The sequence below is a fragment of the Triticum aestivum genome, chromosome 6B (genome assembly GCF_018294505.1).
Source record: "Triticum aestivum cultivar Chinese Spring chromosome 6B, IWGSC CS RefSeq v2.1, whole genome shotgun sequence".
Lineage (NCBI taxonomy): Eukaryota > Viridiplantae > Streptophyta > Magnoliopsida > Poales > Poaceae > Triticum > Triticum aestivum.
Window position 1 is genome coordinate 341,312,518 of NC_057810.1, and position 144,179 is coordinate 341,456,696.

At 45.7% G+C, this 144,179-nt stretch overlaps 1 protein-coding gene across 1 annotated transcript; it reads right to left on the minus strand.

Annotated features, from left to right (window-relative positions):
• Positions 1 to 38,377: 38,377 nt before the first annotated feature.
• On the minus strand, positions 38,378 to 42,177 carry LOC123137104 (uncharacterized). Its single transcript, XM_044556688.1, has 4 exons — positions 41,780 to 42,177; positions 41,588 to 41,690; positions 39,534 to 39,926; positions 38,378 to 38,796 (listed from the first exon to the last, which is right to left on the minus strand). The coding sequence occupies exons 1-4, from the start codon at positions 41,875 to 41,877 to the stop codon at positions 38,728 to 38,730; spliced, it is 663 nt and encodes a 220-aa protein (XP_044412623.1). The 5' UTR covers positions 41,878 to 42,177; the 3' UTR covers positions 38,378 to 38,727.
• Positions 42,178 to 144,179: the final 102,002 nt, after the last annotated feature.

The window sequence follows — 144,179 nt, forward strand, 5'->3', positions numbered from 1 at the left end:
TTGGCGAAAATTTTTCTTTATTTATTTTAAGATATTCCGTGGAGTTTCAGGACTTTTGGAGTTGCGCAGAATAGGTCTCCAATATTTGCTCCTTTTCCATCCCAGAATTCCAGCTGCCGGCATTCTCCTTCTTCATGTAAACCTTGTAAAATAAGAGAGAATAGCCATAAGTATTGTGACATAACGTGAAATAACAGCCCATAATGCAATAAATATTGATATGAAAGCATGATGCAAAATGGATGTATCAGGATGTCATGTCATGGTACTACCATGTTGTGGTAAAAAAATGGCCGAATAGGAACAGATTTTGGTATATGCTTCTTGCAAACCGAAGCTTCTCTCAAGAAGGCTCGTGGTTCTAAGAGGGAACGTGCCACCTTTGAGTGCGAAACGACATACGTTGTCCCCCTTGAGTTTATTTACAAAGGCAACATAGAACTACATGAGTGCCCTGTTAAATTTTGGAATTATTCCGGCTTCGTTTGGCCTTATTTACACATTAATTGAGTTTTTGCTCATTTAATGTGCATAATTCAAATTTGAACTACAAGCACGTGCTCCTGTGCACCAAAGTTGGTTGAAAAATCACATTTGTGTCCTCGGGTGAATTTCTACTCCCTCCTTCCATCTATATAGGTCCTAATGTGTTTTTCGAGGCTAACTTTGACCAAACGTTAGAGCAATAATATATGACATGCAACTTACACAAAGCATACCTTCAAATTTGTATGTCAAAGGAGCTTCCAATAATATAATTTTCATAGTGTACATCTCATGTGCTATTAATCTTGTCAATAGTCAAAGGCTGTCTTGAAAAACACATTAGGCCCTATATAGATGGAAGGAGGGAGTAGGTCCCATGCAAAAAATGAGAATAAGATTCAAACATCTGGGCATCGTGGCTCGGTCGAGAACATTGAGAAACTTGGTTTTAAAATCATGAAACTTGGCATGGTGTCATGTCATGGTAGTACCATGCCATGGTAAAAAAATTGGCCGAATAGGAACAAATTTTGGTATAAGCTTCTTGCAAATCGGAGCTTCTCTCAAGAAAGCTCGTTGTTCTGGGAGGGAACGTGTCACCTTTGTGTGCATAATTCAAATTTGAAATACAAGCACATGTTCCAGTGCACCAAAGTTGGTTGAAAAATCACATGTGTGTCCTCGGGTAAATTTCTAGGTTCCATGCAAGAAATGGGAATGAAATTCAAAATTCTGGGCATCATGGCTGGGTTGGAAACATTGAGAAACTTAGTTTTTTACTGTAAATCCAAAACACGCATGAAAATAATGGAACTTGTCTTGGTGCCATGACATGGCACCAACATGTTGTGGTAAATTTGCAGTCCGATTTGCGAAGGCGCACACATTAACAATCAACAAAGTCATTTTGGAACAAGTGATGTCACGTTACAATCGGAAACACAAGTATTATTGAAACCATGGGCGTTCTACTTACTAGTACCATTTACGTGCCGCCACGCATCCCCATTTTTTATTAGCTAGGAGGCGCCATGCAGGGTAGCTATTTGAGTACGAGAGGCGTGCGATCAGACCCCCTACGCGTGCTTATCGGGAGGAGAGCCCTTTGACCTCCATCTGCCGTCCACCTCTCTCCCAAGGTCTCCATTAATGGCGCCCGAGCCTCTGTTTAATGGCATGGCTATGTCTCACTCAACTGAGATTTAAGAGAGAAAAAAGAAAATCTGAAAGCACGGATCTTGATGTAAGATCCGATGGACCTATATAGCATCTACTGCGACTTATAGCAAGACTGATGAATATATAAGGACGATTAAAAAAATTATCAAAGAAGGTCTTGCCCCTTCTGATTTTCATTACTGAAAACCACCACAATGCACAAGAAGTTCAGCACAACTCCAGCCTAACACGAAGGACTAAAAGCTACCAGATTGAAATCGCAACATCCCAAGAGGCCAGCAAAGGCCAAACATCCGCTCTAGAACCCAACATTTCACAACCGACGACACAATCCACATCCTAAACCAATTATTACATCAAAAGAAACCAGGAAACTGAAGGAAGCCTAGCAGCAACTAGAAGAACAGCAACGCCAGGGTTGCCACAGCAAGAGTTTTCTTCATTCCAGCCTCGCAACATTGATCTTCCACAGAAAGATAAGGACGATTAATTGTCTTACATAATTAGAAAGATAATTAAAAAATCCACATGCGGCTACGCCCAAAATACACAAGGGCAAAACAAGAAGAAAGACAAGGATTTGGCTCGTTGATCTCTACTTTCTTGATGCGTTGTTGTAGGCCGCGGGAACTAGTCTCCGCGGCGAGCGGCGATGAGCTCTTTCGTGTCCTCAAGACACTGCTTGAGAACATCCACGGATTCTTCCACCAGCCTTTGGCACTCGTTGCGGAGCATGTCATTCTCGTCCATAGTTTCTTGACGATGACGTCGGTCCTCTTCAACAAGGCACTGGTCTCCTCCTGCTGGTCTGCACTTCGGACGATCTTCTCCCTCAGCAGGTCACACTCGGCCGGGAGCCTCTCATTGCCCTCCCTTAGTTGTCGGATGACGCTGGTAGCCTGTTCAAACGAGGCTTTCACGTCGTCCTGCAACCTCGCCAAGCCGGAGATCTGATCCATCTGGCTATGGACGATCGCATGCATGCGCCTGTAACAGTCGTCGCCTACCCGCGAGAAATTTTCCCAGGCCGCCGTGATGCGGCGAGACATCTCTGCTGCATTCGTGGTGCGGCGGGACATCTCTGCTGCTTCCACGGTGCGGCCAGACCAGTCTGCTGCATCGACGGCATGGCGGGACCTCCGTGCTACTTCAGCGGCGCGGCGGGACCTCTATGCTGCTACTTCCGCGTGGCGGGACATGTCGGCTGCTCTCGCAGCGAGGCGGGACATCTCTCGTGCTTCCGCTTCCATGCTCGCCTCTCCCTGGTGGCAATCTCTGAACCCAGAACTCACGTTGGCCATGGCAGACACAAGGGAAGGATGCTGAATGACTTGTTTGTTTTTGTGGATGAGGAGTTGAGGAGAAATGTGCAGTCATCTTGGCATACTAGTATTTATAACCGAGTACTAATACGCTCCTAAGTGGGAAACCGTTTAGGTTGTGATCGGTGTGAACAGGTTTGGAATTCAATATAGCGTGGTACTAATACGCTCCTAAGTGGGATACCGTTTAGGTTGTGATCGGTGTGAACAGGTTTGCAATTCAATATAGCGTGGAGTAATTTGGAATGTGATGAGACGCAAGCTCAAAATTTATTGACGGTTCTAGTTTCGAAGTGCGGCACTATTCCCGGATGGAGTACTTCTTTTTCTACTCCCTCCTTTTCGGTTTTATAAGGCTTATCACAAAATTTTAGTTTTTCCATTTTATAAGGCTCAGTTTGGTTGTTCCCCAACACATGTTCAGATTCCAAGGTGCATTAAATCATTGCATGCAAGTATTAAGAGAAAATTGACCAGTGCATGTACTTTATGCATGCATGCATTGCAGTTAATGCATTGATAAACATAATTTTTTGAGAAAAACAAGAGCATTAATTAGGTGCTTTTGCAAACTACAAAAAATATTCCACCACTCACCATAAACCGGAAAGGAGGGACCGTCGTATACATATCTTACAGTTAATGGGGCGTTCGACAGGAATAGCCGCGTGGCGAGCTCTAGCTAGTCCTTTTTTCAGACGCATTAAACCTATCTCTCGGGACTTCTCGCACGCACCATCGTGCCACCCACAAAAACTTGTACTCTGAGTTTAGTAGTATGTTATACAGGAAGAGAAGAGGTGCACGCACGCACTCGTCCTCTCACACACGCATCTGTTTTTTTCTCGAAAAGGAGGATGATGACCCCTGGCCTCTGCATCTGAGAGTCGCACACGCATCTGTAGCTACGAATTGTAGTGTTCTCAACCATCTGATTGGCTCTATCATGGATGTACCTATATATTAAAACATGTGTAGATACATCTATATTTTGACAAATGGAAGGCATGTATTGTGGAACGGAGGGAGTGCTTGTCATCAAAATGGATAAAAAGGGACGTATCTAGAACTAAAATGCGTCTACATACATCTCCTTTTATCCATTTTGTTGACAAGTAGTACTTCTTACCCAAAGGAACTTTATATCCAATAGACACAAAATATCTGTTCGACTGTTGGAAATTACTGATCTGGTGTCGAAGTAATTGCTGCATCGCCACCAAAACCCACCATTTCTTAAGCTAAAGTAGACCAAGGTAATCCATATATTAGCATATTACTAAGATAAACAGAAGGCACTGTCAAAACATTTAGGACGTGAGCTTGTCAATCTGAATGTGGAGGGACACAAGCTTAGCCCCGGCCAGCAGCTTGGGTAGAACTGTCAAGAAGGTCAGCTCCTGCATGTCGACGTCGCCGAGATCCTTGCTGCTTGTCACCTCCATTTCCACCTTGACGGCGTCGGTCGTGCCTTTGGTCTCCCCCGGTGGGCCGTTCGCCCACAGCTTGGCCAACTAGTGCGACAGTGGGGACGCCCCCGCTCTGATGCAGATGACCGACACGGCGATAGGCGCACCGATGTCGAGCACGCCGCCGACCAAGAAAAATGCGTCGCGGTCCTCCTCCGCGAACAGCAAGAGCCGTGGCTCCGACAGTGGCACTTGTAACTGGAGCACCTTGTCGTACTGGATCCTGTGCATGGGCATGGGATGCGCGGTGCTGATGTGGTGGTAGAGCACCGGCGGCGGGCCTTCATAGGCGCAGACGGGCATGGGGCATTTGCAGGGCGCGAGCGGACACACGCTCTGGTGATCAGCGAGCTTGTGGTAAGTGACGTAGAGCCCACAGCCTTCATGCGGGCACTCCACCCTCACCGACGATAGGACGGAGTCCACCACCGTGTTCCACACGTCGAAGCCACCACCGCGCTCGCACTTCTGGCACTGCCACTGGTTTTCGGGGCGCACGACGCGGCAGTCCGCGCAGGCCAGGTGTCCTCCCTTGCACTGCAGAAATCAATCGAACAGCACATCAATCAAGAAACCTGCACCTTGCTCAATCAGCCAAACGGACGAGGTGTATGAAGGAAATATGCCCTAGAGGCAATAATAAAGTTATTATTTATTTCCTCATATCATGATAAATGTTTATTATTCATGCTAGAATTGTATTAACCAGAAACATGATACATGTCTGAATACATAGACAAACATAAGGTCACTAGTATGCCTCTACTTGACTAGCTCATTAATCAAAGATGGTTATGTTTCCAAACCATAGACATGTGTTGTCATTTGATTAATGGGATCACATCATTAGGAGAATGATGTGATTGACATGACCCATTCCGTTAGCCTAGCACTTGATCGTTTAGTATATTGCTATTGCTTTCTTCATGACTTATACATGTTCCTATAACTATGAGATTATGCAACTCCCGTTTACCGGAGGAACACTTTGGGTGCTACCAAACGTCACAACATAACTGGGTGATTATAAAGGAGTACTACAGGTGTCTCCAAAGGTACATGTTGGGTTGGCGTATTTCGAGATTAGGTTTTGTCACTCCGATTGTCGGAGAGGTATCTCTGGGCCCTCTCGGTAATGCACATAACTATAAGCCTTGCAAGCAATGTAGCTCATGAGTTAGTTACGGAATGATGCATTACGTAACGAGTAAAGAGACTTGCCGGTAACGAGATTGAACTAGGTATTGGATACCGACGGTCGAATCTCGGGCAAGTAACATACCGATGACAAAGGGAACAACATATGTTGTTATGCGGTTTGACCGATAAAGATCTTCGTAGAATACGTAGGAGACAATATGGGCATCCAGGTTCCGCTAATGGTTATTGACCGAGAATAGTTCTAGGTCATGTCTACATAGTTCTCGAACCCGTAGGGTCCACACGCTTAACGTTACGCTGACAGTTTTATTATGAGTTTATAAGTTTTGATGTACCGAAGTTTGTTCGGAGTCCCGGATGTGATCACGCACATGACAAGGAGTCTCAAAATGGTCGAGACATAAAGATTGATATATTGGACGACTATATTCGGACACCGGAAGTGTTCCGGGTGGTTTCGGAGAAAACCGGAGTGCCGGAGGGTTACCGGAACCCCCCCCCCCCTCGGGAGAAGTAATGGGCCTTAGTGGGCCCGAGGGGAGAGAGAGGGCAGCAGCCCAGGAGGTGCCCCCCCCTTGAGGAGTCTGAATTGGACTAGGGGAGGGGGCGCGGCCCCCCCTTTCCCTCTCCCTCTCCCTCTCTTTCCTTCCCCCTTCCTCCTTCCTAGTAGGACTTGGAAAGGGGAGTCCTACTCCCAATAGGAGGAGGACTCCCCCCTCCTTGGCGCGACCCCTAGGGCCAGCCGGCCTCCCCCCTTGCTCCTTTATATACGGGGGCAGGGGGCACCCTAGAGACACACAAGTTGATCTACGGATCGTTCCTTAGCCGTGTGCGGTGCCCCCCTCCACCATATTCCACCTTGGTCATATCCTCGCGGAGTTTAGGCGAAGCCCTGCGCCGGTAGAACATCATCATCGTCACCACGCCGTCGTGCTGACGGAACTCATCCCCGACACTTTGCTGGATCGGAGTCCGGGGATCGTCATCGAGCTAAACGTGTGCTGAACTCGGAGGTGCCGTACGTTCGGTACTTGGATCGGTCAGATCGTGAAGACATACGACTACATCAACCGCGTTGTCATAACGCTTCCGCTTACGGTCTACGAGGGTACGTGGACAACACTCTCCCCTCTCGTTGCTATGCCATCACCATGATCTTGCGTGTACGTAGGAAAAAAATTTGAAATTACTACGTTCCCCAACAGTGGCATCCGAGCCTGGTTTTATGCGTAGATGTCATATGCACGAGTAGAACACAAGTGAGTTGTGGGCGATACAAGTCATACTGCTTACCAGCATGTCATACTTTGGTTCAGCGGTATTGTGAGATGAAGCGGCCCAGACCGACATTACGCGTACGCTTACGCGAGACTAGTTTCACCGTTACGAGCACTCGTGCTTAAAGGTGGCTGGCGGGTGTCTGTCTCTCTCACTTTAGCTGAATCGAGTGTGGCTACGCCTGGTCCTTGCGAAGGTTAAAACAGCACTAACTTGACGAACTATCGTTGTGGTTTTGACGCGTAGGTAAGAACGGTTCTTGCTAAGCCCGTAGCAGCCACGTAAAATTTGCAACAACAAAGTAGAGGACGTCTAACTTATTTTTGCAGGGCATGTTGTGATGTGATATGGTCAAGACGTGATGCTATATTTTATTTTATGAGATGATCATGTTTTGTAACCAAAGTTATCGGCAACTGGCAGGAGCCATATGGTTGTCCCTTTATTGTATGAAATGCAAAGACCCTGTAATTGCTTTACTTTATCACTAAGCGGTAGCGATAGTAGTAGAAGCAATAGATGGCGGTACGACAATGATGCTACGATGGAGATCAAGGTGTCGCGCCGGTGACGATGGTGATCACGACGGTGCTTTGAAGATGGAGATCACAAGCACAAAATGATGATGGCCATATCATATCACTTATATTGATTGCATGTGATGTTTATCCTTTATGCATCTTATCTTGCTTTGATTGACGGTAGCATTTTAAGATGATCTCTCACTAAATTATCAAGAAGTGTTCTCCCTGAGTATGCACCATTGCGAAAGTTCTTCGTGCTGAGACACCACGTGATGATCGGGTGTGATAGGCTCTACGTTCAAATACAACGGGTGCAAAACAGTTGCACACGCGGAATACTCAAGTTAAACTTGACGAGCCTAGCATATAATAGATATGGCCTCTGAACACGGAGACCGAAAGGTCAAGCGTGAATCATATAGTAGATATGATCAACATATTGATGTTCACCGTTGAAACTACTCCATCTCACGTGACGATCGGACATGGTGTAGTTGATATGGATCACGTAATCACTTAGAGGATTAGAGGGATGTCTATCTAAGTGGGAGTTCTTAAGTAATATGATTAATTGAACTTAAATTTATCATGAACTTAGTACCTGATAGTATTTTTCTTGTCTGTGTTTGTTGTAGATAGATGGCTCGTGTTGTTGTTCCATTGAATTTTAATGCGTTCCTTGAGAAAGCAAAGTTTAAAGATGATGGTAGCAATTACATGGACTGGGTCCGTAACCTGAGGATTATCCTCATTGCTGCACAGAAGAATTACATCCTGGAAGCACCGCTAGGTGCCAGGCCTGCTGCTGATGCAACTGACGATGTTAAGAACGTCTGGCAGAGCAAAGCTGATGACTACTTGATACTTAAGTGTGCCATGCTTTACGGCTTAGAACCGGATCTTCAACGACGTTTTGAACGTCATGGAGCATATGAGATGTTCCAGGAGTTGAAGTTAATATTTCAAGCAAATGCCCGGATTGAGAGATATGAAGTCTCCAATAAGTTCTATAGCTGCAAGATGGAGGAGAATATTCTGTCAGTGAACACATACTCAAAATGTCTGGGTATAATAATCACTTGATTCAACTGGGAGTTAATCTTCCTGATGATAGTGTCATTGACAGAATTCTTCAATCACTGCCACCAAGCTACAAGAGCTTCGTGATGAACTATAATATGCAAGCGATGGACAAGACTATTCCCGAGCTCTTCGCAATGCTAAAAGCCGCGGAGGTAGAAATCAAGAAGGAGCATCAAGTGTTGATGGTTAACAAGACCACCAGTTTCAAGAAAAAGGGCAAAGGGAAGAAGAAGGGGAACTTCAAGAAGAACAGCAAACAAGTTGCTGCTCAAGAGAAGAAACCCAAGTCTGGACCTAAGCCTGAAACTGAGTGCTTCTACTGCAAGTAGACTGGACACTAGAAGCGGAACTACCCCAAGTATTTGGCGGATAAGAAGGATGGCAAAGTGAACAAAGGTATATGTGATATACATGTTATTGATGTGTACCTTACTAATGCTCGCAGTAGCACCTGGGTATTTGATACTGGTTCTGTTGCTAATATTTGCAACTCGAAACAGGGACTATGGATTAAGCGAAGATTGGCTAAGGACGAGGTGACGATGCGCGTGGGAAATGGTTCCAAAGTCGATGTGATCGCGGTCGGCATGCTACCTCTACATCTACCATCGGGATTAGTTTTAGACCTAAATAATTGTTATTTGGTGCCAGCGTTGAGCATGAACATTATATCTGGATCTTGTTTGATGCGAGACGGTTATTCATTTAAGTCAGAGAATAATGGTTGTTCTATTTATATGAGTAATATCTTTTATGCTCATGCACCCTTGAAGAGTGGTCTATTTTTATTGAATCTCGATAGTAGTGATACACATATTCATAGTGTTGAAACCAAAAGATGCAGAGTTGATAATGATAGTGCAACTTATTTGTGGCACTGCCGTTTAGGTCATATCGGTGTAAAGCGCATGAAGAAACTCCATACTGATGGGCTTTTGGAATCACTTGATTATGAATCACTTGGTACTTGCGAACCGTGCCTCATGGGCAAGATGACTAAAACGCCGTTCTCCGGAACTATGGAGCGAGCAACTGATTTGTTGGAAATCATACATACTGATGTTTGTGGTCCAATGAATGTTGAGGCTCGCGGCGGGTATCGTTATTTTCTCACCTTCACAGATGATTTGAGCAGATATGGGTATATCTACTTAACGAAACACAAGTCTGAAACATCTGAAAAGTTCAAAGAATTTTAGAGTGAAGTGGAAAATCATCGTAACAAGAAAATAAAATTTCTACGATCTGATCATGGAGGAGAATATTTGAGTTACGAGTTTGGTCTACACTTGAAACAATGTGGAATAGTTTCGCAACTCACGCCACCCGGAACACCACAACGAAATGGTGTGTCCAAACATTGTAATTGTACTTTACTAGATATGGTGCGATCTATGATGTCTCTTACTAATTTACCGCTATTGTTTTGGGGTTATACTTTAGAGACGGCCGCATTCACGTTAAATAGGGCACCATCAAAATCCGTTGAGACGACGCCTCATGAACTATGGTTTGGCAAGAAACCAAAGTTGTAGTTTCTTAAAGTTTGGGGCTGCGATGCTTATGTGAAGAAACTTCAACCAGATAAGCTCGAACCCCAATCGGAGAAATGTGTCTTCATAGGATACCCAAAAGAAACTATTGGGTACACCTTCTATCACAGATCTGAGGGCAAGATTTTTGTTGCTAAATTCGGATCCTTTCTAGAGAAGGAGTTTCTCTCGAAAGAAGTGGGTGGGAGGAAAGTAGAAGTTGATGAGATAACTGTATCTGCTCCCTTATTGGAAAGTAGTTCATCACAAGAACCGGTTCCTATGACAACTTACCCGATTAGTGAGGAAGCTAATGATATTGATCATGAAACTTCAGATCAAGATTCTATTGAACCTCGTAGGTCTACCAGAGTGAGATTCGCACCAGAGTGGTGCGGTAATCCTACTCTGGAAGTCATGTTACTTGATCATGATGAACCTACAAACTATGAGGAAGCAATGATGAGCCCATATTCCGCAAAATGGCTAGAGGCCATGAAATCTGAGATGGGATCCATGTATGAGAACAAAGTATGGACTTTGGTTGACTTCCCCGATGATCGGCAGGCCATTGAGAATAAATGGATCTTTAAGAAGAAGACTGACGCTGATGGTAATGTAACTGTCTATAAAGCTCGACTTGTTGCGAAAGGTTTTCAAGGGGTTGACTACGATGAGACTTTCTCACCCGTAGCGATGCTTAAGTCTGTCCGAATCATGTTAGCAATTGCCGCATTTTATGATTATGAAATTTGGCAAATGGATGTCAAAACTGCATTCTTGAATGGATTTCTAGAAGAAGAGTTGTATATGATGCAACCAGAAGGTTTTATTGATCCAAAAGGTGCTAACAAAGTGTGCAAGCTCCAGCGATCCATTTATGGACTGGTGCAAGCATCTCGGAGTTGGAATAAACGCTTTGATAGTGTGATCAAAGCATATGGTTTTATACAGACTTTTGGAGAAGCCTGTATTTACAAGAAAGTGAGTGGGAGCTCTGTAGCATTTCTGATATAATATGTAGAAGACATATTATTAATTGGAAATGGTATAGAATTTCTGGATAGCATAAAAGGATACTTGAATAAAAGTTTTTCTATGAAAGACCTCGGTGAAGCTGCTTATATATTGGGCATCAAGATTTATAGAGATAGATCAAGACGCTTAATTGGACTTTCACAAAGCACATACCTTGATAAAGTTTTGAAAAAGTTCAAAATGGATCAGGCAAAGAAAGGGTTCTTGCCCGTGCTACAAGGTGTGAAATTGAGTCAGACTCAATGCCCGACCACAGCAGAAGATAGAGAGAAAATGAAAGATGTTCCCTATGCTTCAGCCATAGGCTCTATCATGTATGCAATGTTGTGTACCAGACCTGACGTGTGCTTAGCAATAAGCTTGGCAGGAAGGTACCAAAGTAATCCGGGAGTGGATCACTGGACAGCGGTCAAGAACATCCTGAAATACCTGAAAAGGACTAAGGATATGTTTCTCGTATATGGAGGTGACAAAGAGCTAGTCGTAAATGGTTACGTCGATGCAAGCTTTGACACTGATCCGGATGATTCTAAATCGCAAACCGGATACGTGTTTTTATTAAACAGTGGAGCTGTAAGTTGGTGCAGTTCTAAACAAAGCCTCGTGGCGGGATCTACATGTGAAGCGGAGTACATAGCTGCTTCGGAAGCAGCAAATGAAGGAGTCTGGATGAAGGAGTTCATTTCCGATCTAGGTGTCATACCTAGTGCATCGGGACCAATGAAGATCTTCTGTGACAATACTGGTGCAATTGCCTTGGCAAAGGAATCCAGATTTCACAAGAATACCAAGCACATCAAGAGACACTTCAATTCCATTCGGGACCAAGTCCAAGTGGGAGACATAGAGATTTGCAAGATACATACGGATCTGAATGTTGCAGACCCATTGATTAAGCCTCTCTCACGAGCAAAACATGATCAGCACCAAGACTCCATGGGTGTTAGAATCATTACTGTGTAATCTAGATTATTGACTCTAGTGCAAGTGGGAGACTGAAGGAAATATACCCTAGAGGCAATAATAAAGTTATTATTTATTTCCTCATATCATGATAAATGTTTATTATTCATGCTAGAATTGTATTAACCAGAAACATGATACATGTGTGAATACATAGACAAACATAAGGTCACTAGTATGCCTCTACTTGACTAGCTCATTAATCAAAGATGGTTATGTTTCCAAACCATAGACGTGTTGTCATTTGATTAATGGGATCGCATCATTAGGAGAATGATGTGATTGACATGACCCATTCTGTTAGCCTAGCACTTGATCGTTTAGTATATTGCTATTGCTTTCTTCATGACTTATACATGTTCCTATAACTATGAGATTATGCAACTCCTGTTTACCGGAGGAACACTTTGGGTGCTACCAAACGTCACAACATAACTGGGTGATTATAAAGGAGTACTACAGGTGTCTCCAAAGGTACATGTTGGGTTGGCGTATTTCGAGATTAGGTTTTGTCACTCCGATTGTCGGAGAGGTATCTCTGGGCCCTCTCGGTAATGCACATCACTATAAGCCTTGCAAGCAATGTAGCTAATGAGTTAGTTACGGAATGATGCATTACGTAACGAGTAAACATACTTGCCGGTAACAAGATTGAACTAGGTATTGGATACCGACGATCGAATCTTGCGCAAGTAACATACCGATGACAAAGGGAACAACGTATGTTGTTATGCGATTTGACCAATAAAGATCTTCGTAGAATATGTAGGAGCCAATATGGGCATCCAGGTTCCGCTATTGGTTATTGACCGAGAATAGTTCTAGGTCATGTCTACATAGTTCTCGAACCCGTAGGGTCCGCACGCTTAATGTTACGATGACAGTTTCATTATGAGTTTATAAGTTTTGATGTACCAAAGTTTGTTCGGAGTCCCGGATGTGATCACGGACATGACGAGGAGTCTCGAAATGGTTGAGACATAAAGATTGATATATTGGACGACTATATTCGGACACTGGAAGTGTTTCGGGTGGTTTCGGAGAAAAGCGGAGTGCCGGAGGGTTACCGGAACCCCCCCCCCCCCCGGGAGAAGTAATGGGACTTACTGGGCCTGAGGGGAGAGAGAGGGCAGCAGCCCAGGAGGTGGCGCCCCCCCCCCTTGAGGAGTCCGAATTGGAATAGGGGAGGGGGTGCGGCCCCCCCTTTCCCTCTCCCTCTCCCTCTCTTTCCTTCCCCCTTCCTCCTTCCTAGTAGGACTAGGAAAGGGGAGTCCTACTCCCACTAGGAGGACTCCCCCCTCCTTGGCGCGCCCCCTAGGGCCGGCCGACCTCCCCCCTTGCTCCTTTATATACGGGGCCAGGGGGCACCCTAGAGACACACAAGTTGATCTATGGATCGTTCCTTAGCCGTGTGCGGTGCCCCCCTCCACCATATTCCACCTTGGTCATATCATCGCGGAGTTTAGGCGAAACCCTGTGCCGGTAGAACATCATCATCGTCACCACGCCGTCGTGCTGACAGAACTCATCCCCGACACTTTGCTGGATCGGAGTCCGGGGATCGTCATCGAGCTGAACGTGTGCTGAACTCGGAGGTGCCGTACGTTCGGTACTTGGATCGGTCAAATCGTGAAGACGTACGACTACATCAACCGCGTTGTCATAACGCTTCCGCTTACGGTCTACGAGGGTACGGGGACAACACTCTCCCCTCTCGTTGCTATGCCATCACCATGATCTTGCGTGTACGTAGGAATTTTTTTTGAAATTACTACGTTCCCCAACAGTGTATTCGAACCTCATACACTGGAGGCGTCAAGGGGAGGAGGCACAAGGGGCAGTGGAGCATGGTGAGGTCCATCGAGACCTTAGAGAGCTCCATCGTCGGGTCCTGTTCCTGTTCGGTCTGCATGGTCTCGCCCTCCTCGTGCACAACCATCTCTCGACTTGGGCCGGGGTATTACAAAGCTTCATCGTCACATATTTTATACTCCCTCTGTTCCTAAATGTAAGTCTTTATAGAGATTTCACTAGGTGGACTACATATGGAGCAAAATGAATGAATCCACACTTAAAATGCATCTATATACATCCGTATGTAATTCATAATGCTGGTCATAGTGGGAGTAACATAGGTAGTAACTTAGATGCCACATAAGCAAAATGATGAGGTGGCAAGTAGTTAATAAGGAGAGAGGCAAATAGAGTAACATAATATGTTACCATCACATAGCGCTTCCCAATGCAAAATGAGTCTACAAAGTAATAAATGAAGTCATCTATATTACCACATATATGATACTACCCACTATGAAGGTAGTAACATAGACTAGTAACATATGCATGTTACTAGTCTAAGTTACTCTCCACTATGACCAGCCTAATGGAATCCCTACAAAGACTTATATTTAGGAACGGAGGGAGTACTACTTCAAGGTGCATTAAATCAACACATGCAAGTATCAAAAAAAGAGTCACGGCATGCATGCATGCGTTGTAATTAATGCATCGGTAAACACAAATTATTGAAATATATCGAGTGCAGTGCTTTGATGTGTCGCGTCAACTCGTACATCAACGATAAGTTTGATTATCCTCTCCCTCGCGGACTTAACTGCACCTGCCTTTGGCTGTATGACAGGTTGGCCACACACCTGTCGGGCCCACCTATCATACACGCAAAGGCAGGAGCGTCCCTCCCTCGCCCATGAGCGTGGTGGCTGGCAAGACTAGGAGAAGATTTCGCTACACGCTCTCCCTCTCGCACACGATGGACATGCAGCAGTTCAATCGGTGTCAGATGGCCAGAAGTGTACTGTAGTACTCCTCCAGTGCAGTAGTACTCCATCATTGTTCGACTTCCCGAAGAGGCGAAGAGCCAAGCGCAGCCCGGACGCTTGTGTGGCAGTTTCATGTGTAGAGTAGTCTAGGATAGCGTGTACCGTGCCTGTAAGCTTAAAATCGTTGGGGTCGGCTCCATGCTATGTGGCCGTCTCGAAGTTTTTTTTAAAAAAAGTAAAATAGTCTTCTGGCCCTACCTGTCACCCTGGTGATTGTAGTTTGCACGCTCATCTGGTCAAGACAGGAATATATATTTTAATTTGTTTTTTTTCAAAAAGGGGGGACTCCCCGGCCTCTGCATCAGAACGATGCATACGGCCACATATATTTTAATTTGTTGTGGGTAAATGTTAGAGGTTGCAGCAAATGTATTGTACACTGCGGGTCTTTCAGCCAAGTTTAGAGGCAAGCATGTGGGGCCAGTGCTATGATGTGTCGCGTCAACTCGTACAACGAGGAGAAGCTTGATTTTACTATACGCCTTCTCCCTCGCCCATGTGTGCGGTTGCTCGCAAACAAGGACAGGCTTTTGCTTAGTAGTACTTCTACAACAAGCTATCCGTCCCGCTCGTAGTGGACGGACATGCAACAGTGGATTCGACACTGTAGAAGCAGTAGTAGTAACATCATTGTTCATCTTCTCGAAGAGGCGAAGAGCCAAGCGCAAATCGAATGTTGCAGTTGTGAACATTGGAGCATGCATATAGCCAGGCTCTTGCATGAGACAAAATTGCTATGTGAGCCCACTATTGTACTAGTACGTACAACTACTTGCAAGTATAGCCCTATAAAGCAGAAAGGAGTATTTGCCCTTCTAGAGATTTCAACAAGTGACTAGACTACACCGAGACGGAGTACATAAATAAATAGGTACTAGTTCTATTGTTTTCCTCTCCGAGGTGCACAATATTGAGTATACTGACTAGTCTCTTTTTGACACGCATTTACGTTTTTTTGACACAGTACAAACGCAAGCGCTCATATACACGCGCACACACTCACCCCTATGAACACACACACGCACGGCATTATCATCTTGAAATTTACGAAGTCACCATAGGCACCTCGTCGTCGACGGGTCCATAGGTGCTTGAATTCCAAGGAGGAAGAGGGTAGCGGTTCCCGAGACATTGAACGGTCAATGATGCATCCTCAATTACATGCAGAGGGAATTAATTGGAGAAGCAGAATAGAGCCAGCACGATGTGAATGCAACGGAGTTTGGACTCTCATATAATAAAGGCCCCCACCACTCCAATCCATCTACTCCCAAGTCTCTGCACAACACTGCTCACTCCAATCCAAGACCAAGTGACCAGAAGCCACAAGCACCTATGGAGGCGATGGACGCGAGCGGCAGTCGGCTGTGCCAAATCATCCAAGGCGCCGGCCTGCGGCCCCGCACCACGCAGCGTTTCCAGACGGTGCTGGCGACCGCAGGCATCGTAGCCCTCGCCAACGCCGGCTTCGCCTCTCGCATGGACGACATGATGGTCAACTCCATCTGCAAGTTCACCGTCGTCAAGAAGCGCGTGGACGACCTTGCCGTACTGCTCCAGCCCGCGCGCCCAGGCTCTTCATTGCCTGCCACCCTCATCGGCCTACATGGTGACGAACTCTTTCAAGCCCTGGTGGCCCTGCAGGTGTCGGAGGTCGCGACGAAGAATGTGCACCTCGAGGTCGCGCTCGCCGCGCAGCGCCTCGCCATGCAAGAAACCGTCGACCTGCACATCCACGTCTACGAGGAAATCGTCTACATAGGCCACTACAAGGCAAGCGAGGACAGAAAGACGTTGGCCTTCTTCCAGCGGCTGGAATCTTTGGACGCCATTGTTCAGAAGCACGTCGACCTGGCCACGAAAGCCGCTGCTACTTAGGCGCCGTTCGGTGGGCCGACACCCTGAGTCGAGGAGGTGGACGTCGTCGATGGATGCATCTCTTCTTCTTGCCTCCTATAACCAGCACTGCATCGCCTCGTGGCCTTAATGTTTTATTAGTATAGTACTCCCTCCGTTCCCAAATATAAGTCTTTCTAAAGATTCCAGCAAGTGACTACTACATATGGAGCAAAATGAGTGAATCTACACTCTAAACTATGTCTACATACATCTGTATGATGTATTCCATTTGAACTAGTATCTAAAAAGGCTTATATTTATGAACGGAGGGAGTATATGGCATTTTTATTCCAGTGGTAACGTTTTCACTGTGAGGTGGGGCCGCAGTTGAGCAAACCCACCCCGCCCACCGGGCGTCGGCCGAGTTTAGAATTAGAAGAGAGAAACGAGGGAGGAGAGCTAGATGTAGCACGGACGCTGTTGTCAGATGGGACTCGTGTTTATAGAATAGGAGTACTGAGCACTCGTGCCTCTTTTTTTTTGAGGGAAAAATTAGTTGTATGTCTAGTACTACCACTAGTTGGGTGCGTGCAACCTATAGCTGTCATCACTTTAGGTCTCCTTTTCGAACCGTGGCTAAGCTTCACAGTACATATTTTTTCACGCATTTATCCTCCTATATGTACTCCTAGGCTATTTCCACGTGCTCCCATTCGCCGACATGTGGGACATAGAGCATCTGGGTCGTAGTGCATGCACGACTCGGAGCATATGCCGGGGTACTTTACATTTCAGACCTCACGAATTACATGCAAACCCCCCGCAGAAGAATAAATAAATGAATGAATTACTACATGAAACCGGATTATTTTCGTGGAAACCGGAGCACGTTCATTAAATTTTGGACATAACACGTTTATAAAAAATGACCGGACCTAAACCAGTCTAAGGGCCTCTTTGATTTTTCCCGCAAAAAAAGGGCCTCTTTGATTCGGAGGATACTAAAAACACAGGAATGGGGAAAGTATGATGGCGATGAACCGAGACGAGGAGAACTCTAACTCAGTTAGAGGTTAGAGTTAGATTCTAACCCTGAACTAACTCTAAACCAAAGAGGTGTATGGATGGCAGGGTTAGATTGACAATAAATGCTCTATCTCAATCATTTGACTACTTTGGACCCTATTTTTAGTCAGACTAAAATAAGTCCCTTGGATCCAAGCACCCTCTTGGTGTGGTCGGCTCTTCTGTGGCCTCCTCCGCTCACAATTGACATAAACGAACCATCTATACAAATCAAGCATGCAAAACATGATAATTTTTACTTTGTCCATACAAATGAGATATCCCACTTAAACATACAAGTCGTCAATCAAGCTTCACAAAATAAAAAAACACTTCATGAAACAAAGAATGAGCTAACTCATCACGGAAGTCATTCACGATAGGGAGGGAGCCCGGAGCCCCTCACGCACCGAGGGAGGAGCTCGCCATCGTCGCTCTGGAGGAAGGCTCTGTAGAGCCCAAGCCCCGGGAACCCCTCCGACGCTGGCCCTTGCGAGTTGAGGTCGACACCGGCATGGGTAGCAGGGCCGCTTGCCGCCGACTGGGAACTTAATCTTTGGGCCTCTAGAAATAATGCAAGCCTGTAACTAAAATACCTAGAAAGGTGAACTGAATCTTTGGGCCTCTAGAAATAATGCAAGCCTGAAACTGAAATACCTAGAAAGGTGAACTGAATCTTTGGGCCTCTAGAAATAATGCAAGCCTGAAACTAAAATACCTAGAAAGGTGAACTGAATCTTTGGGCCTCTAGAAATAATGCAAGCCTGAAACTGAAATACCTAGAAAGGTGAACTGAATCTTTGGGCCTCTAGAAATAATGCAAGCCTGAAACTGAAATACCTAGAAAGGTGAACTGAATCTTTGGGCCTCTAGAAATAATGCAAGCCTGAAACTGAAATACCTAGAAAGGTGAACTGAATCTTTGGGCCTCTACAAATAATGCAAGCCTGAAATTGAAATACCTAGAAAGGTGAACTGAATCTTTGGGCCTCTACAAATAATGCAAGCCTGAAATTGAAATACCTAGAAAGGTGACCTGAATCTTTGGGCCTCTAGAAAGATTTATTACCTCCTCAAGCAGCATCAAACAATTCCATGCGTGCACCACAAATCTATAGCAAGTTTGATCAGGATCTACTTTTCCAAATCAGAATTAGCGCTAGAGCAAGCAAGATCAATGATATGGCCGTGAGACAGAGAAGGAACGAACAAACTCACCCCTCTCGCGACCTCCCTGGTAGATGCGCCGCCGCCGCGCACGACAGAGGGAGAAAAATGACTAGTGAAGGGGGAGCGGGGCGACCTTCGAAGGTCGGAGGGAGAGGGCAGCCGGAGTAGGGCGGCAGAGGCCGGAAGGAGAGGGCGGCCGAAGGAGAGAGAGGGCGAGCGGCGCTTGGTGGGCGGCCCTATGGGGAACAGAGAGGAGTCGTGCGAGAGGGGGGAGCGATCTGGTGCGGGCAGGTGAGATTTTTTAGGGGAGCGATCTGGTGCGGGCAGGTGAGATTTTTTTAGTTCTCTTTTAGTGGGCCCGAGGATAACTAACCCAATTAGAACCTCTCCACCAGGCTAGTTTTTTTAGCTGGGTTAGAGCAAACTAGCTCAAACTAACCCCTCTTGTTTCGATAATTTGAGGCTATTTCAACCCAAACTAGCTCTAACTCAGGGATCCAAACAAAGAGGAGTGTTACTGTACATGCTACAGTGTGGACCGTAGCACATTGTTTTTTATGGCCGTATCACCACATTGTTTTCTACTATTGGTTCATTGGGTTACCGTGGTTCACACTGCTGGTTCACTGGGCTGCCGTGGTTCGCACTCCTCCGACCTGAGTAGTACTCCCTCTGTTTCTAAATATAAGTCTTCGTAGATATTTCACTGTGGACCACATAAGGATGTATATAGATGCATTTTATGTGTAGATTCACTCATTTTTCTCCGTATGTGGTCCATAGTGAAATCTCTCCAAAGACTTATATTTAGGAACGGAGGGAGTAGTATAGTACTAGTATATACCGCATCATTCTTTGCTCCTTCTTACTACTCCGACATGTGGGAGAGCCAGCATCCGGGTCGACGTGTCATGCACCAAATTAGAGCGTGGAACGGAAGGGGGGCATCACCCCGGTCGGAGCGCCAGTAATTCATGACTATAGTGAGTGGTCATATCACAAGTCTTTCCAGCAGTAACGCGCCGTCAAATCGCACAGCCCCACTCGCTCACCCTCCTCGCCTCTCTGTCAAACCGCCTACCCGAAAACTGCCGCGCGTACTGCCCGGGAAAAGCCCCGCCCTCAACTTTTAACTACGCAAAAATAGTTCGAGCTTGTTCGTTCTATATAAATACAGTACTTACTGTATGTTTATTCACCAGTAGTAAGTAGGAGTCGTAGAGTAGTCACCTTAAATAGAGAGTTTCTTTTCTTTAATGCCACGTACACAAATTGAAACGCTTGTTGTGGAGAGAAAAAAGATAATCACTCCACTATATATGGACGCAGGGGCCTGAGCGCTTGCTTTACTAGGGTTGCTCTCTTCATTCTCTCATCCTCTCCAAATATAAATAAGACAGCGGTAGCGACATTTTCTCTCTGCTCACCGCTGGTCACAGATCTGGCCGGATCCCTTCAGCCGGTGTGTGTAGAGGACTAAAAGGTGCATCGTTCACGCGGTCATCACCGCCGAGGGAGGAAACCCACAGCTGCCGGAGGGGCCCGATCCTCTGCCCGTGTCGTTCTCTCCGACACAGCGCCGGCTCGGGAGGTCCTCCGACCCTTCTTCCTCCCTGCCGTATTGTCCGCAGATCCGACCTGCCGCCGCCGACATCCCGGCGACCCTCAGGTATAAGTTCTTCGAAAGCGGCCTTGCTCTACTGCCCCAGCTCCCCACGTGTCTGCATGTGCATCTTTTTCTACTCCCATCAGCTCTTCCAAAGCCACCTAAATTTTTAGTATTATTAGAGGTAAAGCTACTTCATGCATTCGAATCTAGGGCTTTGTTCAAACAACGAAGAAAGGGGGGAAAGTTGTAGCATGAATCTAGGACTTGATTCAAAGAGGAAATAATATGGTGAAAGTAGTAGAGACCGGATACCCAACGGTCTCTTGGTTGAAAAGGGAAATAATGGGAAAACGCAGTACAAACTGGATAAGGAAGAGATCTATTATTGGTTGAAAAAAGGATAGAAAGTGGCGGCTGGTGGACAAGTCAACAGAGTATGTCCAGGATTAGATTTGTTGTCATCACATAGTAAAAGGTCTCCAGGATTAGATTTGCTGCCCTCACATAGTAAAAGGTCTTGGGATTAGATTTGCTGCCCTCACATAGTAAAAGGTCTCAGGATTAGATTTGCTGCCCTCACATAGTAAAAGGTCTCCAGGATTAGATTTGCTGCCCTCACATAGTAAAAGGTCTCCAGGATTAGATTTGCTCCCTCACATAGTAAAAGGTCTCCAGGATTAGGTTTGCTGCCCTCACATAGTACAAGGTCTCCAGGATTAGGTTTGATGCCCTCACATAGTGTGAACAAGCTTGGCATCACCACTTTATGCCTCCTTGTAGGTACATTGTGCTGATGCGTCCACTGTCGCATGTCCTTATACCAACCTTTTGTTGTTGTTAATGTAAGGGCACATGTAAAATGAAGCGATCACACTGTTACCTTAGGGACATGTCTAACCAGTGTTATTGTTAATCTAATGCCTCCAGTGATAAGATGCAATTAAACTGTGTTACAAATGGCACTCCTGCTGTTTTCCCCAGTATGATAAGTAAGTTGCTCCTTTACGCTGCTGAGTGTCCTGGTGTCCCCGCGATCCCATGCCCTTAAACCAACTCTTTAGCTGCTGTTGATTTACTGTGTCTGGTAAACAAGCAATGCCACCATTAAAGTAATCCCATATTTGAGGAATCTCATTGTTGATCGTAATGCTTCTGGTAACATGAAGCATTGCTGACGTTTTAAAATTTCTACTGTCCTTGCGTGATTGCCATGAACATAATTAAGATGCTTCTTTTCATTTTGTATATGTTTCGTATATTCTTATTGACCAGCAACTGTTTACTTTCTATCATTTTGTGCAGATAGGGATATCCATTTCACCTTGTTGCTATTGTGACCTTTTGGTGAACTGCACAAAACACTTTTTTTGGAATGAGTGTCTTGTGCAGTTCAACTAAAATGTCACGTGGGCAACATCTCTCAATTTTGGTGGAACTGCACAAAATGGTGATTGGAGTTTCCAAAATCTCCGTCAAGTTCTGCTGGTAATCTCGTGCAACATTTTATTAGCCTTTGCAAGATGGAGCCGTCACTGTCACCACAATGGCACTTTAATTTAGTGGAACTGCACAAAAGGATAAGAAAATTATAGTTGCACCTTACATGAGCCGGACAGCCAACCTTAATGTTCCTCAATTTTAGTGCAACTACTAAAGAAGAACCTGCCAGCTCACAAGAGCAAGTACTTCTTGCTAGCTGAATCATGCAATCTTTGCTTCATTTCAGGTGAACTACAGAAAAAGGCGCATGAATTGAATCATGGAACTTCAGGCAGACCTCATCCTAGTGGAGCTGGAGGTTGAGTTCAAGGAGGCCGCTATTAAAGTGAAATCATGCTCTCCTGTCTCCTTGTTTGTGTTGTGCAAACATGCTGTGCAAACAGGAATACTCAACTATAGATGTTGTGACGGCCAAGAGCATTCGCCAAGTTCTTCGATTGTATGACATGGCTAGCCAAGATGGACTTAATCCCGATATTCACTTTATCAAAAGGCTCTAATGGGTTGGTTCTGAATCTTGCAAGCTGGGAATCAATGAGATGTGTAGGCATCTTTGTTGTACTTATTATTTGAATCTTATTTGTTGGTTCTGAATCTTGCAAGCTGGGAATCAATGAGATGTGTAGGCATCTTTGTTGTACTTATTATTTGGATCTTATTTGTTGGTTCTGAATCTTGCAAGCTGGGAATCAATGAGATGTGTAGGCATCTTTGTTGTACTTATTATTCGGATCTTATTTGTTGGTTCTGAATCTTGCAAGCTGGGAAACACGGCATGATGATGCATAGGACAACAACCATAACAAACAGTTCAAACTTGGTAGTATTATCTTTGTGAAAGTGCGACAAATGTGCTGATCATGTGCGTCCTGAGAATAATAATTCTAATTGTTGTGCATGTTGATCCTATGGCACTGATAGAACGAGCCAATGCATTGCTTGTTTTAAGTATAAATTTCTATTAAAGCTAATTAAATTTAAGTGAAGTGACCACTAACTCCTGTTATTACAGTACCAATACAGACCCGCTCGTGAACCGACATGTGGCCAGAGTAGGTTTCTTAATGGAGGCATTTGAATGCGCCAAGGGTGCATCTTCTGTCGGGCATGCAGCGGACGAGGGAGGGGTAGTAACTGTTGTCGCCTGTACACACTCAGCTTACTGTTGAATCCAGTTCCCCAAGAGCTGAAAAACAAACTGCTGTCGCCGCCTACACACTCGTTCACTCAAAGAGACTCCAATGGCGATCCGAGGGGTGAGCCTACTGGATATGGACTTCAGCAAGGAGTTAGTTCACCATTCAGTCCTATGGCTGCACCAAGTTGAATGTGATGTACACCAGCGATACGGACTCGGTGAAGCTCTGCCTCGCCTCAGTCCTATGGCTGCACCAGGTTCTGGAGCATTCGCCCGTTTCATCGGCAGCGCCGACTGCACCTTCGCTACGGTGGAGAGAAGGAAGAACGCGACGATTCGGCCATCTGGTGCAACAAGCTTGTCGACATCCAGAAGCAATACAAGATCATCAGCAACGGGCAGGAGAAGGACTCCGTGGTTGACCTCGCTGAGACCATCATCGACCCCTGATACACCAACATGAAAGAAGACGACCTGAACACGTGGGAGGTACCTCTGAATCTAGCCTACATAACCTACACGGCCAAGGACGCATACGCATGCTACGACATGTACAGGCAGATCTTGGACATGAGGGTGTGTCTGCTTCCCATAACCGACGAGTACACGGACAGCCGCAGCATCATGATCAAGCGTGCCAGGAAGGTCTAGATGTTGTACTTTATCTGTTTATAAGCACCTTTATCATCTGAGTGTTTCATGCATTAGCCTATGTGTCGTAATTATCTGTTTTGTCCGAAATATTTCTTTTAAGAACCCATTAACCTGATTGCTTTTTTAGTGGCTACTTGCTTATGTATGTAAACTAGTTCACTTGTCCATAAAAAAACTAGTTCACTCGGCTGCCGTGCTTTGAATCTCCTTCCTCCCAACATATTCCTCTCCTCAGGTGGACCTAGCAGGTCTCTGAATTTTCTCCCACTTTCTTTTTCGATGTAAACTGAGTTTTCTCCAGTACTTTCCCCTAGAACCAACTCAACTGTCCCACGTCTAGCCTAAAAAATAATAATACCCCGCGTACTATTAACTCATCAAATTAAAATGATATTTTATTTCATAAGTTGAAAGTTCTTACAAAATAATAATAATAATTGTTTATATATAACTTGCCAAGTTAACTCCTAGTGATTGCGTACATAAGCTTGCAAAGATTTTACTGACGTGCAATCATGTGTTTATGTTTTATAATATTTCTCCGTCTAGCCCAACATGATATTTTCACCCAGCCCAGCAAGTCTGCAGATTTCGAGAAAAATGCAAATGGGATTTAAACGGGCTGCATAGATGCTACATCATTGTTTCACCCAGCCCACCAAATGGACTAAAAAACAAATGGACTGGCTGACATGTGGGCCAGTAGGTCGAAGCCAAAGAAGGTGTTGGATTTACATCCAACGGCCGACATTCTTCTTCAATCTCTCGTCTTCTTCCCCCAGTGCTGCCGGAACCGCCTGCTCCAGCCTTCGGCGTCCAGCGGCGTTGTTTTGCGCTCCTCAGCGAAACGCTACCCCGCCAACGGCCAGGCCATCCCTCCACTCCGCACCTCCTGTTATTCTCTGCCGAGTGTAGGCCCACCCCGCACCAAACCAGTCAAGTTTCCCACTCCTCTCCTGCGACTCCACTACCGCATCTTCCCCATCTTCGGGTCATTCCAGTCTGGGGCCTCACCGTCATCCACCGCCTTGGTGCGCTTGGCGCGGCATGGTCAACATACGAGAGTCATCGGAAGAGGACTGTACATGGAGAGCCTGACGACTGGGACCCACGAGGTCCATGGTCGCATGCAAGGAAAGTTCCTCCTTATTACGCACTGTATGTGGGAAGGTCTTTTGTATTTCACGAAAAAAATGTTCCCCCCGCAGACAGGTCGGACCCACCAGCTATATCTTCGCACGCAAGGAAGTGCCTCCTTATTACGCACCAAAAAATGAATACCCCCTGCTAGCTAGGACCCACCATAGTGGGTGGCTGACTTGTGGGCCTACTAAGCTGACATGAACAGAGGGCTTTGTCAACTTAGTCAATATGAACGATTCTAGCTCCAGTGACCGTATGATGTCCATCCAACGGCCATAGTGCTTCTTCAACCTCTGGTCTTCTTGCTCCAGCCGCCAAAAGCAGCACCGGTCGTGCCGCGTGCTCCTGCCTCTCGTGGCCGGCTGTGATGCCGCGGAGGCCTCACCTCACGCTGCAGCCGAACCAGTGAACCCTCGTACTCCTCTCCGCGTGGGCATCCACTGTCGCGTCTTCCCCGGCTCCGTGTCGTCCCCTTCCTAGGCCTCGTCGTCGTCCACCGCCTTGGTGCTCTCGGCGCGGCGTGATCAATGTGGTCAACGACCGACTTCCATCGGAAGAGTACTGCATGGAGAGGCTGACAGCTGGGTCCACGGCCACAGCCCAGTTTTTTTGAGATTTGCCAAGTAAGTCGCTTTGTCAGGCCTGTTGGGCTGCAAATCTTTTAAGACGAGGAGAGCTTCATTCAGCTGGCCGAGAAAATGGCCTATCAGTAATGAGAAATGGGTTGTACATTTTTAAAACACATCAAACCGGCAATTAGTTTCAAATATCTTTTTTTCATTTCGAGATTTTAAATTAAATTAATTTTTATGCGTGGAGAATTTGTTGGATTTTATATTGATATACATTTATTTTTAAAATCAGTTTGAATGTGAGTCGAAATTTCGGGATTAAAAACAGTTCAGACCGCACCGAAATATGCAAAATTTCGTATAATTTTTTAACCGTGGCCACAATATGGGATGTAATGCTAACAAAAAGAATATGGGCTCCAAAAAAACCTTAAGAATTAGCAAATGGGCTGTAAATTATTAGAAATAATGGCAGATGGGTTGTATGTTGTTTTCCACAGATTTGAAGCTTTCCTAAAAAAAGGTTGACGCACAAGCAGTGATTGTTGGATGTCCATCCAATGGCCGTCGTGCTTCTTCAATCTCTGCTCTTCCTGCTCCAGCCGCTCAAACAAGCGCTGGCGGGACTGCCTGCTCCCTCCTCCCCGCGGCCGGCTGTGCTGCCGCATAGGCCTCACCGCCCCACCGTACTCCCATCGCTGGCCTAGCCATCCCTGTACTCACCCACACCTGCCGTTATTCTCCGGCGACGGCAGATGAACCAGTAAACCCTCGTACAGTCGTACTCCCCTCCGCGTGGGAAACAACTGCCGAGTCTTCCCTGCCTCCGTGTCGTTCCCTTCCTAGGCCTCGCCGTCATCCACCGCCCTGGTGCTCTCGGCGCGGCCTGGTCAACGTGGTCAACGACCGACATGCATCTGAAGTGGACTGTACGTGGAGAGGCCGACAGCTGGGTCCACAGATGCACGCAAGGAAATGCCTCCTTATTACGCGCAAAATAATGATTCCTCCACCTGACATTAGGGACCCACCGAAAGGGCCTCTGTATTTCGTGGAAAAAAACGTTACCGCCGCTGACAGCTCGGACCCACCAGCTATATCTTCGCACGCAAGGAAGTGCGTCCTTATTACGCACAAAAAAATGAATACTCCCCCTGTGAGCTGGGACCCAGTATAGTGGCAGGCTGACTTGTGGGCCTACTAAGTTGACAGGGACGGAGGGCTTTGTCAACTTAGTCAATATGCACGATTCTAGCTCCAGTGACCGTACGATGTCCATCCAACGGCCGTAGTGCTTCTTCAACCTCTGGTCTTCTTGCTCCAGCCGCCCAAACCAGCGCCGGTCGTGCCTCGTGCTCCTGCCTCCCGTGGCCGGCTGCGATGCGGCGGAGACCTCACCGCCCCCTACTACTCCCACCGTTGGCCAGGCCATCCCTCTACTCACCCACACCCCCTGTTATTTTGCGGCGACGGCAGCCTCACACTGCAGCGAACCAGTGAACCCTCGTACTCCTCTACGCATGGTCATCCACTGTCGCGTCTTCCCCGGCTCCGTGTCGTCCCCTTCCTAGGCCTCGCCGTCGTCCACCGCCCTGGTGCTCTCAGGGCGGCGTGGTCAACGTGGTCAAGGAATGGCTTCCATCGGACGTGGATTGTATGTGGAGAGGCTGACAGCTGGGTCCACGGCCACAGCAAGAAAGTGCCTCCTTATTACGCGCAAAATAATTATTCCTCCACCTGACAGCGGGACCCACCGGACGGGCCACCGTATTTCGTGAAAAAAACGTTTCCCCTTGACTGCTAGGACCCACCAGCTACATCTTCGCACGCAAGGAAGTGCGTCCGGGCAAAAAAAAGATTCGCCCCCCTCACTACTGGGACCCACCAGCTACATCTTCGCAGGCAAGGAAGTGCCTAACAGTCGGGACCCACCTGGTCGAAGCGTACGTAGCGTTGTCATTCTGGTCGCGAACGTGTACATACATACTGGTCGTTATAGAGGCGCGCACGTGTCGTAGTAGAGGCGCGCACATAGCATGTACACGTACGTACAGCGGCGAGGGTGCAAGAAAAAAATACGGCCACGTACGTACATACGGGCAGGGTCTCGAACGCCTACTCGCGCATACGTACGGCCAGGGCTCGTGTACATGGCTGGGTCGGAATGGAGAAAGGGCTCGTGTACATGGCTGGGTCGGAATGGAGAAACAGTGTCGTCATCGTGTTCATGGGGAGGCAACGGAATGCGTCATGTTCATCGGGAGGCAACGGAATGCGTCGTGTTCATGGGGAGGCAATGGAATTCGTCGTGTTCATCGGGAGGCAACAGAATGCGTCATGTTCATCGGGAGGCAATGGAACGCATGGGGGCCAACCGGCTTGGACGGAACAGGCGATGGAAACGAGGCCTGGCGTACCGCACAACGGAGGGAACGGACCTCCTACGTTCGGAACGCGGGTCCTGTTGATCGGGAGGGGTGTGGCGTGCCGCAAAACGGAGGAAACAGACCTCCTACGGTCGAAACGGAGGGTCCTGTTGATCGGGAGGGGTGTGGCGTACCGCAAAATGGACGAAACGGACCTCCTACGGTCGAAATGAGGGTCCTGTTGATCGGGAGGGGTGCGGCATACCGCAAAACGGACGAAGCAGACTTGTGTTGGAGCGCTATGGTCGAAACGGGGGTCCTGTTCATCGGGAGGGGTGTGGTGTACCGCAAAACGGGACTCCACGGGATACTGTTCATCTCCACCGTCGACCTCCTCCGGCCTCCACGGGCTACCGTCGACCTCCTCCAACCTCCACGGGCTCCTGTTCATCCAGCCTCCACCGCATGCTACTCCACCGGCTACTGTTCAACCACCCCTCCACGGGCACCCCTCCACCGTCTACTGTTCATCCAGCCCTCCACACCGCGGGGTCCTGTTCAACCACCCCTCCACGGCCACCCCTCCACCATCTACTGTTCATCCAGCCCTCCACACCATGGGGTCCTATTCATCCAGAGGCAACGCCACCGCTCACTGTTCATCCAACCCCCCCCCAGCGCTCACTGTTCATCCAATCGATCGGCTTCAGTTAGCAGCAGTAGCGAAGGAATCGCTCGATCGGGTTCAGTTAACAGCCATCGATCGATCGCTCGGGTTCAGTAACGCATAGCCTGCAATGCAATCGCTCGGGTTCAGTTAGAGCCCAACGCCTCGCTCGGGTTCAGTTAGAGCCAACGCCTCGCACGTGTACGAGAGAAACGCGCATCGCTCGGCCCCCGACCTCCACCGTAACCGGGAACTCCCCGAAATTTTCCTCCCGCTCGCTTCTACCACGGTTTTTTCCATCATGGACGGCCCAAAGAATGTCATGCAGCTACGTCTCCGGCCCGCCCAGGACGAAAAGCCCATTTTCTGCCATGATTTTTTGTCATAGAAGTAGGAGCCCACCACATCTATGATGATACTAGGTTTTTTCACAATTATCGTCATAGAAGTGTCATATGTATGACAGAAAAAAAATTCGTTCGGCCCAAAATGTCACGGATGTGTCTTTTTTTGTAGTGAATATCAGAATTGTATTCATAATTCTCATAACAATATTTAAGTATAGCAATTTTCAGGTCTGTAGACAGCATCATCAAGATTTTCACACTCTTTAAACAAAGATTCAATTTCATAAGCACCCACAAAAGCAACGAATTCTTCTATTTGTTCCACATCATAGTAATCATAGATACCATTAGCATAAGAAGCCAAGATTTTATCATCATTAAATTTGCATGAAAAGGGAAGGTGTGGAGCCTTCATCCTAGAGCAACAAGTATAATCATATCTCAAGCATAGTTGCCTAGCATACCAATACAACATATAAATTTGATCCCAGAATAGTTTCCCTTTTGTGTCAAGCAATAATCCCTAAAGTATTCACGTTGATCCAACATGTCTCCCATAACATAATTGTATGGGGTTTTCTCAGGATTATCAATGTAGTACATAATATCTTTCACATAATGAGCATCGAGGGTTTTAGGAGGTTCCCCATCTCCATGAGTAGAAAGTAGACCTAATTTTTTTGGTATTTCGTGTTCCATATCCCTAATAAAGATAAAGAACAACTTAGAACAGCAAATAAAAATTACTTAGTGATAAAGCAAACAAGCACACACGAGAATACTCACCCCACGCTATGACTCCCCGGCAACGGCGCCAGAAAAAGGTCTTGATAACCCACAAGTATAGGGGATCAATTATAGCCTCTTTCGATAAGTAAGAGTGTCGAACCCAACGAGGAGCCAAAGGTAGAACAAATATTCCCTCAAGTTCTATAGACCACCGATACAACTCTACGCACGCTTAACATTCGCTTTACCTAAAACAAGTATGAAACTAGAAGTACTTTGTAGGTGTTGTTGGATAGGTTTGCAAGATAATAAAGAGAACGTAAATATAAACTAGGGGTTGTTTAGATAAAGAAGCAATAAAGTAAGTATAGCGAGTGTGGAAAAGTGGTGGTAGGAGTTGTGAAATTGTCCCTAAGCAATTGACTATTTTACTAGACCGATAGCAAGTTTTATGTGGGAGAGGCATAAGCTAACATACTTTCTCTTCTTGGATCATATGCACTTATGATTGGAACTCTAGCAAGCATCCGCAACTACTAAAGATCATTAAGGTAAAACCCAACCATAGCATTAAAGTAACAAGTCCTCTTTAATCCCATATGCCATGACCCACTTATCCGTGTTTGTGTTTCAGTCACTCAGGCAGCGCAGACAATAAGCAAACCATAAACATATTGCAAACCCTACAGCAGGGATCCCTCATGCTTGCGCGACACGGAGAGCACCATAGGACAGCAACATAACCACAAGCAAATTAAACCAATCGTAGCAATTCACCAATTATCGATAGGACAACGAAAATCTACTCAAACATCATAGGATGGCAACACATCATTGGATAATAATATGAAGCATAAAGCACCATGTTCAAGTAGAGGGTACAGCGGGTTGCGGGAGAGTGGACCGCTGAATATAGATGGGGGGAAGGTGATGGAGATGTTGGTGAAGATGGCGGTGATGATGATGGCCCCGGCGGTGTTCCGGCGCCACCGAGAGAGAGGGGGAGAGAGCCCCTCTTCTTCTTCTTCTTCCTTGACCTTCTCCCTAGATGGAAGGGTTTCCCCTCTGGTCCATGGTCTTCATGGCGTGGGGGGGCGAGAGCCCCTCCGAGATTGGATTTGTCTCTCTGTCTCTCTCTATTTCTGCGCTCTCAGATTCTGCCCTTTCACTATTTCTTATATATCCGGAGATCCATAAGTCCGATTGGATTGAAACCTTCGCCACGATTTTTTCCGAAAATTAGCTTTCTTGCGGCAAAAGAAGAGCAGCAACCGCCTTACGGGGTGCACATGAGGGTCAGGGGCGCGCCCCCCTACCTCGTGGCCCCCTCGGGCACCGTCTCGCGTTGATTCTTCTTCCCAAATATCATAAATATTCCAAAAATATTCTCCGTCCGTTTTTATCTCGTTTGGACTCCATTTGATATGGGTTTTCTGCGAAACATAAAACATGCAACAAATAGGAACTGACACTGGGCACTGGATCAATATGTTAGTCCCAAAAATAGTATAAAAAGTTGCCAAAAGTATATGGAAATTGAATAATATAGGCATGGAACAATCAAAAATTATAAATACGACAGAGACGTATCACTCCACTGATCTCCTCTGATGCTGCCTAGAAGAATGCCCTACACCCTTTGTCTATTCTCTCCAATGCCCATTCGGGCGCTTCAGCAACGATCAAGTGGTACGTGGGCCTAGCTCTCATAACCCGATTCACCAAAATCAATCTTCCTGGTCGAGTGAGCATGCCTCTGCCATATGGCTAGAATTTTGAGTGCCGCATCTGTTAAATTATGATCCAAATTCTACCATATTTGACTAGATGTAGTACAAATGGTGTGGGCCTTTGCGTTGGTATCGATGCTTATGAGTACAACTCGTTTACTTGTCCTACAAGGACTCTTATGTGTTGCCCCTCATATATACCCCATGTAGTCGCATCTAAGATGGTATGTCGTCTCGTGCTTGTAATACTCCTCCATCATAGTCATTGCGCCTTCGTGCGTCCTGTTTTTCTCCCGCAAGGGTTTCCACGTAAAAATCCATGTGCTTCGTGTCTCGTTTATTCTTGTTTTATCTAACAAGTGGTATACAGAGCCAAGTTTGCAGATATGAGATTTGAGACGGGAGTTAGGGTTGCAGTCTGCAGCCGCCGCAAAGTCGCTAAGATCGACAAGATATTCCGATGTGGCAGTCCACCGAATCCGATGCGATCTCCACACGCTGAGCCGCTGTCGAATCGGTACACCGGCCGTAAAGACAGCGGCGTGTACCGCGTGTACACGCGCATCAGCTCCAAGGCAGTCATTGTTCCGCTACCGGTGTTCCCCCGCGGCCACGTTTTTCTTTCCATGTATGGGATCAGGTCCCGACGAGGTTACGCTGTTGCTGCTTCCCATCAAGCCATCATCAACCAAACTAGTACTACATTACTAGTATATTACATCTCACATGGAGCAAGGCTGATCTATAGATCAGATTCTTTTGTTCTATTTTTGCTTGCTACGCCCACGCGAGACGTCCTATCAGGTGTTATCTTTTTCAGTCCTTTGCTCCGCATTAATTAATTATGTCAAGATTTTTCTACCGACTTGTACTACTTTGTGCATAGTTTATCGACTTATGGCATCCATAAAGTACGATCTTCCGCTGCTGGACCGTGACACAAGGTTTACCCTATGGCAAGTCAAGATGTGGTCGTTGTTGGCAGAGGCCGACTATGATGATGCACTGGATAGTTTTGGCAAGTAAAGGATTCAGGACTGGACTGATGAGGAGAAAAGATCTGACCAGCAAGAAGTTTTGAGTGAGAAAACTGTCGCCGCTCTATGGTTAAAGCTGGAAGGCATTTGCATGACAAAATATCTGACCAACAAGATGCATCTGAAGCAAAAAAATATTCTTGCACAGGTTACCCGAGGGAGGTAATGTTTTGAATCATATTTCAGAATTTAAAGAGATCATATCCGATCTAGGTGCAATGGAGGTTAAGTATGAAGAGGAAGATACTGCTTTAATGTTACTTTGTTCACTGCCAAGTTCTTATACCAATTTTAGAGACACCATATTATACAGTCGTGATACTCTCACACTTAACGAAGTTTATGAAGCTTTGAACTCTAAGGAGAAGATTAAATTAATGGTGCCTCATGATGGTTCAAGTGCATCCCAAGCCGAGGGATTATCTGTTTGTGGCAGGACAAAGGAAGAACTCACATAATGGAAATAGAGGATGCGTCCCGTCAGGAGTTGAAGTGCTGAAGCATAATGGCCCTAGAGACCGGATGTTCCCCTTGTGTGGGACGCTCAAGGACTCCAATCATATTTTCTTCTCCTGCGTCTCTGCCCAGTTCCTTTGGAGTTGCCTCCGCGAGTCGGTCAGTGGTCGTTGGTGCAACACCAACTTGCCAGACCTTTTCGCTGAGGTTCAGGCATCGCCCCAGTCTAGCCACCACATTAGGTGGCTGACGATTGGGGTCCTTGCATGGACATTGTGGACGGTCCGCAATAAGCTCTTGATTCAATGTGTTCCCCTTCGGCGCTCGACTGATGCAATTTTTAAAATGTGTGGTTACTTGTAGCTTTGCTGGCCGCTTAGCCGCCCCCGGGATCATGACGCCATCAACACCATCATTGTTGATCTGCGTGCATTGATTATTCACTTGGCACCGCCGCTTCCTTCGCCACCTCCAGAGCTGGATTAGATCTCGTCGTCTGTGGCTTGCGCGTTGTTGTGTTTTTGTTTTATTTGGGCTTGTTGAGTTGTGCCCTCAGCAGAACCCCATACTACTTGTCCTGATTCATACTCTGTGTGTGGGGGTGTAAACCTTATTGTATTCGTTGGCCGTGGTGGTGGTTTGCTTTATTTATAAAGCGGGGCGAAAGCCTTTTTCGGTAGTGGAAATAGTGCCAAAAGGAAGAACGACTATAGGGATCGACCGCAATCCAGAGACAAGAAATATTGCAGATATTGCAAGAGAGACGGGCATGACATCTCAGGATGTTTCAAGTTACAGAACAAGGAAAAGAGGAAAGGTAACAAACAAGGTGAAAATTCTGCTAATGTTGCTCGTGATGATAGTTTCGATGATGCTCTTGTCGTTATTGCTGGATGTGCTGAGACCAATGATGAGTGGGTACTTGACACTGCATGTACTTTTCATATGTGCCCACATAGAGATTGGTTTACCACTTTTGATTCTACTACTGTTGTTGGTTCCGTTTTGGGTTTTGATAATTCACCATGCAAGATTGAAGGCATAGGTTCCATTCGAATCAAGATGTTTGATGGCATAATCGGAACTTTGATAGATGCCCAGTATATTCTGAAGATGAAGAGAAATCTTATTTATATGAGTGCCCTTGATGCAAAGGGGTACAAGTATTCAGGTGGAGATAGCATTTTGAAAAGTCACCAAAGGTTCCCTTATTGTGATGAAAGGTGACTTAAGTTTGACCAATGGTCTTTATTACCTTCGAGGTTCTACCGTTTCAGGTAACACTACTCTAGTTATTTCAAAGAATTCTGATTGTGATGTTGCTAACCTTTGGCATATGCGTCTTGGACATATGAGTGAACTTGGTTTAGCAGACTTAAATAAGAGAGGTCTTCTTGATGGATATGAACCTGGTAAATTGAAATTTTGTGAGCATTAGATCTTTGGCAAGCACAAGAGGGTGAAGTTCAACACTTCGACTCATACAACTGAAGGTATTCTTGATTATGTTCATGCTGATTTATGGGGACCATCTCGCAGAAAGTCACTAGGTGGTGCTAGTTACATGCTGACTATTATTGATGATTATTCGAGAAAAGTTTGGCCTTGTTTCTTGAAGCATAAATATGAAGCGTTCTCGATTTTTAAGGAGTGGAAGATTATGATTGAAAGGCAGACTAAAAACAAGGTAAAAATACTTCGCACTGATAATGGTATGGAATTTTGTTCTAAGCAATCTAAGAATTATTGCAAGTCTGAAGGCATTGTCACACATTACACCGTTCCCTATACTCCTCAACAAAACGGTGTTGCTGGGCATATGAACAGGATCATTATTTCTAGAGCCCGTTGCATGTTATCCAATGCAGGTTTGCATAGGCGTTTTTGGGCTGAGGCCGCTTCCACTGCTTGTTATCTCATTAACTGTTCACCATCTATTGCTCTTAATAAGAAAAGTCCAATTGAGGTATGGTTTGGTTCACCTGCTGATTATTCACAGTTGAGATTTTTTGGTTGCACTGCTTATGCTCATGTTGATAATGGAAAGTTGGAGCCTAGGGCTGTTAAGTGCATCTTTCGTTATAAATCTGGTGTTAAAGGTTTTAAATTGTGGAATCCTGAAACCCAGAAGGTTGTTATTAGCAGAAATGTTATCTTTAATGAATCTGCTATGTTACATGATGTTTCACCTAGTAATGTTCCTGTTGAGAGTTAACAGCAGCCTACTATTCAGCAGCCTACTGTTCAGGTGGAGCATGTTATCAATTCAGGTGATACATCTAATAAGGAAAATGTTGATGCACATGATGAACCTGTCATTCATGATGAACATGTCACTCCCACTCCAAATCAGCATATTATTTCACCTGGTTGGCATCTCACACGTGACAGAGTTAAGCGGGGTATTAATAAACCTGAAAGGTTAATTGAAGAGTGCAATATTGTTTCTTTTGCTTTATCTATTGCAGAGGAAACTAAAGGTAATGTTGAACCTTCTTCATATTCCGAGGCTATTTTTTATGGTGATAGTAATAAGTGGATGACAGCTATGCTTGATGAGATGGAATCACTTGAAAAGAATGGCACATGGGATTTAGACCTAGAGAGAAGAAACCTATTCGTTGCAAGTGGGTTTTCAAAAGTAAAGAAGGTGTTTCTCCTAATGATGAAACAATATATAAAGCAAGGTTAGTTGCTAAAGGTTACAGTCAGATTCCAGGTCTTGACTATAATGAAGTATTTTCTCCTGTTGTGAAGCATAACTCTATTCGCGTTTTACTCAATATTGTTGCCATGAGTGATTTGAGCTTGAACGATTGGATGTAAAAACTGCATTCTTACATGGAGAATTGGAAGAGGATATTTATATGGAACGACCTGAAGGTTTTGTTATTCCTGGAAAAGAAAAGTTTGTTTGTAAGTTAAAGAAATCTCTTTCTGGATTGAAGCAATCCCCTAGACAGTGGTACAAGATATTCGACACATTTATGCTCTCTCAAGGTTTCAAAAGGTCTAATTATGTTAATTGTGTTTATTTGAAAATTGTCAATGGTTCAACTATTTATTTGCTCCTTTATATTGATGATATGCTTATTGCCGCAAAGAGCATGTCAGATATTAATGAACTAAAGAAGCAATTGAGTAATGAATTTGAGATGAAGGATTTGGGTGCAGTAAAGAAAATACTTGGCATGGAGATATCCATAGATAGACTGTCTAGAAAACTATATCTAAGTCAGAAGGGATATATTGATAAAGTTCTTCGTCGTTTTAATATGCATAACACCAAGCGGGTGAGTACACCCTTAGTTGCACACTTCAAATTATCATCAGATATATGTCCTAAGTTAGATGTAGATATTGAGTACATGTCTAGAGTTCCCTATTCAAGTGCAGTTGGTTCACTTATGTATGCCATGGTTTGTTCTTGTCCTGATTTATCATATGCATTGAGTGTTGTCAATAGATACATGGCTAAGCATGGAAAAGAGCATTGGAAATCAGTTCAGTGGATTTTCAGATACCCGTGAGGTACTTCTAATGCTTATTTACAGTTCGGGAAAACTAGAGATGGACTTGTTGGTTTTATTGATTCTGATTTTGCTGGTGATATGGATAAGAGAATATCGCTCACAGATTATGTTTTCACCATTGGTGGTTATGGTGTGAGTTGGAGAGTAATTTTGCAGTCTATTGTGACTTGTTCCACTACTGATGCCGAGTATATGGCTATTTCTGAGGCATGCAAAGAAGCTATCTGGTTGAGAGGTTTGTATATTGAGCTCTGTGGAGATTCATCTTGCCCTACCATTTATTCTGACGGCCAAAGTGACATATGTCTTACAAAGAATCCAATGTATCATGAGAGAACAGAGCACATTGATGTCAGATTTCACTATATTCGAGATGTTATTGCTGAATGCGATTTGAAGGTATGCAAGATAAGTATTCATGATAATCCTGCCGATATGATGAAAAAGCCAGTTCCTTTTTCTTAGGGTACGCCAAAGGTGTACCATAGCTTTATTGAAGGGAGAAAATATGTACAAGAGAAGTTTAGTTGCTAGTCACAAGGTCACAAGTCGACCGTGACACCGCCTCCACTCCACTCCCATTACACTACGTACTACTCGACTACATGCGCCACTCCAGTCGCTACGGCCTTCTTCCAGTTATGCAGTTCCTGAAAGATAGCCTCAGTCACTCCGAAAACGTCTAACGTGCCACTCCTACCAAAGACCCTAGCGTTTCTTTGCTTCCACAGCAACCAACAGATTAACATGACAACCGTGTCGAAACTTTTCCTGCTCGTCTTGATCATCCGCTTCCTCGTCTCGCCCCACCAGCCTGTGATCTGGGATTGCGGCGTGGGGCATAGTGTTTGGTCAACTCCGATCCTGATGAAGCAAAGATACCACACGTGCCTAGCATACACACACTGTAGTAGAATGTGGTCCACCGTATCCTCGTCCTGGTCACAGAGGTAGCATGGGGATGTTGGTCTTGTAACCCGTGCCTAGTTCTCCTGTCCGAAGTCCAAAGACGATATTGCACCGCAAGCCACATGAAGATTCTACAGGATCGCGGTGCCCAACATTTCCAGATTGCCGCGAAGGAGTGGAACTGTATCCCTCCCATACATAGCATCTTATACGCCGAGGCAGCCGAGTAATTGCCGGACTCGTTCCAGGCCCAAAGCGGAGTGTCATCTAACTCCGAGTCCAACTGTACATCAATCAGAAACTCCCATAGCCGAATGAACTGTGTAAGAGCGTCAGTGTCAAGGTCCCCAGACTTAATTGGTATTTCTCACTAGTCCTATGGACTTTAACGCACAATGAGTTTATACTGATTTGGATGAAGTTGTTTATTTTCTTCGACTACTGGAGGAAATTTGGTTCAAGGTGGAGATTGTTAAATTGTGATCCAAATTCTACCGTATTGAACTAGACATGGTACAAACGGTGCGGGCCTTTGCATTGGTATTGACACGTATGAGTACAACTCGTTACTTGTCCTACAAGGACTCTTATGTGTTGCCCCTCCCATGTAGTTACTTGTCCTATAAGGACTCTTATGTGTTGCCCCTTCCATGTAGTCGCACCTAAAACGGTCTGTCATCTCGTGTTTGCACCTTCGTGCGTCCATGATTTTCTCCCGTGAGGGTTTGCACGTAAAATTCCGTGCGCCTCGTGTCTCGTTTATCAGGGAGGGAGTTGGGAATTGATATATGGAGAACATCTCTACCCGTCATAACTTAACCTGTCGTCGTCTCTCAGCTCGTCCGAATGAAATCCCACCAAACAAACAAGGGAATAAGCACACCTCTCAAATTCCCACATCTCAAACAAGGGATTGAAAATTAAATGTCACGTCCTATATCTAATCTCGTCACAACTCCCTCGTTCTCCTTCATAAAAGTTACCAAACACGAAGTCGTACTGCTGCAACTATGACAGTATGGCCCAAAATCCAAGACATTACAAAGCACATACATGCGACATTGCACTTCTTAACAAGTTGGATGTAAAGGAAAATAAAGTGTGGCTCGTGTTACAAGCCCCTTGCATAAATCACATACTCCCTCCGTCCGGAAATACTTGTCATTGAGATGGATGTATCTAGATGTATTTTAGTTGTAGATACATCCATTTTCATTCATTTTGATGACAAGTATTTCCGTACGGAGGGAGTACTAAAAAAAGTACATCCGAATCTAAAATGTTAATATGTCTATTTATAAGGGCACAAAGACGATATGTTTTAGAATCGTCACAGATACAGTTCACGCCAGGGTTCTTGAATGCTCGCTGATTTCTCAACCCCTGTCTCAATGACAGTTTCTTTGGAACTCCAAGTTGATGTGCTTGGCTACGTGATCTCCCACGCACTGCAGCACCTGGAAGTAACAATAGGCAGAGAGATTAGGTGAGCAAACAGGCACTGGAATCACAGGTATGTTGATAAAGTCAACTTGTATAGAAAATTGTCAGGGGGGTAGCACAAACAAACTAAATTGCCCTAAGACGAGTTCTTTCACAGCAAACAAGCGCTTTTTGGTATACAATTTTCTATTCAATATGGGTGGTGTGCATTGTGGTTTGTGAATTATTGCTCCACAGAAATATCATGGAATTCAAATTCTTGTACTATTATAATACCACATATAAAACTAATAAACAAACCATTAGTTGACATTAGAGTAAACCTTCACAAACATCACTACACTCTTGCTTTCTATTTGGAAACAAGAGGACATCAGGACTTTTCCTACTCAGTATACAACTTTTATATAGTTCAGCAGGTTCCAACATTAATGGTAGCTTCAAGGTAGCAGACCACATGTAAGCTTTTCACGATTGCAACCTAGTATGAAGTACTACCTCCGTCCGGAAATACTTGTCATCAAAATGAATAAAAGGGGATGTATCTAGATGTATATTAGTTCTAGATACATCTCTTTTTATCCATTTTGATGACAAGTATTTTCGGACGGAGGGAGTAGCTCTTAAATTTGCCACTAAAATTACCATAGCAATTTCCCGTTTCCTTTATTCTGTATGAAGTACCATTACTTTCCATGAAACTCCAGTAAAAGATAATGAGAACATACAAAAATGGAAAGGGAAGTTGTACCTCAAGGTCAGAGTCTGAAGAACTTTTGCCTTGGTGCTGCCCACCTGATGTGACAAGAAGAACTGTGGGTATCTTCAATACCCGCACTATTTCCAGCAAGCATTGTATTGGTTCACTACGTATTTGCAAAGATGGCCGAGGTTTAATAGTTCCGTCAACCAACAAGTGAGTAAACTCATTTGATGCCCCTATTTCAGCAGCATGAAGTGTAGTTAACTGCCCAGTTTTTGTTGCATTAACCATTCCATGGAAGCAGCCTGATGGTCTTGTGATGAATGGTACAATCAGAACTGGCTGGATGGAGGGAGCTTCAGAAGAAATCAATGCTAAAATCTCATTCATAGCACATGCAGCAACAGGAGGCCTATAGTCAGGCAGAACAAAAAATGACACCTGCCAAAAATTAACAGGTTAGCTTGGAGGTGGCATCCATAAGCAGCTGTTTAAAATTCGATTTTAGTTGCAAGGAATAATGTTCCATGTCATAAAAAATAGGCCAAAAATATATTCAATTCTTCATTAGCAAATGATCATCAAAGATTTGAAAGCCAATAAAAAGCCTTTTCCGTAGGCAATGGAATACCACAAGTTGTTCCATTATTAGCATGAACTTACAGTGATAGTCAAATGGTATATGCTAATTTTGAGCATTACATCCATGAAAAGAAGGGGAGCCCTGGCGCAGCGGTAAAGTGAATCTTGCAGAAATGCAGGAAAAGGCTGCATACAAAAGATCTGAAGTGGTCGGACCCTTCCCCGGACCCTGCGCAAGCAGGACCTACATGCACCGGGCTGCCATTTTTTACATCCATGAAAACAGAACTCTGTGCTAAATCATACTCTGAACTAATGTATCAAAGTGAAGTCATGGAAGTAAGGACATGGCCAGGGACAGAGCACAGCAACAAGTTGCTAAGGTTGCGGCAATGAAAGCATATGCTGGACCTAAAGAAGAATGACACTCCACTCCAGACACTTAGATACAATCGCACGATCAAAATCATACTCTGTTTCTCAGCAGCTAAGAACAATCCCTAGCAGACCCCTCAAACCGCGGAACTGAAAACTTCGCGGAAAACGCGTTTTAAGGGTCGGTTTGAGCTGCGGCCGAACAGACCCCTCAAACTTAAACTGTAAAACCGAATATTCGCTTGTATTTTTCCCCATGTCTTCTTCTTCCCCTCGCCCGTGTCCACGGTCAGCTAGCTCGCTCCCACAAAGCCTGCGGACAGTGCATAAAAGGGCCAAATACGGAGCCGCCCAGGACGGCTCGCACGAAGCTAGCTAGCTCAAATCAATCCAAACGGCCAAATACAGAGCCGTCGCCGCCGTAGCTAGCTAGCTAATCGATTCGAGCGGACGGAATCGCCGTAGCTAGCTCCTCCGTCGGGACAGACGCGGGCGGGCGGGTGGTGTTCGGGGCGGCGCGGACGGGTCATGAAGATGTTTCCGTAGCAGTTGGGCTCCCGCCAACTGCTTTCTCCCGATACAGGGCACCGTAGAAGTGGACATGGAAACTGTGTTTTTGCAGATCAGGAGGAGTTCACCGCACCCCTTAAAAAAATTAAAGGTCGAAGGTATATAAAGTGTCTGTTCGGACTACTTCTTCCATCCAAAACTGAAAACTGGCGGTTATTTTTCAGTTCGGTGGGATATAAGGGGTCTGCTAGAGATGCTCTAAGTTTTCTCTGTCTCCAAATTACACTCACTGGCTCAGTAGATCAGCCCACCAAACACTTGAAGATGACATAACTTCCCAAGTTTCTGAACCCAACTGCTAAACATTGTTCAACAGTTCAACAACTTGCAAAATTACAGTGTCTACATTACCACATAAATCATCTTTCAGTTGAACTGGCCTTGGCCTGAAATATCTAACTGAAATCATGCGATCTCCTATCCGATAGCTCAAAGGGGAGGAGCTGATCTCCCAACAAATGTTTGTTCAAGGAAGCGTAGTCCTTTTATTCCAACATAAAAGGCTTTCCGTTTGGTTATATGTAGTTTTGTAGCAAACGAATTGGATCTGTGAGATGGCGAGAAAACCCGCTTACCTGAGGAGAGCCACTGGAGTCAGAGAAGCTAACGAGCTCGCCGGAGGCCTTTTCGCCGTTGAGGCCGTACTTATCGAGAGGGAGATCGAAGGGCGAGGAAACCCTGCAAGAACATCCACCGATCAAGGGTAAGCTGACAGAAGGTGCACGTTTTTGGATGGTTTAGGTTAGGGTTTTGCGGGGCAACGGGACCTCGTGAGCCCCGGCGACGGCCGGAGCGCGTCAGCGAGGGCTGCGCCGTAGCCCGCGGCGTCTCGGACGAGGACGACCACCCTGGAGGCTACCCGCATGGCCGCCAGAGATAATCGATGGGACGGGGAGGAGTGAAGAAGGCTTCCTGGAGTCGAGTTTTTCTTCCTCAAAGAAGCAACTCTGCAATCGACTCAGGGAAGAAGCAAAGCTATACAAGATCGATTTGGGCCTTAGGTGAAACAAAAACGATCAATTTAGGCCTAAGTATTTCATGGGCCGTCGGTACCAAATCAACGACCTGGATTACCTAATTCGGGAGGAGGATACAACCCAGGTGACATCTACAACACCAGGCAGAAACCCTATTGTGAAGAGGAGGAAGCAAGATGGTAGGCGTCAGGATGAAGGTGAGGAACTTGATGATAAGGCGGCCTCCCACGAGGAGGACCGCCGAGCCCAATGAAACTTTTGTGCTGGAACTGCCGCGGGATTGGCGACTCCGCGACGGTTAAAGAGCTTTGCGATCTCGTGGAGGCATGTGCGCCGACGGTGTTGTGTATTGTGGAGACGCAGTTGGCAAAACACCGTGTGGAAGGATTGGCGGGTACTTTGGGGTTTTCGGGACGCTTTGGAGTAGATAGTAGTGGTAGGAGTAGAGGTTTATGCTTGTTCTGGAAAAATAATGTTGATCTTGATATAAAGACTTTTTCTCGCTATCATATTGATTCAGTGGTGAAAATGCCGGAAGTGGATCCATGGCGTTTGTCTTGTTTTTATGGTGCAGCAGATAGGAGTATGAGGTACAAGACATGGGATACTATGAAAATATTATGTGGGGAGAATGCACTACATGGATATGCATGGGAGATTTTAATGAAATTTTGAGGCCAGAAGAGCAAATGGGGCCAAATGAGCGTGATAGTGCTCAGATAGAAGGATTCAAAGAAGCAGTTGATGTATGTGAGTTAGCGGACCTTGGCTACAAAGGATTGGATTGGACTTGAGAAGAGAATTGTGGGAGGAGATTACTGCAGGGTAAGACTTGATCGCGTGTTGGCTACGGCCAGCTGGTCAGCGTTATTCCCGTACGCTACGGTTGAACATCTAACTGCAGCAAAGTCAGATCATAGCCCAATATTATTGATCAATGAGATGGAGGCAAGTAATCAGAGAATTGCCCTCAAGAGGCCTTTCCGTTATGAATGCATGTGGGAGAGCGATGACAGGTTCGGAGATACACTTCCGGAGGCATGGGGTCGGGATTAGCCGGTGGAAACAATGGCGCAGTTTGCGGCCAAGTTATCCTCGGTTGGGAATGCTCTAAAACAATGGGGCAAGCTGTCGTTTGGCTCAGTTAGATAGGAGTTGCGCAGGCTACGGCAACAGTTGACTCTGCTTAGAGAGGACCCGACTCGTGTTGGGCCGGGAGTGGAAGAGAAAAAGGGTCTTGGACCAGATTGTTGAGCTGTCCTTTCGAGAGGAGATTATGATGAGATAGAGATCACGCATGGACTGATTATCTGCGGGGGACAGCAATACGCAATACTTTCAGAGAAAAGCGAGTGCTAGAAGGGCAAAGAACACCATAACATAGCTCCAGAAGATAGATGGGACAATCACTTCTGATCCCGAGGAGATGGCCGAGATGATGAATGAGTTTTATGAGAACTTGTACAAATCAGAAGGATGTATAGGCATAGAAGAGATTCTGTCACATATTCCGGTAAGGGTTGATGGTAACATGAATGCAAGGCTCAATGCGCAGTATACAAAAGATGAGGTTAAAGAGGCACTTTTTCAGATGTTCCCAACAAAAGCACCGGGACCTGATGGTTTTCCGGCGCATTTTTTTCAGAGACATTGGGAACTATGTGGTGATGAGGTAACTGGCATAATTATAAGATTGCTCAATGGAGAGGACTCACCAGAGGATATCAACCGCACGTTCATCGTTCTTATTCCCAAGATAGCTAGTCCAAAACTTTTAGCACAATTTCGGCCAATAAGTCTTTGCAACGTGATCTACAAGATTGCGTCAAAGGTCTTAGCCAACATGCTAAAGATTATTCTCCCCGAGGTAATTTCTGAGGAGCAGTCCGCTTTTGTGCCTAGGCTGTTGGAAATATGCCCTAGAGGCAATAATAAAATGGTTATTATTATACTTCCTTGTTCATGATAATTGTCTATTGTTCATGATATAATTGCATTAACTGGAAACCGTAATACATGTGTGAATACATAGACCACAACATGTCCCTAGTGAGCCTCTAGTTGACTAGCTCGTTGATCAATAGATGGTTATGGTTTCCTGACCATGGACATAGGACGTCATTGATAACGGGATCACATCATTAGGAGAATGATGTGATGGACAAGACCCAATCCTAAGCATAGCACAAGATCGTATAGTTCGTTTGCTAAGAGCTTTTCTAATGTCAAGTATCATTTCCTTAGACCATGAGATCGTGCAACTCCCGGATACCGTAGGAATGCTTTGGGTGTACCAAACGTCACAACGTAACTGGGTGGCTATAAAGGTGCACTACAAGTATCTCCAAAAGTGTGTGTTGGGTTGGCACGAATCAAGACTGGGATTTGTCACTCCGTATGACGGAGAGGTATCTCTGGGCCCACTCGGTAATGCATCATCATAATGAGCTCAATGTGACTAAGTAGTTAGTCAAGGGATCATGCATTACGGAACGAGTAAAGTGACTTGCCGGTAACGAGATTGAACGAGGTATTGGGATACCGAAGATCGAATCTCGGGCAAGTAACATACTGATTGACAAAGGGAATTGTATACGGGATTGCTTGAATCCCCGACATCGCGGTTCATCCGATGAGATCATCGTGGAACATGTGGGAGCCAACATGGGTATCCAGATCCCGCTGTTGGTTATTGGTCGGAGAACGTCTCGGTCATGTCTGCATGGTTCCCGAACCCATAGGGTCTACACACTTAAGGTTCGGTGATGCTAGAGTTGTTATGGGAAATAGTATGTGGTTACCAAAGGTAGTTCAGAGTCCCGGATATGATCCTGGACATCACGAGTAGTTCCGGAATGGTCCGACGGTGAACGTCGATATATTGGACGAAGGGTATTGGAGTCCGGAAGTGTTCCGGGGGTACCAGGCTATGGCCAGCATGACCGAAAGGTGTTTCGGGAGCCCCGACAAGTGTTGGAGGGCCTCATGGGCCAAAGGGGAAGGGGCAAACCAGCCCACTAAGGGGTGGTGCACCCCTCCCCCCCCCCACACCCTTTCCCACGTTATTAGGGGAGGTGGGGCGCCTCCATCTGGCTTGGGAGGCAATCCTCCACCTGCTTGGCTTGGGGGGCAAGTCTCCCTAGGATTTTCCCTAGGGAGATCCAATCTGCTTGGCCGCCGCCCCTAGGGGAAACCCTAGGGTGCCTCCCCCTCTCCCATTGCCCCTATATATAGTGGAGGGGTGGGAGGGCAGCCGCACCTCTTCCCTGGCGCAACCCTCCCTCCTCCTACACCTCCTCCTCCATAGTGCTTGGCGAAGCCCTGCTGGAGAACCACGAGCTCCACCACCACCACGCCGTCGTGCTGTTGGACTTCTCCCTCAACTTCTCCTCTCCCTTTGTTGGATCAAGAAGGAGGAGACGTCCCCAGGCTGTACGTGTGTTGAACGCGGAGGCACCGTCCGTTCGGCGCTTAGATCGGAATCGACCGCGATTTGAATCGCTGCGTGTATGACTCCACCAACCGCATTCTTGTAACGCTTCCGCTTAGTGATCTTCAAGGGTATGAAGATGCACTCCCTCTCTCCCTATCTTGTTGCTAGAATCTCCATAGATTGATCTTGGTGATGCGTAGAAAATTTTGAATTATTGCTACGTTCCCCAACAGTGGCATCATGAGCTAGGTCTATTCCGTAGATTCTATGCACGAGTAGAACACAAGTTGTTGTGGGCGTCGATTTTGTCAATTTACTTGCCGTTACTAGTCTTATCTTGATTCGGCGGCATCGTGGGATGAAGCGGTCCGGACCGATCTTACACGTATGCTTACGTGAGACAGGTTCCATCGACTGACATGCACTAGTTGCATAAGGTGGCTAGCGGGTGTCTGTCTCTCCCACTTTAGTCGGATCGGATTCGATGAAAAGGGTCCTTATGAAGGGTAAATAGCAATTGGCATATCATGTTGTGGTTTTTGGCGTAGGTAAGAAACGTTCTTGCTAGAAACCTATAGCAGCCACGTAAAAACTTGCAACAACAATTAGAGGACGTCTAACTTGTTCTTGCAGCATATGCCGTGTGATGTGATATGGCCAAAAGGATGTGATGAATGATATATATGTGATGTATGAGATTGAGCATGTTCTTGTAATAGGAATCATGACTTGCATGTCGATGAGTATGACAACCGGCAGGAGCCATAGGAGTTGTCTTAATTTATTGTATGACCTGCGTGTCATTGAATAACGCCATGTAATTACTTTACTTTATTGCTAAACCGTTAGCCATAGTAGTAGAAGTAATAGTTGGTGAGACAACTTCATGAAGACACGATGATGGAGATCATGATGATGGAGATCATGGTGTCATGCCGGTGACGATGATGATCATGGCGCCCCGAAGATGGAGATCAAAAGGAGCAAAATGATATTGGCCATATCATGTCACTATTTGATTGCATGAGATGTTTATCATGTTTTTGCATCTTATTTGCTTAGAACGACGGTAGCATAAATAAGATGATCCCTCATAAAATTTCAAGAAAGTGTTCCCCCTAACTATGCACCGTTGTGAAGGTTCGTTGTTTTGAAGCACCACGTGATGATCGGGTGTGATAGATTCTAACGTTCGCATACAACGGGTGTAAGCCAGATTTACACATGCAAAACACTTAGGTTGACTTGAAGAGCCTAGCATGTACAGACATGGCCTCTGAACACAAGAGACCGAAAGGTCGAACATGAGTCGTATAGCAGATGTGATCAACATGAAGATGTTCACCGATGATGACTAGTCCATCTCACGTGATGATCGGACACGATCTAGTTGACTCGGATCATGTATCACTTAGATGACTAGAGGGATGTCTATCTAAGTGGGAGTTCATTAAATAATCAGATGAACTTAATTATCATGAACATAGTCAAAAAGGTCTTTGCAAATTATGTTGTAGCTTACGCTTTAGTTCTACTGTTTAAGATATGTTCCTAGAGAAAATTTATTTGAGAGTTGACAGTAGCAATTATGCGGACTGGGTCTGTAAACTGAGGATTGTCCTCATTGCTGCGTAGAAGGATCATGTCCTTAATGCACCGCTCAGTGTGCTGAACCTCAAGCGTCGTTTGTGGATGTTGCAAACATCTGACATACACGTTTTTGATGACTACATGATAGCTCAGTGCGTAATGTTAAACGGTTTAGAATTGAGGCACCGAAGACATTTTTGGAAACGTCGCAGAACATATGAGATGTTCCAAGAGCTGAAATTGGGATTTCAGACTCGTGCCCACGTCAAGAGGTGTGAGACCTCTGACAAGTTTCTTAGCCTGAAAACTAAGGGAGAAAAGCTCAATCGTTGAGCATGTGCTCAGATTGTCTGAGTACTACAATCGCTTGAATCGAGTGGGAGTTAATCTTCCAGATGAGATAGTGATGGTTCTCCAAAGTCACTGCCACCAAGCTACTAGAGCTTCGTGATGAGCTATAACATAGCAGGGATATATATGATGATCCTTGAGCTATTCGCGATGTTCGACACCGCGAAAGTAGAAATCAAGTAGGAGCATCAATTGTTGATGGTTAGTAAAACCACTAGTTTCAAGAAGGGCAAGGGCAAGAAGGGATACTTCATGAAACGGTAAATCAGTTGCTGCTCTAGTGAAGAAACCCAAGGTTGAACCCAAACCCGAGACTAAGTGCTTCTGTAATGAGGGGAACGGTCACTGAAGCAGAACTACCCTAGATACTTGGTAGATGAGAAGGCTGGCAAGGTCGACAGAAGTATATTGGATATACATTATGATGTGTACTTTACTAGTACTCCTAGTAGCACCAGGGTATTGAAATACCGGTTCGGTTGCTAAGTGTTAGTACTCGAAATAAAAGGCTACGGAATAAACGGAGACTAGCTGAAGGTGAGATGACGATATGTGTTGGAAGTGTTTCCAAGGTTGATGTGATCAAACATCGTACGCTCCCTCTACCATTGGGATTGGTGCTAAACCTAAATAATTGTTATTTGGTGTTTGCGTTGAGCATAGACATGATTGGATTATGTTTATCGCAATATGGTTATTCATTTAAGGAGAATAATGGTTACTCTGTTTATTTGAATAATACCTTCAATGGTCTTGCACCTAAAATGAATGGTTTATTGAATCTTGATCGTAGTGATACACATGTTCATGCCAAAAGATATAAGATAGTAATGATAGTACCACATACTTGTGGCACTGCCATTTGAGTCATATTGGTATAAAACGCATGAAGAAGCTCCATGTTGATGGATCTTTGGACTCACTCATTTTTGAAAAGATTGAGACATGCAAACCATGTCTATTCGTATATATGCATGAAGAAACTCCATACAGATGAATTGTTTGGACTCACTTGATTTTGAATCACTTGAGACATGCAAATCATACCACATGGGCAAGATGACTGAAAGGCCTCATTTTCAATGACATGGAACAAGAGAGCAACTTGTTGGAAGTAATACATTTGATGTGTGCAATCCAATGAGTGCTGAGGCATGCAGTGAATATCGTTATGATCTTACTTCACAAATGATTTGAGTAGATGCTGAGTATATTTACTTGATGAAACACAAGTCTGAATTATTGAAAGGTTCAAGTAATTTCAGAGTGAAGTTGAAGATCGTCGTGACAAGAGGATAAAATGTCTATGATATGATCATAGAGATGAATATCCGAGTTGCGAGTTTGGCACACAATTACGACATTGTGGAAATTGTTTCACAACTAATACCGCCTGGAACACCATAGTGTGATGGTGTGTCCGAACATCATAACTGCACCCTATTGGATATGGTGCATACCATGATGTTTCTTTTCGAATTACTACTATCGTTTATGGGTTAGGCATTAGAGACAACCACATTCACTTTAAATAGGGTACCACGCAATTTCGTTGGGACCACACTGTATGAACTATGGTTTAGAGAAACCTAAGTTGTCGTTTCTTAAAAGTTTGGGGTTGCGACGCTTATGTGAAAAAGTTTCAGGCTGATAACCTCGAACCCAAAGCGAATAAATGCATCTTCATAGGACACCCAAAAATAGTTGGGTATACCGCCTATTTCAGATCCGGAAGCAAAAGTGATTGTTTCTAGAAACGGGTCCTTTCTCGAGGAAAAGTTTCTCTCGAAAGAATTGAGTGGGAGGATGGTGGAGACTTGATGAGGTTATTGAGCCGTCACTTCAACTAGTGTGCAGCAGGGCACATGAAGTTGTTCTTGTGGCGCCTACACCAATTGAAGTGCAAGTTGATGATATTGATCATGAAACTTCGGATCAAGTCATTACCAAAACTCGTAGGTCGACAAGGATACGTACTACTTCAGAGTGGTACGGTAATCCTGTCTTGGAGGTCATGTTGCTAGACAACAATGAACCTATGAGCTGTGGAGAAGCGATGATGGGCCCGGATTCTGACGAATGGCTCGAGGCCATAAAATCTGAGAGGATCCATGTATGAAAACAAAGTATAGACTTTGGAAGAACTACTTGATGGTCGTAAGGTTGTTGGGTACAGATGGATTTTAAAAGGAAGACGGACAATGATGGTAAGTATCACCATTAAGAAAGCTTGACTTGTCGTTAAGATGTTTTCCGACAAGTTCAAGGAGTTGACTACGGTGAGACTTTCTCACTCATAGCGATGCTAAGAGTCTGTTGGAATTATATTAGCGGTTACTGCATTATTTATGAAATCTTGCAGACAGGATGTCAAAACATTGTTTCCTCGACAATTTTCTTGAGGAAAGGTTGTATGCGATACAACCAAAAGGTTTTGTCAATCCTGAAAGATGGTAACAAGTATGCAAAGCTCCAGCAATCCTTCTAAGGACTGGAGTAAGCATCTCGGAGTTGGAATATACTCTTTGAGATGATCAAAGATTTTGGGTTTATACAAAGTTTATGAGAAACTTGTATTTCCAAAGAAGTGAGTGGGAGCACTATAAAATTTCTGATGAGTATATGTTGTTGACATATTGTTGATCGGAAATGATGTAGAATTTCTGGAAAGCATATAGGGTTGTTTGAAAGGTGTTTTTCAATGGAAAACCTGGATTAAGCTACTGGAACATTGAGCATCAAGATCTATAAGGATAGATCAAAAACGCTTAATAGTACTTTCAAATGAAGACATACCGTGACAAGATTTTGAAGGAGTTCAAAATAGATCAGCAAAGAAGGAGTTCTTGGCTGTGTTATAAGGTGTGAGTATTGAGTAAGACTCAAGACCTGACCACGGTGAAGAGAGAGAAAGGACGAAGGTCATCCCCTATGCTTTAGACGTAGGCTCTACAGTATGCTATGCCGAGTACCGCACCTGAAGTGTGCCTTGCCATGAGTCAGTCAAGGGGTACAAGAGTGATCCAGCAATGGATCACATGACAGCGGTCAAACTTAACCTTAGTGACTAGTGGACTAAGGAATTTTCTCGATTATGGAGGTGGTAAAAGAGTTCATCGTAAAGGGTTGCGTCGATGCAAACTTTGACGCTAATCCGGATGACTCTGAGTAATAAACCGGATTCGTATAGTAGAGTAGTTATTTGGAATAGCTCCAAGTAGCGCCTAGTAGCTGCATCTACAAGATGACATAGACATTTGGAAAGCACACACGGATCTGAAAGGTCCAGGCCCGTTGACTAATAAACCTCTCTCACAAGCGAGATGTGATCAAACACCATGGGTGTTGGATTCAATACAATCACATAATGATGTGAACTAGATTATTGACTCTAGTGCAAGTGGGAGACTGTTGGAAATATGCCCTAGAGGCAATAATAAAATGGTTATTATTATACTTCCTTGTTCATGATAATTGTCTATTATTCATGCTATAATTGTATTAACTGGAAACCGTAATACATGTGTGAATACATAGACCACAACATGTCCCTAGTGAGCCTCTAGTTGACTAGCTCGTTGATCAATAGATGGTTATGGTTTCCTGACCATGGACATAGGATGTCATTGATAACGGGATCACATCATTAGGAGAATGATGTGATGGACAAGACCCAATCCTAAGCATAGCACAAGATCGTATAGTTCGTTTGCTAAGAGCTTTTCTAATGTCAAGTATCATTTCCTTAGACCATGAGATCGTGCAACTCCTGGATACCGTAGGAATGCTTTGGGTGTACCAAACGTCACAATGTAACTGGGTGGCTATAAAGGTGCACTACAGGTATCTCCAAAAGTGTGTGTTGGGTTGGCACAAATCAAGACTAGGATTTGTCACTCCGTATGACGGAGAGGTATCTCTGGGCCCACTCGGTAATGCATCATCATAATGAGCTCAATGTGACTAAGTAGTTAGTCAAGGGATCATGCATTACGGAACGAGTAAAGTGACTTGCCGGTAACGAGATTGAACGAGGTATTGGGATACCGACGATCGAATCTCGGGCAAGTAACATACCGATTGACAAAGGGAATTGTATACGGGATTGCTTGAATCCCCGACATCATGGTTCATCCGATGAGATCATCGTGGAACATGTGGGAGCCAACATGGGTATCCAGATCCTGTTGTTGGTTATTGGTCGGAGAACGTCTCGGTCATGTCTGCATGGTTCCCGAACCCGTAGGGTCTACACACTTAAGGTTCGGTGATGCTAGAGTTGTTATGGTAAATAGTATGTGGTTACCAAAGGTAGTTTGGAGTCCCGGATGTGATCCCGGACATCACGAGGAGTTTCAGAATGGTCCGGCAGTGAAGATCGGTATATTAGACAAAGGGTATTGGAGTCCGGAAGTGTTCCGTGGGTACCAGGCTATGGCCAGCATGACCGAAAGGTGTTTCGGGAGCCCCGACAAGTGTTGGAGGGCCTCATGGGCCAAAGGGGAAGGGGCAAACCAGCCCACTAAGGGGTGGTGCGCCCCCCACACCCTTTCCCACGTTATTTGGGGAGGTAGGGTGCCTCCATCTGCCTTGGGAGGTAATCCTCCACCTGCTTGGCTTGGGGGGCAAGTCTCCCTAGGATTTTCCCTAGGGAGATCCAATCTGCTTGGCCGCCGCCCCATAGGGGAAACCCTAGGGCACCTCCCCCTCTCCCCTTGCCTCTATATATAGTGGAGGGGTGGGAGGGCAACCGCACCTCTTCCCTGGCGCAGCCCTCCCTCCTCCTACACCTCCTCCTCCATAGTGCTTGGCGAAGCCCTGCTGGAGAACCACGAGCTCCACCACCACCACGCCGTCGTGCTGTTGGACTTCTACCTCAACTTCTCCTCTCCCCTTGCTGGATCAAGAAGGAGGAGACGTCCCCGGGCTGTACGTGTGTTGAACGCGGAGGCGCCGTCCGTTCGGCGCTTACATCGGAATCGACCGCGATTTGAATCGCTGCGTGTACGACTCCGCCAACCGCGTTCTTGTAACGCTTCCGCTTAGCGATCTTCAAGGGTATGAAGATGCACTCCCTCTCTCCCTCTCTTGTTGCTAGAATCTCCATAGATTGATCTTGGTGATGCGTAGAAAATTTTGAATTATTGCTACGTTCCCCAACATGGGCATCTTATCACGGATAACTTTATAACGGCTTATGAGTGCCTACACTATATGAAGACCAGGAGAGTGAAGGCAAACCGTTTTGTGGCTCTGAAGTTGGATATGTTGAAAGCATATGATAGACTTGAGTGGCGTTATTTGAAAGCAGTGATGCTAAAGATGGGTATTAGCCCACGATTTACAGATATGGTTATGAGGTGCGTGTCATCAGTCACTTTCTCAGTTCTTTTTAATGGTGGTAGTCTTCATGATTTCAGGCCAACAAGGGGAATGAGGCAGGGGGATCCCATATCCCCGTACTTATTCTTGTTAGCCGTGGAAGGCCTCTCTTGTCTGTTAAAGGCCCAAGGGGTGGGGGTCCAAGGACTGTCATTGGCGAATAATGCTCCATCAATCAACCATTTACTTTTTGCAGATGATAGTCTCTTGTTCTTTGAAGCTAATAGTGAGAGTGCTACACAAGTGCGAGATGTGCTGAGAATGTATTGTGAAGCTTCGGGACAGCGTATCAACACTGACAAATCCTCGATATTTTTTAGTAAGGGTGTGCCAGAGGCCACACGAGATGAGGTAAAAGCAGCTCTAGATGTCCACAATGAATCGTTGTTAGAGAAATATCTTGGACTGCTGACTGATGTAGGTAAAAACAAGGAGGGAAGCTTTAAATATTTGAAGGATAGAATATGGAAGCATATCCAAGGTTGGATGGAGAAATGCTTATCTGCAGGGGGAAAGAGGTGCTTATCAAATCCATAGCGCAATCTATCCCGACCTACTCAATGTCATGTTTTAAGTTGCCCCGAGGTCTGATTGAACATCTAAACGGTCTTCTTTGGAAGTTTTGGTGGGGTAGTAAACGGGGGCAGAGAAAACCAACATGGGTTTCTTGGAAGACAATGTGCAAACCAAAAAATATGGGTGGAATTGGATTACGGGACGTCGAGCTGTTTAATTTGGCTTCATTAGCTCGGCAAGTTTGGCGGCTACTGCAAGATCCTGAATCATTGAGTGCTCGAGTTCTACGAGCACGCTACTTCCCGGAAGGCAACATACTTGATGCTGCAGTGGGCGCACATCCCTCCCAAGTTTGGTGATCACTGATGGAAGGAAAAGAATTGCTTGTTCTAGGGTTAATCAAGAGGATTGGATCGGGTACAGATACCCGCATATGGGAGGGCAACTGGTTGCCGCGTGATTATAAGCTGAAGCCCATATGCACTATATCACTTGATCCACCGCAGCTTGTATCAGAGTTAATTGATGCTACAATGCGCACTTGGAACAAGCGGGTTTTGAGCGAGCATTTCGTCAGCCCGGATGTGGATATCATAATGAATATACCACTAAGCCTCCGAGTGCAACGTGGTTTTTGGGCATGGCACTATGATCGTAAAGGGGTGTTTACCGTGCAGTCAGCATATAAGATGATTAGTGGCATTAAACATCAGAGAGAGGATTGGTTGGAACACAGGACGAGCCACTCAAATGTAGAAGCCGAAAGCATAGCTTGGTCTCAGCTTTGGAAAGTTAAAGTCCCGTCTAAAGTAAGGATATTTGTATGGAGACTAGCTCACATGTCGCTACCGACTGGTACAGTGCGCAAAGAGTGAAACATGGCCACTTCTCCAGCTTGCGGGCTCTGCGATGAGGAAGTGGATACATGGCGTCATTCCTTGTTTGAATGCCGGATGGCACGATGTGTTTGGGTGTTGGGAGATGAGGAGACCCTGGAGCATGTGATATCAAACATGAGTGAAGATGCAAGGCTTTGGTTGTGTTGGCTTTTTGACACGATGAACCAACAGGACCTTGCCAGGGTGCTCATCACCATGTGGGCGATCTGGTGGGCTAGGAGGAGAGCAATTCACGATGACGAATTCCAAATCCCTCTTTCTACAATGTGTTTTGTGAACAGATACTTGGAGGACCTGGAGATCGCTGCCAAGCGTGCACCAAAGCGACCCTTACAGCCGGTGATACAAAGGCCGCACAGGTGGATCCCGCCGGGAGAGGAAGCGATGAAGATCAATGTAGACAGGGCTATCTCTCGCCAAGGAAGAACAGGTGCATCGGCTGCGGTGTGTCGGGACAAAGAAGGCAACTACCTGGGATCTTCAGCGGTGGTTTTTGAAGGTCTAGTCGACGCCCCAAGCTTGGAAGCTCAAGCGTGCAACGAGGCGCTTGCCCTGGCTCAAGATCTATTGCTGACACATGTGATAATAGCCTTGGATTGCATGCAGGTTGTTTCGGATATTAAGGGGGTGGCGTCTTCTTCCTCTTATACTTTTGTAATTGAAGAGATTAAAGCTAGAGTTACAGACTTTGTAGGAGTTAAGTTTCGTTTTGAAGGTAGGGAGGCAAACTTTGAGGCTCATGCCTTGGCAAAGGCAGCCTCGTCTCTCCCTATGGGTCACCATCTGTGGCTAGGGAACCCGCCAGACATTATTTGTATTCCTCTGGCTTTGGTTGATCAATAAAATCCCTAGTTACACCTAAAAAAACCAAATCCGGGAGCAAGTTGAAGAGTGCTCCTTCGAAATCCTCACAACGATTACTTGCGGGTGGGCTCTCTCAGCCACTACCACATGTCACGCTCTGGCGCTCCCTTCAGATTTTTATTTTATCTTTTCGCGCGCGTTTTTGGCGGCTTAAGCGGGGTTTTTTGTGTTTTTTGACTTTTCAATTTTCCACCGGTATTTCTTAGCTTTCGAACCAAAAGAAATTTTTTTGTGAAAAAAATGTGTTTTATTTTCTTTTTTTGCTTTCGCGAGAGGCACGTCGTGCCTCTCGAAAACGAAAAAAACATGTTTTCTAAATTTTTTTTCTTCAACGAGAGGCACGGTTTTGCTTTCATGCAAGGCACAGTTGTCCCTCTCGGAAACAGAAAAAAACGTGTTTTTAGTTTTTTTTCTTTAGCGATAGGCACAGTTTTGCTTTCGCGGGAGGCACGGCCGTGCCTCTCGAAAACGAAAAAAAAATGTGTTTTCTGTTTTTTTTCTTCAACGAGAGGCACGGTTTTGCTATCGCGAGAGGCACGCTTGTGCTTTCGCGAGATGCACGCCCGTGCCAATCGAAAAATGAAAAAAAACACGTTTTCTTTTTTTCCTTCCGCGAGAGGCACGGTTGTGCTTTCGCGAGAGGCATGGTCGTGCCTCTTTCGAAAAGGGAAAAAACCGTGCTCCCAGTTTGGTTTTTGCGTGAAAAAAAAAGTTCGCCAAAACCTATCTACATGGGATCTAGTTTTAAAGATCTCAACGCAGGGAATCCAATGGTGAAAACGGTTGGAGATTTGGACGCACGGTTGTGATGCCCCGACTTAATCGTGCACTAATCATACACGCAAATGCGCACGATCAAGATCAGAGACTCACAGGAAGATATCACAACATAACTCTAGACACAAATTTAAAATTATACAAGCTTCATATTACAAGTCAGGGGCCTCGAGGGCTCGAATACATAAGCTCGAATACACACGAGTCGGTGGAAGCAACAATATCTGAGTACAGACATAGGTAAACAAGTATGCCTTAGGAAGGCTAACACAAACAACAATGATCGAAAAGGCAAGGCCTCCTACCTAGGAGCCTCCTAACTACTACTGGTTGTCGGCGGCCTCCATGTAATAGTAAGCTCCGTCGGGGTAGTAATAGTCGTCGGTGGTGGCATCTGGCTCTTGTGATCCGTCGTCTGATCGTAGCAATCGGGTATGTGGAAAAAGAGGTAGCAAAACAACCATGAGCACTTATCCAAAGTACTCGCAAGACTTACATTAGAACTATGCTAAGTATGTATCGATATCAATGAAGTGGGGCCATATCTTTGGACTGAACTGCAGAATGTCAGAAGAGAAGGGAAAGCCTAGCCTATCGAAGACTAGCATCTTGAAGGCAGCATTAGAAGAGAGTAGAGTATCATAATATAAGTAATAAGTATGTTGTAGCATCCACACCCAGAGATCCTTCCTCGACTCCCTACGAGAAAGCAAACCCGGAGCCATCATATCCACTTCACATCTCCAGTATCTAGTTCTAGTTGTATCGATCGGGATACAACTCCAAGCATCCGTTATCGTGGACACGGCTATTCGAATAGATATACTTCCCTGCAGGAGTGCACAAACTTACTCAACGCGCTCGATTAATTCCGGCCGGGCACACCATCAGATCATACCCGGGCTCGGCTGATCGACACACCATAGTCCAACCTAGGCTCAACAGAGAGGCCATCACGTCGGTCTACATCCTAAATGTGAAGGGGTCATGGGCCAATCGTCCTTTGCACCCCTACGCGTTGTGAGGAGGCTCAGAGCAGACCCACCCCCTAATACAAACTGCAGGTGGTTCCCGTCCAACCGGGCACGCGCCGGTGAACCGCTGACGTCAATGAGCTTTCAGAAGAAACATAGGACGCAGAGTGCCCATACTTATTCTTGCATGGTGGTTAGTGCGAAAAGGCCAGAGGAGTGTCTTGGGAGCACGCGGAGACGATCAACAATCCATGATATGTGGTCCAGTCGGCCCGTCTCACGGACTTATAGCAAGGGCTAAGAATGCCCGACCATGCCCCGTAGAAATCTCACGGGTACCCTCCAGGTCAACCCGACTCCACATCACTCTTCACATTTCTCTCGCGGGTACCCCTCGGGGCCGACCTGACTTCATCATGGTTATGTGGTAAAGTCAAAGTAATTGTGTGCCCATAACACCAAGGGGGATCCTAGGAACCACCCTCGATGGGTTCCACCTGATGTAACCATGAAGGTGAACTAGGAGGAATCACCCTCGAGGTTCAAGCTTGATGTGTTGCACGACGGAGTCGTTATCGGGATTGGTGAAGGAGGAATCACCCTCCATAGACCACGACCAATTAACTACACTACATAGATCTCATCAAAAGTGTTATACGAGGTATCACCCTCGGTACTCGATAGTAACCCTGCAGTGTCATACAATTAAGGGGGGTGTTGGTGATGTGTTGGGCTCTGGACGTTGATCATGTTGATCAAGTCATCGGTCACAAAGCGGGGGCAACTGGGACAAGGTGAGGGGTCATTGGTGGATCACTAACCAACCTATACTAAGCATTTAGGATAAGCAGGTAAGGTACAAAAGCAGGCTATGTGATACGTCTCCGTCGCATCTATACTTTTTTATTGCTTCATGCCAATATTCTACAACTTTCATATACTTTTGAAAACTTTTTATACTATTTTTGGGACTAACATAGTGATCCAATGCCCAGTGCCAGTTCCTGTTTGTTGCATGTTTTTTGTTTTGCAGAATATCCATACCAAACGAACTCCAAATGCGATAAAAACGCACGGAGATTTTTTGGAATATATGTGATTTTTGAGAATTGGAATCAACGCGAGGCGATGCCCGAGGGGCCCACAAGCCCTGGAGGTGCGCCCCCTACCCTGGGTGCAGCCAGGGGGCTTATGGCCACCCCGTAAGGCGGTTGGTGCCCTACTTTCGCCGCAAGAAAGCTAATGTCCGGATAAAATTGTGTTAAAATTTCAGCCCAATCGGAGGTACAGGTCTCCGGAAATTTAAGAAACGGTGAAAGGCCAGAATCTAGGAACGCAGAAACAAAAGGAAACAGAGAGAGAGAGAGATCCAATATCGGAGGGGCTCCCGCCCCTCCGCCGCCATGGAGGCCAAGGACCAGAGGGGAAACCCTCCTCCCATCTAGGGGGGGGGGACAAGGAAGAAGAAGAAGAAGGAGGGGGATCTCTCCCCCTCTCTCCCAGTGGCACCAGAACACCACTGGGGCAATCATCGTGCGATGACGATCTACTCCAAGAACTCCGTCATCTTCACCAACATCTTCATCACCTTCCCCCATCTATATTCAGCGGTCCACTCTCCCGCAACCTGTTGTACCCTCTGCTTGAACATGATGCTTTATGCTTCATATTATTATCCAATGATGTGTTGCCATCCTATGATGTCTGAGTAGATTTTTGGATTGGTGAATTGCTATGATTGGTTTAATTTGCTTGTGGTTATGTTGTTATCGTTTGGTGCCCATCATATGAGCGCGCGTATGGATCACACCATAGGGTTAGTTGTAAGTTGATAGGACTATGTATTGGAGGGCAAGGGTGATAGCAGCTTCATCCTAGCATAGAAATTGATGCATACAGGATTGAAGGGGGACCCATATATATCTTAATGCTATGGTTGGGTTTTACCTTAATAAATGTTAGTAGTTGCGGATGCTTGCTAATAGTTCCAATCATAGGTGCATAGAATTCCATGTAAGGGATGACATGCTAGCTGTCACGCCCAATATGCGACCCTATCCAAAAGGAACTTGAAGGTCCCACCAAGGATAGACCCGCATATTGAAACGCTTTTGCAAGGTGGATATCATTACATCAACATTACATAATAGATGGGGATACATACATAAGGCATACAATGCCACACGAATACAACATCACAATACATAGAGCATCATCCGACTACGGATGAAAACACAAACAGAAACTCAAATGACATCCACCCTGCTAGCCCAGGCTGCCGACCTGGAACCTATCCCCTGATCGAAGAAGAAGCATAAGAAGAACTCCAACACAAGCAAAATCGCTCTCGCGTCATGATCATCGAAAAACCTGTACCTGCAACTGTTCTTGTAGTAATCTGTGAGCCACGAGGACTCAGCAATCCCATTACCATGGGTATCAAGACTAGCAAAGCTTAATGGGAAAGGAAGGGGTAAAGTGGTGAGGTTGCAACAACGACTAAGCATATATGGTGGTTAACATACGCAAATAAGAGCGAGAAAGAGCAAGCGGAACGGTCGTAAAGCTAGCAATGATCAAGAAGTGATCCTGAACTCCTACTTACGTTAAGCATAACCCACAAACCGTGTTCACCTCCCGGACTCCACCGAGAAGAGACCATCACGGCTACACACACGGTTGATGCGTTTTAATTCGAATCTGGTGTCAAGTTATCTACAACCGGACATTAACAAATTCCCATCTGCCTATAACCTTAGGCACGGCTTTCGAAAGATTATACCCTGCAGGGGTGTCCCAACTTAGCCCATGACAAGCTCTCGCGATCAACGAAGGAATAGACCTTCTCCCAGGAAGACCCGATCAGACTCGGAATCCCGGTTTACAAGACATTTCGACAATGGTAAAACAAGACCAGCAAGACCGCCCGATGTGCCGACAATCCCGATAGGAGCTGCACATATCTCGTTCTCAGGGCAACACCGGATGAGACAGGCTACGAGTAAAACCAGACCTTGAGTTGCCCCGAGGGGGCCCCGCAGGCGGCTCGGTTCGGACCAACACTTAGACAAGCACTGGCTCGGGGGGGGGGGGCTAAAATAAAGATGACCCTCGGGTTGGCCGACCCAAGGGAAAGGGTAGGTGGTGGTGAGGCAAATGGTAAAACTAAGGTTGGGCCTTGCTAGAGGAGTTTTATTCAAAGCGAACTGTCAAGGGGGTCCCATAAATCACCCGACCGCGTAAGGAACGCAAAATCCGGGAACATAACACCGGTATGACGGAAACTAGGGCGGCAAGAGTGGAACAAAACACCAGGCAAAAGGCCGAGTCTTCCACCCTTTACCAAGTATATAGATGCATTAATAATATAAGAGATATTGTGATATCCCAACCAAAATCCTGTCCACCATGGAGCAATCTTCAACTTCACCTGCAACTAGCAACGCTATAAGAGGGCTGAGCAAAGCGGTAACATAGCCAATCAATGGTTTGCATAGGAAAGGTGTCAAAGGTTAGAGGTTCATGGCAATATGGGATGGCTTGATAAACAGGTGATAGGTAACGCAACATAGCGATAGAACGAAGCAACTAGCATGGCAATGATAGTAGTGAGATCCAGGATAGCGGTCATCTTGCCTGAAATCCCGCAAGGAAGAAGAACGAGTCCATGAAGAAGACGAACGGATGAAGCCGAACCAAGCGTAGACGAACGAATCCTCACGATCGCTACGAAACAGGAACTATCGAAAAGAAGCACACAACATAGTAAACACACCACACATGAACAAGACATGATGCACCACAAGCATGATGCATGACAAGGCTACATGAAGCTACTCATGGCAAGGGACGATGCAAACAAGAGCAACACATCAAGGCAAGTTTAAATGAGGCCGAGAACAACATATAACGATTCCGGTAAGTCCTCATATGCATATTTCGAAATTGGTCCAGATCTGAATAAACCTTATGTTCAAGTTGTTAAACAGCAAGTTAAGATGCACAAAGATGATCTACACGAGATTCTAGTCAAGTTACATATAAAGTTCATTAGATTCGGAGCTACGGCCTAGAAGATATGAGCAACACAAGTTAAACATGGCATTGATGCAAAATGCACCCAAACATCAAGCAAATACACCAAAACAAGGACGCAACATGATAATATGAAGCTATATGCAAAACTAAGCAAGTTTCATATAGAGCACACTCAAAACGGAGCAACGGTTCAACACACACACACTATACAAGTTTAAAGGACAAGCTGTCCAAAACAGCAACTAGGCATATTGCAAGCATCAAAACAATAAGCTACAGCACCACAATATGAAAACAAAAGGCATGGACATGATCTACAGGTAAAGCATTACAAAACATGAACACTGAGCTAACTCCAGAAATCACTAGAACATGCTCAAACACACATGATAAGATTGCAAGTTATAACAATTTCAGACTTTGCAGAAAATGACATCACGATGCAATGTTTAGAGCTATCAAACAACATGTTACAGGAACTTATCATGGCAAACAAAGGCATGGCATGAATCTATTAATTGCATAGATCAAAAGTCCTTTACTGACCATAAGCCAAAAAGGATCAGAAAATATGATGGCACCCATGTAAACATGGCAAGTTATATTACAGATTCAAACATGGCAGAAACAGAATTATGAAGGCATGTAAATGAGCTTGTGCAACTCACTACAGAGCATTACATGGCATGGCAAGGCAACCAACAGTAAGAAGGCATATTTTGAAGCTAAGCATGGCAAGAGCAAGGTCATAAGGTGCATGGAACACTAGGAAAACACACGGCAACAACTGAACTTAATGTTAACAGGCTGACAGCAACATTATGAAGCAACTTTGGAGCAAGATATGGACAAGCTAAAGCAAGCTATAAATGCAACCAGGGGCATGGATGGATAGAGCATGACATGTAGATCAAAACATATTTATCGAACATCTCCAGATTATGCATAGAATGATTAGTAGCAACATGTTTATATAGCATCACGAAATAACAGATTCAGCCCAGCAAAACAGCAACATCATGTACCCTACTTAACAAGCTCGATTCACTCACCACAAGTCATTGCATGACAAGATAAGCATAGCATCATCAAGAAGACATGTTTGTGAAACAAACCAAGTCAAGAACAAGTCCATAGCATGCAAGGATCAACTACAACAAGTTTGGCCAAATTGAATAAGTAAACAATCTGCCAGGAAACATTTTGAAGCAAAAGTAGAGCATGAAAATGACATGCTAGACTACTCCATAATTACAAACAAGGGCATTAATGGATAGACAATAACCTATTGTTCAAAACACCCTTACTGAAGTATCTCAAATTATGCATGGATCTCTCTGTAGCAACAAGTTTACATGGCATGAAAATAACAGAAGAACAGGGACTAAAATCAGCAACATCACGATGCCTAGTTTGCATGCTTATGCTAGTCACCACATTGATCACAAAAATACATGGTAAGCACCTCTATAAAGAAGACATGGTATAGATCAAAACACATGTAGACATCAACCTCATAGGATGCACACATCAATCATGGCAAAAATGACAAAAGAGCTCGTTCCGATAACAGACAGCAAATAACATTATGAAGCACTCTTACAACGATGATTCAGGCATCAAGATGACCTCAAATGAAAATGATGCAATGGAATGAAATGATGTACTCGTTGAGACGAACAATTTGACATATTACACGCACGAAACGGAGCTACGTATGCAGAGATACAGCATGATGAACATGGCATGAAAATACTGGAAATCTGGGGACTTACTAAAATCTCGGGGAGGGGAAAGTCAACCTCATGTGGCACGGACTTTAAGGCAGGAGGCGGCTCGCCGGAGTTGTGGCCGAGGAGGTCTCCGGCGAGGTCGAGGACGACGCGAGGAGGTGCTCCCGGACCGGATCCGGCCGGATCCGGCCGGCGGCGGGCACGGGAGGCGCGCAGGGAGGCGCGGGAGCCGGCGGAGGGCGCGGCGGCGAGGCGCACGGTGGCTCCGGCAGGGAGCTCGCCGGTGGGGCGGGGCACAGGGTGGCGGAGGAGCACGGGCTGGCGGAGAAGGCGGCCGGCGGCACCCTGGGCGGCGCAGAGCAGGCCGGGCGGAGATGGCCGACGGGGAGGTGGCCAGAGAGGAGCTTCTTCGGCGGCGGCGGCGGGCTGAGGCACTCGGGGGCGCGGAGCTAGGGCGACGGGGCTGCCGGGCTCGCGCGGGCCCGCGGCGGGCCTGGAGGGCCGCGGCGGCGCGCGGGACGGGGAGGGACAGGTGGCGGACGCCGGATGGCTACGGGCGGCGGGGGGGGGGGGGGGTGACATGGCGAAGCCGGATTGGCTGCAGCGACGTGGAGGCTGGACATGTCCGGCGCGGATGGACATGTCCGGCGGCGCGGTGGAGAGGGGCTAGGGTTTCATCTGCGATTTTTCGGGGGGAGGTGTAAATATATAGGTAGAGGGAGCTAGGAGAGTCCAAATGAAGAGCGGTTTTCGGCCACGCGATCGTGATCGAACGACCGAGAGCATGGAGGGGAGTTAGATGGGTTTTGGGCCACTTTGGAGGGGGTGTTGGGCTGCAAAGAGATGGAGGCTTTTGCGGTTACCCGGTTAACCGTTGGAATACCAAACGACCTCCAAATGGCACGAAACTTGACAGACGGTCTACCGGTGCTATACCAAGGCCGCTTGGCAAGACTCGGTCCATTCTGAGAACGTTTAACACCCACTCACAACATGAGACAAAAGGGGAACATCGGAGGGCCTAGAAGTGCCGGATTGCGAAACGGACAACGGGGAAAATGCTCGGATGCATGAAACGAACACGTATGCAAAATGAAATGCACATGATGACATGACAAAAAGCAACACGCAAGCACATGACATGGCAACAAGGGCAATTAACTGGCAGACACCTGGCGCATCGAATCCGAGGCGTTACACTAGCAGTGGCCTCTCCTACATAAAACTTGCTATCGGTCTAGTAACGTAGTCAAGTGCTTAGGACAATTCCGCAACTCCTACCACCACTTTTGCACACTCGCAATACTAACTTAATTGTTTATTTATCTAAACAACCCCTAGTTTTTATTTATGTGATCTCCATTTACACCTACAGAGTACTTTTAGCGTCATACTTGTTCTAGGTAAAGTGAACGTTAAGCGTACGTAGAGTTGTATACTTTTAGTTTCATACTTGTTCTAGGTAAAGTGAACGTTAAGCGTACGTAGAGTTGTATCTGTAGTCGATAGAACTTGAGGGAATATTTGTTATACCTTTAGCTCCTCATTGGGTTCGACACTCTTACTTATCGAGAAAGGCTACAATTGACCCCCTATATTTGTGGGTTATCAACACCTTTTTCTGGCTCTGTTGCCAGGGGGCAATAGCGTGGGGTGAATCATGTGTGCTTGTTTGCTTTATCACTAAGTAGATTTTATTTGTTGTTATAAGTTGTTCTCTATCTTTAGTTATGGATATGGAACACGAAATACCAAAAAATGAGGTGTGTACTTGCTACTCATGGAGATGAGAAACCTCCTAAAACCCTCTATGCTCATTATGTGAAAAATATTAAACACTACTTTGGTAATCCTGAGAAAACCCCATTCAACTTGATAATGGGAGACATGTTGGATCAACGTGAATACTTTAGGGATTATCTCTTGACTCAAAAAGGGAAACTCTTATGGGATCAAATTCATATTTTGCATTGGTATTCTCGGAATTTATGCTTGAGATATGATTATACTTGTTGCTCTAGGATGAAGGCTCCACACCTTTCCTTTTCATCTAAATTTAGTGATAATGAAACATTGGCATCTTATGCTAATGATATATATGACTACTATGATGTGGAACAAATAGAAGAATTTGTTGCTTTTAAGGATGCGTATGAAACTGAATCTTTGTTTGAGAAGTGTGAAAATTATGATGATGCTTTTTACAAACCTGAAAATTTTGCTATACTCAAATATTGCTATGAGAATTATGGATATAATGCCGATATTAATGAGTTTATTGAGAAAGTATTCGCTATCCAAGAAGAGACTAATATTTCCAGGAATCTATGAAAAAAGAAATTGATGACACTGTGAGCTCATTAGATGAAAAAGATGATGAGGAGAGCGAAGAACAATAAGGAGGAATAGCGGATTGATCACCCGTGCCCACCTTCTAATGAGAGTAACTCTTCAAATCATACATTGTTTAATTTCCCTTCGTGCTTACTGAAGGGTGATTGCTATGACCCCTTGGATTCGTTTGAAAATATCCCTTTTTGATGAAATTGATGCTTGCTATGCTTGTGGCCATGATGCCAATACGAATGATGCTTATGGAGATGAACTTGCTATAGTTCCTTATGTTAAGAAAGAAATTGTTGCTATTGCACCCAGACATGATACTCCTATTATATTTTTGAATTCTCCCAACTACACTATATTTGAGAAGTTTGCGCTTATTAAGGATTACTAGCAAACATGCCCGTGCGTTGCAACGGAAAGAAAACAAAACATGCTCCTAGCCTAATAAGAATATCACAAGACCCCACCCTAGGTCTACGTCCTCTATGTCAAACGCTTGTGCTTCCATATGAAGCAAACACCAGTTGCCATGACAAAAAAGAATCACGTGACTCGTGAGGGGTGACATATGATGGAACATAGTAAAAAAGAAAGTGCACAAAACCATGCATTCACATCAAGAAATTAATTTCAAATAAAGCCGTTACACCATTCTCTGGTTTTCTTATAAAGTATGCTTGCCAGGCAGTTCGTCATCATTTTTAGTCTTTCCAAGATGAAGAGAAATACTAGTAGACCAATATGGTTTCCCGACATATTGTATTTATGGTCAATTACAACACTACATAGGTTAGACACCCCATAAGAAATAAACAAAGCAATGAAAGACTACGAAAGAACACTTCAACAATTCAGATACTACTTGGCACTAATAAGAGATGTGGTAACCAATAGCTTCCATCAACTACTCATCAGCGGGCGTATTACTCTAAGATTGATAGTGAAAAGTGCATACCCTAAACTTTCATAAAAGCAATATCAATAGGAAAAAATGATTCATGTATCCATTAATGTGCATTGCTATGCAGCTAGGCTTTTCGAACATAACCAAAATAAATTATATTGTGCACAACAGATTTCAAATAATAGTCATTTGCTCCTTGTTTCCGGAGAAGTGCTTCTGTAAAGGTGGCCATCAAATGTTCGTCATTGTAAGTAGTATACATACTTCAGTGCCGCAGCACCACTGTTCTTACATAGCTCGCCAACACAGAAAGCAACATTTTTCCTATTAGTAGCCTCAGAAGGTTCAAGTTCTTTCAACGTCAAGTCATTATCTTCTATAAATGATTCAAATATGATTAAGTATTAACAGGTCAAATATAATGATAAAACATCTAAGAAAGAAGAATGAGCTTTGCATTGTGTTCCGACTGAATGGTGCACATTAGCACCAGCGCCATTAGTATCAGCTGGCTGAGCTTCAATTGGTGCAAATTTGGACGGTGCATCTTTTAATTTCTAAATTAAATGAAAGGCCAACAATACTAAAACTACATATGGACATGGAGAACTGTTTATTTTGAGAATTGTGCTAGCTACTTGTGAAATTATTTCTTGCTGCAGTTGGTTATGAGCAGAGAATCAAGTTATCTGTAACAAGAGAATCAAGTTATCTGTAAGAAAAGGAAACTAAGTTAAGCCATGGGTGTACTTTACTTTTAAGTCCTGAAGCCTTTACTTTAAGCACTGATGTTTTGCATGGAAGCTGATGCTGGAATACCCTTAGCTGCATATTACACCACAAATAGTTTCCCTGCTGCAAAAATTATAAGAGACCACTTCCGAGGTTCAAACCGTTCTTTGAATTTACCATCTTATGAAACAATGTATATGACCTTAATGTAAACATGTCTTAATAAAATAGTTCATGCACGGGCTATAAAAACATATGAAGAACAGATCCCTTCCAAGGTTCACATGGTTTTTGAACCATCTATCATAGCCAAAAAGATTTGAATCGCAGAAAATAGAGCAGTACTAAGTTGCAGATTTTTCAATAAATCATTGCAGTGTAGTTTGAATCCCTGTGCAGAACGAAATTTATATTCAATGAAATCCTATTAACCTAATGACATAATTCAAGATAATATACCAAATCGCATTATTGAACATGAAAACTTATTCTTGGAATATGTCAAAAAGGATATCATACTCCATCAAGAATAGGTTATTTAGAAAATAAATGACATGTCAATTGGCATAAAAAATCTTCAAAGACGTTTGAAATGCCAATTTGGCTGGTACAAATGCCAAATAAATTACGGCCGATAAAGAAAACATCATGTAGCCAGAGAAAAATGGACTTGAAAGAACTACCTGACAGTAAATAGAAAATAAGTTAGTTTAGTCGGCAAGGCACATATAATCGCACCAAAAGGAAAGAAATCCATCTCCATCGATCAAAGTTGTTCTTCTTCTGTCGAGATACGACGAGCGAGCTATCTTTGAAAGAACTACCTGACAGTAAATAAGAAGATAGTTTAGTCAGCAAGGCACATACAATCGCACTAACACGAAAGAAATCCATCTCCATCGATCAAAATTGTTCTTCTGTCGAGATACGACGAGCGAGCTATCTGTATGTAGTGGAGTACACATACGGCGTAGTTAGTGCAGAGATGCCCTCAGGCCCACGTTCATCAATCGAGTCAAAAGAAAAGGTTCCGACCAAGCAAGCACGAGCACCCCAACCTCTCACGTCAGTCCACAGAACAACTATACAACCTACAACATATCCTTGCTATGCAGTGCGCCCCAAACACTGACCTTTTTTATCAAAGAATGAACTTGTACTCTGGTAAGAGACTAATCACATCCACAAGTCAGTTTTATTCCGTGGAATTCGATGTCAACCTGCTGCCTCGATTTGGTGCTCTGTCATTCTGAAGAAACATTGTGTATTCGTATGCTAACTTTCAGAGGAAGACTGAACACAAAATATTTCATGGTCAGAAGCAATGTCAGAATAGCCTCTGCCACGTGGGTATTTCTTCCTGTGGTAGAAGAAATCATATGCCGGCGAGAAGACAACTTCTTCAATCAATTTGACTAACTCATAAAAGGAGATACCTTTCCTATCCATGAATCCTTCTAGAACTTTATGTTGTTGATTCTCATCTTGATAGGACAGACAAATTTTCCAGCTTTCCACAGCCATCTACAATGACATGGATATAAGGAGCATCAGCACCAAACCAACGTTATAGTGGCATGAAGTGAAAAGAAGGTTGACATGTTATTGTAACGATCTACTCCCTCCGTTCCTAAATATTTGTCTTTTTAGAGATTTCAAATGGATACCACATACGGATGTATATAGACATATTTTAGAGTAGATTCACTCATTTTACTCCGTATGTAGCCACTTGTTGGAATCTCTAGAAAGACAAGTATTTAGGGACGGAGGGAGTAGGATTTATTCATACAGAAATGAAGGGGAATATATCAGCCTTGTGCACTTTCTATGTTCAGTGTTCGCAGAATGTATGCACAAGCGCCTTGAGCACTTTACGTGGTATACCATGAATTTTAGAGTATATAATTTTTAAAAAAATCAGTACTAATCAGACTACAAGATTTGGGGCCCCAAATTTTGCATCACTGCTGCATATATCAATACTAATCAGAGTACTAAGAATCTCATAATACTATCAATACTGCAGAAGATGTATTATTAATTTCAGAGTACAAGATCTAGTGCCCGGCCCCAACTCTGTATAAGTACTCCAATATCAGTACTAATCAGAGGATTATAGCCTAAAACCAGGGGAATAAAGAAAAAACATTTAACTGCAAAGAGGGGGGGAAAGGCAGCCAACATGTCACAAATATCTTCCGGAGATGCAGAATATAGATGCCAATGCGATAGGCTTGTAGCACACAAAACTTCAGAGGAATAAAAATATTCAGACAATTTTTCCATCCCCAAATCCTCTCCTAGATCCATACCGAGCAGCAACCTCCCGCTTCTACGACTAATCTAGCAATCTCTCGCGCATAGTTCCCAGCCCCATGACAGGTGCTCGTAGGGATGGGGAAGGCGAGGTGAGGTCGGCCTTACCGACTCGTGGAGGGCGGGCGAGGCGCCGTCGTAGTGGTCGTGGAGCATGGCAGCGAGGTCAGCGATGGCTTCCTCGAAGTGCTGCTTCTTGCCCAGCTTCCTCCACAACACCTCATGGTGGGCATTGGATGGGCGGCGAGGTGGCTGCCGCTGAAGGGCGGCTGAGGTGCGAGGGGGGAAGAGGAGGCGGATGCGTACATTTTTTTTTCTTTTCAGCGAACCGTTTTCTTCCTTCTGTCTGCTAGATTAATGATGGATTGCGGGTTAAATAACAAAAATAATAGGGACTTTTGTGCAAATTTGCCATGACGACGGTGAGCGGGATAGCTGAAGCAATAACTGCTTCATTATTAGGGGAAAAAAGATATTTGATGGGTTGCCTTTTATCATTACACATGATAATTTTGATACATATAATATACATGTGTCTGCTGCTCCTACTTGCAATTATCATGAGAGAGCAACTACATCTCCACCTCTCTATGTTTTCAATACGATAAAATTGCAGAAAACTGTTTATGCTATGTATTGGCCTTTACTTGATGTGCATGAGTTGTCCTTTTATGACATGTTGATGCATAGGATGAGAGTTAGACTTCGCCATTGCATGATATATGTTGTTTTGTGTGTTGGGAAACGTAGCATGCAATTTCAAAAAAAAAACCTACGCTCACGCAAGATCTATCTAGGAGATGCATAGCAACGAGGGGAGGAGAGTGTGTCTACGTACCCTCATAGACCGAAAGCGGAAGCATTTGACAACACAGTTGATGTAGTTGAATTTCTTCTCGTTCCGACCGATCAAGCACCAAACGTACGGCACCTCCGAGTTTTGCACACGTTCAGCTTGATGACGTCTCTTGAACTCTCGATCCAGCAGAGTGTCGATGAAATAGATGAGTTTTGTCAGCACGACGGCGTGGTGACGATGATGGTGAAGTGGTCCACGCAGGGCATCGCCTAAGCACTACGAGAATATGACCGGAGGCGTAAACTGTGAAGGGGCGCGCCAAATACTGCTAACAATAGTTGATGTGTCTTCTAGGCGCCTCTGCCCCTTCATATAAATAGGTGAGTGGGAGAGGGGCAGCTCTAGGGGCGCCCCAAGTAGGAAGGATCCTACTTGGGCTCCTGCCCTAGGTCGGCGCCCCCCTTTCCTTCTTTTGGCGATGAGGGGAAGGAAGGAGGAGGTGGCGCCCCCCCCTTTCCGTTGTCCCACCATGGGGGAAAGGCAGGAGGAGCTGGTGAAGGAAATATGCCCTAGAGGCAATAATAAAGTTGTTATTTTATATTTCTTTATTCATGATAAATGTTCATTATTCATGCTAGAATTGTATTAACCGGAAACTTGATACATGTGTGAATACATAGACAAAACACTGTGTCCCTAGTATGCCTCTACTATACTAGCTCGTTAATCAAAGATGGTTGAGTTTCCTAGCCACGGACATGTGTTGTCATTTGATGAACGGGATCACATCATTAGGAGAATGATGTGATGGACAAGACCCATTCGTTAGCTTAGCATAATGATGTTTAGTTTTATTGCTACTGCTTTCTTCATGTCAAATACTTATTCCTCTGACTATGAGATTATGCAACTCCCGGACACCGGAGAAATGCCTTATGTGCTATCAAACATCACAACGTAACTGGGTGATTATAAAGATGCTCTACAGGTATCTCCTGATACGTCTCCAACGTATCTATAATTTTTTATTGTTTCATGCTATTTTATTACCCGTTTTGGATGTTTATGGGCTTTACTTTACACATTTCTATCATTTTTTGGTACTAACCTACTAACCAGAGGCCCAGCCCGTATTGCTGTTTTTTTTGCCTATTTCAGTGTTTCGAAGAAAAGGAATATCAAACGGAGTCCAAACGGAATGAAACCTTCGGGAGCGTGATTTTTGGAACGAACGTGATCCAGATGACTTGGAGTGCAAGTCAAGAAGCAGTCGAGGCGGCCACGAGGGTGGAGGGTGCGCCCCATATCTCGTGGGCCCCTCGAGCGGCCACCGACCTACTTCTTCCTCCTATATATACCCACGTACCCCGGGAACATCAGAACAAGCCACGAAAACCTAATTCCACCGCCACAACCTTCTGTATCCGTGAGATCCCATCTTTGAGCCTTCGTCGGTGCTCCGCCGGAGGGGGAATCGACCACGGAGGGCTTCTACATCAACACCATAGCCCCTCCGAGGAGTTGTGAGTAGTTTACCACAGACCTTCGAGTCCATAGTTATTAGCTAGATGGCTTCTTCTCTCTTTTTGGATCTCAATATCATGTTCTCCTTGATCTTCTTGGAGATCTATTCGATGTAACTCTTTTTGCGGTGTGTTTGTCGAGATCTGATGAATTGTGGGTTTATGATCAAGTTTATCTATGAGAAATATTTGAATCTCCTCTGAATTCTTTTATGTGTGATTAAGTTATCTTTGCAAGTCTCTTCGAATTATCAGTTTGGTTTGGCCTACTAGATTGATCTTTCTTGCAATGGGAGAAGTGCTTAGCTTTGGGTTCAATCTTGCGGTGTCCTTTCCCAGTGACAATAGGGGCAGCAAGGCACGTATTGTATTGTTGCCATCGAGGATAAAAAGATGGGGTTTATATCATATTGCATGAGTTTATCCCTCTACATCATGTCATCTTTCTTAATGCGTTACTCTGTTCTTTATGAACTTAATACTCTAGATGCATGCTGGATAGCGGTCGATGTGTGGAGTAATAGTAGTAGATGCAGGCAGGAGTCGGTCTATTTGTCACGGACATGATGCCTATATACATGATTATGCCGAGATAATCTCATAATTATTCGCTTTTCTATCAGTTGCTCGACAATAATTTGTTCACCCATCGTAATACTTATGATATCTTGAAAGAAGCCACTAGTGAAACCTATGCCCCCGGGTCTATCTTTTATCATATAAGCTTTCAATCTACTTTTATTTGCATCTTTACTTTTCCAATCTATATCATAAAATGCCAAAAATATATTTATCTTATCATACTATCTCTATCAGATCTCACTTTCGCAAGTGGCCGTGAAGGTATTGACAACCCCTTTATTGCATTGGTTGCGAGTTCTTTGTTTGTTTGTGTAGGTGCGTGGGACTTTTGAGGAGCCTCCTACTGGATTGATACCTTGGTTCTCAAAAACAGAGGGAAATACTTACGCTACTATTGCTGCATCACCCTTTCCTCTTCAAGGGAAACCAACGCAAGCTCAAGACGTAGCAAGAAGGATTTCTAGCACCGTTGCCGGGGAGGTCTTCGCTCAAGTCAAGATATACCAAGTACCCATCACAAACTCATCTCCCTCGCAATTACATTATTTGCCATTTGCCTCTCGTTTTCCTCTCCCCCACTTCACCCTTGCTGTTTTATTCGCCCTCTCTTTCTCAATCTTCTCATTTCTCTTTCGCTTGCCTTTTTCTGTTTACTCGTGTGTTAGATCGTTTACCTTGTCATAATGGCTAGTCCCCCTATCTTTGTTATTACTCCCTAACATGAAATTCTTAATTTTAAACAAAGGGAGGGAGAAAATTTAAAAGATGCTTGGCATAGAATTTGCAATGCTAAAAATAAATCTACTAGGAAGCTTTCTACTTCCGTTCTTCTTTATGTAGGCATTACTCCTTGGAATAGATGTATTCTTGATACCATTACCGGAGGGGATTTCTTGAGTAGCCATACGTTTGATGCTTATAATGCAATGTTAGATTTATTTGGCCCACCACCTCTTTTGGTTAATGGAACTGTTTTAACTTTGGAACATGTGATGCAAAGGCTTAAAATTATTGAAAATAAAGTTGCCACTATTGAGTTGATTGAAAATTTGGATAAAAAGATTCATAATCATATTACCCAATATGGATCTAGGGTTGGAGTTACTTTAAAAAAAAATTAAAGAGAAAGAACCTATAGTCAACGAAAGAATAGATCTAGATTCTGCGAGAATCGGTAAACTTGAGGATATCATTACCAACCTAGGGTCGGCATTTTCTTCCGTGAAAAACACTCCAAATCCTCCTATAAAAACTGCCAAATTTATCTATGTTCCTAAAAATAAGGGTGAATCTTCTAGTAAGGGAAATGCGGATCTCAAATCAATAAGTGTTCATCCCAATTGTCTCTCTATCATTAAGGAACCTTTTGCTACAAATGAATTTCTTGAATTCTTGCCTAAGGGTTTAATCATTGCTAAAAAGGGAGAAACCCCTAAATATTATAAGTGCTCTATTGAAGAATTGAGTGCCAAAGATGGCACTACTTAGATCTATCCTCACTTTTATGCCTAGCTAGGGGCGTTAAACGATAGCGCTAGTTGGGAGGCAACCCAATTTTTTTTGTGTTTTTTGTTTTTGTTTCTGTTTAGTAATAAATTTTGCATCTACCTTCTATTTAGATGTGTTTTTATGTTTTAATTAGTGTTTTTGCCAAGTAGAACCTATAGGATAATGATACGTCTCCAACGTATCTATAATTTTTGATTGCTCCATGCTATATTATCTATTGTTTTAGACAATATTGGGCTTTATTATCCACTTTTATATTATTTTTGGGACTAACCTATTAACCGGAGGCCCAGCCCAGATTTGCTGTTTTATGCCTATTTCAGTGTTTTGAGGAAAAGGAATATCAGACGGAGTCAAAACGGAACGAAATCAACTGGAGAAGTTATTTTTGGAAGGAAACCCACCTGATGGACTTGGACCCCACGTCACAAGATACGGGAGGTGCTCACGAGGGTGGGGGGCGCGCCCCCTGCCTCGTGGGGCCCTCGTAGCTCCACCGACGCACCCCTTGCACCCACATATACCTACGTACCCTAAAACTTCTAGAACAGGAGGTAGATCGGGAGTTCCGCCGCCGCAAGCCTCTGTAGCCACCAAAAACCTCTCGGGAGCCCGTTCCGGCGCCCTACCGGAGGGGGATCCCATCACCGGTGGCCATCTTCTTCATCCCGACGCTATCCATGACGAGGAGGGAGTAGTTCACCCTCGGGGCTGAGGGTATGTACCAGTAGCTATGTGTTTGATCTCTCTCTCTCTCATGTTCTCTCGCGTGTTCCTCTACGACACGATCTTGATGTATCCCGAGCTTTGCTATTGTAGTTGGATCTTATGATGTTTCTCCCCCTCTACTCTCTTGTGATGAATTGAGTTTCCCCTTTGAAGTTATCTTATCGGATTGAGTCTTTTATGAGAACACTTGATGTATGTCTTGCCGTGATTATCTGTGGTGACAATGGGATATCATGTGCCACTTGATGTATGTTTTGGTGATCAACTTGTGGGTTTCGTGACATTGGGAACCTATGCATAGGGGTTGGCACACGTTCTTGACTCTCCGGTAGAAACTTTGGGGCACTCTTTGAAGTCCTTTTATGTTGGTTGGATGAATCTGAGATTGTGTGATGCATATCGTATAATCATGCCCACGGATACTTGAGGTGACAATGGAGTATCTAGGTGACATTAGGGTTTTGGTTGATTTGTGTCTTAAGGTGTTATTCTAGTATGAACTCTTTTATAGATCGATCCGAAAGAATAACTTTGAGGTGGTTTCGTACCCTACCATAATCTCTACGTTTGTTCTCCGCTATTAGTGGCTTTGGAGTGACTCTTTGTTGCATGTTGAGGGCTTGTTATATGATCTATCTATGTTATTATTGTTGAGAGAACTTGCACTAGTGAAAGTATGAACCCTAGGCCTTGTTTCCTATCATTGCAATACCATTTACTCTCACTTTTATCGTTAGTTACCTTGCTGTTTTTATTATTTCAGATTACAAATACCTTTATCTATGATACGTCTCCAACGTATCTATAATTTTTTATTGTTCCATGCTACTTTATCTACTGCTTTGGACTATAATGGGCTTTATTTTCCACTTTTATATTATTTTTGGGACTAACCTATTAACCGGAGGCCCAGCCCAGAATTGTTGTTTTTTGCCTTTTTCAGTATTTCAAAGAAACAGAATATCAAACGGAGTCCAAACGGAATGAAACCTTTGGGAACGTGATTTTCTCATCAGATAAGATCCAGGAGACTTGGACCCTCCGTCAAGAAAGCCACGAGGCGGTCACGAGGGTGGAGGGCGCGCCCCCCTACCTCGTGGGCCCCTCGGAGCTCCACCGACGTACTCCTTCCTCTTATGTATACCTACGTATCCCCAATAGACGAGACACGGAGCCAAAAACCTAATTCCACCGCCGCAACCTTCTGTATCCATGAGATCCCATCTTGGGGCCTGTTCCGGAGCTCCGTCGGAGGGGGCATCTACCACGGAGGGCTTCTACATCATCACCATAGCCCCTCCGATGAAGTGTGAGTAGTTTACTTCAGACCTTCGGGTCCATAGCTAGTAGCTAGATGGCTTCTTCTCTCTTTTTGGATCTCAATACAATGTTCTCCCCCTCTCTCGTGGAGATCTATTCGATGTAATCTTCTTTTTGCGGTGTGTTTGTTGAGACCGATAAATTGTCGGTTTATGATCCAGTATTATCTATGGAAAATATTTGATTCTTCTCTAAATTCTTTTATGTATGATTGAGTTATCTTTGCAAGTCTCTTCGAATTATCCATTTGGTTTGGCCAACTAGATTGGTAGTTCTTGCAATGGGAGAAGTGCATGGCTTTGGGTTCAATCTTGCGGTGTCCTTACTCAGTGACAAAAAGAGTTGCAAGGCACGTATTGTATTGTTGCCATCGAGGATAACAAGATGGTTTTTTTATCATATTGCATGAATTTATCCCTCTACATCATGTCATCTTGCTTAAAGCGTTACTCTGTTTTTAAATTAATACTCTAGATGCATGTTGGATAGCGGTCGATGAGTGGAGTAATAGTAGTAGATGCAGAATCATTTCGATCTACTTGTCACGGACGTGATTCCCATATACATGATCATTGCCTAGATATACTCATAACTATGCTCAATTCTATCAATTGCTCAACAGTAATTTGTTCACCCACCGTAGAATACTTATGCTCTTGAGAGAAGCCACTAGTGAAACCTATGGCCCCCGGGTCTATTCTCATCATATCAATCTATATCACTTTATTTACTTGCTTTGTTTTTACTTTGCCTTTACTTTTTACTTTGCATCTATCTATCAAAAATACCAAAAATATTATCTCTATCAGATCTCACTCTCGTAAGTAACCGTGAAGGGATTGACAACCCCTAAGCGTTGGTTGCAAGTTGCTATCGTGTTGTGCAGGTACGAGGGACTTGCGCGTGACCTCCTACTGGATTGATACCTTGGTTCTCAAAAACTGAGGGAAATACTTACGCTACTGTGCTGCATCATCCTCTCCTCTTCAGGGAAAACCAACGCAAGCTCGAGACATAGCAAGAAGGATTTCTGGCGCCGTTGCCGGGGAGGCTTACGCAAAAGTCAACATACCAAGTACCCATCACAATCCCTATCTCTCGCATTACATTATTTGCCATTTGCCTCTCGTTTTCTTCTCCCCCACTTTACCCTTGCCGTTTTATTCGCCCTTCTTCCGTTCGATCTTATGTTTGCTTGTACCTTCTTTTTGCTTGCCTCTTTGCTCACTAAAAGTCCATGGATCTTGATCCGCTTGCCAATCTTTTTAAGGGATCCAATTATGATGAACCAATTCCTAGTAATTTGGATGCACTAGATTATCTTTATAAGGTTTTGCCTGAAATCCGTGAAGTGATTCACGATAGATCTTTGAATAAAAAGCACGATTGGAATGATTTTATTATAAAATCTTTTGTTGCCAATTGTGCTAATAAGATGCAAAACCCCAAGCTTGGGGATGCTAGTTTTGCTATGTCCTCTACTTGTTGCAATGATCATGATTGGGGTGATTCTTCTTATGATCTTAAAAATTTATTTAATCCCCATGATGAATATGAGATTGATAATATTGTTTGCAATAATATTGAAAGTGGGTTTGGAAGAGTGTCAACTTTAGATCCCACATATTTGGATTGCTATCATCTTTTTGTTCTTCCTTGCATATGCTAGTTTTCGTTTGCCTTGATAATTTGTTTGCTTACAAGATGCCTATGCATAGGAATTATGCTAGACTTAAGTGTGTTTGTCACATGTTTTATGATGCTCTCTTTGTGCTTCAATTCCTATCTTTCATGTGAGCATCATCATAATCTCAATGCCTAGCTAGGGGCGTTAAACGATAGCGCTTGTTGGGAGGCAACCCAATTTTATTTTGTGTTTTTTGTTTTTTCTTCTGTTTAGCAATAAATAATCCATCTACCTTCTGTTTGGATGTGTTTTTATGTTTTAATTAGTGTTTGTGCCAAGTAAGACCTATAGTATAACCTACGATGATAGTTGATTTGATTCTGCTGAAAAACAGAAACTTTGCGTGCACGAATTTAGTTAGATAAATCACAGGAACGTGCTGTTGCGTTGATTCTTTTTGCTGCTGATCAATAAAAAAATTGTCCAGGACTTCCTATTTTGTTAGAAATTTTAGAGTTCCAGAAGTTTGCTTTAGTTACAGATTACTACAGACTGTTCTGTTTTTGACAGATTCTGTTTTTCGTGTGTTGTTTGCTTATTTTGATGAATCTATGTCTAGTAAATTAGTTTATAAACCATAGAGAAGTTGGAATACATTAGGTTTAACACCAATATAAATAAAGAATGAGTTCATTACAGTACCTTGAAGTAGTCTTTTGTTTTCTTTCTCTAACGGAGCTCACGAGATTTCTGTTGAGTTTTGTGTTGTGAAGTTTTCAAGTTTTGGGTGAATTCTTTTGATGGATTATGGAACAAGGAGTGGCAAGAGCCTAAGCTTGGGGATGCCCATGGCACCCCCAAGATAATCCAAGGACACCAAAAAGGCAAAGCTTGGGGATGCCCCGGAAGGCATCCCCTCTTTCGTCCACTTCCATCGGTAATTTACTTGGAGCTATATTTTTATTCACCAACATGATATGTGTTTTGCTTGGAGCGTCTTGTATTATTTGTGTCTTTGCTTGTTAGTTTACCACAATTATCCTTGTTTTACACACCTTTTGAGAGAGCCATACATGATTTGGAATTTGTTAGAATACTCTATGTGCTTCACTTATACCTTTTGAGCTTGATAGCTTTGCTCTATGTGCTTCACTTATATCTTTAGAGCGTGATAATTTTTGCTCTAGTGCTTCACTTAGATCTTTTAGAGCATGGTGGTGGATTTGTTTCAAAGAAACTTGATCTCTCATGCTTCACTTAGATCATTTTGAGAGTCTTTAATAGCATGGTAATTTGCTTAATGTTAATATACTTGGTATTCAAGATATGTGAAACTTTCTTTTGAGTGCGTTGAATACTAAGATAAGTTTGATGCTTGATAATTGTTTTGAGATATGGAGGTGATAATATCATACTCGTGCTAGTTGGGTGATTATGAATTTGAGAAATGCTTGTGTTGAAGTTAGCAAATCCCGTAGCATGCACGTATGGTTAAAGTTGTGTAACAAATTTGAAACATGAAGTGTACCTGGCTTGTGCATCCTTATGAGTGGCGGTCGGAGACAAGCGATGGTCTTTTCCTACCAATCTATCCCGCTAGGAGCATGCGCGTAGTACTTGATTTTTGATAACTTCTAAATTTTTGCAATAAGTATATGAGTTCTTTTGACTAATGTTGAGTCCATGGATTATACGCACTCTCACCTTTCCGCCTTTGCTAGCCTCTTCGGTACCGTGCATTGCCCTTTCTCACTTTGAGAGTTGGTGCAAACTTCGCCGGTGCATCCAAACCCCATGATACGATACGCTCTATCACACATAAACCTCCTTATATCTTCCTCAAAACAGCCACCATACCTACCTATCATGGCATTTCCATAGCCATTCCGAGATATATTACCATGCAACTTCCACCATCATCATCGTGACATGCATTACTTTTGTCATATTGCCATTGCATGATCTTGTAGTTGACATCGTATTTGTGGCAAAGCCACCATGCATTATTTTTCATACATGTCACTCTTGATTCATTGCACCATCCCGGTACACCGCCGGAGGCATTCATATAGAGTCATATCTTGTTCTAGTTTCGAGTTGTAATCCTTATGTTGTAATGTAAGTGTGATGATCATCATTATTAGAGCATTGCCCAAATAAAAAAAAGAAAGGCCAAAAAAAGGCCAAAAAAAAGAGGAAAGGCCCAAAAAAGAAAAAAATAATAATAAAAAGGGGCAATGCTACTATCTCTTTTCCACACTTGTGCTTCAAAGTAGCACCTTGTTCTTCATGTAGTGAGTCTCATATATTGTGCTTCAAAGTAGCACCTTGTTCTTCATGTAGTGAGTCTCATAAGCTGTCTTTTTATACTAGTGGGAATTTTTTCATTATAGAACTTGGCTTGTATATTCCGACGATGGGCTTCCTCAAATGCACTAGGTCTTCATGAGCAAGCAAGTTGGATGCACACCCACTAGTTTTCTTTTGTTGAGCATTCATAGCTCTAGTGCATCCGTTGCATGGCAATCCCTACTCCTCATGTTGACATCAATTGATGGACATCTCCATAGCCCGTTGATTAGCCTCGTCAACGTGAGACTTTCTCCTTTTTTGTCTTCTCCACACAATCCCCATCATCATATTCTATTCCACCCATAATGCTATATCCATGGCTCACGCTCATGTATTGCGTGAAGGTTGAAAAAGTTTGAGATTATTTAAGTATGAAACAATTGCTTGGCTTGTCATCGGGGGTATAGAAGTTGGGAACATCTTTGTGTGACGAAAATGAAGCATAGCCTAACTATATGATTTTGTAGGGATGAACTTTCTTTTGCCATGTTATTTTGAGAAGACATGATTGCTTTGATTAGTATGCTTGAAGTATCATTATTTTTGTGTCAATATGAACTTTTGTCTTGAATCTTTCGGATCTGAATATTCATATCACAATTAAGAAGATTTACATTGAAATTATGCCAAAGTATCACTCCGCATCAAAAATTCTTTTTTATCATTTACCTACTCGAGGACGAGCAGGAATTAAGCTTGGGGAGGCTTGATACATCTCCAACGTATCTATAATTTTTGATTGCTCCATGCTACTTTATCTACTGTTTTGGACTATAATGGGCTTTATTTTCCACTTTTATATTATTTTTGGGACTAACCTATTAACCGGAGGCCCAGCCTAGAATTGCTGTTTTTTTTGCCTTTTTCAGTATTTTGAAGAAACAAAATATCAAACGGAGTCCAAACGGAATGAAACCTTCGGGAACGTGATTTTCTCATCAGATAAGATCCAGGAGACTTGGACCCTCCATCAAGAAAGCCACGAGGCGGTCACGAGGGTGGAGGGCGCGCCCTCCCCCCTGGGCGTGCCCCCTACCTCATGGGCCCCTCGGAGCTCCACCGACGTACTCCTTTCTCCTATATATACCTACGTATCCCCAATAGACGAGACACGGAGCCAAAAACCTAATTCCACCACCGCAACCTTCTGTATCCACGAGATCCCATCTTGGGGCCTATTCCGGAGCTCCGCCGGAGGGGGCATCTACCACGGAGGGCTTCTACATCATCACCATAGCCCCTCCAATGAAGTGTGAGTAGTTTACTTCAGACCTTCGGGTCCATAGCTAGTAGCTAGATGACTTCTTCTCTCTTTTTGGATCTCAATACAATGTTCTCCCCCTCTCTCATGGAGATCTATTCGATGTAATCTTCTTTTTGAGGTGTGTTTGTTGAGACCGATGAATTGTGGGTTTATGATCCAGCATTATCTATGGAAAATATTTGATTCTTCTCTGAATTCTTTTATGTATGATTGAGTTATCTTTGCAAGTCTCTTCGAATTATCCGTTTGGTTTGGCCAACTAGATTGGTAGTTCTTGCAATGGGAGAAGTGCATGGCTTTGGGTTCAATCTTGCGGTGTCCTTACTCAGTGACAGAAAGAGTTGCAAGGCACGTATTGTATTGTTGCCATCGAGGATAACAAGATGGTTTTTTTATCATATTGCATGAATTTATCCCTCTACATCATGTCATCTTACTTAAAGCATTACTCTGTTTTTAACTTAATACTCTAGATGCATGCTGGATAGCGATCGATGAGTGGAGTAATAGTAGTAGATGCAGAATCATTTCAATCTACTTGTCACGTACGTGATGCCTATATACATGATCATTGCGTAGATATACTCATAACTATGCTCAATTCTGTCAATTGCTCAACAGTAATTTGTTCACCCACCGTAGAATACTTATGCTCTTGAGAGAAGCCACTAGTGAAACCTATGGCCCCCGGGTCTATTCTCATCATATCAATCTATATCACTTTATTTACTTGCTTTGTTTTTACTTTGCCTTTAATTTTTACTTTGCATCTATCTATCAAAAATACCAAAAATATTATCTCTATCAGATATCACTCTCGTAAGTAACCATGAAGGGATTGACAACCCCTAAGCGTTGGTTGCGAGTTGCTATCATGTTGTGCAGGTACGAGGGACTTGCGCGTGACCTCCTACTGGATTAATACCTTGGTTCTCAAAAACTGAGGAAAATACTTACTCTACTGTGCTGCATCATCCTCTCCTCTTCGGGGAAAACCAACACAAGCTCGAGATGTAGCAATCTACCATCCATATTGCACTTGTATCACCATCTCTTCGCCGAACTAGTGCACCTATACAATTTACCATTGTATTGGGTGTGTTGGGGACACAAAAGACTCTTTGCTATTTGGTTGCAGGGTTGTTTGGGAGAGACCATCTTCATCCTATGCCTCCTACGGATTGATAAACCTTAGGTCATCCACTTGAGGGAAATTTGCTACTGTCCTACAAACCTGTGCACTTGCATGCCGAACAACGTCTACAAGAAGAAGGTTGTGTAGTAGACATCAAGCTCTTTTCTGGCGCCGTTGCCGGGGAGGTGAGTGCTTGAAGGTATATCTTTAGATCTTGCAATTGAATCTTTTTGTTTCTTGTTTTAGCACTAGTCTAGCTTAAAAAGAAAACTACAAAAAAATAAAATGGAATTGAGTTTGTCTCATACGCTTCATCTTTTTAATATCTTTCGTGAGTATGATGGAAAGGAAAATTGTGCCAAAGTGTTAGAAGAAGAATGCTATAAAATGTTTGGCACTAAATATTTATATGATGAGCATGATTGCAATATTGTTAGTATGAATTCCTTGAATATCCATGATGCTAATGATATGCAAAGCCACAAGCTCGGGGAAGCTATATTTGATGAAGATGATATTTTTTGTCCCCCAAGCTTTGATGAGCAAATTTACTATGATGAAAGCATGTCTCCTATCTATGACGATTATTGTGATGACACGTATGCCTTAAAGAATAATAATAACCATGAAACTTGTCATCTTGATCTTAATTTTCAATCACATGATAGTTATTTTGTTGAGTTTGCTCCCATTACTATTCATGAGAAGAATTTTGCTTATGTGGAGAGTAGTAAATTTTCTATGCTTGTAGATCATGAAAAGAATGCTTTAGGTGCTGGTTATATTGTTGAATTCATTCATGATGCTACTAAAAATTATTATGAGGGAGGAATATATGCTTGTAGGAATTGCAATAATATCAAGTTTCCTCTCTATGTGCTTAAAATCTTGAAGCTATGCTTGTTTTACCTTCCTATGCTTGTTGATTATTGTTCCCATAAGTTGTTTGCTCACAAAATCCCTATGCATAGGAAGTGGGTTAGACTTAAAAGTGCTAGTCATATGCTTCATGATGCTCCCGTTATGTTTCAATTCTTATCTTTTATGTGAGCACCATTGTCATCATCATGCCTAGCTAGAAAGGCATTAAAGAAAAGCGCTTGTTGGGGAGACAACCCAATACTTATCCTTACTGTTTTTGTGTGTTCACATGATTATGCTACTGTATTAATCATGTTTTATAGCTTTTGTTTCAATAAAGTGCCAAGTAAGACCTTTAGGATAGCTTACGGTGATAGTTGTGTTGATCCTGCTGAAAATCAGAAACTTTTGCACCCAGTATATTAGTTTTGTTAATTCACAGAAACGTGCTTCTGATCTGATTCTTTTTTCTCTGGATTGGTACACGAATTTCTTAGGACTTCCTAATTTTGTAGGATTTTTGGAGTTCCAGAAGTATACGTTTGATACAGATTACTACAGACTCTTATTTTTGACAGATTCTGTTTTCTATGTGTTGTTTGCTTATTTTGATGAATCTATGAGTAGTATCAGAGGGTATAAACCATAGATAAGTTGGAATACAGTAGATATTACACCAATATGAATTTAGAATGAGTTCATTACAGTACCTAAGTGGTGGTTTTATTTTCTTATACTAACGGAGCTTACGAGTTTTCTGTTGAGTTTTGTGTTGTGGAGTTTTCAAGTTTTGGGTAGAGATTTGATGGATTATGGAATAAGGAGTGGAAAGAGCCAAAGCTTGGGGATGCCCAAGGCACCCCAAGGTAATATTCAAGAATAGCCAAAAGCCTAAGCTTGGGGATGCCCCGGATGGCATCCCCTCTTTCGTCTTCGTTCATCGGTAACTTTACTTGGAGCTATATTTTTATTCACCACATGATATGTGTTTTGCTTGGAGAGTCATTTTATTTTGTTAGTATTTGATTGCTGTCATTTAGAATAATGTTTTGCATCTTTAGTTCCAATAAAGAAGTCAAGGATAGCCTTTGCCATGCTTATTTTGCTATTATACATGTTGCTGTTTGAAAAACAGAAAGTTTACCGCTGTGGCAAAAATCCCCTAGAAAAGTCAGAGAGTGGTATAATGTTGAATATTTTTGCATATTGAGATCTGATAAATTTATTACACTGGGAATTTTAGTTCATAACTTTTGGAGTCAGGGAAGTATTGATACTCTTGCATTCTTTACAGACTGTACTATTTTGGCAGATTGCTGTTATGTTTGCGTTGTTTGCATATGTTTGCTTGTTTAATGATTCTATTTGAGGATAGGAGTATTAAATAGGCAGAGGCATTTAGTATGCAATGTTGAATAATAATTTAAGTGATTTGTTACAGTAGAAAATGATAAGGTTTTGCATTGGTTTATACTAACCTATCTCACGAGTTCTTGTTGAGTTTGTTGTGAATGAAGCTTTTGATAAAAAGAGAAACCATGATATGAGAGGAATTAAGGAGACACAAAAGCTCAAGCTTGGGAATGCCCAAGGCACACCAAGATAATATTTCAAGAAGTCTCAAGCATCTAAGCTTGGGGATGCCCCGGTAGGCATCCCACTTTTCTTCTTCAACAACTATCGGTTAGTATCGGTTGAACCTAAGTTTTTGCTTCTTCACTTGAGATGTGCTATCCTTGCATTGTAGTTTTCTTTAGCTTTGCTTGCTGTTTCAATAAAGTATCAAGATCTGAAATTATTAAATGAGAGAGAGTCTTCACATAGTTGCATAATTATTTAGCTACTCATTGACCTTCACTTATATCTTTCGGAGTAGTTTGTCATTTGCTCTAGTGCATCACTTATACCTTTTAGATCATGGTGGTAGTTTTATTTTGAAGAAATAGATGAACTCTCATGCTTCACTTAGATTATTTTGAGAGTCGTTAATAGCATGGTAATTTGCTTAATATTAATATACTTGGTATTCAAGAAATGTGAAACTTTCTTTTGAGTGAGTTGAATACTAAGATAAGTTTGATGCTTGATAATTGTTTTGAGATATGGAGGTGATAATATCAAAGTCATGCTAGTTGAGTAATTGTGAATTTGAGAAATGCTTGTGTTGAAGTTTGCAAGTCCCGTAGCATGCACGCATGGTTAAAGTTGTGTAACAAATTTGAAACATGAAGTGTACCTGGCTTGTGCATCCTTATGAGTGGCGGTCGGGGACGAGCGATGGTCTTTTCCTACCAATCTATCCCCCTAGGAGCATGCGCATAGTACTTGATTTTTGATGACTTATAAATTTTTGCAATAAGTATATGAGTTCTTTTGACTAATGTTGAGTCCATGGATTATATGCACTCTCACCTTTCCGCCTTTGCTAGCCTCTTCGGTACCGTGCATTGCCCTTTCTCACCTTGAGAGTTGGTGCAAACTTCACCGGTGCATCCAAACCCCATGATACGGTACACTCTATCACACATAAACCTCCCTATATCTTCCTCAAAACAGCCACCATACCTACCTATCATGGCATTTCCATAGCCATTCCGAGATATATTGCCATGCAACTTCTATCATCATCATCATGACATACATTACTTTTGTCATATTGCCATTGCATGATCATGTAGTTGACATCGTATTTGTGGCAAAGCCACCATGCATTATTTTTCATACATGTCACTCTTGATTCATTGCACCATCCCGGTACACCGCCGGAGGCATTCATATAGAGTCATATCTTGTTCTAACTTTCGAGTTGTAATCCTTATGTTGTAATCAATAGAAGTGTGATGATCATCATTATTAGAGCATTGCCCAAAAAGAGAGAGAGAGAAAGGCCAAAAGAAAAAAAAGAAAGGCCCCAAAAAAAAGAGAGAGAGAAAGGCCAACAGAAAAAAAGAAAGGCCCCCAAAAACAGAAAATAAATAAAAAGGGCAATGCTACTATCTCTTTTTCCACACTTGTGCTTCAAAGTAGCACCTTGTTCTTCATGTAGTGAGTCTCATATATTGTGCTTCAAAGTAGCACCTTGTTCTTCATGTAGCGAGTCTCATGAGTTGTCTTTTTATACTAGTGGGGATTTTTCATTATAGAACTTGGCTTGTATATTCCTACGATGGGCTTCCTCAAATGCCCTAGGTCTTCATGAGCAAGCGAGTTGGATGCACACCCACTAGTTTTCTTTTGTTGAGCATTCATAGCTCTAGTGCATCTGTTGCATGGCAATCCCTACTCCTCACGTTGACATCAATTAATGGGCATCTCCATAGCCTGTTGATTATCCTCGTCAACGTGAGACTTTCTCTGTTTTTGTCTTCTCCACACAATCCCCATCATCATATTCTATTCCACCCATAGTGCTATATCCATGGCTCACGCTCATGTATTGCGTGAAGGTTGAAAAAGTTTGAGATTATTTAAGTATGAAACAATTGCTTGGCTTGTCATCGGGGGTATAGAAGTTGGGAACATCTTTGTGTGACGAAAATGAAGCATAGCCTAACTATATGATTTTGTAGGGATGAACTTTCTTTTGCCATGTTATTTTGAGAAGTCATGATTGCTTTATTAGTATGCTTAAAGTATTATCATTTTTATGTCAATATGAACTTTTGTCTTGAATCTTTCGGATCTGAATATTCATATCACAAGTAAGAAGAATTACATTGAAATTATGCCAAGTAGCACTCCGCATCAAAAATTCTTTTTTTATCATTTACCTACTTGAGGACGAGCAGGAATTAAGCTTGGGGATGTTTGATACGTCTCCAACGTATCTATAATTTTTGATTGCTCCATGCTATTTTATCTACTATTTTAGGCAATATCGGGCTTTATTATCCACTTTTATATTATTTTTGGGACTAACCTATTAACCGGAGGCCCAGCCCAGATTTGTTGTTTTATGCCTATTTCAGTGTTTCGAGGAAAAGGAATATCAGACGGAGTCAAAACGGAACGAAATCAACTGGAGAAGTTATTTTTGGAAGGAAACCCACCTGATGGACTTGGACCCCACGTCAGAAGATATGGGAGGTGCTCACGAGGGTGGGGGCGCGCCCACCCCTAGGGCCCGCCCCCTACCTCGTGGGGCCCCCGTAGCTCCACCGACGTACCCCTTGCACCCACATATACCTACGTACCCTAAAACTTCCAGAACAGAAGATAGATCGGGAGTTCCGCCGTCGCAAGCCTCTGTAGCCACCAAAAACCTCTCGGGAGCCCACTCCGGCGCCCTGCCGGAGGGGGATCCCATCACCGGTGGCCATCTTCATCATTCCAGCGCTATCCATGACGAGGAGGGAGTAGTTCACCCTCGGGGCTGAGGGTATGTATGAGTAGATATGTGTTTGATCTCTCTCTCGTGTTCTCTCTCGTGTTCCTCTACGGCACGATCTTGATGTATCCCGAGCTTTGCTATTGTAGTTGGATCTTATGATGTTTCTCCCCCTCTACTCTCTTGTGATGAATTGAGTTTCCCCTTTGAAGTTATCTTATCAGATTGAGTCTTTTATGAGAACACTTGATGTATGTCTTGCCGTGATTATCTGTGGCGACAATGGGATATCATGTGCCACTTGATGTATGTTTTGGTGATCAACTTGCGGGTTTCGTGACATTAGGAACCTATGCATAGGGGTTGGCACACGTTCTTGACTCTTCGGTAGAAACTTTGGGGCAATCTTTGAAGTACTTTTATGTTGGTTGGATGAATCTGAGATTGTGTGATGCATATTGTATAATCATGCCCACGGATACTTGAGGTGACAATGGAGTATCTAGGTGACATTAGGGTTTTGGTTGATTTGTGTCTTAAGGTGTTATTCTAGTACGAACTCTTTTATAGATCGATCCGAAAGAATAACTTTGAGGTGGTTTCGTACCCTACCATAATCTCTATATTTGGTCTCCGCTATTAGTGGCTTTGGAGTGACTCTTTGTTGCATGTTGAGGGCTTGTTATATGATCTATTTATGTTATTATTGTTGAGAGAACTTGCACTAGTGAAAGTATGAACCCTAGGCCTTGTTTCCTATCATTGCAATACCGTTTATGCTCACTTTTATCATTAGTTACCTTACTGTTTTTATTATTACAGATTACAAATACCTTTATCTACCATCCATATTGCACTTGTATCACTATCTCTTCGCCGAACTAGTGCACCTATACAATTTACCATTGTATTGGGTGTGTTGGGGACACAAGAGACTCTTTGCTATTTGGTTGCAGGGTTGTTTGAGAGAGACCATCTTAATCCTACGCCTCCTACGGATTGATAAACCTTAGGTCATCCACTTGAGGGAAATTTGCTACTGTCCTACAAACCTGTGCACTTGCAGGCCCAACAACGTCTACAAGAAGAAGGTTGTGTAGTAGACATCAGATAACCTATGGTGATAGTTAATTTAATTCTGCTGAAAAACAGAAACTTTGGGCGCACGAAATTAGTTTTGTTAAATCACAGAAATGTGCTTTTGCGTTGATTCTTTTTGATGTAGATCAATAGAAAAATTTCCCAGGACTTCCTATTTTTGTAGGATTTTTAGAGTTCCAGAAGTATTTGTGGGTTACAGATTTCTATAGACTGTTCTGTTTTTGACAGATTCTGTTTTTCGTGTGTTGTTTGCTTATTTTGATGCATCTATGGCTTGTATTAAGTGGTATGAACCATAGAGAACTTGGAATACAGTAGGTGTAACACCAATATAAATAAAGAATGAGTTCATTACAGTACCTTATGTTGTGGTTTTGCTTTCTTTCACTAACGGGGCTTATGAGATTTCCTGTTGAGTTTTGTGTTGTGAAGTTTTCAAGTTTTGGGTAAAGATTTGACGGACTATGTAATAAGGAGTGGCAAAAGCCTAAGCTTAGGGATGCCCATGGCACCCCATGATATTCAAGAATAGCCAAAATCCTAAGCTTGGGGATGCCCACGGAAGGCATCCCCTCTTTCGTCTTCGTTCATTGGTAACTTTACTTGGAGCTATATTTTTATTCGCCGCATGATATGTGTTTTGCTTGGAGTGTCTTGTATGATATTAGTTTTTTCTTTTTAGTTTACCACAATCATCCTTGCTGTACACACCTTTTGGGAATAATCTCACTTGATTGAAATTTATTATAATACTCTATGTGCTTCACTTATATCTTTTGAGCTAGATAGTTTTTGCTCTAGTGCTTCACTTATATCTTTTAGAGCACGGTGGTGGCTTAATTTTGAAGAAATTGTTGATCTCTCATGCTTCACTTATATTATTTTGAGAGTCTCTTAGAACAACATGGTATTTGCTATGGTTATAAAATTGGTCCTAGAATGGTAGGCATCCAAGTTGGGTATAATAAAAACTATCATAGAAAGTGAATTGGATGCTATGATCAATTTGATGCTTGATAACTATTTTGAGATATGGAGGTAGTGATATTAAAGTCATGCTAGTTGGGTGATTATGAATTTAAAGAATACTTGTGTTGAAGTTTGTGATTCCCGTAGCATGCACGTATGGTGAACCGCTTTGTGATGAAGTTGGAGCATAATTTTATTTATTGATTGTCTTCCTTATGAGTGGCGGTCGGGGACGAGCGATGGTCTTTTCCTACCAATCTACCCCCCTAGGAGCATGCGTGTAATACTTTGTTTTTGATGACTTGTAGATTTTTGTAATAAGTACATGAGTTCTTTTTGACTAATGTTGAGTCCATGGATTATACGCACTCTCACCCTTCCATCATTGCTAGCCTCTCTTGTGCCGCACAACTTTCGCCGGTATCATACACCCACCATATACCTTCCTCAAAACAGCCACCATACCTACCTATTATGGCATTTCCATAGCCATTCCGAGATATATTGCCATGTAACTTTCCACCGTTCCGTTTATATGACACGCATCATCATTGTCATATTGCTCTTTGCATGATCATGTAGTGGACATCGTATTTGTGGCAAGGCCACCTTCATAATTTTCATACATGTCGCTCTTGATTCATTGCATATCCCGATAGACCGCTGGAGGCATTCATATAGAGTCATATCTTGTTCTAAGTTTTGAGTTGTAATTCTTGAGTTATAAGTAAATAAAAGTGTGATAATCTTCATTATTAGAGCATTGTCCCAGTGAGGAAAGGATGATGGAGACTATGATTCCCCTACAACTCGGTATGAGACTTCGGACTTTATATAAAAAAGGAAAAAAAGGCCTAAAAAAAGAAAGGCCAAAAAAAAAGAAAAAAAAAATCCTTTTTACCACACTTGTGCTTCAAAGTAGCACCATGATCTTCATGATAGAGAGTCTCCTATGTTGTCACTTTCATATACTAGTGGGAATTTTTCATTATAGAACTTGGCTTGTATATTCCAATGATGGGCTTCCTCAAAATGCCCTAGGTCTTCGTGAGCAAGCGAGTTGGATGCACACCCACTTAGTTTCTTTTGTTGAGCTTTCATACATTTATAGCTCTAGTGCATCCGTTGCATGGAAATCCCTACTCACTCACATTGATATCTATCAATGGGCATCTCCATAGCCCATTGATATGCCTAGTTGATGTGATACTATCTTCTTCCTTTTTGTCTTCTGCACAACCACCATTCTATTCCACATATAGTGCTATGTCCATGGCTCACGCTCATGTATTGCGTGAAAGTTGAAAAAGTTTGAGATTACTAAAGTATGAAACAATTGCTTGGCTTGTCATCGGGGTTGTGCATGATTAAATACTTTGTGTGAAGAAGATAGAGCAACAGTCAGACTATATGATTTTGTAGGGATAACTTTCTTTAACCATGTTATTTTGAGAAGACATGATTGCTTTGATTAGTATGCTTGAAGTATTACTATTTCTTATGTCAATATGAACTTTTATTATGAATCATTTGGATCTGAACATTCATGCCACAATAAAGGAAATTACATTGAAAATTATGCTAGGTAGCATTCCACATCAAAAAATTTGTTTTTATCATTTACCTACTCGAGGACGAGCAGGAATTAAGCTTGGGGATGCTTGATACGTCTCCAACGTATCTATAATTTTTGATTGTTCCATGCTATTATATTACCCGTTTTGGATGTTTATGGGCTTTACTTTACACATATATGTCATTTTTTGGGACTAACCTACTAACCGGAGGCCCAGCCCGTATTGCTATTTTTTGCCTATTTCAGCGTTTCGAAGAAAAGGAATATCAAACAGAGTCCAAACGGAATGAAACCTTCGGGAGCGTGATTTTTGGAACGAACCTGATCTAGAGGACTTGGAGTGCAAGTCAAGAAGCAGCCGAGGCAGCCACGCGGGTGGAGGGCACGCCCACCCCTACAGGACGCCCCCCTATCTCGTGGGCCCCTCAGGTGGCCACCGACCTACTTCTTCCTCCTATATATATATACCCACGTACCCCAAGAACATCAGAACAAGCCACGAAAACCTAATTCCACCGCCGCAACCTTCTGTATCCGCGAGATCCCATCTTGGAGCCTTCGCCGGCGCTCCACCGGAGGGGGAATCGACCATGGAGGGCTTCTACATCAACACCATAGCCCCTCTGATGAGTTGTGAGTAGTTTACCACAGACCTTTGGGTCCATAGTTATTAGCTAGATGGCTTCTTCTCTCTTTTTGGATCTCAATACCATGTTCTCCTTGATCTTCTTGGAGATCTATTCGATGTAACTCTTTTTGCGGTGTGTTTGTCGAGATCCGATGAATTGTGGGTTTATGATCAAGTTTATCTATGAGAAATATTTGAATCTCCTCTGAATTCTTTTATGTGTGATTAAGTTATCTTTGCAAGTCTCTTCGAATTATCAGTTTGGTTTGGCCTACTAGATTGATCTTTCTTGCAATGGGAGAAGTGCTTAGCTTTGGGTTCAATCTTGCGGTGTCCTTTCCCACTGACAATAGGGGCAGCAAGGCACGTATTGTATTGTTGCCATCGAGGATAAAAAGATGGGGTTTATATCATATTGCATGAGTTTATCCCTCTACATCATGTCATCTTTCTTAATGCGTTACTCTGTTCTTTATGAACTTAATACTTTAGATGCATGCTGGATAGCAGTCGATGTGTGGAGTAATAGTAGTAGATGCAGGCAGGAGTCGGTCTACTTGTCACAGACGTGATGCCTATATACATGATCATGCCTAGATAATCTCATAATTATTCGCTTTTCTATCAATTGCTCGATAGTAATTTGTTCACCCACCGTAATATTTATGCTATCTTGAGAGAAGCCACTAGTGAAACCTATGGCCCTCGGTGAGGGAGTCCTGGATTAGGGGGTATCTGGACAGCCGGACTATATACTTTGGTCGGACTGTTGGACCATGAAGATACAAGACTCAAGACTTCGTCCCGTGTCCGGATGGGACTCTCCTTTGCGTGGAAGACAAGCTTGGCGATCCGGATATCAGATCTCCTTCTTTGTAACCGACTCTGTGTAACCCTAGCCTCCTTCGGTGTCTATATAAACCAAAGGGTTTAGTCCATAGGACAAAAATAATCATAATCATCATAGGCTAGCTCCTAGGGTTTAGCCTCTACGATCTCATGGTAGATCAACTCTTGTAATACTCATATCATCAAGATCAATCAAGCAGGAAGTAGGGTTTTATCTCCATCGAGAGGGCCCGAACCTGGGTAAACATTGTGTCCCCTACCTCCTGTTACCATTAGCCTTAGATGCACAGATCGGGGCCCCTACCCAAGATCCGCTGGTTTTGACACCGACATTAGTGCTTTCATTGAGAGTTCCTCTGTGTCGTTGCTGCAAGGCTCGATGGCTCCTTCAATCTTCAACAACAACGCGGTCCAGGGTGAGACTTTTCTCCCCGGACAGATCTTCATGTTCGGCGGCTTCGTACTGCGGGCCAATTCGCTTGGCCATCTGGAGCAGATCGACAGCTACGCCCTGGCCATCAGGTCAGGTTTGGAAACTTGAACTACACGGCCGATATCCGCGGAGACTTGATATTCGACGGATTAGGGCCTACGCTAGGAGTGCCGAACAGTCACGACGAGCACGGCTTAGACCTGCTATCGGACAATACTCGGGATATCGCACCTGCAGGAGCTCCGGACCTAAAACCGGGGCAGATCGCGTCTTCCCAGGACGGGTGGATGGACCCCGCCCCGGAGGCCGCACACTTGATACGTCTCCGTCGTATCTATAATTTTTGATTGTTCCATGCCAATATTATTCAACTTTCATATACTTTTGGCAACTTTTTATACTATTTTTGGGACTAACATATTGATCCAGTGCCCAATGCCAGTTCCTGTCTGTTGCATGTTTTTTGTTTCGCAGAAACCCAATATCAAACGGAGTCCAAACGGGATAAATACGGACGGAGATTTTTTTTGGAATGTTTATGATTTTCGGGAAGTAAAATCAACGCGAAACGGTATCCGTGGTGGTCACGAGGTAGGGGGATGCGCCCTACCCCCCAGGCGCGCCCCTGGCCCTCGTGGTCCACCCGTAAGGCGGTTTACGCTCTTCTTCTGGTGCAAGAAAGCTAATTTTATGAGAAAGATTTGGGCGAAAGATTCACCCCAATCGGAGTTACGGATCTCCAGATATAAAGGAAACGGTGAAGGGGTAGAATCAGGGACCGCAGAAACAGAGAGATAGATCCAATCTCGGAGGGGATCTCGCCCCTCCCAAGCCATGGGAGCCAAGGACCAGAGGGGAAACCCTTCTCCCATCTAGGGAGAAGGTCAAGGAAGAAGAAGAAGGAGGGGGGCTCTCTCCCCCTTGCATCCGGTGGCGCCGGAACACCGCCGGGGGCCATCATCATCACCGCGATCTTCACCAACACTGCTGCCATCTTCACCAACATCTCCACCAACTCTTCCTCCCTCTATGCAGCGGTGTAACCTCTCTCTTACCTGCTGTAATCTCTACTTAAACATGGTGCTCAACGCTATATATTATTTCCCAATGATGTATGGCTATCCTATGATGTTTGAGTAGATCTGTTTTGTCCTAATGGCTATTTGATGATCGTGATTGGTTTGAGTTGTATGTTTTATTATTGGTGCTGTCCTATGGTGCCCTCCGTGTCGCGCAAGCGTGAGGGATTCCCGCTGTAGTATGTTGCAATACGTTCATGATTCGCTTATAGTGGGTTGGTGAGTGACTGAAACACAAACCCGAGTAAGAGGGATTGTTGCGTATGGGATAAAGGGGACTTGATGCTTTAATGCTATGGTTGGGTTTTACCTTAATGAATCTTTAGTAGTTGCGGATGCTTGCTAGAGTTCCAATCATAAGTGCATATGATCCAAGTAGAGAAAGTATGTTAGCTTATGCCTCTCCCTCAAATAAAATTGCGATAATGATTACCGGTCTAGTTATCGATTGCCTAGGGACAAATAACTTTCTCGTGACAACAAGCTCTTTACTTTTACTAATTTAGTTGTGTCTTTATCTAAACAGCCCCTAGTTTATATTTACGTGTTCTTTACTTTCTTGCAAACCTATCCTATCACACCTACCAAGTACTTCTAGTTTCATACTTGTTCTAGGTAAAGTAAACATTAAGCGTGCGTAGAGTTGTATCGGTGGTCGATAGAACTTTAGGGAATATTTGTTCTACCTTTAGCTCCTCGTTGGGTTTGATACTCTTACTTATCGAAAACTGTTGCGATCCCCTATACTTGTGGGTTATCAAGACCTTTTTCTGGCGCCGTTGCCAGGGAGTCATAGCGTGGGGTGAATATTCTCGTGTGTGCTTGTTTGCTTTATCACTAAGTAATTTTTATTTGATGTTCTAAGTTGTTCTCTATCTTTAGTTATGGATATGGAACGCAAAATACCAAAAAAAATTAGCTGTACTTGCTATTCATGAGGATGGGATAACTCCTAAAACCCTCAATTCTCATTATGCGAGAAAATATTATATACTACTTTGATAATCCTGAGAAAACCCCATTCAACTTTATAATGGGAGACACGTTGGATCAACGTGAATACTTTAGGGATTATCGCTCGACAAAAAAAGGGAAACTATTATGGGATCAATTCATTATGTTGCATTGGTACGCCCGAGATCTATGCTTGAGATATGATATTACTTGTTGCTCTAGGATGAAGACTCCACACCTTCCCTTTTCATGCAACTTTAATGTTAATGAAACCTTAGCTTCTTATGCTAATGGTATATATGATTACTATGATGTGGAAGAAATAGAAGAATTTGTTGCTTTTAAGGCTGCTTATGAAATTGAAGCTTTGTTTGAAAAGTATGAAGCTTTAGATGATGATGTTTATAGGCCTGAAAATCTTGCTATACTTAGATATTGTTATGAAAATTATGAATACAATTACTACATTAATGTATTTATTAAAAAAGACTCCACTGTCCAAGAAGAGACTAATATTTTCCAGGAAGCTATGGAAGAAGAAATTGATGAAACTGTAAGCTCATTGGATGAAAAAGATGATGAGGAGAGCGAAGAACAAAAGGAGGAGGAGCAGATTAGCTACCCGTGCCCACCTTCTAATGAGAGTAACCCTCCAACTCATACATTATTTAATTCCCCTTCGTGCTTACCAAAGGATGGTTGCTATGATGATTGCCATGATGATTGTTATGATCCCGTTGATTCTCTTGAAATATCCCTTTTTGATGATGCTTGCTAAGCTTGTAGCCAAGATGCCAATATGAATTATGCTTATGGAGATGAACTTGCTATAGTTCCTTATGTTAAACATGAAATTGTTGCTATTGTACCCACGCATGATAGTCCTATTATCTTTTTGAATTCTCCCGACTACACTATATCGGAGAAGTTTGTGCTTATTAAGGATTATATTGATGGGTTGCCTTTTACTACTACACATGATGATTTTGATGAATATAATATGCATGTGCTTGCTGCTCCTACTTGCAATTATTATGAGAGAGGAACTATGTCTCCACCTCTCTATGTTTCCCACACGATAGAATTGCAAGAAACTGCTTATACTATGCATTGGCCTTTACTATGTGTGCATGAATTGTTCTTCTATGACATGCCGATGCATAGGAAGAGAGTTAGACTTCGTCATTACATGATATATGTTACTTTGTGCTCACTACTAAATTACAAATCATTGTTAATTAAAATTGGCTTTGATATACCTTGGGATCCGGGTGGATCCATTACTTGAGCACTAAATGCCTAGCTTAATGGCTTTAATGAAAGCGCTGCCACGGAGACAACCCGGAAGTTTTAGTGAGTCATTTATTTCTGTTGAGTGCTTTCATATAGTTTAAAAACAAAAAAATAAAGAGGGGAACCTAGAAACTTTTCAAAAAGGAAAGTGAAAGTGAGAGAGACAAGCATTGTTGAAGTGGGAGAGCTCCTTGAACTTTGTTCATGCTCACAGAAACTTTGTGAATCTTGATTACAAAAACTTTTCATCAAAAATAATTATCCCCTTGTACAAATCCCATTGTATTATAAAAATAATGTGCCAAGGTTTGCCTTTAAGATGTTTACAATGCTTGTTGGTTTGTACGGTGCAGGACAGAAACTTTGGCTGTAGTGCGCGATTTTACATTTCTAACTGGAACCTCAAATGGTTCTGATTCCTTTTGCATTGTCTTGCTATACAACTTGTTTATTTTTATTAAGTTTGGTAGAATTTTTGGGGTACCAAAAGTATTGTGATTGTTCAGATTGCTACAGACTGTTCTGTTTTTGACAGATTCTGTTTTTGATGCATAGTTTGCTTGTTTTGATTGATCTATCAATTTAATCAGTGGATTAAGCCATGAAAAAGTTATATTACAGTAGACACAATGCGAAAACAAAATATGAATTGGTTTGCAACAGTACTTAGAGTGGTGATTTGCTTTATTATACTAACGGATCTTACTGAGTTTTCTGTTGAAGTTTTGTGTGGATGTAGTGTCTAATCGAGGATGTTTCGATGTGAGAAGAAGGAAGAGAGGCAAGAGCTCAAGCTTGGGGATGCCCGAGGCACCCCAAGTAAATATTCAAGGAGACTCAAGTGTCTAAGCTTGGGGATGCTGGGGATGAGGCATCCCCTCTTTCTTCAACAAGTATTGGTATGTTTTCGAATTCGTTTCGTTCATACACTATGTGCAAGTCTTGGAGCGTCTTTTGAAATTAGGTTTTTATTTTTCTTTTATGCACCATGTTGGTATGAGATAGTCCTTGGTTGATGAGGGAGTCCTGGACTAGGGGGTGTCCGGATAGCCGAACTATCATCATCGGCCGGACTCCAAGACTATGAAGATACAAGATTGAAGACTCCGTCCCGTGTCCGGATGGGACTTTCCTTGGCGTGGAAGGCAAGCTTGGCGGTGCGGATATGTAGATCTCCTACCATTGTAACCGACTCTGTGTAACCCTATCCCTCTCCGGTGTCTATATAAACCGGAGGGTTTTAGTCCGTAGGACACAACAACAACAACAACAACAACAACAACAACAACAACAACAACAACAACAACAACAACAACAACAACAACAACAATAATACCATAGGCTAGCTTCTAGGGTTTAGCCTCCTTGATCTCGTGGTAGATCCACTCTTGTACTACCCATATCATCAATATCAATCAAGCAGGAGTAGGGTTTTACCTCCATCGAGAGGGCCCGAACCTGGGTAAAAACATCGTGTCCCCTGTCTCCTGTTACCATCCGCCTAGACGCACAGTTCGGGACCCCCTACCCAAGATCCGCCGGTTTTGACACCGACATTGGTGCTTTCATTGAGAGTTCCTCTGTGCCTTCACAATCAGGAAGGATGCCTCTTCCCGTCTTTAAAGACGGTACCATTGCCAAGGGAGCTTTGCCCACCGGACAAACTATCCGGCTAGGTAGTTTTCTTATGACCGCCTGTTCAGCCGCCGCTCCGATGATGACCTCTCGGGTCATCAAAAGCGGTCTCCACGTCAACTCGGAATTCGCCGAGCTGCTAGATCCGATGGAGATCTCCTCCGTAAATGAGCTCTTGGATCGCATCGCCGCCCTGGGAGTCGCTACAGACTATGATCGGATTGGGCTTAAAACCGATCTGAGAGAGATCAAGTCTCCCCAGGCTACCCACCACGTTGCGGTGGTGGAGGAACAAGGCGGCGACTCTTCTTCTATATTAAAGACCAGTTATGTCCGGATTCCTAATCCCTCCATGCTGGATTCCCGCGGAGGGACGGACGTCAATCAAGTACTGAACCTAAAGTCAGGCAATGGACCAGATTCGTTGGACAACATCCAGCAATCCGAGCTTCCAAATTCGGAAACTTTTCGGCCCTTGAGCCTCAAGTTGGGCAGGGTTCCGGACTTAATGAAACCCGCCCACCCAAACATAAGCGATCTATCTCAAATCCGGCAAGAGCCCACGGAGACAGTACATCATTACTGGGCCAGATTCCTCCTGGTTATGGACAGGATAAAGGACTGCCGTGAGGAAAACGCAATCTCAATTTTCTGCAACAATTGCAAGGACAAGGGAATTTTGAACGCCGTAAGTCGTCACGAAATTACACGCTTCGCCGACCTGGCATCCATAGTACGAAAGTATTGTGCGATGGAGAGTGCCTGGAAAACCGAAACTAAGTTTTGGGACAATCCGACTCCGAACATAACCCTAGTCCGAAATAAAAGAGTGCATCACGCCCAGGCACCTGAGACAAAAGCCAAAAAGCAAAAAACCCCTAAAGGGCACGGAACCGTACTGGAGGGATGGCTCAGCGGACCCTGTAAAATCCATAGTACAGAGGGCGCCACTCGGACACATAGCCTTCGGGCATGTTGGATACTATGGCAGGTGGCCAAAAGTGGCGAAGAGCTTCTAGCCCCGGAGAACCAGCCCAACAGTACCAGTACGGTATTAACAGTCTTCGAGACTTTCTAATATGCGGAAACGAACAATCCGCAGCCTCGCTAAAGTCTACCAAGTAGCAACAACAAATCCATGGAGTGACACGGCTATCATCTTCAATGCCAGTGGCGAACCTAAATTCCGAACAGCTAGAGCACCCAGCCGCATTGGTCCTCAGTCCGATAGTGGACGGCTTTCGTCTTACCAAGGTACTCCTCATCTACGAAGAAACCCTTCAAAAATGGAAATTGACTGGAGCCGCATTGAGCGAAGCAGCACAACCTTCAGGGGAATAATCCCTAGTCGAGAAGTACGCTGCCACAGGAAAAATCACACTAGATGTAGTGTTCGGCTCGCCGGACAATTACAGGTCCGAAGAGGTCACGTTCCTAGTGGCCCCATTCGGTAGCGGATATCATGCCTTGTTAGGGCGAGAGGCATTCACAATCTTCCAAGCTATACCCCATTACGGGTACATGAAGCTCAAAATGCCCGGACCCAATGGAATAATCACTCTCGCCAGTGATCCAGATACAGCACTCCGCGCTGAAAATAAGACAGCCGCACTAGCCCTAGAGGCATTATCCGAAGCCCTAGCGGCAGAGGAACTAACTGCGCTGCGCTCCACGGTGGATAGGGACGATGTGATACTCGATAAGAGGTCCAAGTCCACCTCTTTTAAACCAGCAGATGAAATAGTCAAATTTCAGGTCCATCCAACGGACCCCACAAAGACGGCCTCCATTGGGGCACAATTAAATCCTAATGTAGAAGCCGCACTACGAGAATTCCTTCGGGAAAATTGGGACATTTTTGCCTGGCACCCTTCAGACATGCCAGGAATCCCACGCAGGCTGGCAGAGCACAGCCTAAACATCCTAAAAGGATTCAAGCCAGTCAAACAAGCTCTTCGGCGATTTTCCGGAACCCAAAAGACAGGCAATGGGAGAGGAGCTAGCCAAAATCTTAGAAGCCGGATTCATCAGAGATATAAAACATCCGGACTGACTAGCCAACCTAGTAATGGTACCAAAAAAGGACAAATCCTGGCGCCTGTGCGTCGATTTCAAAGACCTTAACAAGGCTGTCCAAAGGACCCTTTCCCTCTCCCTCGCATCAACCAAATCATCGATGCTACCGCAGGGCACGATTCATTGTGCTTCCTCGACGCATACTCCGGATACCATCAAATCAAGATGGCGGAAAAAGACCAGGCCGCAACGGCATTCATTACTCCATATGGGCCATTCTGCTTCAACACAATGCCCTTCGGACTCAAAAACGCCGGCGCAACATATCAGCGCATGATTCAGACATGTCTGGCTACCCAGATAGGCAAAACAGTGGGGGCATACGTAGACGATGTGGTCGTCAAGACCAAACACGTCGAAACTCTAGTAGACGACTTGAGGGTGACATTCGACAACCTCCGAGCATATGACATTAAGCTCAACCCGGAAAAATGTGTCTTCGGCAGTACCAGCCGGAAAGCTCTTGGGCTTCATTGTATCCGGTAGAGGAATTGAAGCAAACCCAGCCAAGATCTGAGCTCTGTCACAATTGGATATTCCAAAAGACCTCAAGCAAATAAAAAAACAGACTGGATGCGTAGCAGCTCTAAGTCGCTTCATCTCCCATTTGGGAGAAAAGGCTCTGCCCCTCTATCGCCTCCTCCGGCGCACCGAACACTTCGAATGGACAGATGCTGCCACGGCCGGACTCGAAGAAATCAAGGCCATACTGGCAACAAATCCGGTCCTGGCTGCGCCCAACCTGGGCGATCCTATGTTATTATATATCGCAGCAACACATCAAGTTGTCAGCGCGGTACTCGTCGTCGAACGAGAAACATAAGGGCATAGATTCCCTCTTCAAAAGCCAGTGTACTACGTATCCACTGTCTTAACTCCATGCAAGTCCCGGTACCCACATTATCAAAAGATAGCGTACAAGGTGTTCATGGCATCCCGGAAGCTGCGACACTACTTTCAAGAGTGTTCCATAATGGTGGCCTCCGAAGTACCTCTCAACGATATTATAAACAATCGCGACGCAACGGGCAGGATTGCAAAATGGGACATTGAGCTCTTACCATTTGACATAACCTACAAACCACGGCGAGCTATAAAGTCGCAAGTTCTGGCTGACTTCGTCGCCGAATGGACCGAAGCCGAACTCCCTAAAGAGTACGGTGCGTACTCCAATTGGATCATGCATTTCGGCGGATCCAAAATGTTGGCTGGCTTGGGGGCTGGCGTCGTCTTGACGTCCCCAACTGGAGACACAGTCCAATACGTACTTCAAATAATGTACATGGACTCCAACAATGCAGCCGAATACGAGGCCCTTCTACACGGCCTCCGGATGGCAATCTCCATCGACATTCAACGCCTAGAGGTGCGCGGGGATTCAAACCTCGCAATATCCCAAGTAAATGGAGACTTTGACACCAAAGATCCGAAAATGGCAGCTTACCGCAACACCGTCCTAAAAATGTCAGCTCGGTTCGAAGGACACGAATTCCACCATGTAGCCCGGGATAATAACCAGGCAGCAGACGTGTTGGCACGCATCGGTGCAAACGCGACGCCGTCCCTCCAAACATCTTCCTGGAACGGCTCTTTAAGCCATCCGTAGTATGGGAAGAGGAGTCCGGAAACAACAATCCGGAACCAGCCGCACCACCCAACACCGAACATTCTGACACAACCGGTGGCTCAGCCGATGAAATAACACCTTCAGCCCACGAAATAATGGCAGTAATTGCCCCGTGGACAGAACCATTCCTCGCCTACTTAATTAGGCAGGAACTCCCCGAAGACCAAAATGAGGCCCGCTGCATAGTTCGGCAATCTAAAGCCTACAAGGTCCATGAGGGAGAGCTTTATAAGAAAAGCACAACCGGAGTCCTTCAGAGGTGCATCTCCGAAGAGGAAGGGCGAAATCTTCTGGCTGAAATTCACGCCGGACTCGGCGGGCACCACGCCGCAGCCCGGGCCCTTGTAGGCAAGGCCTTCCGTACAGGATTTTATTGGCCGACGGCCCGGGCAGATGCTCAGGACTTAGTCCAACGATGCGTCGGTTGCCAGCTCTTTGCTAATCAGAGCCACATGCCACCCACTGCCCTCAAAACTATACCCATCACCTGGCCGTTTGCGGTCTGGGGGCTTGACATGGTTGGACCCCTTAAAGGGGGAACCCACAAGCAAAAATACCTATTGGTCATGGTGGATAAATTCACCAAATGGATAGAGGCCAAGCCAGTTAAAACGGCCAATCCGGACCTGTGATAGACTTCATATCCGGGGTAGTACACCGTTATGGCGTCCCCCACAGCATCATCACTGATAACGACGTGAATTTCACGGCCGACGAGGTTAAACTCTGGTGCAAAAATACGGGCATCAAGCTTGACTACGCTTCAGTCTATCACGGAATCTAACACGCACTGGGTAGAGGAGCTCGACTCCGTACTCTGGGGGCTGCGGACCACGCCAAACTGCACTACTGGATTCACACCATTTTTCATGGTATACGGCGCAGAGGCAGTTTTGCCCTGCGATATAATTCATGACTCACCTCGCGTGCGCATGTACGAAGAAAGAGAAGCCGAGTTGGATCGGCAGGACAGTCGGGACGCCTTAGAGGAGGAGCATGACGTGGCAAAAGCCCGTTCCGCATTCTATCAGTAGCAGGCTCGAAGATATCAAAGCAGAGAAGTACAGGCCAAAACTTACAATGTTGGTGAGCTAGTTCTACGCCTGCCGGACAAGAAAAAGGACAAACTTAAGCCCAAATGGGAAGGTCCCTTCATCATCGACCAAGTCCTGACCGGCGGAGCATACCATCTACATAATGCATCTGACAACCGACTCGAGCCGAACCGATGGAACGCAGCCCGTCTCCGAAGATTCTACGCCCAGCGCCGGACTAAGAGTTCGTCTCCTTCCTCCGTCCACCTTTTATATTTTCGCTGTCTTTTGTTTCCCTCCTTTTTCCTCCCTTTTTAGTAAAAGCCTTTGAGGGCTGATCTGCACATTGTTCGCACACACTTGATGTGCTACTCGCACTCATTATACCTGGGGGCTTCTTTAACAGAAGCTTGTTTATACGGGCTTCGTGCCCAACACATGTGTCATACTTCCGCATGTACCTTTTATTCACCATTATATGCATCGATATGACTTAAGTTTTGGCCAAGCTGGGTTGCCTGGCTCCTGTGCTTACCCCTACATTCCCGATTGTTCGGCTAGGAGGTAAAGGGAGCAGCTCTGCGATTGTTACTGTCGGGTCAGCCGGATGTGTACCTCAGACTGGGTGAAGCCGAAAGCTAGCGTTCTTAAGGGAATATTCGGTCGGTGACTTGAAAGATGATTTATTACTTATTTATTTATCTGCCCCCAGATGCTTTTTCTGCTCTTTTCGCAGTCCGGACATGCACTTTAGGGCATGCCTCCCAGGGAAAGGAACCCCTAACGGAACTATTCTCCCTGGAAGATGTTTCTTACTAACCATGTAATATAACATAACTAGTTGGGCACTTGTCTGATAAAGCACTAATGACCCCTACGCTTGGTCTCCATGCATGCCCCAGTTTTTATATAACCGTGAGGGTATTCGGACACACTCTGGACTGTTGGGTCCCCAGGTTGAAGCGAAAAGGTCCGCAAAGACAAACAATCTACAATCCGGCTAGAAGGCATTTTACATGTCATTTTAAATTACATCGTCAAATTGACTGATTGTACTCCTCTTCAATCCCATCTAACAGGCTGTCTAGTTTACAGTCCCGTTGGGAATATTTCGCGGCCAACTCTACTTGGCCATACATTAGGCTCACAGGAATCTCCTTCCCATCAGGCCCCACAGGTCCGACCTCGGCCATGTGGTTTGGATCAGCCTTCGTGTACCGCATCTTCACCATACCCCAGGCCTCCCTGGCGCCTTGACGGCAGGCCGTACTCCCTGAAGATTCTCAGCAAGCCCTCCAAGACCCTCAGGTAGGGAGACGGGCAGCCATAAGGCCTGAACGACGCCACTCATCGCCTGCCGAACACGTTCGTGCAGTTGCAGCAGCTCGGGAAGAAGGTCACCCGTGGAACCAGGCATTTCCTCCGCCGGACGACCCTTGAGCACGCCTACAGACACATTTCTGTCAATCGACTTCCTCGCCGAACTCTTCTTTTCGAAAGAGTTTGCTCAAGCACTTACTGTAAATGCCACGACGAAGCCGCCGATTCTCCTTTACGGAGTCAGACAGCTGGACCCGAACATCTTTTAGTTCTTCGCCCAGCTGGGTGTTGGCATCTTGGAGTTTGTTCCTCTCCTGCTGCACCCTCATAAGCACCTTCTCGCCGGCCTTCAGCTGGCGCAGCAGATGTTGCTTGTCCGGATCTAGTCCGGCACTGTCGGTGTCAAAACCAGCGGATCTCGGGTAGGGGGTCCCGAACTGTGCGTCTAGGCGGATGATAACAGGAGACGAGGGACACGATGTTTTTACCCAGGTTCGGGCCCTCTCGATGGAGGTAAAACCCTACGTCCTGCTTGATTAATATTGATGATGTGGGTTACAAGAGTAGATCTACCACGAGATCAAGGAGGCTAAACCCTAGAAGCTAGCCTATGGTATGATTGTTGTTCGTCCTATGGACTAAGGCCATCAGGTTTATATAGACACCGGAGAGGGCTAGGGTTACACAGAGTCGGTTACAAAGGTAGGAGATCTACATATCCGTATCGCCAAGCTTGCCTTCCACGCCAAGGAAAGTCCCATCCGGACACGGGACGAAGTCTTCAATCTTGTATCTTCATAGTCTTGGAGTCCGGCCGATGATGATAGTTCGGCTATCCGGACACCCCCTAGTCCGGGACTCCCTCAGTAGCCCCCGAACCAGGCTTCAATAACGACGAATCCGGCGCGTATGTTGTCTTCGGCGTTTGCAAGGCGGGTTCTTCTTCATGCTCCATGTGTTTGTCGGATAGTGTCCGGTTGCTTCATAAATGCTGCGCTCCTTGGCTTCCGCGTCCAATAATGGTCTTCTTCCACGCGTCGCACGAATGCGAAAAGCCAGGGTATTTTTATGTTTTACCCCCTAGCTGCGCAAATAAGCTGCCTATAAGAGAGGCGAGGATCCAGATCCAAATCACATCATCCTCCTTCCGCAAGCACTCATCGAGGCGCATCTGACACCAAACCCATTCCAACATGGACAGTCGACGCGGCTCCTCTTCTCGCGCTCCCAGCCCTAAGCCAGGAGATTGGAGGAGATGCTCAGTCCCGCATAGCGAGTTAGTGACGCTCCAAGCAGAGGGATATCTTCCCCCGGCCTTCATGGTTCCGGTTCGAGCCGGACTGGCCACCTACAAAGGTGGGAAGCAGGCGGAGAGCGCCCCCAATCCCTCCAAAGGAGAGCGGGTGTGCTTCGTCTCCTACTTAATAAGGGGACTCGGATTTCCTATACATCCGTTTCTCCGGGGGCTCCTGGAGTTCTACGGACTCCAGCTTCATCACCTTACACCTGCCTCCATTTTGCACATCGCGGGCTTCGTAGCTCTGTGTGAGCTGTTCTTGGGCATTGAGCCCCATTTTGCGCTGTGGAAGAGGCTGTTTTGCCTCGTACCCCGCTCTCACGAGGGGTCGATATATCAAGTGGGCGGAGCCGAAATATGGCGCATCGCCGGGACCGGATACCTGTCCGGGACCCCGAAGAAGGCGTCCGAAGATTGGCCTTCGGAGTGGTTTTATATGGAGGACGCTCCGCTGCCGGATCCAGTCCGGATCGGCCTTCCGGAGTTCAGCAACGCTCCCCTGAAGAAACGCCTAAGTTGGCGCCCACGGAGCCCTCGACGAGAAGATGATAGTAGCGTCCATTACTTGATGGGCCGGATACGGCTGCTAGCCCATTCCGGATTAACCATGATCGGAGTCATGGCCACATGCATTATGCGTGGGGTGCAGCCGCTCCAATATAGGGGCCACCCCATGTGGGACTTCAACGGAGACGACGACGCCACCCGTCACGGCCGCAAGGGACCTGGCTCGGCCGACGATCTGGTGAAGATCCTGTCCGGCTTGTACAAGGGGGAGAAGGAGGACTTCCTCCGCACGAATCCTCTGAACGGATTTTCCATGAACAACCCTCGGAGCTGGGTAAGCGGTCGCATGCATATCTGAACCGTGCCTTTAAAGGCAATTGTCTTATTGTATGATTTTGACACAGGAACTGCGTCGGGATGTGGAGGGCATAAAAAGCCCAGCCCCACAACCCGAAGACCCAGAAAGGTCCCTTGATCCGGCCTCCGAAGAGGATCCGGACTTAGCGGTGGAACTGATCGACGGGGTGTACCACCAGCTCAGCATAGATAATGCTTTAGTCGCCATTATGGCTGACTACCCCGGTTTGTGTCCGGCTTCCCCGGTGAGTACGACCGAAGTCCTGGCGCCGTTACTTCTTTAATGCTTAGTTCTGACCACCGTGCACCAATGGTGTTCGACAGGAAGCGCCTTTACGGCAGGAAGTCGAGCCCGCGGCGACCGGCCAACAAGGGTCAGTCCGGCCCAGCAGGCGGAAGAGGAGTGCGACGCGAACTGAAACGTCGCCGCAACGGTACGGAGCACCGCTATTTTTTAAGGGAAGGATTCCCAGGAGGTATATTAATGCTCATAACTTTTCCAGAAAGAGCGCTCGCCGGACAGTGTCCGGAGAGGTTGCCAATCAAGCCTCCGCCAGCCATGCTCCAACGCATGGCCCGGAAGGGGAGGCGAATACAAGGCATGAGTCGGACGCTCCTCCGACGGAGGATGCCGACAGGCTGTCCGCCACCCGGTCTGAGGTGGAGAGCGCCATGAATCACAGGCGTCGCCGGACAGTTCTTCGTGACGCGTGTTTCTCCCCGGAGGCGTTAAATGCCTTTGATGCGGGAAACGCGCACCTCCGTGCCGCTCAAGATGGGTTAACCAGAGCCACGGAGCAGTATGTGAAAGACATACGTGTAAGTAATTTTAATAGTTATATATGCCAGTAGCCCCCGAGACTTAAAATGGTTAAAATAACTGATTTAAGGATCAATTTTTATGCAGGATCTTACGGAGAAGAATACCCATCTGTCCCAGGAGCTCCAAGAGTGCAAGGCCCAACTTGAGGCCGCACTGGCCGCCACAGGGGGAGCCACAGAGACCCCCGCTGGTAAGACGTACTTTGAAAAGATAATTAATTAACAAAGTGCGGCGTGAATCTGACAATAATATTGCAGAGGGCGCCGGACTAGATCCGGACAAGCAACAGCTACTGCGTCAGCTAAAGGCTGGCGAGAGGGTGCTTATGAAGGTGCAGCAGGAGAGAAACAAGCTCCAAGATGCCCACACCCAGCTAGGAGAAGAGCTGAAAGGTGTTCGGGCCCAGCTGTCTGGCTCCTTGAAGGAGAATCAGCGACTTCGTCGCGGCATTTATAGTAAGTGCTTGAGCAAATTCCTTTGAAAAGAAGAATTCGGCGAGGAAGTCGTTTGACAGAAATATGTCTTTAGGTGTGCTCACAGGTCGCCCTGCGGAGGAAATGCCTGGGTCAACAGGTGACCAACTTCCCGAGCTGGTGCAATTGTTCGAACGTGTTCGGCAGGCGATGAGTGGCGTCGTTCAGGCTTTATGGCCATCCGTCTCCCTACCCGAGGGCCTTGGTGAGCTTGCTGAGAAGCTCCAGGGAGCACGGCGACGCCTCCGTTTGTGGAAGATATCGGCCTGCCGTCAGGGCGCCAGGGAGGCCTGGGCCATGGTGAAGACGCGCTACCCGAAGGCTGACCCAAACCACATGGCCGAGGTCGGACCTGCGGGGCCTGATGGGAAGGAGATCCCTGTGAGCTTGATGTATGGCCAAGTAGAACTGGCCGCGAAATATTCCCAACAGGACTGTAAATTAGACAGCCTGTTAGATGGGATTGAGGAGGAGTACAATCAGTCGGTTTGACGATGTAATTTGAAATGACATGTAAGATGCCTTCTAGCCGGATTGTAGATCGTTTGTCTTTGCGGACCGTTTCGCTTCAACCTCGGGACCCAACAGTCCGGAGTGTGTCCGAATACCCCTACGGTTATAAAAGAACCGGGGCATGCATGGAGACAAGGCGTCGGGGTCATAATTGCTTTATCAGACAAGTGCCCAACTAGTTATGTTATATTACATGGTTAGTAAGAAACATCTTCCAGGGAGAATAGTTCCGTTAAGGGTTCCTTTCCCTGGGAGGCATGCCCTAAGGTGCAATGCCGGACTGCGAAAATAGCAGAAAAAGCATCTGGGGGCTTATAAATAAGTAAGTAATAAATCATCTTTCAAGTCACCGACCGAATATTCTCTTAAGAACGCTAGCTTTCGGCTTCACCCAGTCTGAGGTACACATCCGGCTGACCCGGCAGTAACAATCGCAGAGGTGCTCCCTTTACCTCCTAGCCGAACAATCGGGAACGTAGGGGTAAGCACAGGAGCCAGGCAACCCAGCTTGGCCAAAACTTAAGTCATATCGATGCATATAATGGTGAATAAAAGGTACATGCGGAAGTATGACACATGTATTGGGCGTGAAGCCCATATTAATAAGCTTCTGGTAAAGAAGCCCCCAGGTATAATGAGTGCTAGGAGCACATCAAGTGTGTGCGAACAAAGCGCAAATCAGCCTATAAAAGGTATTGAAAAAAAGTGGGAAGAAGGAGGGGGACAAGAGACAGTAAAAAATATAAAAAGGTGGACGGGGGAGTGAGACGAACTCTGAGTCCGGTGTTTAGGCGTAGAATCTTCGGAGACGGGCTGCGTTCCATGGGTTCGGCTCGAGTCGGTTGTCAGATGCTTTACGTAGACGGTATGCTCCGCCGGTCAGGACTTGGTCGATGATGAAGGGACCTTCCCACTTGGGCTTAAGTTTGTCCTTTTTCTTGTCCGGCAGGCGTAGAACGAGTTCGCCGACATTGTAAGTTTTGGCCCGTACTTCTCTGCTTTGATATCTTCGAGCCTGCTGCTGATAGAATGCGGAACGAGCCTTTGCCACGTCCCGCTCCTCCTCTAAGGCGTCCAAACTGTCCTGCCGATCCAACTCGGCTTCTCTTTCTTCGTACATGCGCACACGAGGTGAGTCATGAATTATATCGCAAGGCAGAACTGCCTCTGCGCCATACACCATGAAAAATGGTGTGAATCCAGTAGTTCGGTTTGGCGTGGTCCGCAGCCCCCAGAGTATGGAGTCGAGCTCCTCTACCCAGTGCGTGTTAGATTCCTTGAGGGACCGCACTAGTCTGGGTTTGATGCCGCTCATGATTAGACCATTTGCTCGCTCGACTTGACCGTTAGTTTGGGGGTGATAGACTGAAGCGTAATCGAGCTTGATGCCCATGTTTTTGCACCAGAGTTTAACCTCGTCGGCAGTGAAGTTCGTGCCGTTATCAGTGATGATGCTGTGGGGGACGCCAAAACGGTGTACTACCCCGGATAGGAAGTCTATCACCGGTCCGGATTCTGCCGTTTTAACCGGCTTGGCCTCAATCCATTTGGTGAATTTGTCCACCATGACCAATAAGTATTTGTGCTTGTGGGTTCCCCCTTTAAGGGGTCCAACCATGTCAAGCCCCCAGACCGCGAACGGCCAGGTAATGGGTATAGTTTTGAGGGCGGTGGGTGGCATGTGGCTCTGATTAGCAAAGAGCTGGCAACCGACGCATCGTTGGACTAAGTCCTGAGCATCTGCCCGGGCTGTCGGCCAATAAAATCCTGTACGGAAGGCCTTGCCTACGAGTGCCCGGGCTGCAGCGTGGTGCCCGCCGAGTCCGGCGTGAATTTCAGCCAGGAGATTCCGCCCCTCCTCTTCGGAGATACACCTTTGAAGGACTCCGGTTGTGCTTTTCTTATAAAGTTCTCCCTCATGGACCTTGTAGGCTTTAGATCGCCGAACTATGCAGCGGGCCTCATTTTGGTCTTCGGGAAGTTCCTGCCGAATTAAGTAGGCTAGGAATGGTTCTGTCCACGGGGCAATTACTGCCATTATTTCGTGAGCTGAAGGTGTTATTTCGTTGGCTGAGCCGCCGATTGTGTCAGAATGGTCTGAGTTAGGTGATGCAGCTGGCTCCGGATTGTTATTTCCGGACTCCTCTTCCCATAACACGGATGGCTTGAAGAGCCGTTCCAGGAAGATGTTTGGAGGGACGGCGTCTCGTTTCGCGCCGATGCGTGCTAACACGTCTGCTGCCTGGTTATTATCCCGGGCTACATGGTGGAATTCGAGTCCTTCGAACCGAGCTGACATTTTTAGGACGGCGTTGCGGTAAGCTGCCATTTTTGGATCTTTGGCATCAAAGTCTCCATTTACTTGGGATATTGCGAGGTTTGAATCCCCGCGCACCTCTAGGCGTTGAATGCCCATGGAGATTGCCATCCGGAGGCCATGTAGAAGGGCCTCGTATTCGGCTGCGTTATTGGAGTCCATGTACATTATTTGAAGTACGTATTGGATTGTGTCTCCAGTTGGGGACGTCAGGACGACGCCAGCCCCCAAGCCAGCCAACATTTTGGATCCGTCGAAATGCATGATCCAATTGGAGTATGCGCCGTACTCTTTAGGGAGTTCGGCTTCGGTCCATTCGGCGACGAAGTCGGCCAGAACCTGCGACTTTATAGCTCGCCGTGGTTTATAGGTTATGTCAAATGGTAAGAGCTCAATAGCCCATTTTGCAATCCTGCCCGTTGCGTCGCGATTGTTTATAATATCGTTGAGAGGTACTTCGGAGGCCACCGTTATGGAACACTCTTGAAAGTAGTGTCGCAGCTTCCGGGATGCCATGAACACCGCATATGCTATCTTTTGATAATGTGGGTACCGGGACTTGCATGGAGTTAGAACAGTGGATACGTAGTACACTGGTTTTTGAAGAGGGAATCTGTGCCCTTCTGTCTCTCGCTCGACGACGAGTACCGCGCTGACAACTTGATGTGTTGCTGCGATATATAATAACATAGGTTCGCCCAGGTTGGGCGCGGCCAGGACCGGATTTGTTGCCAGTATGGCCTTTATTTCTTCGAGTCCGGCTGTGGCAGCATCCGTCCATTCGAAATGTTCGGTGCGCCGGAGGAGGCGGTAGAGGGGCAGAGCCTTTTCTCCCAAACGGGAGATGAAGCGACTTAAGGCCGCTACGCATCCGGTTAGTTTTTGTATTTGCTTGAGGTCTTTTGGAATATCCAATTGTGACAGAGCTCGGATTTTGGCCGGGTTTGCTTCAATTCCTCTACCGGATACGATGAAGCCCAAGAGCTTTCCGGCTGGTACGCCGAAGACGCATTTTTCCGGATTGAGCTTAATGTCATATGCTCGGAGGTTGTCGAATGTCACCCTCAAGTCTTCTACTAGAGTTTCGACGTGTTTGGTCTTGACGACCACATCGTCTACGTATGCCTCTACTGTTTTGCCTATCTGGGTAGCCAGACATGTTTGAATCATGCGCTGATATGTTGCGCCGGCGTTTTTGAGTCCGAAGGGCATTGTGTTGAAGCAGAATGGCCCATATGGAGTAATGAATGCCGTTGCGGCCTGGTCTTTCTCCGCCATCTTGATTTGATGGTATCCGGAGTATGCGTCGAGGAAGCACAATGAATCGTGCCCTGCGGTAGCATCGATGATTTGGTCGATGCGAGGGAGGGGGAAAGGGTCCTTTGGACAGGCCTTGTTAAGGTCTTTAAAATCGACGCAGAGGCGCCAGGATTTGTCCTTTTTTGGTACCATTACTAGATTGGCTAGCCAGTCCGGATGTTTTATATCTCTGATGAATCCGGCTTCTAAGAGTTTGGCTAGCTCTTCTCCCATTGCCTGTCTTTTGGGTTCGGAAAATCGCCGAAGAGCTTGTTTGACCGGCTTGAATCCTTTTAGGATGTTTAGGCTGTGCTCTGCCAGCCTGCGTGGGATTCCTGGCATGTCTGAAGGGTGCCAGGCAAAAATGTCCCAATTTTCCCGAAGGAATTCTCGTAGTGCGGCTTCGACATCAGGACTTAATTGTGCCCCAATGGAGGCCGTCTTTGTGGGGTCCGTTGGATGGACCTGAAATTTGACTATTTCGTCTGCTGGTTTAAAAGAGGTGGACTTGGACCTCTTATCGAGTATCACATCGTCCCTATCCACCGTGGAGCGCAGCGTAGTTAGTTCCTCTGCCGCTAGGGCTTCGGACAATGCCTCTAGGGCCAGTGCGGCTGTCTTATTTTCAGCGCGGAGTGCTGTATCTGGATCACTGGCAAGAGTGATTATCCCATTGGGTCCGGGCATTTTGAGCTTCATGTACCCGTAGTGGGGTATAGCTTGGAAGATTGTGAATGCCTCTCGCCCTAACAAAGCGTGATATCCGCTGCCGAATGGGGCCACTTGGAACGTGACCTCCTCGGACCTGTAATTGTCCGGTGAGCCGAACACTACATCTAGTGTGATTTTTCCTGTGCAGCGTACTTCTCGACTAGGGATTATCCCTCTGAAGGTTGTGCTGCTTCGCTCGATGCGGCTCCAGTCAATATCCATTTTTTGAAGGGTTTCCTCGTAGATGAGGTTTAATCCGCTGCCGCCATCCATGAGTACCTTGGTAAGGCGAAAGCCGTCCACTATCGGACTGAGGACCAATGCGGCTGGTGCTCTAGCTGTTCGGAATTTAGGTTCGTCGCTGGCGTTGAAGGTGATAGCCGTGTCACTCCATGGATTTGCTGTTGCTACTTGGTAGACTTCGGCGAGGCCGCGGATTGTTCGTTTTCGCATGTTATTTGATGCGAAAGTCTCGAAGACTGTTAATACCGTACCGGTACTGCTGGGCTGTTTGCCCGGGGCTAAAAAGCCTTCGCCACTTTTGGCCACCTGCCGTAGTATCCAACATGCTCGAAGGCTGTGTGTTGGAGTGGCGCCCTCCGTACTGTGGATTTTGCAGGGTCCGTTGAGCCAGCCCTCCAGTACGGTTCCATGCCCTTTAGGGGGTCTTTGCTTTTTGGTTTTTAACCCAGGTGCTTGAGTATGGCGCACCCTTTTACTTCGGACTAGGGTTGTGGTCAAGGCCGGACTGTCCCAAAACCTAGTTTCGGTGTTCCTGGCACTCTCTACCGCACAGTATTTTTGTACGATAGTCGCTAGGTCGATGAAGCGTGTAACTTCGCGACGACTTATGGCGTTCATGATTCCCTTGTCCGTGCAATTGTTGCAGAAAATTGAAATCGCGCTTTCTTCGCAGCAGTCCTTTATCCTGTTCATAACCAGGAGGAATCTGGCCCAGTAATGATGTACTGTTTCATCGGGCTCTTGCCGTATTCGAGATAGATCGCTTATGTTTGGGTGGGCGGGTGGAATCAAGTTCGGAACCCCGCCCGATCTGAGGCTCAAAGGCCAAGAAGTTTCCGGATTTGGAAGCTTGACTTGCTGGATGCTTTCCAACGAATCTAGTCCGATGCCTGACTCTAAGTTTAGTATTTGATTAGCGTCCGTCCCTTCGCGGGAATCCGGCTTGGAGGGATCGGGAATCCGGACATAGTTGGTTTTCAACGTAGAAGAAGGGTTGCCGCATTGTTCCTCTACCACGACAACGTGGTGGGTGGCCTGAGGAGAGTTAATCTCTCTCAGATCGGGTTTAAGCCCAATCTGATCGTAGTCTGTAGCGACTCCCAGGGCGGCGATGCGACCCAAGAGCTCGTTTACAGAGGAGAGCTCAATCGGATCTAACAGCTCGGCGAATTCCGGGCTGACGTGAAGATCGCTTTTGATGACCTGAGAGGTCATCGTCGGAGCGGTCGCCGAACAGGCGGTCATAAGAAAACCACCTAGCCGGACAGTTTGGCCGGCGGCCAAAGCTCTCTTGACGACGGTGCCGTCTTTAAAGACGGGAGAAGGCATCCTTCCTGATCGCGACGACACAGAGGAACTCTCAATGAAAGCACCAATGTCGGTGTCAAAACCGGCGGATCTCGGGTAGGGGGTCCCGAACTGTGCGTCTAGGCGGATGGTAACATGAGACAAGGGACACGATGTTTTTACCCAGGTTCGGGCCCTCTCGATGGAGGTAAAACCCTACGTCCTGCTTGATTAATATTGATGATGTGGGTTACAAGAGTAGATCTACCACGAGATCAAGGAGGCTAAACCCTAGAAGCTAGCCTATGGTATGATTGTTGTTCGTCCTATGGACTAAGGCCATCCGGTTTATATAGACACCGGAGAGGGCTAGGGTTACACAGAGTCGGTTACAAAGGTAGGAGATCTACATATCCGTATCGCCAAGCTTGCCTTCCATGCCAAGGAAAGTCCCATCCGGACACGGGACGAAGTCTTCAATCTTGTATCTTCATAGTCTTGGAGTCCGGCCGATGATGATAGTTCGGCTATCCGGACACCCCCTAGTCCGGGACTCCCTCAGGCACCCTCTGCAATATTATTGTCAGACTTACGCACACGCCGCACTTCATAAACTACTTATCTTTTCGAAGTATGTATTACCAGAGGGGGTCTCCGTGGCTCCCCCGGCGGTGGCTAGTGCGGCCTCAAGTTGTGCCTTGCACTTTTGAAGCTCCTGGGACAGCTGGGTATTCTTCTCCGTAAGATCCTGCATAACAAATGATCCTTAAATCAGTTGTTTTAACTATTTTAAGTCTCGGGGGCTACTGACATATATAACTATTAAAATTCCTTACCCGTATGTCCTTTACATACTGCTCCGTGGCTCTGGTTAAACCATCTTGAGCGGCACAGAGGTGCGCGTCTCCCGCATTAAAGGCATTCAATGCCTCCAGGGAGAAACACGCGTCACGAAGAACTGTCCGGCGGCGCCTGTGATTCATGGCGCTCTCCACCTCTGACCTGGTGGCGGACAGCCTGTCAGTATCCTCCGCTGGAGGAGCATCCGGCTCGCGCCTTGCGCTCGCCTCCCCCTCCGGACCAGGTGTTGGAGCCTGGCTGGCGGAGGCCTGGTTGGCAACCTCTCCGGGCACAGTCCGGCGAGTGCTCTTTCTCCTAGAAGAATTAGGAGCGTAATATACCTCCCAGGAATCTTTCCCTTAAATACGGTGGTGCTCCATACCGTTGCGGCGACGTTTCGACTCGCGCCGCACTCCTCTTCCGCCTATTGGGCCGAACTGACCCTTGTTGGTCAGCCGCCGCGGATCCGGCTTCCCGCCCTAAAGGTACCTCCTACGGGACACCGTTGGTATACAGTGTTCAGAAATAAGCATGGATGAGTAATAATGACAAGACCTCGGTCGCAGTTACCTGGGAAGCCGGAGTTAAACCGGGGTAGTCGGCCGTAATGGCGACTAAGGCATTGTCCACGCTAAGTTGGTGGAACACCCCATCGATCAGCTCCACCTCTATATCCGGATCCTCCTCGGAGGCCGGATCAATGGATCGTCCCGGATCCTCGGGTTGTGGAGCCGGGCTGTGTATGCCCTCCACATCCCGGCGCAGTTCCTGCGCCGAAATCATAAAGTAAGACACTTAACTTTGAAAGCATGGATCGGATAGATAAACGTCCGCTTACCCAGCTCCGAGGGTTATTCATGGAGAATCCATTCAATGGACTCGTGCGGAGGAAGTCCTCCTTCTCCCCCTTGTACAAGCCGGACACGATTTTCACCAGATCGACAGCCGATCCCGGCCCCTTGCGCCCATGACGGGTGGCGTCATTCTCCCCGTTGAAATCCCACATGGGGTGGCCCCTATATTGGAGCGGCTGCACCCCTCGCATAATGCACGTGGCCATGACTCCAATCATGGTCAATCCGGAATGGGCCAGTAACCTTATCCGGCCCATCATATATTGGACGCTCCTATCATCTTCCCGTTGAGGGCTCCGCGGGCGCCAACTCAGGCGTTTCTTCATAGGAGCGTTGCTGAACTCCGGGAGCCCGATCCGAACTGGGTCCGGCAGTGGAGCGTCTTCCATATAAAACCATTCCGAAGGCCAGTCTTCGGACGCCTTCTTCGGGGTCCCGGATAGATATCCGGTCCCGGCGATGCGCCATATTTCGGCTCCGCCCACTTGATATATTGACCCCTCGTGAGAACGGGGTACGAGGCAAAACAATCTCTTCCACAATGCAAAATGGGGCTCGATGCCCAAGAACAGCTCGCAAAGAGCTACAAAACCCGTGATGTGCAAAATGGAGGCGGGTGTAAGGTGATGAAGCTGGAGTCCATAGAACTCCAGGAGCCCCCGGAGAAACGGATGTATGGGAAAACCGAGTCCTCTTATCAGATAAGGGACGAAGCATACCCGCTCTCCTCTGGAGGGATTGGGGACGCTCTCCGCCTGCTTCCCACCCTTGTAGGTGGCTAGTCCGGCTCGAACTGGAACCATGAAGGCTGGGGGAAGGTATCCCTCGGCCTGGAGCATCACAAGCTCGCTATGCGGGACTGAACATCTCCTCCAATCTCCGGGCTGAGGACTGGGAGCGCGAGAGGAGGAGCCGCGTCGACTGTCCATGATGGAGTGGATTTTTGTCAGAGGCGCTCCGATGAGTACTCGCAGAAGGAGGATGGTGTGATTTGGATCTAGATCCTTGCCTCTCTTATAGGCAGCTTATTCGTGCAGCTTGGGGGTAAAACGTAAAAATACCCTGGCTTTTCGCATTCATACGACACGTGGAAGAGGGCCATTATTGGACATGGACGCGAAGGAGCGCAACATTTATGAGGAAGCCGGACACTATTCGGCAAGCACATGGAATTTGGAGGAGAACCCGCCTTGCAACGCCGAAGACAATACGCGCGCTGGACTAAATCATCATTGAAGCCTGGTTCGGGTGCTACTGAGGGAGTCCTGGACTAGGGGGTGTCCGGATAGCCGAACTATCATCATCGGCCGGACTCCAAGACTATGAAGATACAAGATTGAAGACTCCGTCCCGTGTCCGGATGGGACTTTCCTTGGCGTGGAAGGCAAGCTTGGCGATACGGATATGTAGATCTCCTACCATTGTAACCGACTCTGTGTAACCCTAGCCCTCTCCGGTGTCTATATAAACCGGAGGGTTTTAGTCCGTAGGACACAACAACAACAACAACAACAACAACAACAACAACAACAATCATACCATAGGCTAGCTTCTAGGGTTTAGCCTCCTTGATCTCGTGGTAGATCCACTCTTGTACTACCCATATCATCAATATCAATCAAGCAGGAGTAGGGTTTTACCTCCATCGAGAGGGCCCGAACCTGGGTAAAAACATCGTGTCCCTGTCTCCTATTACCATCCGCCTAGACGCACAGTTCGGGACCCCCTACCCGAGATCCGCCGGTTTTGACATCGACAGTTGATTTATAGAATGCTCATTGCACTTCACTTAAATCTTTTGAGTATGGCTTTATAGAATGCTTCATGTACTTCACTTATATCATTTGAAGTTGGATTGCCTGTTTCTCTTCATATAGAAAACCGCCATTTGTAGAATGCTCTTTTGCTTCACTTATATTTGTTAGAGCGTGGGCATATCTTTTGTAGAAAGAATTAAACTCTCTTGCTTCACTTATATCTATTTAGAGAGATGACAGGAATTGGTCATTCACATGGTTAGTCATAAAATCCTACATAAACTTGTAGATCGCTGAATATGATATGTTTGATTCCTTGCAATAGTTTTGCGATATAAAGATGATGATATTAGAGTCATGGCAGTGGGTGGTTGTGGATTGTAGAGACACTTGTGTTGAAGTTTGCAAGTCCCATAGCATGCACGTATGGTAACCGTTGTGTGACAAATTTGAAGCATGGGGTGTTTCTTTGACTGTCTTCCTTATGAGTGGCGGTCAGGGACGAGCGATGGTCTTTTCCTACCAATATATCCCCCTAGGGGCATGCGTAGTAGTACTTTGCTTCGAGGGCTAATAAATTCTTGCAATAAGTATATGAGTTCTTTATGACTAATGTGAGTCCATGTATTATACGCACTTCTACCTTTCCATCTTTGCTAGCCTCTTTGGTACCGTGCATTGCCCTTTCTCACCTCGAGAGTTGGTGCAAACTTCGCTGGTGCATCCAAACCCCGTGAAACGATAAACTCTATCACACATAAGCCTCATTATATCTTCCTCAAAACAGCCACCATACCTACCTATCATGGCATTTCCATAGCCATTCCAAGATATATTGCCATGCAACTTCCATCATCATTATATTCATGACTTGAGCATTCATTGTCATATTGCTTTGCATGATCGTAAGATAGCTAGCATGATGTTTTCATGGCTTGTCCGTTTTTGATGTCATTGCTATGCTAGATCATTACACATCCCGGTACACCACCGGAAGCATTCATATAGAGTCATATCTTTGTTCTAGTATCGACTTGTAATATCGAGTTGTAAGTAAATAAAAGTGTGATGGTCATCATTATAGAACATTGCCCCCCCCAAAAAAAAGGAAAGGCCAAAGAAGCCTAAATAAAAGAAAGGGGGCCAAATAAGCCCACAAAAAAGGGGCAATGTTACTATCTCTTTTTCCACACTTGTGCTTCAAAGTAGCACCATGTTCTTCATGTAGTGAGTCTCATATCTTGTGCTTCAAAGTAGCACCATGCTCTTCATATAGATTGTCTCCTATGTTGTCACTTTCATATACTAGTGGGAATTTTCATTATAGAACTTGGCTTGTATATTCCAACGACGGGCTTCCTCAAATGCCCTAGGTCTTCATGAGCAAGCAAGTTGGATGCACACCCACTTAGTTTCTTTTGTTGAGCTTTCATACACTTATAACTCTTAGTGCATCCGTTGCATGGCAATCCCTACTCCTCGCATTGACATCAATTGATGGGCATCTCCATAGCCCGTTGATTAGCCGCGTCGATGTGAGACTTTCTCTTTTTTTGTCTTCTCCACATAACCTCCATCATTATATTCTATTCCACCTATAGTGCTATATCCATGGCTTGCGCTCATGTATTGTGTGAGGGTTGAAAAAGCTGAAGCGTGTTTAAAAGTATGAACCAATTGCTCGGCTTGTCATCGGGGTTGTGCATGATGGGGGCATTTTGTGTGACGAAAATGAAGCATGGCCAAACTGTATGATTTTGTAGGGATAAGATTGCTTTTGCCTTGTTGTTTTGAAAAGACATGATTGCTTTATTGGTACACTCAAATTATTATTGTTTTATGTCAAATGATAGACTATTGCTTTGAATCACTCATGTCTTAATATTCATGTCATGATTAGACATATGATCAAGATTGTGCTAGGTAGCATTCCACATCAAAAATTATCTTTTTTATCATTTACCTACTCGAGGACGAGCAGGAATTAAACTTGGGGATGCTGATACGTCTCCGTCGTATCTATAATTTTTGATTGTTCCATGCCAATATTATTCAACTATCATATACTTTTGGCAACTTTTTGTACTATTTTTGGGACTAACATATTGATCCAGTGCCCAGTGCTAGTTCCTGTCTGTTGCATGTTTTTTGTTTCGTAGAAACCCAATATCAAACGGAGTCCAAACGGGATAAATACGGACAGAGATTTTTTTTGGAATATTTATGATTTTCAGGAAGTAAAATCAACGCGAAACGGTATCCGTGGTGGTCACGAGGTAGGGGGGCGCGCCCTACCCACCCCAGGCGCGCCCCTGACCCTCGTGGTCCACCCGTAAGGCGGTTGACGCTCTTCTTATGGCGCAAGAAAGCTAATTTTATGAGAAAGATCTGGGCGAAAGATTCACCCCAATCGGAGTTACGGATCTCCAGATATAAAGGAAACGGTGAAGGGGTAGAATCAGGGAACGCAGAAACAGAGAGATAGATCCAATCTCGGAGGAGCTCTCGCCCCTCCCAAGCCATGGGAGCCAAGGACCAGAGGGGAAACCCTTCTCCCATCTAGGGAGAAGGTCAAGGAAGAAGAATACTAAGGGGGGCTCTCTCCCCCTTGCTTCCGATGGCGCCGGAACACCGCCGGGGGCCATCATCATCACCGTGATCTTCACCAACATTGCCGCCGTCTTCACCAACATCTCCACCAACTCTTCCTCCCTCTATGAAGCAGTGTAACCTCTCTCTTACCCGCTGTAATCTGTACTTAAACATGGTGCTCAACGCTATATATTATTTCCCAATGATGTATGGCTATCCTATGATGTTTGAGTAGATCTGTTTTGTCCTAATGGCTATTTGATGATCATGATTGATTTGAGTTGTATGTTTTATTATTGGTGCTGTCCTATGGTGCCCTCCGTGTCGCGCAAGCGTGAGGGATTCCTGCTGTAGGGTGTTGCAATACGTTCATGATTCGCTTATAGTGGGTTGGTGAGTGACTGAAACACAAACCCGAGTAAGAGGGATTGTTGCGTATGGGATAAAGGGGACTTGATGCTTTAATGCTATGGTTGGGTTTTACCTTAACGAATCTTTAGTAGTTGCGGATGCTTGCTAGAGTTCCAATCATAAGTGCATATGATCCAAGTAGAGAAAGTATGTTAGCTTATGCCTCTCCCTCAAATAAAATTGCGATAATGATTACCGGTCTAGTTATCGATTGCCTAGGGACAAATAACTTTCTCGTGACAACAAACTCTTTACTTTTACTAATTTAGTTGTGTCTTTATCTAAACAGCCCCTAGTTTATACTTACGTGTTCTTTACTTTCTTGCAAACCTATCCTATCACACCTACCAAGTACTTCTAGTTTCATACTTGTTCTATGTAAAGTAAACATTAAGCGTGCGTAGAGTTGTATCGGTGGTCAATAGAACTTTAGGGAATATTTGTTCTACCTTTAGCTCCTCGTTGGGTTCGACACTCTTACTTACCGAAAACTATTGCGATCCCCTATACTTGTGGGTTATCAACACTCATCGGCGGTAGAGCCGAACACAGACTCCACCCCCAAGGAAGCCTGTGTTACCGGACCCCCGGACTCGTGTCCGGCTGTAGGTTCCAGACCGCGCGCCCCCGAGCCCGCTGAATCCGGTTGGGCTCCGGTAATGGAGTTGACCGCTGCGGATATCTTCTAGCACTCGCCCTTTGGCCACATGCTGAACTCATTAAAGTCTCTCTCTTTGTCAGGAGACTCTTGGCCGAACTATGTCCGGCTCAAGTGGGAAGCAGGCGACGAGGAAATTCGTTGCCCACCCACCACCCACTTCATTGCCACTGTCGATGATTTGACCGACGTGCTTGACTTTGACTCTGAAGACATAGACGGTGTGGACGACGATGTAGGAGAAGAACAGGAACCATCGCCCACGGGGCGCTGGACAGCCACCTCCTCGTATGAGATATATATATGATGGACACTCTGAAACAAACCAATGGCGATGAGGCAATGGAGGATGACCCCTCAAGGAAGAAAGCAAAGCATGGGCATCATCGGCGCCGCTCCAAGCCCCGCCACAGCAATACCGGCACAGGAGACGAAAACAATCCGGATGGTGCCAAAGACGAATACAATCCCAATCAGCCTGCCTTCGAGCAGGACGGACAGGAAGACGGGCAGATTAGCCCAGATGAACAGGCGATGAACGGATACTCGAAGGAGGACAACCACATGCCTCCCTCCGAAGACGAGGTGAGCCTTGGCGACAATGAATTCAGCGTGCCTGAGGATCCCGTAGAGCAGGTTTGCTTCTAGCGACGGCTTATGGCCACTGCAAGAAGCCTGAAGAACAAGCAGCAGCAGCTCCAAGCTGACCAAGATCTGCTCACAGACAGTTGGACTAAGGTCCTGGCAGCCGAGGAATACAGACTCAACCTCCCCACCAAAGGGTACACAAAGTACAATTTGCTACCTCAACCTGAGAAGGAGGTCCTAAAACCCACACCCCGACGCCAATACATCACGGCCCGGGGCAATACGCAGGAAACATGAGGTAGCATCCATAAACCTCGATGCAACAGACATAAGCATCACAAAAATAATGACGACGACCAAGACAAGGGAGTTGGTGCCGGATTCCACGGCCCACAGTTCGGTTAGCGGAAAGAGAACAGCTCAGGCCCATCTGGCCCGGGCAGCATACTCGACCAACCATGTCAAATCCATGGTACCCCTAGAATGGCGGCCAAGCATACCAATAGAGAATGCTGGATCCTCAAAACAAAACGGCCGGTCGTGCGCCGGAAACAATGAAAAGAGGTCTCAAACAACGAGGAGCCCAGACCACCAAACATTGCGAGGTCAAAGGAAAATCCTCTGCGAACCAACAAGGGAACGAATGTGTACTCCTCAGGATGCCGACTCAACAATACAAGTCACCCCATGGTACAAAAATATGGCCGATCATCTCTGATCACATAGACCGTCCGGACAATATCAACCATGGCAATTTAATTGCACTTACCATCGACCCAACAGTTGGTGGGATCCACCTCACAGGAGCCCCTATGGGCATAAACGGCAGCTCAAACTTGCTGCGCCAAGACAGAGTTCACCAGATAGGTATTGATCGCTCGAGGATCAAACCCACTAAAAACATCTTCTCAAAGATGTCATTCCAGGTGCAAAGGCCAAGTCTTACACGCCCATCACCCTGGAGGTCGTCTTCAGATCACCAAACAAACACCATGCCGAAGAGTAAGTCTACGGCATTGTCCCCTTATACAGTAACTACTATATACTACCGGGACGAACCGCGTTTGCTCAACTCAACGTGGTACCATATCATGCCAAACCCACGTGACATGGTCACAATTATGGGCAAGGCCGAACTCCACCCCGAGAGTGGAAATTATACTGCCGCTGAGATAGCGAGTTGTGCCCTCCTATCGAACTTCGATTCGACAACCAACCCCCCGGACACCCATAGAGGAGTCCGAGCTACTTTACGGCATGATAGCCCAGTTCGACCAGGCTCCGATCAGGCACCCGCGGTTCAACCACCCTATGACATGCAACTGCCTCTAAGAATTTTTCTTTACATGCTCACTTTTGCGCAGAACAGGACTGGCAACATGGAATCAGCTCGGACGCACAAGGCGGGAACACACAAGTATCCCCCAAGGAGAGAGTCCGGATACACTTCAGGTCCGCACACAGCCTCCTCCCATCCGGCCACGACAGGTTCCGCCAGCATACCTCCTTTCATAGCGTAAACCGTACTCATACGCATAGACGTATCACTCCACTACAACACGTAGAATTAAAAAAAACACTTACCGGCCGTCGTTCCTCATTGACGTTTTTTTCGTCATAATGGCATCCGCACATAGTGTCATGCCCCATTATGCCAGGGGATTCATTGTACTCACAATATGGCAACAAAGTCCGGCCACCTTCTCGGCCGCTCGGCACCCCGAACTTATAGCACTATATGCATCAGCTCCGAAACATGTCTTGGGTCATTAGTTGGGTTTGCCCGGCTCCCATGTTTTGGTACCTTACGTTCCGCTCCATCGGCTAAGGTAGCGCTGGGAGAACTACTGTGATTGTGTCCCGGTTCTTCTGGACGAGCACCTCAGTAGAGAAAGCCGAAAACTGACTGTCATGATATGGCGAGACCTGGTCAGCTGTTCGAGAGGTTGTAAAATCTTTAAGGATTTATTCCGCATAATGCCATAACAAATGCAGAATGCGACGAATCGGTCTTCCGATCAAGCGCTGTTAGAGCCCCTCGTACGGTCTTCCGAACACCAGGGGCTGCGCCTACCATACTCGAATTTCTATGGCTAAGTGAGAGTGATAAAGCCCTATAGTCTGATTGCCTGGTTCGCGGTGATGAACACCTCCTTCAAGGACCCAAAAATGGGATAAAGAGTGTTCAGGTATGTCCCGAACACCCCCGTACTTTCTACGTGGGAGCAGAAGCCGATGACTGGCCAACTCTCAGGATTTATATATACTAAACGACCGCACAGGAAGAAAAAACTTTCATATAACAGGCAATAAATAATAACAGTGCCAGTATCCCGCATTACAAAGGACAGCATGACTGCCTTCAGGGAAATATAGTGTCTTTGGTACACTGTTCCACCACAAGGCGGGCTCCTTAGGACACCCTCATAATATAATTCGGGCTTGCGATGCTCCTTACCCTCCGGTGGTCCCTGAGTCATTAGCTTTTCAGCATCAAGCTTCCCCCAGTGCACCTTCGCACGGGCAAATGCCATGCGTGCACCTTCTATACAGACCGACCGCTTAATGACTTCAAGCCGAGGGCAAGCACCAACAATCCGCTTCACGAGTCCGAAGTAACTACTTGGAATTGGCTCAGTGGGCCACAGCCGGACAACTAAGTCCTTCATGGCTAGTTCGGCCACCTGGTGCAGTTCGACCAGTTGCTTCAGCTGATCGATAAAGGGCACCGGATAATTTGGCGCCAAATACTGCGACCAGAAATGCTTCTCCGCAGACTTCTTCTCTTCAGCCCGGTAGAATTGGGCAGCATCAGATATGCTACGTCGCAGGTCCGCAAACGCTCCTGGAGAAGCAAGAATTCAGTTTGTCGCTTAGAGTTTCTCCTATTACTATATAAAAATAGCTTTGAGTAAAAAAGCCTTACCAGCCACAACCCTCCGTGCCTCCTGAATGTCCTTCAGAGCACCTCGGGCTTCCTCCCGAGCATCATTTGTGGCTTCGAGAGCTTGCGCGAGTTCGGATTCTTTCCCTGCTAGACTCTGCTCCAAGGTCTCGCTTTTCTTCACGGCCTCCTGGAGCTCTAGTTCAGCTTCAATGACCCTAGCCTCGTGCTTCTCGCAAAGAGCCTGCTTCGCGGAGGCCTTCTTGTCGGCTTCGGCCACAACCTTCTTCAGTGCCTCAATTTCGGCATTTGCTCCTAGAGCACACAATACAAATATTTTCATCAGGCACAACTACTCATTTGTGCTTAAGTTGTCAAAAGGTTTCGACATACCTTGCTTATCCTCCAACCGCTTCTTCACTCGACCAAGTTCTTCTTTGGCCCATTCCAGACTCTGCTTTAGTCCGGACACCTCCGCGGTATGAGAGGCAGTCATCGCTACAGATGCCTATTTTCAAACAAAGAGATACATGTCATCAACCGAGTCTCCTGCGAAGCGGAAATTTGATCCCCTGTCCAACTCTCTCTCTTTCACCGGATAGTGCATCAAGGGCTACCGTTCATACTATGACAATCTCCAAAGGTTTCTAAAAACATACCTCAAAGCCTTTTATAAGGCTAAGGCAGGATTCATTCAGTCCGCTCACAGCGGACTGAATCTTTTCAATCACCGCACCCATGAGGGCGCAATGTTCATCGATGATGGACGCATTCTTTAGCGCTGTCGATAGGCCGCCCTGCAGCTCTGCTTGGACAGAGGTTGCTGGCGGAGCAGGCTTGCCTCCCTCCGTCAAGGGAGGCTGCCCGCCCGATCCTGGGGCTTTAAAAGTCTCCAAGACCGTGTCCGGCTGTGGGCCGAATCTAAGATCGCCCCCGCCATCGACGTTCATGGGAACCGTTGCTCCCGTGTATCTGGCCCCAGAGGTGTGCCCTCCCTGGTCTGGGTCCTGCCGGGACGACACCTCGGTGTCACATCCAGGCTTCGGGGAAGGGGCCTCTATAGGCGTCTCGCTCTCCAGGGCATCTGAGCTCAACGAATCCTCCGATGAGGACTGTTCGGCGTGAGACCTCACCGGGCTGCACAAAGTATGGCGACAGTTAAACTATTGCGCCCTAGTAATCCCGGGCGCGTAGGCGTGTTCGGATTTCGTGTACTCACGATTTTACTAGGGGCTGGGCCCTGGGATCCCACTCTGGGCTGCTATTGGCAGCCGTGGTGGACGCCTCCCGGAGGGAACTTTTTCCCCTCTTTGGCGATTTGGCCTCCAGGGATGAGGAAGCCGTCCTTTTCTTCCCTCCCCCCGTGGAGGACTCGTCTTCTTCCTCCTCCTCTTCGTCTTCGGAGGAAGGATGGGCGCTGGAGTCTTCGGATTTTGTGTGTGAAGCATCGCAGCGACGGAGGCCGCTCCAGGTCTCCTTGGCCTTCTTGGAGGCCTCTTTCTTCGGCGCCTCATAAGGCGCTGGGACCAGCATCTTCATCAGAAGAGGTCCTGCTAGTTCCTCCAGCAGCGGGGCCGGAGTGTGTATCCGCCCCACCTTCTTCGTCCATCCCTGGGATAATTGCAGAAAGCATGATAAAGCATCTCCCTTGGGATATGCTAGCTAAACATGGATAGATAGAACATAGCGATAACTTACCGGACTGGCGGAGCGGGACAGTTGATACCCGCGGTCCTCGGCGGAGCCCAGCCATGGTTTACCGGACTTGAAGAGCACCTTCCAGATGTCCTTGGGTGAGGAGCCGTAGAGCTCCCGTAGGGTCTGGTGCTCAGCCGGGTCGTATTCCCACAAATTGCATGCTCGGTGCTGGCAAGGGAGAACCAGGCGGACTAACATCACATGGACTACATTGACGAGTTTGACATCCTTGTCTACCATGCTCTGGACGCGTGTTTGGAGCACCAACAGCTCATCGATGAGGACCAGTTTAGGCCCTTCTTGGGCCAGGACATAAGCCGCAGGGGGGCTCCGGATCTGAATTCAGGAGCAGCGGGCCACTTTTTACCACGCGGCTCGGTGATATAGAACCACTGCTGCTGCCACTCCTTGACGGAATCGTTGAAGGTCCACGTCAGCCATCTGACCTTGGGCATCTTGCTCACCATGGTGCCGCCGCACTCAGCGTGCTCGCTGTTAACCACCTTGGTCTTCATGTTGAAGATCTTCAGCCATAAGCCAAAGTGGGGCGAAATTCGGAGAAAGGCCTCACACACGACGATAAACGTCGAGATGTTAAGGAAAGAATTAGGGGACAGATCATGAAAATCAATCCCGTAATAATACATGATGCCGCGAACAAAGGGGTGAAGGGCAGCCCGCAGACAAAATGAGGAAGTACACGACCCTCTCGTGGGGCTCCGGATTGGGGACGATTTTGTCCCGCCGTCGGAAGACGGTGGCCGATTTTCTTGGCCAGGTACCCGGCCTCTTGAAGATTTTTGATATCCTTTGCCCGGATGGTAGAGGCCATCCATTTGCCTCCTACTCCGAATCCGGACATCTTCGGAGAACCTCTCTCCGGTGGAGGAGATGAGTGCTTGGGCGCTAGGGCTCGAGCGAAGGGGAATGGATGAGCGGAAGGGAAAGACGTGGGTAAAGAAGAAGAGACCTTATCTCTTTATAGAGGCAGTGAAAACTTTTGCACCTCCCCACTTGCCTGGTGGAACCTGCTCGTTCCCCACTCGCCGCGATTGGCGGTACAATTGGGCAACCCACGCCCGTATTGATGAAAGCCTCGCGATAAGGGGAACACGATCTCTTCGACAAGACGTGCCCAGGAAACCACCTCGCAATATGTGCGGTGGTTGGTTGTGGGAAACGGTTCAATAATGACTCGACCATGGTGTCATGTCACGTTATCTAAAGATGTCAGTAGATTATATTTGTGGAATATCGTTCTCTCCATGATGGCATGTGAAAATCGTCTTGCAGATCCAGACACGATTTTAGTGTTCAGTACTTACTTTGGAGTATTCGGAGATGGAACCCGCCTTGCAATGCCGAAGACAATCTGCACGCCGGAGCTTCGTCATTGAAGCCTGGTTCAGGGGCTACTGAGGGAGTCCTGGATTAGGGGGTATCCGGACAGCCGGACTATATGCTTTGGCCGGACTGTTGGACCATGAAGATACAAGACTCAAGACTTTGTCCCGTGTCCGGATGGGACTCTACTTTGCGTGGAAGACAAGCTTGGCGATCCGGATATCAGATCTCCTTCTTTGTAACCGACTCTGTGTAACCCTAGCCTCCTCCGGTGTCTATATAAACCGGTGGGTTTAGTCCATAGGACAAAAACAATCATAATCATCATAGGCTAGCTCCTAGGGTTTAGCCTATACGATCTCATGGTAGATCAACTCTTGTAATACTCATATCATCAAGATCAATCAAGCAGGAAGTAGGGTTTTACCTCCATCGAGAGGGCCCGAACCTGGATAAACATCGTGTCCCCTGCCTCATGTTACCATTAGCCTTAGACGCACAGATCGGGACCCCCTACACGAGATCCGCCGGTTTTGACACCGACACCCGGGTCTATCTTTTATCATATAAGCTTTCAATCTACTTTTATTTGCATCTTTACTTTTCCAATCTATATCATAAAATACCAAAAATATATTTATCTTATCATACTATCTCTATCAAATCTCACTTTCGCAAGTGGCCGTGAAGGGATTGACAACCCCTTTATTGCGTTGGTTGCAAGTTCTTTGTTTGTTTGTGTAGGTGCGTGGGACTTTTGAGGAGCCTCCTACTGGATTGATACCTTGGTTCTCAAAAACTGAGGGAAATACTTATTCTACTATTGCCGCATCACCCTTTCCTCTTCAAGGAAAACCAACGCAAGCTCAAGACGTAGCATCTCCGAAGGTGTTTGTTGAGTTGGCATAGATCAAGATTAGCATTTGTCACTCTGAGTATCGGAGAGGTATCTCTGGGCCCTCTCGGTAATGCACATCATATGAAGCCTTGCAAGCAATGTGACTAATGAGTTAGTTGCGGGATGATGCATTACGGAACGAGTAAAGAGACTTGCCGGTAACGAGATTGAACTAGGTATGAAGATATCGATGATCAAATCTCGGGAAAGAACATACCGATGACAAAGGGTATAACGTATGTTGACATAGCGATTCGACCGATAAAGATCTTCATAGAATATGCGGTAACTAATATGAGCGTCCAGGTTCTGCTATTGGTTATTTACCGGAGAGGTGTCTCGGTCATGTCTACATAGTTCTTGAACCCGTAGGGTTCGCACGTTTGATGTTCGATGACGATATGTATTATATGAGTTATGTGTTTTGGTGACTGAAGGTTGTTCGGAGTCTCGGATGAGATCATGGACATGACGAGGAGTCTCTAAATGCTCGAGAGGTAAAGATTGATATATTGGAAGGTAGTATTCGGACACCGGAGAGGTTTCAGAATGTATTGGGTACATATCGGAGTACTGGAGGGGTTACCGGAACCCCTTGGGGAAAGATATGGGCCATATGGGCCATAGGAGGGAGGCACACTAGCCGACATAGGGGTGGTGTGCCCCCACAGAGAAGGAGGCCGAATTGGGCTAGGGAAGGAGGCTACACCCCCCTTTCCTTCTCCTCCCCTCTCTCCTTCCCCCTTTCCCCCTCCGGTAAAAGGATGGGGGGGGGGGCGAATTCTAGTAGGACCCCAAATAGGACTCCTCCTACTTGGGGCGCGCCTAGTGCCGGTGTCAAAACCGGCGGATCTCGGGTAGGGGGTCTCGATTATGCGTCTAAGGCTGATGGTAACAGGAGGCAAGGGACATGATGTTTTACCCAGGTTCGGGCCCTCTCGATGGAGGTAAAACCCTACTTCCTGCTTGATTGATATTGATGATATGGGTATTACAAGAGTTGATCTACCACGAGATCATAGGGGCTAAACCCTAGAAGCTAGCCTATGATGATTATGATTGTGTCTCTAAGGGCTAAACTCTCCAGTTTATATAGACACCGAAGAGGGCTAGGGTTTACATGGAGTTGGTTACAAAGAAGGAAATATAATATCCGGATCTCCAAGCTTGTCTTCCACGCAAAGGAGAGTCCCATCCGGACACGGGACGAAGTCTTGAGTCTTGTATCTTCACGGTCCAACAGTCCGGCCAAAGTATATAGTCCGGCTGTCCGGATACCCCCTAATCCAGGACTCCCTCAGTAGCCCCTGAACCAGGCTTCAATGACGATGAGTCTGGCGTGCAGTTTTGTCTTCGACATTGCAAGGCGGGTTCCATCTCCGAATACTCCAAAGTAATTATCGAACACTTAAATCGTGTCCGGATCTGCAAGATGACCTTCACATACCACCGTGGAGAGAATGATATTTCACAAATGTAATCTGCTGACAACTTTAGACAACGTGACACGACACTATGGTCGGGTCATTATTCGAACCGTTTTCCCACAACCAGCCCTAGCGCATGTTGCGAGGCGGTTTCCTCGGCACATCTTGTCAAAGCAGAGATCATGTCCCCTTATCTCGGGATTCCCGTCAATACGGGTATGGGTAACCCAACCGCACAATCAATCGTGGTGCTAGGGAAATAAGCGATTCTCAATAGGAAAGTGGGGAGGCGCACCGTTCTTGTCGCCTCTATAAAGGGATAAGGATTCCCCATTTTCACCCACGCCTTCTTCCTCCTCTGCTTATCCATTCTCACACCCTCAAGCTCCAGCGCCGTAGTTCACGCTTTCTCCGCACAGCCAAACATGTCCGGAGCAGGAGGCAAGTGGGTGGCCTCCACCGTGAAGGAGGAGCATATTGCGAAGCTCCGGGCGGCCGGATACTTGGCCACAGACATTGTGCACCGGCTACCGGACGAAGGGCAGATCATTCCAACTCCGGAACCCCACGAGAGGGTCGTGTTTCTCGCCCACTTCGTCCGTGGACTGGGGTTTCCACTTCATCCCTTCGTCCGCGGGCTCATGTTCTACTACGGGCTAGATTTCCATGATCTAGCCCAAAATTTCGTCCTCAACATCTCGATGTTTATCATCGTTTGCGAGGCTTTCCTCCACATCAAGCCTCACTTCGGCTTGTGGCTATGAATCTTCTGTGTGAAGCCGAAGATCGTGAGCGGCCAGCAAGTGGAGTGCGGAGGCGCCATGGTGGGCAAGATGCCCAACGTCACCTAGCTTGACGGCTCCTTCGCGGAGACCGTGAAAGGGTGGCAGTCGGGGTGGTTCTACATCACCGAGCCGCGCAACGCCAACTGGGCGGCGGCTCCCGAATTCCGATCCGGAATTCCCATGCGGCTCACCTCCTGGGAAAAGAAGGGCCTGGCCCGGGGCGAGCCTGCGGAGCTAACCGGACTTCAAAACTGTATCAAGAATATGAAGGACAAGAAAATCAAGCTAGTCAACATGGTCCAGGTCATGCTAGTCCGCCGAATTCTTCCGTGCCAAAGACGGGCTTTTAATCTGTGGGATTTTGTCCCGGCCGAACACCAGACGCTTCAAAAGCTCTACGGCATGGCACACAAGAGCGCATGGAAGGCGCTATTCAAGGCCTCCGAAATACCTCCTCCCACATCCGAGGACCGCGGACTTCATGCCACATGGCTCCCCGTCCGATGAGTTTTCTGACTACCACCAGATGCAGTTTTTCCCAATGTACTCATGGGGGAATCTTAAGTCATTGTGTGCATTTGATCAGGAGTATGTGGAGACGGCGGAGCAGATTGACTGTTCGGCTCCACTGCCAGAAGGTCCAGCAGATGCTCTCCTGACAGAGATGCTAGTCCCGGCGCCCTACAAGGCGCCGGAAAATAAGGCCGAAAAGAAGGCCCCGGGGACCAGGAAGGGTCTCCGACGTAAGGTCATACCGGACGCCTCGTCCGAAGACGACGAGGCACACTCCTCCCCCGAAGGGGAGGAGGAAGAGGAAAGGGCCGCCCCATACGGAGAGGACGGGGGGCCTAGGAAGGCGGCCCAGGGGACCAGGAAGGGTCCCCGGTGCAAGGCCGTCATACCCTCATCATCCGAAGACGACAAGGCAGATTCCTCCCGCGGAGGCAGGGGGAAACACGAAGAAACTCTGCCTCCCCGCACTGGGGAGGAGAAGAAGAGGAAAGCCGCCCCGGAGGGGGAGGCTAGGACCCCCAACAAGGGAAAGGCGTCCCTTCCGGATTACTCCATCACTGCCGCCTATAGCGAGGAGGAGTGGCTGCCTAGGGGGAAGCCCCTAGTAAGATCGAGTATCCGCACTCTATTGTACTTTAGTACGACTTTGCTTCATAGTCTGTTATAACGCCGAACACGTATATGAAGTCCGGCCAGGGTCCATCCCAAGGTATCCTCTTTGGATGGGTCCTTGAGTGATTCGGCGATGAACTCGCTCCCGACGGCCACTACCCCTCAGCCTGCGGACGACACGGAGGTGTTGTCCCAAAGGTTCCCTGAGCAGGTGGAGGTGACTCTGGAGATGCCCCGAGGCGAAATCTCAGATGCCAGGTATGCGGGGCGTAAGGTCCCCGTGGATTATGCCGACGAGAGCTGCAGCAAGTCGGGCTCTCAGCCGGACACTGTACCGGAACCTCCAATGGTTCCGGATTCGGGCAGGCGGCCCCTCACTAAGGAGGGCGAGCCGTCCATGCCCATGACTTCCGTTATGCCAGAGGCGTTGGATAGTCTGCTGGAAGCGCTTCGCGGTGCTTCCATGGATGAAGAGCATCGTACTCTTATGAGTGCGGTGATTCAGAAGGTTCTGTCTACCAAGGGCGGACTAACCGAAGCCTGCACCAGCCTCCTGACAGGCTTTGAGGTAAGTAATCAAAAATGTGTGGAAGTATCACCCGATAGGTAGTAGCCCCTGATACTTTGTTTGGTGTTCGGAACGAAAAGCCAAACGGAGGGTCAAACATAATCCGCAGGAGTCCAATAATAAGTGTGCATGTGAATAAGCAGGCGGTGCTGCTTGCCGCTGCTGCCCGCACGGCCGAGGTCGGCGGACTTAAACGGGACCTGGAGCAGGCACAGGGAGAGCTTGGCCTCACGAAGAGGCAGCTCGAAGAGAACAAAGGTGAGTGATACCCCGTTCGCATATCATAAAGAATAGACAAAATTGGTGATTCTGACGACAAAGCGTCGTGACTTTGTAATAGGGGCCATAACCAAAGTGGCGTCCCTGAAGAAAGCACTGTCCGAGGCCGAAGACAGGGCGACCATGGAGCGCATTGAGCGTGAAAAGCAGAATGCTAGGGTGGGCGAGGTACAGCAAGAGCTCCAGGAGCTCAGCAAGAAGTTCGAGTCCTTGGAGCATGACCTTAAGACGAAGGAGTCTGTGCTTGCGAAGGCCCTTGCGAGTGTGAAAGACGCCAAGGCCGAGGCCGAAAAGGCCCAACAGGAAATCCAGGCGTCCAGGAAGATAGCGGCAGGTAAGACATTCTTTATGCAAAGCAAGCATGTGGAGGAGGCGTTTCTCTTACTTACCCGAATTCGGAGCTCTCCAAGGGCATTCATAGATCTGCCACGCAGCATATCAGATGCCGCGGAGTTCTATCGTGCCGAGCAAGGGAGCTCAACGGAGAAGCTGTTCTGGTTCCAATATGCTGGAGCCGAACACCCGATGCCTCTGAATGACTAATTGAAGCAATTGGTTGAACTCCACAGGGCGGCCGAAGTGGCTATGAAAGATTTCATAGTCCGGATGTGGCCTGGTGAGCCCTTGCATGCTAGCTACTTCGGCCTGATAAAGCGGATGGTAAGCGCCTGTCCATGGCTTGAGGTGATCAAGCGATCCGTTTGCATTGAGGGTGCCCGCCGGGCCTTTGCCCGTGCGAAGGTGCATTGGGGAAAGCTAGATGCGGAGAAGCTGGTGAAGGACGGGCCACCAAAGGGCAAGGCGCATCGCTGTCCCGAAAAATATTATGATGGCATTATGAAAGGCGCTCGTCTCGTGGCCGATGAATGTACCAAGGACACGATCCTTGAGTAAATGTACTTCTGTCGTTGTTGTAATATAAATATGAAGTTACTTGTGCTATATAGCGCTTTTTGATTTAAAATATTACCTTCTGTGCGGCTGTTTATAAAATTCTGAAAGTAGGCCAGTCGTCGGCTTCCTCCCCCACATAACTAGTACCGGGGTGTTCCTGGAAAAACCCAGACACTATTTATCCAAATTTTTGGTCCCCGAAGGAGGTGTTTGGCGCAGCGAACAAGGCAATCGGACTATGCGGCTTTATAACTTTCACTTAGCCATAGAAGTCTACAATTTTAAATTTCGGCGAAGCCCCTAGAATTCGGAAAGCCGAATTGGGGCGCTATATACGCCTAAATCGGATGAAGCCGATTCCTCGCCTAAAGCGGAAAAAATCTTTAAGGATTTTAAGACCTCTCGAACAGCGACCAGCTCTCGCCCGTGTTATGGGGCGCCATAAGGAGCCCCTGGCAAACTAAACGTACCAAGGTGTACAGAAACATTTATAGAAAAAATGTGCAAATACGAATAATAAGCTAACGCTATATATTATCTCCCATTGATAAATAATACGTCTAAGCGTATGTTTACAATGAATGCATTAAGCGGAAGTAAATAGGACTATTTGACGTGTCCCATCCAAGGGCGGGCCGCATGTAGGTATATAAAACAGGTATAATGATCGTGAACAGATTCCACCTAGGTATTCCCTTTGTGCGCAAAGCGTTTTGCCTCCTTGGTTTTTTCTCATGTGCGAGTCCGACAATCCGGCTCTTCTGAAGAGGCTGCCCGAAAGCAGTATCCTGAAAGGTTAAAAGGGGGGGGTTATGAAAGTATGTTGCGGCTGAGTCGCACTGTTTGACTAAGTCCCTTATTGTGCCTCCGCCTATGCCAATGGTATTTTTAGTGCGTAATTGTGTATGCGCGGCACGAATGCTTCCTTGATGGTACTAGAGCGGAGGCTGGACTGCTAGTCGCACTCTTGGCGTGCCTGGCGATCTTGTTGTGGGGTACTCCGGACTCGCTTGACGGTGTTCGGGGTTGTTGTCGCCGGATTGGTGGTTTGGTGGAGGAGGCAGCATTGTACTTCCGCTGCGAGGGCTACAGTATGCTCTTCTGTACGGAGAGAGTGGTCCATGTTTCCGTTGACTGTTATGACCCCGCGCAGTCCTGGCATCTTGAGCTTGAGGTATGCATAGTGTGGTACCGCATTGAATCGAGCGAATGCGGTTCGTCCAAGTATTGCGTGATAACCACTGCGGAAAGGGACGGTATCAAAGATTAACTCCTCGCTTCAGAAGTTATCCGGAGATCCGAAGACCACTTCCAGTGTTATGGAGCCCGTGCAACGGGCCTCTACTCCTGGAATTACACCTTTTAAGGTGGTTTTGGTGGGCTTGATCCTTGAAGGGTCGATGCCCATTTTGCGCACTGTGTCCTGATAAAGCAGGTTCAGGCTACTGCCGCCATCCATAAGGACTCGCGTGAGGTGGAATCCGTCGATGATTGGGTCTAGGACCAATGCGGCTGAACCGCCATGACGGATGCTGGTAGGGTGATCCCTACGATCGAAGGTGATCGGACAGGCTGACCATGGGTTGAATTTTGGGGTGACTGGCTCCATCTCATAGACGCTCCGTAGTGCTCTCTTCCGTTCCCGTTTGGGAATATGGGTGGCGTAGATCATGTTGACCGTTTTCACCCGGGGAGGAAATTTCTTCTGTCCTCCTGTGTTCGGATGCCGGGGCTCCTTGTCATCGTTGCAACCCCTTGTCCTTGTTTTCGGTGTTTATTTTACCTCCCTGTTTGAACACCCAGCAGTCTCTGTTAGTGTGGTTTGCTGGCTTATCCGGGGTGCCATGAATTTGGCATGAGCGTTCAAGTATGCGGTTCAGACTGGACGGTCCCTGATTGTTTCTTTTGAACGGCTTTTTCCGCTGACCGGATTTCGAGCCACTGAATCCGGCGTTGACTGTCGTGTCTTCGGAGTTGTTACCGTTGCTCTGTCGCTTGTGTCTGTTGCGCCGTGGCTTGCCGTTATTGTCACGGACATCTGAGGTGCCTGAATTTATTGGCATGGTGCTACTGCGAGCCAGCCAGCTGTCCTCGCCCGCGCAAAAGCGGGTCATGAGTGTCGTGAGGGCCGCCATGGACTTTGGTTTTTCCTGGCCGAGGTGTCGGGTGAGCCATTCGTCGTGGATATTATGCTTGAAGGCCGCCAGGGCTTCGGCGTCCGGACAGTCAACTATTTGGTTCTTTTTGGTTAAGAACTGAGTCTAGAATTTCCTGGCTGACTCTCCGGGCTGTTGGGTAATGTGGCTCGAGTCATCGGCATCCAGTGGTCGCACGTACGTGCCCTGGAAGTTGTCGAGGAATGCGTCATCCAGGTTTTCCCAACCGCCAATGGAATTTGCCGGTAGGCTGTTTAGCCAGTGCCTTGCCGGTCCTTTGAGCTTGAGGGGAAGGTACTTGATGGTGTGTAGATCGTCACCGCGGGCCATGTGAATGTGGAGAAGGAAATCTTCAATCCATACTGTGGGGTCTGTTGTGCCATCGTATGATTCGATGTTTACGGGTTTAAATCCTTCTGGGAATTCATGATCCATCACTTTGTTAGTGAAGCAGAGGGGGTGTGCGGCGCCTCTATGCCGGGCTATGTGGCTACGCAATTCGACCGAGTCCGGTTGGCTGTATTTGGCCCGGCCGGACTTGTTGATGGTGTATCCGGCGTAACGATCATTGTTACGTGTTGGGGCGCGCCCCCGTGATCCGTAGATCGATCTTGGCTGTCCTGCCTTGTTTTCTAGTATATCTTGCAGGTCCTGCCAATTGCCCCGGGCCGTAGTTTGTTGGAGTGGGGGTGCGGGCCGGTATTCGGGCTGATATGCCGTTTTATCCCGGCCGCGAGGTGGCCGGTCAGCCATGTGGCGCTCGAGTCCGTATTCCTCAGCTGCCAGGACTTTAGTCCATCTGTGAGTGAGCAGGTCTTGATCAGCTTGGAGCTGCTACTGCTTCTTTTTCAGGCTCCTTGCGGTGGCAATAAGCCGGCACTTGAAGCGCTCCTGCTCCACGGGGTCCTCTGGCACGCCGAACTCGTCGTTGCCGAGGCTAATCTCGTCTTCGGAGGGGGCATGTAGTTGTCCTCCTCCGGGTATCCGTCCGTCGCCTGTTCGTCTAGGCTGTCCTGCTCGTCTTCCTGTTCGGCCTGCTCGAAGGCCGGCTGATCGGGGTTGTATTCATCTTCGGCACCGTCCAGATTGTTTTCTTTTCCTATGCCGGTATTGCTGTGGCGGGGCTTGGAGCGGTGCCGACGACGTCCATGCTTTGCTTTCTTCCCTGAGGGGTTATCCTCCATTGCCTCATCGCCATTGGTTTCCTTCGGAGTGTCCACCATATATATATATATATATATATATATATATATATATATATATATATATATATATCATATGAGGAGGTGGCTATCCACCACCCCGTGGGCGGTGGTTCCTGTTCTTCTCCTACATCGTCATCCATACTGTTGATGTCTTCGGATTCAAAGTCAAGCACGTCGGTTGAATCATCGATCGTGGCAATGAAGTGGGTGGTGGGTGGGCAACGAGTTCCTTCGTCGCCTTCTTCCCACTCGAGCTGGACATAGTTCGGCCAAGAGTCTCCTGACAAAGAGAGAGACTTTAACAAGTTCAGTACATTGCCAAAGGGCGAGTTCTGGAAAATATCCACAACGCTGAACTCCATTACCAGAGCCCAACCAGATTCGGCAGGCTCAGGAGTGCGCGGACTGGAACCTACACCCGGATATGAGTCCCGGGGTCCGGTGTCACAGGCCTCCTTGGGGGTGAAACCTATGTTCGGCTCTACCGCCGATGAGTTTGTGGCCTCCGGGGCGAGGTCCATCCACCCGTCCTCGGGCGATGCAATCTGCTCCGGATTTAGGTCCGCAGCTCCTGCAGGGGCGATATCCCGAGCATTGTCCGACAGCAGGTCTAAGCCGTGCTCATCGTGACTGTCCGGCGCACCTGGCGCAGGCCCGAACCCGTTGAAGATCAAGTCTCCGCGGATATCGGCCGTGTAGTTCAGGTTTCCGAACCTGACCTGGTGGCCAGGGGCGTAGCTGTCGATCTGCTCCAGATGGCCAAGCGAATTGGCCCACAGTGCGAAGCCGCCGAACACGAAAATCTGTCCGGGGAGAAAAGTCTCACCCTGGACCATGTTGTTGTTGACGATTGAAGGAGCCATCAAGCCTTGCAGCGACGACATAGAGGAACTCTCAATGAAAGCACCAATGTCGGTGTCAAAACCGGCGGATCTCGGGTAGGGGGTCCCGATCTGTGCATCTAAGGCTGATGGTAACAGGAGGCAAGGGACACGATGTTTTACCCAGGTTCGGGCCCTCTCGATGGAGGTAAAACCCTACTTCCTACTTGATTGATATTGATGATATGGGTATTACAAGAGTTGATCTACCACGAGATCATAGAGGCTAAACCCTAGAAGCTAGCCTATGATGATTATGATTGTGTCTCTAAGGGCTAAACTCTCCGGTTTATATAAACACCGGAGAGGGCTAGGGTTTACATGGAGTCGGTTACAAAGAAGGAAATATAATATCCGGATCGCCAAGCTTGTCTTCCACGCAAAGGAGAGTCCCATCCGGACAAGGGACGAAGTCTTGAGTCTTGTATCTTTACGGTCCAACAGTCCGGACAAAATATATAGTCCGGCTGTCCGGATACCCCCTAATCCAGGACTCCCTCACCTAGGGCTGGCCTCCTACCCCTCCCTCCTTTATATATGGGGAGCGCCCCTAGAACTCACATCAATTGTTTCTAGCCGTGTGCGGCGCCCCCTCCAGAGTTTACGCCTCCGGTCATATTCTCGCAGTGCTTAGGCGAAGCCCTACGCGGATCACATCACCATCACCGTCACCACGCCGTCATGCTGATAGAACTCGTCTACTTCCTCGACCCTCTGCTGGATCAAGAGCTCGAGGGACATCATCGCGCTGAACGTGTGCAGAACTCGGAGGTGCCATACGTTCGGTACTCAATCGGTCGAAACGAGAAGACGTTCGACTACATCAACCACGTTAAGCAAACACTTCCACTTTCCGTCTACGAGGGTACATGGACGCAGTCTCCCCCTCTCATTTCTATGCATCTCCTAGATAGATCTTGCGTGACCGTAGGAAAATTTTGAAATTGCATACAACGTCTCCCAACAGTGGCATCCGATCCAGGTCTATGCGTAGATGATATGCACGAGTAGAACACAAAGAGTTGTTGGCGGTGATCATCATACTGCTTACCACCAATGTCTTCTTTTGATTCGACGGTATTGTTGGATGAAGCGGCCCGGACAAACCTTACATGACCACATTCATGAGATAGGTTCCACCGACAAACATGCAACTAGTTTTGCATAAAGGTGGCTGGCGGGTGTCTATTTCTCCAACTTTAGTGTAATCGAATTTGACTGCGGCCGGTCCTTGTGAATGTTAAAACAACAAACTTGATAAATCACCGTTGTGGTTTTGTGCCATAGGTAAGAACGGTTCTTGCTAGAAGCCCGTAGCAGCCACGTAAAACTTGCAACAACAAAGTAGAGGACGTCTAACATGTTTTTGCAGGGCATGTTGTGATGTGATATGGTCAAGACATGATGTGATATATATTGTTGTATGAGATGATCATGTTTTGTATAAGTTATCGGCAACTGGCAGGAGCCTTATGGTTGTCGCTTTATTGTATGAAATAGAAACGCCATGTAATAGCTTTACTTTATCACTAAGCGGTAGCGACAGTCATAGAAGCATTAGTTGGCGAGACGACCACGACGCTACAATGGAGATCAAGGTGTCAAGCCGGTGACGATGGAGATCATGACGTTGCTTTGGTGATGGAGATGAAAATCACAAGATGATGATGGCCATATCATGTCACATATTTTGATTGCATGTGATGTTTATCTTTTCACATCTTATTTTCTTAGAACGGCAATAGCATTATAAGATGATCCCTTGACTAAATTTCAAGGTATAAGTGTTCTCCCCGAGTATGCGCCATTGCTAAAGTTCTTTTTGCTGAGACACCATGTGATGATCGGGTGTGATAAGCTCTACGTTCAAATACAATGGGTGCAAGCCAGTTTTGCACATGCGGAATACTCGGGTTAAACTTGACGAGCCTGGCATGTACAGACATGGCCTCAAAACACTGGAGACCGAAAGGTCGAACGTGAATCATATAGTAGATATGATCAACATACAGATGTTCACCATTGATGACTACTCCATCTCACGTGATGATTGGACATGGTTTAGTTGATTTGGATCACGTATCATTTAGATGACTTGAGGGATGTCTATCTAAGTGGGAGTCTTAAGTAATATGATTAATTGAACTTAATTTATCATCAACTTAGTCCTGATAGTATTTGCAAATTATGTTGTAGATCAATAGCTCACGTTGTAGCTCCCCTATGTTTTTTGATATGTTCCTAGAGAAAAATAAGTTGAAAGAACTTAGTAGCAATGATGCGGACTGGGTTCATGATCTGAGGATTATCCTCATTGCTGCACAGAAGCATTATGTCCTTGATGCACCGCTAGGTGACAGACTGATTGCAGGAGCAGATGCAGACGTTATGAATGTTTGGCAAGCTCGGTATGATGACTACTTGATAGTTTAGTGCACCATGCTTTACGGCTTAGAATCGGGGCTGTAAAGACGTTTTGAATGCCACGGAGCATATCAGATGTTACAAGAGCTGAAATTGGTATCTCAGACTCATACCCGTGTTGAGAGGTACGAGACCTCTGACAAGTACTTTGCCTAAAAGATGGAGGAGAATAGCTCAGCTAGTGAGCATGTGCTCAGAATGTCTGGGTACTACAATCGCTTGAATCAAGTGGGAGTTAATCTTCCAGATAAGATAAGTGATTGATAGAGTTCTCTAGTCACTATCACCAAGCTATTAGAACTTCGTGATGAATTATAACATGCAAGGGATAACGAATAAGATTCCCGAGCTCTTTGCGATGCTGAAATTGGCGAAGGTAGAAATCATGAAAGAGCATCAAGTGTTGATTGCTAAACAAGACCACTAGTTTCAAGAAAAAGGGCAAGGGAAAGAAAGGGAACTTCAAGAAGAATGGCAAGCAAGTTTTCACTCCCGTGAAGAAGCCCAAAGCTGGACCTAAGCCTGAAACTGAGTGCTTCTACTGCAAAGGAAATGGTCACTGGAAGCGGAAATACCCCAAATATTTGGTGAATAAGAAGAATGGCAAAGTGAACAAAGGTATATTTGATATACATGTTATTGATGTGTACCTTACTAGTGCTCGTAGTAGCCCCTGGGTATTTGATACCTGTTCGATTGCTAAGATTAGTAAATCGAAACAAGAGTTGCAGAATAAATGGAGACTAGTTGAGGGTGAATTGACGATGTGTGTTGGAAGTGGTTCCAAGATTGATATGATCATCATTGCACACTCCCTATACATTCGGGATTAGTGTTGAACCTAAATAAACGTTATTTGGTGTTTGCGTTGAGCATGAACAAGATAGGATCGTGTTTATTGCACTACGGTTATTCATTTAAGACAGAGAATAATTGTTATTCTGTTTACATGAATAAAACCTTCTATGGTCATACACCCAATGTTAGTGGTTTATTGAATCTCGATCGTAGTGATACACATATTCATAATTGGGACATTTACATCTGTGCCCCTAACTCGAACCCACTACTCATATTTGCCCCTAGTTTTGAAGCATGCTCAAATTTGCCCCTCCGCCGTTAAGTCACTACTCAAAAATGCCCTTCCGTACAGTACTGTAGCACTTTCCGTCCAATACTGTAGCACTTTCCGTCTGCTACAGTACACATGGTCCTCTAACGGTCAAAGGCCTTTGACTGGACGAAAGGGCATTTCTGAGTAGTGACTTAACGGCAGAGGGGCAAATTTGAGCATGCTTTGAAATTAGGGGCAAATCTGAGTGGGTGGTTCGTGTTAGGGGCAGAAATGCAAATGGCCCTTCATAATATTGATGCCAAAAGATGCAAAGTTGATAATGATAGTGGAACATACTTGTGGCACTGCCGTTTAGGTCATATTGGTTTTAAAGCGCATGAAGAAACTCCATGCCGATGGGCTTTTGGAATCACTTGATTATGAATCATTTGATACTTGTGAACCATGCCTCATGGGCAAGATGACTAAAATTCCATTCTCTGGAACAATGGAGCGAGCCAATGACTTATTGGAAATAATACATACCGATGTATGCGGTCCAATGAGTGTTGAGGCTCGCGGCGGGTATCGTTATTTTCTGATCTTCACAGATGATTTGAGCAGATATGGGTATATCTACTTAATGAAACACAAGTCTAAAACATTTGAAAAGTTTAAAGAATTTCAGAGTGAAGTGGAGAATCATCGTAACAAGAAAATAAAGTTTCTACGATCTGATCGTGGAGGTGAATATTTGAGTTACGAGTTTGGCCTCCATTTAAAACAATGCGGAATAGTTTCACAACTCACACCACGTGGAACACCATAGCGTAATGATGTGTCTGAACGTTGTAACTGCACTTTATTAGATATGGTGTGATCTATGATGTCTCTTACCGATTTACCACTATTTTTTTGGGGTTATGCATTAGAGACAACTGCATTCACGTTAAACAGGGCACCTCAAAATCCGTTGAGATGACACCGTATGAACTGTGGTTTGGCAATAAACCTAAGCTATTGTTTCTTAAAGTATGGGGATGCGATGCTTATGTCAAAAGGCTTCATCATGATAAGCTCGAACCCAAATCAGAGAAGTGCGTCTTTGTAGGATACCCTAAGGAAACAATTGGGTACACCTTCTACCACAGATCCGAAGGCAAGATCTTTGTTGCCAAGAATGGAACGTCTCTTGATAAGGAGTTTCTCTCGAAAGAAGTGAGTGGGAGGAAAGTAGGACTTGATGAGGTAATTGTACCTTCTCTAATCTGGAAAGTAGCTCATCCGAGAAATCCGTTCCCGTGATGCCTACACCAATTAGAGAGGAAGCTATTGATAATGATCATGAAACTTCAGATCAAGTTACTATAGAACCTCATAGGTCAACCAGAGCACGATCCGCACCAGAGTGGTATAGTAATCCTATTTTGGAAGTCATGTTACTTGACCATGACGAACCTACAAACTATGAAGAAGCTATGATGAGCCCAGATTCCGACAGATGGCTTGAGGCCATGAAATCTGAGATAGGATCCATGTATGAGAAGAAAGTGTGGACTTTGGTGGACTTGCCCGATGATCAGCAAGCTATTGAGAATAATTGGATCTTGAAGAGGAAGATGGACGCTGATGGTAGTGTTACTATCTACAAATCTCGACTAGTCGCAATTTTTTTCTGACAAGTTCAAGGTGTTGACTACAATGAGCTTTTCTCAACCGTAGCGATGCTTAAGTCAGTCTGAATCATGTTAGCAATTTCCATATTTTATGAAATCTGGCAAATGGATGTCAAAACTGCATTCCTTAAATGGATATCTCTAAGGAGAGTTGTATATGATGCAACCAGAAGGTTTTCTCGATCCTAAAGGTGCTAGCAAGGTGTGCAAGCTCCAGCGATCCATCTATGGACTAGTGCAAGCATCTCAAAGTTGGAATATACACTTTGATGAGTTGATCAAAGCATATAGTTTTATACAGACTTGTGGTGAAGCTTGTATTTACATGAAAGTGAGTGGGAGCACTACAACCTTTCTGATAAGTATATGTGAATGACATATTGTTGATCAGAAATGATGTAGAATTTTCTGGAAACATAAAGGAGAGTTTGAAAGGAGTTTTTCAAAGAAAGACCTCGGTGAAGATGCTTACATATTGGGCATCAAGATCTATAGAGATAGATCAAGACGCTTGATAAGATCTTTTCAATGAGTACATACCTTGACAAGATATTGAAAGAGTCAAAATGGATCAGTCAAAGAAGGAGTTCTTGCCTGTATTACAAGATGTAAAGTTCAATAAGACTCAAAGCCCGACCACAGCAAAAGATAGAAACAGAATGAAAGTCATTCCCTATGCCTCAGTCATAGGTTCTATAAAGTATGCCATGCTATGTACCAGACCAGTTGTGTGCCTTGACATGAGTTTGGCAAGGGGGTATGATAGTGTTCTAGGAGTGGATCACTGGATAGCGGTCAAAGTTATCCTTAGTTACCTGAAAGGTCTAAGGAAGTATTTCTCGATTTTGGAGGTGATAAAGAGTTCGTCGTAAAGAGTTACGTTGATACAAGCTTTACACCGATCCAGATGACTCTAAGTCTCAATCTAGATACATATTGAAAGTGGGGGCAATTAGCTAGAGTAGCTTCATGCAGAGCATTGTAGACATAGAAAATTTGCAAAATACATACAAATTTGAATGTGATAGACCCGTTGACTAAACCTCTCTCACAAGCAAAAGATGATCACACCTTAGTACTCTTTACGTGTTAATCACATGGCGATGTGAACTAGATTATTGACTCTAGTAAACCCTTTGAGTGTTGATCACATGGCAATGTGAACTATGGGTGTTAATCATATGACGATGTGAACTATTGGTATTAAATCACATGGCGATGTGAACTAGATTATTGACTCTAGTGCAAGTGGGAGAATGAAGGAAATATGCCCTAGAGGCAATAATAAAGTTGTTATTTTATATTTCCTTATTCATGATAAATGTTTATTATTCATGCTAGAATTGTATTAACCGGAAACTTGATACATGTGTGAATACATAGACAAAACACCATGTCCCTAGTATGCCTCTACTAGACTAGCTCGTTGATCAAAGATGGTTGAGTTTCCTAGCCATGGACATGTGTTGTCATTTGATGAACGGGATCACATCATTAGGAGAATGATGTGATGGACAAGACCCATCCGTTAGCTTAGGATAATGATCGTTCAGTTTTATTGCTACTGCTTTCTTCATGTCAAATACTTACTCCTCCGACTATGAGATTATGCAACTCCCGAACACCGGAGGAATGCCTTGTGTGCTATCAAACATCACAACGTAACTGGGTGATTATAAATATGCTCTACAAGTATATCCGAAGGTGTTTATTGAGTTGGCATAGATCAAGATTAGGATTTGTCACTCCGAGTATCGGAGAGGTATCTCTGGGCCCTCTCGGTAATGCACATCATATGAAGCCTTGCAAGCAATGTGACTAATGAGTTAGCTGCGGGATGATGCATTACAGAACGAGTAAAGAGAATTGCCGGTAACGAGATTGAACTAGGTATGAAGATACCGATGA

Coding starts and splice junctions, on each gene's coding strand:
- LOC123137104 (XM_044556688.1), bottom strand. CDS start 41,877: ATGCGGGTAGCCTCCAGGGTGGTCGTCCTCGTCCGAGACGCCGCGGGC. Junction 41,691..41,779: donor CCGTCGCCGGGGCTCACGAG/GTCCCGTTGCCC, acceptor ATGTTCTTGCAG/GGTTTCCTCGCCCTTCGATC. Junction 38,797..39,533: donor CTTCAGACTCTGACCTTGAG/GTACAACTTCCC, acceptor TGTTACTTCCAG/GTGCTGCAGTGCGTGGGAGA.